Here is a 144,179-nt window from a genome sequence, read left to right as displayed (position 1 = left end):
TCAAGTTTTCTTGTATATATATGTATGTGTGTGTGTATTATAAATCATAATTACGGGCACGGTCGTGTGCAGGGGGCCTTAATCAGAACTCTGTTAGTAATAATGATTGCCATACTAAGGGTCATTTTACGCCAGTCTCTTATTTGTACACATTTATAGTGTCTATTTCTGAAGGCAGCTAATGTTATAACTTGAATATCTGGCTATGAGCATCCATTTTCTGAATTGTGAAGCATATTTATTTATTGTAAGTAAAATACCATGCTAGTGCTGAAAAAAATAAAAAACGATCTATAGACCTTTAACATTTAGAGAATGAGTAAAACATGAATGAACCTAAAATAGTATTGTATAGTTATGTTTAAAAGAATAAATAATAGAATACTTCGGGCTAGGAAAAATTAAAATTTGCTGTAATATACTTCTATTTGTCAATTTTATTTATATTCATGAAAGAAAATATTCTTCCAAGCTGGAATAAACTAAACCAAAATGATGACAATCTAAGTTACAGTAAGCAAAGTTGTCACATTAATTTAAGTGGTTCTGCTTTTATGATTAACATGCAATTAAATGGTAATCTTCTAGCCTCACTGAGAGCAAAAGGAAAAACTCACTCAAGGGTGTTCAGAACATATCAACAGCTTATCAAATGTGAACGGCATACTAAATGGTTTTACAAATTTTCAAATTATGAGCCGTCTAAATTGTTTGGTTATATATTCTGAACACAAGCAATATAAAATAAATGCACATGAGAGAAAATGTTTTTTCTTCTCTTCGAAGAACCGTGTGGATTACACGTTACGGCATAATGCAAATGTTCTAAAATATAACTTTCTGATATATTTTATGTTGCAATTCCTCACCATTTCAATATATTCGTTTTCTGATAGTGAATGAAATCAGCTGCTCTCAGCTGAAAAGTGGATATAATTGTATCCAGTGTACACATTATGAGCTAAAAAGCCGGTAGTCCAGACTGTATTCGCTTCTCAGCTGAGAACAGGACTACATATGTACTGATTTAGACTCTGATCTTCTTAATCACTGACACTAAAGATCTTGAAAAAGGTGAGAAATTTAAATATAAAGTAAATTTAGAAAATTGCAGAACTTTTAATTATACAGTGATTAAGATTTATTTATCCAAAACCAGAAAATAAGGTCTAATAACGGTCTAAAATAAAGAGGGAATTTGTACCTTAAAAATTTATGGCATATCCACAGAATATGCTATACATTTCCAATATATGCAGGCTCCAGAGATGGACCCACACCTATCCGGGCCCCCTGACCCTATACTACCTTCTGCCTGGGGCTCTGGCAAACTGTTTGACAAGGTGGCTAACTTGCTACGCCTTGCTACGCCAATAGAAGTGAATGTGTTTCTGTAACTCAGACGCTATAAAAACAGTGTAGCATAACGCGCTTGGCTGTTTACAGAAAACCCAGCTACCTCGTTAGACAGTGGCCAGAGCCCAGCCTCAGCCTATAGGATGGCGAACAGGGGGCCCTTTTCTAGAGATAGGTGTGGGTCCCATTGGTGGGACCCGCATCTATTAAACATTTATGGCATATCCTGTGGATATGCTCCTAAATGTCTGAGATAGGACTACCCCTTTAATCATGAAAAAAGGGGAGGAGGAATAGGGTAGAACGAGAAATGAGAGACAAGGTACTTGGTCAGAGAGTATAGAAATATAAATTCATGTTTATTTTATTTAGATAAGTCAAAATAAGCATGTGATCCTGCATATTGATAAATAGACAAATACATCAAAGCCCATATAATTCATAATGACATGGCCATATCAATGTTAATTCATAAATAACAAATTAATCAGTGAATAAATGAAAAAAAATTAGAAATATTTCATGCCATATTACATCAATAACCATAACCATAGTAGGGGCCACTAATGAACTGCTGCCAATGAGATTGGTCATACTTTGCTGCCAATAATAAGTTAGTATAGGATACCAATAGTGCTCAAGATATATATACACAGTATACAAAATATTCATTGATAGTCCTCTCAGCAATTGCACAGTCCTAGAATTTGTAAAGTATAGATAAAGGAAAGCACAGATATAGGAGAGCACAATAATGGTATAATATATGGATTTACCTTGAGTTAGGCACTACACTAGTCTAGAGTAAAATAAGTCACTGGTACCAGCTTATGGCAAAATGCAGGTAAATGTTAGGGTATGTTCACACACTTAACAAAAAGGGAAAACAGCTCCTGAATTTCAGCCGTTTTTTAAGCATCAAGCGGTTTTTACGGCCATTTTTGGAGCTGTTTTTCTATTGAGTCAATGACAAAACGGCTCCAAAAACGGCTCAAGAAGTGACATGCACTTCTATTTACGGGGCGTCTTTTTACACGCTGTTATTTGAAAATGAGACATAAAGGCTGGGTTCACACGACCTATTTTCAGACGTAAACGAGGCGTATTATGCCTCGTTTTACGTCTGAAAATAGGGCTACAATACGTCGGCAAACATCTGCCCATTCATTTGAATGGGTTTGCCGACGTATTGTGCAGACGACCTGTAATTTACACGTCGTCGTTTGACAGCTGTCAAACGACGACGCGTAAATTGACTGCCTCGGCAAAGAAGTGCAGGGCACTTCTTTGCAACGTAATTTGAGCCGTTCTTCATTGAACTCAATGAAGAGCAGCTCAAGATATACGAGCGTCACAGACGCCTCGTATATTACGAGGAGGGGCATTTACGGCTGAAACGAGGCAGCTGTTTTCTTCTGAAAACAGTCTGTCATTTCAGCCGTAAATGCCTGTTATCGTGTGAACATACCCAAAATAACGCCCCGTTGGAACAGAAACGCTGTATTTTCCATTGAAATCAATAGGCAGATGTTTGTAAGCGTTCTGCTTCCGATTTTTCAGCCATTTTTCGGGACGTTTATGGGCCAAAAAATGGCTGAAAACAGCCCGTGTGAACATACCCTAACCAGCAAAAAGCAGCCCATATTGATCGGCCACAGCCGGATGGAGATTGCCAGTGTCCAGAAGTTAGGAGAAAAAATATATTTTTGACCTCATCATACACTAGGCCTATTATTCAATAAAAAAAACATCTGAAACAAATATGGAATAATTAATATTTTACTTTAAATAATTTTTTATATCTTCTGCAGCACAGCAGGATTTTAAAATATTGCTAATTCTTTGTTCTGTAATATACTCTGGCAGACAGCATAGCTCTAAGTGGAGATCTAAATGAGCCTAAAATACCAGATATTTCTTTCTGTAATATTTGAAAGCAATTTCAGGCCATCTATTTGATCTGTAAGAATTCCAGTTTCATCAAAAGATTCTCAGAATAGTGTTTCATAGCTTTAACTGTACCTCATAAAGGTCAATGAAAAAAAGATATTTTTTTTTTGTCCAAAGCCTTAAACCAAAATGACTCACTTGACATCCCTTTAAGCTGTGTTATTGTGCATCATACTTTTTTTTAATCTTTTTTTTTTTCCAGAAAATAAAGCAGCACTAAGACTTGGTTTTATCCAGCTGACAAGTGAATTCTTATTTTGTACCAAGTGATATGTTATTATATATACCTGTTTCACAAAGTTATTTCAGTTTTATATATCAAAATGACAAATTGGTGACTCAAGTGTTTTCATTAATGCAACACTGCCAAAAAGAAAGACAAAATTGTATTAATAGAGAACTTAAAATGTAGAACAACATTTACAGTCTCTAACAATTGCTAATATGATCATGTTATGTGTTTGCGTATTTCCTGTTATGATCAGTATTACAGAATATGTTGAACTGTCATCGCTCTTATCACAGAAGATAAAGTAGATTTTTGGAAATAAATATTTACTCTCTGCTTAGTGATTTAGCCCAAGGTCACACATGCAGGTTTTTTTTTAGACAAACCCATGGAGTGGATAGAAAATAGAGGAGAGGCATCCGTCTTTCCTTTATACCTTTTCCTTCTGTCCCTATGTTCTTTTTTCGCCTGTTTTCCCAGATCCCTTAATAGACTTAAGTCTATGAGGAATCTGTGAAAACGGGTCCCACACGGGTGCAAATCGGCCGTGAAAAACAGCCGTTTTTCACAACCGATTTGACACTTGTTTGTGTGAATATAGCTTTAGCCTCTCTGTCCTGTGTTTATAATAGAATGTGGTGACATGATATAACCGTGAACACATACATTTTTGTATTGGCACTGCTATTATGGGCTTTTCCAACACCCCTTTAAGAGTTAATATCCCTGGTTGTTTAGAGTGGTGATCCAGAGTATAGGGAAGGGAAGGTATTATCTCTGGTGGTCTAGGGTATTAAAGGGGTCAATTTCCTTGGTGATCTAGAGAAGAAAAGGGGTTACTATTCCTGATGATCCAGGCTGAATAAGTTAGCGTAACTGGTGGTAGAATGGGATAATTTCCTATGTGCTCTTCTGTAGTTAAGGGTTAATATAACTGGTGATCTATGGGTCAATTTCCTTGGTGGTATAGGATTAATTTCCTTGGTACTCTAGGATAATGAATGGGTTAATTTCCATAATGCTCTGAGGTAGTTATGTACATAAGTTGAAAATAAACACGTCCATTAAGTTCAACCTTTCTGAACAAGTCACACGTCATTCTTTGCTAGATTACTTATAACCCTCTATGCCATTTGTCAGTAAATAATCATCTAGCATTTTTTTTAAATGCTGACGTCGTATCTGCCATTACTGCCTCTTAGGGCCCATTCAGACGTGGCCGAATTGCTGTTGAATTCTGCAGCAGCCGTTTTTTAAATTTATTCTATACATTTTTAGGAAACTTAGTTCAGACATTGCGGAAAATAACTTTGCGGAATTTAGACTGTTGTGCAGATTTTTCCCTCCGCAGCATGCTCATTAAATTGCGGAGAAGAAGCTGAATTTCACTTGGTAAAAACTGAAATCTGTGGCAAGTCCGCTGTGTTGTCTGAATTACCTGTCAAATATGCAAATGTTGGTGCAGATTCGTTGCGTAATTCCCCCGAATCTGCACCAAAATTTGCAGCGTCTGAACATGGCCTTATTTAACCCCTTAACCCCTTCCCGACATCCACCGTATATATACGATGCTGTCAGGCAGGGCTTCCCGCAAAGTGCAGTACAATAACGTCCCGGTGATAATGCGCGCTCAGGAGCTGAGCCCGCACCATCACTGCTGGGTGGCAGCTGTATGTTACAGCTGGCACACTGAGGTATCGGCCAGGACAGGAGCTTGCATCCGATCTGGCCGATTAACCCCTCAGATGCTGCGTTCAATAGAGATCGCAGCATGTGAGGAGTTTTTAGCCACCGGCACCCCAGCAACGTGATCGCTGGGTTGCGGGTGGCTGCAAAGGCAATCAGAGGCCTAATACTTACCTTCCGGTCTGCCAGCAACAGGAGCCTCCTATGCCCCGCTCAGAGGCGGGGCCTCAAAGGCTTCCATCGGCAAGATGGCGCCAGCTCAGTTTCCGGCTCCGAAGCTGAGCCGGCATCATCAGCAGTGGGTGTCCGCTGTATGCTATAGCAAACACCCCGCTGTATCGGCAGGAACCAGAGCTAGCTCCGATTCCTGCCATAAATCCCTTCGATGCAGCGATCCAATGCATTCGCTGCATCAAAGTGGTTTGTAGCAACTTGGCAGCCTGCCATGAATGGCAAGGCTGCCAACTGCAAATATGGCAACAGGAGGCTTAACAATGGCCTCCTGTCTGCCATTACGGAAACCAATTAGGCCCCGACCGGAGCCAGAGCCCGATCAGCTTGCTGTCAGTGAATAACTGACAGTTCTAATACATTGCACTAGTAGGTAGTGCAATGTATTAGAACATCAATCAAACAGTTGGATTCCCTAGTGGGACTAAAGGAAAGTGTGAAAAAAAAGTGCAAAAAAAGTAAAAGTTGTAAAAAATAAAATAAAAGTTTCAAGTAATAACATAAAACACGATCGCCCTTTTTCCCTTATCAAGTCATTTATTATTGAAAAAAAATAATAAAACCATACATATTTGGTATCGCCACTTCCGTAACAACCCGAAATATAAAAATATTATGTTATTTGTCCCTTGCAGTGAATGCCGTAAAAAAACAACCTAAAAAATAATGCCAGAATTGCAAAAAACAAGCCCTCATACAGCTCCGTCGACGAAAAAATTAAAAAGTTATGGCTCTTACAGCATGGCGAAAGAAAAAATACATTCTTTTTACAAAAGTAATTTTATTGTGCAAAAAGTTGTAAAGCATAAAAAAGTTCTATAAATTAGGTATCGCCGGAATCGTACTGACCCCCAGAATAAAGTTGACATGTAATGTATGACGCGTGGTGAACGCTGTATAAAAAAAAACAAAAAACTATGGCAGAATTGCTGTTCTTTGATCACCTTGCCTCCCAAAAAAAAGGATAACAAGTGATCAAAAAGTCGAATGTACCCCAAAATGGTACCAAGAATAACTACAGCTCGCCCTGCAAAAAAATATCCCTCATACCACTACATCTATGAAAAAATAAAGTTAGTCAAGTCTCCAATAATCTGTAAGGGAGAAAAAGAAAAAATGCACGGCGCCACAATAGTGCAGATAAAAATTGTAAAAAACAAAAATAAAACACAAGGTGAGGTATAAGCTCACCTATAGGAGTAGTGCTAGGTCAGGCACAACTCTGATGTGTGCATGGGTTAATAGATGAATAGCTGCTGCCAAGGTCCGATCCAGGAAACAAGGATTGTTACCGCCAGAGTAATGTGAGAAAAAGACCAAATAAGGACTTATAACGGCGCTGCTATAATGAAGTTTTAAAATTAAGGTATATAAATAAATAATAAATGTTTTATTGGTAGGTAGGCTACGCGTTACGACATCGAACTGATGTCTTCATCAGGCCAAGCTTATTTATTTATATACGTTGATTTTAAAACTTCATTATAGCAGCGCCGTTATAAGTCCTTATTTGGTCTTTTTCTCACACAAGTCTCCAATAAGTCAGGAAAGAAAAATATGCAGTTGTGCCGACCCGAGGGGAACATTTCTTCTGTTTCAAGTGGTGATTTATCAAGGCCCTAAAATTAGGGTACCAGGAAGGGGAGGGCCCAAACATATCTGCTAGAAGCGAGGGTGCCCGTATAATACCAGGACAACACTTCCCAGCAAAATTCCCCAAACTGCAAAGGTGCGGAGTGTGGACCAAAAGGGGGATAAGAAAGGACGCTATTTATCAGTGCGACACTGGCCAGTGCAGAAAGGATTGCTTCACAGCGTAACAAATATTTAAGGATTATTTTATTGTTTACCCTATTATTATACCCCCTGACTATGCCCCTAATATACTCTGCCCAGCATACATATGGCCCATATTATAAACTGAAATACCTGTAAAACTCCAAACAAAACTACTACCAAGCAAAATCCACGCTCCAAAAGCTAAATGGCGCTCCTTCTCTTCTAAGCCCTACAGCGTGCCCAAACAGCAGTTTACTTCCACACATATGGCATCACCATACCTGGGTAGAACCCTTTTAACAATTTTTGGGGTGTGTGGCTCCAGTGGCATAAGCTGGGCACGACATATTGCCCACTGAAATGTCATATCTAGGGAAAAGTTTTAATTTTTACTTTGCACCATCCGCAGTGCAATCATTTATGGAAAATACCTGTGGGGTGAAAATGCTAACTACATCCCTTAATAAATGCCGTGAGGGTGTAGTTTCCAAAATGGGGTCATTTCTCAGTGGTTTCATTTATTATTTCACTCAGAGCCTCTACAATTGTGTACCAATACTGTGTAAGTTGCCAAATTAGGCCTCAATTTCGCATGGTACTCTGTCACTCCTGAGCCCTGTCAATAGTCCAGGCAAAAGATTAGGACCACATGTAGGGTGTTTCTAAAACCAGGAAACACAGCATAATAATTAGAGAGCTGTCTTGTTATGGTGGCACAAGCTGGGCACCACATATTGGCATATCTATGGAAAAAATACCATTTCCACTCTGCAACATCGAGTGCACACTAACTTCTGCAAAACACCAATCCAGCAAAATATGCAATCCAAAAGCCAAATGCCGCTCTTTCCTTTCTGAGCCCTGCGGTGTTCCCAAACAGTAAATTATGACCACATATCGGGTATTACCATACTCAGGAGAAATTGCTTTACAAAGGTTGTGGTTCTGTTTTTCCTTTATTTATTGAGAAAATGAAAAACTTTTGCGCTAAAGCTACGTCTTATTGAAGAAAAAGATTTTTTTTATTTTCACTGCCCAATCCTAATAAAATCTATGAAACATCTGTGGGGTAAAATGCTCACTACCCCCCTAGGTGAATACTTTGAGGGGTGTAGTTTCCAAAATGGGGTCACCTGTGGGGGGGTTTTCACTGTTTTAGTCCCACAGGGGCTTTACAAATGCGACATAGCGCCCAGAAACCAATCCAGCAAAATATGTACTCCAAAAGCCAAATGCCGCTCCTTCTCTTCTGATCCTTGCCATGTGCCCAAACAGCAGTTTATAACCACATATGGAGTATTGCCATACTCCAGAGACGTTGCTTTACAAATGTTGGGGTTCATTTTTCCTTTATTTGTTGAGAAAATGAAAAATTTAGAGCTAAAGCTATGCCTTATTGAAGAAAAATAATTGTTTTTATTTTCACTGCCCAATTCTAATACATTCTATAAAACACTGTGGGGTCAAAATGCTCACTACACCCGTAGATGAATTCCTCAAGGGGTGTAGTTTCTATATTGGGGTCACTTGTGGGAGGTTTCCACTGTTTTGTCTCTTCGGGGGCTTTGCAAATGTAACATGGCCTCCGCAAACTATTCCTGCTAAATTTGAGCTCCAAAAGCCAAATGGCGCTCTTTTACTTCTAAGCCCTGCCCTGTGTCCAAACAGCTATTTAGGACCACATGTGGGGTGTTGTTTTAATTGGGAGAAATTGCTTTACAAATGTAGCAGTGCTTTTTCTCCTTTAGTCGTTGTGGAAATGAGAAAAAATTAGCTAAACCTATATTTCTTTGAAAGAATGTAGATTTTAATTCTCACGGGCTACTTACAATAATTTCTGCAATAAACCTGTGGGGTCAAAATGATCACTATACCCCTAGATAATTTCCATGAGGGGTCTAGTTTGCCAAATGGGGTCATTTTTGGGGGATTTCCACTGTTTTGGCACCGCAGGAGCCCTTCAAACCTGACATGGTACCTAAAATATTTTCTAATAAAAAGGAGGCCACAAGATCCAGGTGCTCCTTTGCTTCTGAGGCCGGTGCTTCAGTCCATTAGCACACTAGGGCCACATGTGGGATATTTCTAAAAACTGAAGACTCTGGGCAATAAATATTGAGTTGCATTTCTCTGGTAAAACCTTCTGTTTTACAAAAGAATGTATTAAAAATGAATTTCTGCTAAAAAAAAAAAAAAAAGGGAAATATGTCATTTTCACGTAGGTAAGAAAAATGAAAATGCGGCACTCACCCGTTTGCAATTCTTCTAAACTTTATTATGACATCTTGGCAAAGATAAAAGCGTTACAGTTAGGGCATGACCACACATGGCGGAATTCCTCCGCAACTGTCCGCATCAATGCCGCACAGAATCTGCGTTGCAGATTCTGCAGCGGATCTGCACAAAATGTGCAGAAAATTGATGCGGACTGGCCGCTGCGGACTGCAGGAAAAGTGCTTCTCTTCTCCCTATTCAGTGCAGGATAGAGAGAAGGGACAGCACTTTCCCTAGTGAAAGTCAAAGAATTTCATACTTACCGCCCGTTGTCTTGGTGACGCGTCCTTCTTTCGGCATCCGGCCCGACCTCCCTGGATGACGCTCCAGTCCATGTGACCGCTGCAGCCTGTGCTTGGCCTGTGATTGGCTGCAGCCGTCACTTACACTGAAACGTCATCCTGGGAGGCCGGACTGGAGACAGACGCAGGGAGTTCTCGGTAAGTATGAACTTATATGTTTTTTTACAGATACATGTATATTGAGATCGGTAGTCACTGTCCCGGGTGCAGAAACAGTTACTGCCGATCGCGTAACTCTTTCAGCACCCTGGACAGTGACTATTTACAGACGTCTCCTAGCAACGCTCCCGTCATTACGGGAGCCCCATTGACTTCCTCAGTCTGGCTGTAGACCTAGAAATACATAGGTCCAGCCAGAATGAAGAAATGTCATGGTAGTAAAAACAATACGCTCCGCAGCACACATAAGATCTGCGGACTTCATTGCGGAATTTTGACTCTCCATTGAAGTCAATGGAGAAATTCCGCCATGAGTCCGCAACCAGTCCGCCACTGCTCCGCAACAGACAGAGCATGCTGCGGACAACAAATTCCGCTCCGCAGCCTATGCTCCGCAGCGGAATTGTACGCATCGTGTAAACGAACACTGCTAAATTAAAGTGAAAGTCAATGGAGAAACGGCTCCGCTGCGGATTAACGCTGCGGAGTGTCCGCAGCGGAATTTAAGTGAAATTCCGCTATGTGTGAACCCGCCCTTACAGGCAACTTGCTGTCCTCCCTGTAACGCTTTTATCTTTGCCAAGATGTCATAATAAAGTTTAGAAGAATTGCAAACAGGTGAGTGCCGCATTTTAATTTTTCTTACCTACATGATATTGCAATACTGTCTCTTTTCATGCTGAGCACCGCCCGAAGTTTGCTTAACCAGGAAACCCTGACTCTATTTGTATCCGCATACCTGTTCCGTACTGCGAAGATTAAGGCTGGGTTCACACAACCTATTTTAAGACGTAAACGAGGCGTTTTAAGCCTCGATTTACGTCTGAAAATACGGCTCCAATACGTCGGCAAACATCTGCCCATTCATTTCAATGGGTTTGCCGACGTACTGTGCCGACGACCTGTCAAACGACGACGCGTAAAAAAGACGGCTCGTCAAAAGAAGTGCAGGACACTTCTTGAGACGTAATTTGAGCCGTTTTTCATTGATTGCAATGAAGAACAGCTCCAAATTACCAAGCAATATAATTTCCTTGAGGTGTGTAGTTTCCCAGATGGGGTCACTTTTGGGGGATTTTGACTGTTTTGGCACCGCAAGAGCCCTTCAAACCTGACATGGTGCCTAAAATTTATTCTAACAAAAATAAGGCCCCAAAATCCACTAGGTGTTCCTTTGCTTCTGAGGCCGATGCTTCAGTCCAGTAGCACGCTACAGCCACATGTGGGATATTTCCTAAAACTGCAGAAACTGGGCAACAAAGATTGAGTTGCATTTCTCTGGTAAAACCTTCTGTGTTATAAAAAAAATTGTACTAAATATTTATTTCTGCAAAAAAATATGAAATTTGTAAATTTCACCTCTACTTTGCTTTAATTCCTGTGACATGTGTAAAGGGTTAAGACATTTTCTAAATGCTGTTTTGAATACTTTGAGGGGTGAAGTTTTTAAAATGGGGTGACTTTTTGGGGGTTTCTAATATATAAGGCCCTCAAAGCCACTTCACAACTGAACTGGCCCCTTTAAAAATGGCCTTTTGACATTTTCTTGAAAATGTGAGAAATTGCTGCTAAAGTTCTAAGCCTTGTGATGTCATAGAAAAATAAAAGGATGTTCAAAAAACAATGCCAATCTAAAGTAGACATATGGGGGATGTTAATTAGCAACAATTTTGTGTGTTATATCTGCCTGTCTTACAAGCAGATACATTTAAATTGAGAAAAATGCTAATTTTTGCAATTTTTCGCTACATTTTGGTGTTTTTCACAATTAAATACTGAACATATCGAGCAAATTTTGCCAGTAACTTAAAGTCCAATGTGTCTCGAGAAAACAATCTCAGAATCGCTTGGATAGGTGAAAACATTCCGGAGTTATTACTACATGTCAGATTTGAAAAATGAGGCTCGGTCAGGAAGGTCAAAAGTGGCTAAAGAGGGAAGGGGTTAATAAATATCCCCTAGTATGTTTTTTATGTACTTTATTGTAGTTGGTGTTGTTATTTGCAGGTTGTTATACGATTGTTAGTTGGATGAATTACTTTTGCCTGAGGATACATAATACTTTAAATGTGAATATTAGTATAGCATGCCATCATATCATGCCCCATGCCAATTTTATAATGCCCTTATTATAAGACGATTTTGTAAAAACTGTAGAGGTTTTTGCTTCTAGGGAGTCATCATATTTCATAGTTTAAGCTCTATTTTAGTTTTCTTGAAAGTTCACCTATATTTCTTGAATGTATAATATTATTGACCTTACAGTGTATAAATAGCAAATTAAATCCTGCTGCTGCCTCTCAAGACAGGGAGTTATAAAATTCTGATTAACGCTAAGTCACCTTCTCAGTGACATTGTGTGAAAAAAAATCATACACATTTTTATTTTTATTTACATCATATATGATGCAGCAATATTGTGTGCCTTTTTTAATACCAGTGCACTATAAAAAAATTAGGAGGCGTTTTTCCACTACAGTAGATGATGGCGAGATTTTATTACTTGCTGATCTGTAGAGGACCCCCACGATTCCTAAAGCAAAGGGGCACAGAACCAACAGTATTTTCTATTTACCAGGCACTGTGCAAATACTTGCAACACAACAACATTCAAGTAGATATAGCTGAGTTGCAGAACCAGGTTGGAAGTGGTCAATAAATCTGCATGCACTGTGACCACATTTTAGGGATCAGCACCCCACTAATCGGTAAGTTATGGCATATCGTAGAGAATTGGCATAACTTACAATGGTGGGAAAGCCCTCTAATTTTTGTTCAGTGAATTATGACTAATATATGGGGGAAACCAGGATAACAAGGAATGTACACGAAGTGGTCAGTTTATTATGACCAGTAGGACATTGTATGTAATATAATTATGTAGATATAGCCACATTATAACTGCTATATTGTTAATATTAAGAATATTGGTGGAACATTCTGTAGAGTCGGCTGATGAACCCTGTGGGTTCAAACACGCCAAACACGCCAAAGGCCAGCGCTGCATTCAGCAACTACAACAGTGTTTGTCACAATATATAATAATCTCAGAAACTATAAAAAGAGAAGGAGTGTGGATGAATAACTGGTGCCAGAATAAGCAAAACTTCTGCACTTATGAATTGTCCCAGATCAGGAGCTTTTAAAGTTTTCAGAGAGTGGAGCGGAGGGCAAAAAAATAGCAGTGAACCCAATATCTGCACTAGTAAATAGCTATTACATGTTGGAGCTCTGTAGAGGGTATTAGACCCGTACAAGCAAAAAGCAACAATGCATCACATAACAGTTACATAGTACGGTTGAAAAAAGACATATGTCCATCAAGTTCAACCAAGGGATGGGAGAAAGTGAAGGGATGGAGGAAACTATGGAACTTTGTTTTACCCCTATTGATTCATAGGAAGGTTAAAAAAAATATATAAATGTAAATAAATATAAAAATGACCCATAATAAGGAATTGACCAATCTTCCCTAAAAAGTAAAAATTCCCTCCTGATCCCAAGTGGTGACTCAACTGGATCAACAGTCAAACAAGTTAATCTGAATCAAGGACCAAGTCAGATTTTACCCTCTCCACGTACAGTACAATTCCAGATATTATAATATATAGGAAAAAGATGTCCCAAAGATTAATAAGTAGCTAGTTGTAATAATCTCTGATTCAGTGCACTCAAACAACACATCAATCTAGACTATAGCTGAAAAAATATGGCAAGTGTCTAGTTGTGGTCAACCTTCTTTGCGGGTAGCGCACTATAAACTTGTTCTTGTTTTCATCAAATGTATTTTGCATCATACTTAACTGCAGGAAATGTTGCAACAGATAAGGTTTTTCAAAAGTTTTAGCTTGCAGCAATAAGTGTTATAAAAAAACAACAATGCAGTGTTTTTACCTAGCTCATACAAGCTACAAATTTCATAGTGAATTTTTTTTCACTACATTTACAATTCAAGGCAAATTTTAGCAGCAGATGTTTTAGCAAAGAATATCTTCCTACCGTCGAATAGGATAATATTTCTAAGGGAAATGCAATATGTCAATACCTTTTTACTCTCGGAAAAAATTGACACATATTGTTATCTTTTCACAAAACAAGAAATTCTTAAACTCCGTGAGTGACTCTTGCATGACAAATGTGTCTAAACTGCTAAGGGCACATTCAGATGTGGTGGAATTGCTGTGGCATTCTGCTGCGGACAGTCCGCAGTGGAAATCCTTTGCAAACAGTTTGTCCATTGGTTTCCACACCTTTTTAGCTATGTTCGTGCAGACGTTGTGGAAAACTCTGCTGCGAACCATAGGCTGCGGTGCAGAATTTTTAGTCCGCAGCATGCACTGTCTGTTGCGGAGAAGAAGAGGAATTTCACTGCATATTTCAGCCGTTGCAATGCAAAAACTGAAATCTGTGGCAAGTCCGCTGTGTTTTCTGCAACGTCTGAATTACCTGTCAAATATGCAAATGTTGGTGCAGATTCGTTGCGTAATTGCCCCAAATCTGCACCAACATTTGCAGCGGAAAAATTCTGCCACGTCTAAACGTGCCCTGACAGTGTTTTAGAATATCTTATCCCTTACTCTGTAAAATATTATTTACATCTTTGTATAATAGGCAGATATAGTATCTATATAGTATCAGTGTAATAATGCACACATCAGATTTATTTTTAATGTTTTTTTGGCAGCGGCATTTGGTTGCACGTTTAATTTAAGAAGAAGTCTGGGTGGCAACAGATACAGCTCTTCTGTTGCATCTTCTCTTTTGTGCAGCAGCTGGCACAAGCAGGCCAGGGGCCCTGATGAGGAGGCAACCTGTCAACACAGACACTCTTCCAATCTGCGCCTCTGGTCTTTAACCCCTTTAGGACGCAGCCTGTTTTGGCCTTGTGGCACAGCCGATTTTTTCAAATCTGACATGTGTCACTTTATGTGGTAATAACTCCGGAACGCTTTTACCTATCCAAGCGATTCTGAGATTGTTTTCTCGTGACATATTGTACTTTATGTTAGTGAAAAAATTTGGTCGATAAATGTAATATTTATTTGTGAAAAACTTCAAATTTTAGCAAAAATTTGCAAAAATTACAATTTTTCTAAAACAGATAGTAATACCACACAAAATAGTTACTAGTTAACATCACCCATATGTCTACTTTATGTTTGCATCATTTTTTTTCACGTACTTTTATTTTTCTAGGACGTTACAAGGCTTAGAACTTTAGCAGCAATTTCTCATATTTTCAAGAAAATGTCAATAGGCCATTTTTTCAGGGACCAGTTCAGTTCTGAAGTGGTTTTGAGGGCCTTAAATATTAGAATCCCCCAATAAATCACCCCATTTTGAAAACTGCACCCCTCAAAGTATTCAAAACCACATTCAGAAAGTATTTTAACCCTTTAGGCGTTTCACAGGAATTAAGGCAAAGTAGAGGTGAAATGTACAAATTTCATTTTTTTTGCCGCAATTCATTTGTAATAAAAAAAAAATCTGTAACACAGAAGGTTTTACCAGAGAAACGCAACTCAATATTTATTGCCCAGATTCTGCAGATTTTAGAAATACCCCACATGAGGCCCTAGTGTCCTAATAGACTGAAGCACCGGCCTCAGAAGCAAAGGAGCATCTAGTGGATTTTGCCTTCTTTTTTTCGGAATATATTTTAGGCACCATGTCAGGTTTGAGGAGGTCTTGTGGTACCTAAACAGTTGAAACCCCCCAAATGTGACCCCATTTTGGAAACTACACCCCCTCAAGGCATTTTTCTAGGGGTATAGTTAACATTTTGACGCCACAGTTTTTTTGCAGAATTTAGTGGAATTAGTCTGTGAAGATGAAAATCACCTATTTTTCTGTGGAAACATAGAATATTTTCATTTTTACAAGGAATAAAGGAGAAAAAGCACCCCAAAATTTGTAAAGCAATTTCTCCCGATTACGGCAATACCCCATATATGGTCGTAAACTGATGTTTGGACCCACAGCAGGGCTCAGAAGGGAGGGAGAGCCTTTTGGATTTTGGAGCGCAGATTTTGCTGGATTGGTTTTTAGTGCCATGTCGGGTTTGCAACGCCCCGGAGGGCCCAAAACAGTGGAAACCCCCCAAAAGTGACCCCATTTTGGAAACTACACCCCTCAAGGAATTTTTCTAGGGGTATAGTGAGCATTTTGACCCCACAGGATCTTTTTTAGAGCTAAGGTGACCAAAAAACAACGATTTTGGCACTTTCAATTCTTTATTTCTTACAGCGTTCACCGTGCGCAATAAATTCCGTTTTACTTTATTCTGCCGGTCGGTACGATTACGGCGATACCATATGTGTATAGTTTTTTTTTAAGTTTTGCAGAGTTTGCACAATAAAATGACGTTTCTATAAAATAATTTATTTTCTGGGACACGCTATTCTCAGCCGTAACTTTTTTATTTTTTCGTCAAAAAAGCTGAGGGAGGTCTTGTTTTTTGTGGGACGGGTTGTAGTTTTAATGGCATGATTTTGAGGTAAATGCGACTTTTTGATCACTTTTTATTATAGATCTTGGGAGGGGTGGTGACCAAGAAATAGCGATTCTGACATAGTTTTCCGTTTATTTTGTTTGCGGCGTTCACCGTGCGGAAAAATTAACATTATAGTTTCATAGTTTGGGTCGTTACGAACACGGTGATTGCAAATATGTGTACTTTTTTTTAACATTTTCATTTTTTTCCTATAATAAATGACTTATTATAGGAAAAAAACAACTTATTTTTACACTTTTATAAAACATTTTTATTAACTTTTTTTTAAACTTTTTAGACTTTATATTTTTGTTTATTAACTTTTCTTTTACTTTTTACACTTTATTTTTTTGACCTGCAGCTCTGATCGCTGCTAGAATACATTACACTACCTAGGTAGTGTAACGTATTCCAACTGTCAGTGTGACGTCACAGTCACTCTGACAGTTGGTCTACGAGGATCAGCAGAGGCTGATCCTCATAGGCTGACATACATGGCAGACCTAGGGGCCGTTGTCTGGCCCCCGGGCGCCATCACATGCATCAGAAGCCCCCACGATTGCATGGGGGCTGCTGATGCGCTACAAACCCGCTACATGCGGAGATCGCAATCGAGCCCCGCATGTAACGGTTAATTGCCGAAATCAGCGGCGATGAGCCGTTGATCGGCAACACTGGAGTATCAGCTGTCAGGGACAGCTGATCTCCAAGTTCCCGATGCACACTGTCGCCGACAGTGTGCCATCGGGAACGACACAGTCACTTCCTGTCACTCTGACAGGAAGCCTATCAGGACCAGCCGAAGGTTGGTCCTGATGGGCTTCCGTCCATGGCAGACCCGGAAGCCATTGTTTGGCTTCCGTTTGCCATAGTAACTATCGGCAAACCCTGCGATTTTGGACCGGGTCTGCCGATATGTTAGAAACCCCCAAAATTCGGCGATTGTACCTGATCGCCGAATTTAAGGGGTTAATTCGCCGAAACCAGCGGCAAAGGACCGCTGGTCGGCAAGAGTGGAGTGTCAGCTGTCGGCGACAGCTGACCTCCCGGTTCCCGGTGCACACTGTCGCCGACAGTATGCACCGGGAAAAACTCAGTAACTGTACGTCCTTGTGCGCTAAGACACTGGCAGCAGGGACGTACAGTTGCGTCCTGGTGCGCCTAGGGGTTAAAAGCATCAGTTCTGTATATTTTTTTCTTCTTTTTCTACATTTTTTTTACACCATGTAGGATAAAAAACATTATATTTTCATAGGTTGGATAGTTACGGATGCGGCGATACCAATTATGTTTGATTCTTATTGTTTAACCCCTTCAGGACACAGCCTGTTTTGGCCTTGTGGACACAGGCAATTTTTTTCAAATCTGACATTTGTTACTTTATGTGGTAATAACTTTGGAATGCTTTTACCTATCCAAGCAATTCTCAGATTGTTTTCTTGTGACATATCGTACTTTATGTTAGTGGAAAAATCTGGTTGATAAATTCAGTATTTATTTGTGAAAAACACCAAAACTTAGAGAAAATGTGCAAAAATTTGCATTTTTCTAACATTTAACTCTATCTGCTTGCAAAATAGATAGTAATACCACACAAAATAGTTACTAGTTAACATTTCACATATGTCTAATTTATGTTGGCATTATTTTTTGAACATCCTTTTATTTTCTAGGATGTTAGAAGGCTTAGAACTTTAGCTGCAATTTCTCACATTTTCCCACACTTTCAGTTCTGAAGTGGCTTTGAGGGCCTTATATATTAGAAAGTCCCCATAAATCACCCCATTTTAAAACCTGCACCCCTCAATGCATCCAAAACAGCATTCAGAAAGTTTCTTAAGGGTATGTTCACACACAAACTCAAAAACGTCTGAAAATACAGCGCTCTTTTCAGACAAAACAGCCTCTGATTTTCACGCGTTTTTGAAGCTGAAAATAAAGCTTCTTTTAATTTGGAGCTGCTTTTCAGGCTTCTTTTGAGACGTTTTTTGAGGCATTTTTCATAGTGTTCAATGGAAAATCAGCTACAAAAAACGCCTCAAGAATTGACATGCTACTTCTTTTTACGGAGCGTCTTTTTACGCTCCGTTTTTTTAAAACAGAGGTGTAAAAATACGCCCCGTATGAACTAAATGCTGTTTTTCCCATTGATTTCAATGGGCAGATGTTTGTAGGCATTCAGGTTCCGTTTTGTCAGGCATTTTTTTCGAGGCGTAATTGCCCCAAAATACGCCTGAAAACACTGAGTGTGAACATACCCTCACCCTTTAGGCGTTTCACAGGAATTAAATCAATGTAGAGGTGAAATTTACCAAATTAATTTTTTTTGTACCACAAAAAGATTTACCTGAGAAATGCAACTCAATATTTATTGCCCAGATTCTGCAGTTTTTAGAATTATCCCACGTGGCCCTAGTGTGGTAATGGACTGAAACACTGGCCTCCGAAGCAAAGGAGCACCTAGTGGATTTTGGGGCCTCATTTTAATAGAATATATTTTAGGCATCATTTTAGATTTGAAGAGGTCTTGTAGTGCCAAAACAGTGGAAACCCCCCAAAATGTACTCCATTTTGGAACCTACAACACTTAAGGAATTTTCTTAGGGGTATAGTTAGCATTTTTACTGCCCAGGCTTTCTGCTAAATTTATTGGAATTAGCCTGTGAAAATTAAAATCTACTTTTTTTCTAACAAAAACTTCAGGCCGTGAAAATGAATGTTAACATTTTTTTCCACTAAATATTTTGCATTTTTAATTTTCACAAGGAATAAAGGAGAAAAAGCACCCCAACATTTGTAAAACAATTATGGCAATACCCCATGTGTGGTAATAAACTGCTGTTTGGACCCACAACAGGGCTTAGAAGAGATGGAGCGCCATTTGGAGAACAGATTTTGCTGGAATGGTTTTCGGCTGCCATGTCGCGTTTGCAGAGCTCCTGAGGTACCAGTGCAGTGGAAACCCCCAAAAAGTGACCCCATTTTGGAAACTGCACCCCTCAAGGAATTTATCTAAGGGTGTTATCACTTTTATGACCCCATAGTTTTTTTGCTGCAGACACAGAGCATGTAAGTCAAGGAAAGCACCTCAACATTTATTTGGCTATTTCTTCTGAGTTCATAAATACCCCCAAAGTGGTTTTAAATATGTTGTCTGGACACATAGCAGTGCCTGGAATTGAAGAAGCACCACAAGGATTTTGAGGTCTTATTTTTACTTGGATGATTCTTGGGCTCAAGCATAGGCCTAAAAAAATTGTGCAGATCATACACATTTGTAATAGTATTAGGTATTCATCTAGTGGTATAATGAGAATTTTTAGTTTTGCTATAAGGTTTTTTAGTGTCCAATATTACAAATTGGTAAAAGACAAGAATGATAAAAGGGGGGGGGGGGGTTTAAAAGTAGCACATTTTGAATCCAGGGAGGTGTGGTAGATGCGGAAGCACTTCCTCATGCAGAGACAGGGTTTGAATGGACAAGTGTAGCACTGATATATGGTATCCTCTCGGATACCCGTTTTTGTGTAGACACGACACCTTTTTTGTGCCCTGCGTTTTTTTTGCTGTTGCAGGCACTTCACCTGGAAGTCTTGCCCAGCAACTATACGTGAAGCTTTACTTGGAGCAGCAGAAGTTTCCCCCACATCGTCTCCGAGCAAAATAATTTAGATAATTTTTACTTGGTACTCCAAATATGTACCCGGGTGGCCAGCTTTTCTGAAGATCAAAAATGAATTATATAGTGCCATCTGGACAAGATACATTGACAATTTCTTGTACCAAATTTTGCTTTTCCTCATGGCACTGTATGGTTTTAAAACCTGATCATTCAGTTCAACCCTCCCATGAATTTATTATATGCCTGTATGCACACAGGCTTCATCGTGGATGATGTGAATCCACGTGTGGGGACAGGAGTGCAGCTGGCATCATGTATAGTTGACAACATGCATACATCTTTTTTGTCTCTAAATTTGAGAGGAAGGATCCCATCCTGCAGCAATGCCCTACTTTCACCAATTTGCAGGGATTGGCTGATGAGGGTCTTGGGAAGGTGCCTCTGATTTTTTTGCACCGTCCCACACGCCACTGTTTTTTTTTCTAGAAGTCATTTGAACAGGAGTACACTTGTACCAGTTGTCCAAGTACAAGTTGTACCTCAGATCAAATAGTGCGTGCAGAGTGGACAGTCTGGGGGCTATATTGTCCTGTCCTTCCCCTCATAAATCTGGAAAGCATGTGTGTATCCGGCCTCAGATTCACACAGCTTGTACGTCTTGATGCCGTATCTGGCACACAAATTGGGAAAATATTGGCAAAAACTCAGCCTCCCTTGAAGTGCATCAGGGATTTATCGATGGAGATTTCTTCTTGAGGGGTGTAAATTGTTGAAAAATGTTGAGAAAAAATATTAATGAGTGGTCTAATTTTAAAAAGTCTGTCAAAATTGGGGTCATATTGTGGGGGGCATTGGAAATTGTCACTAAAGTAAATACATTTCTGAAGGGCCTCAAAGCAGTGTCTGGTCATTGTATTTCGTTACAGAGGACAGTGATACAAAATGTCCAGGGGCCAGTAGGATCTCACTTCGAGCTTTTTTAATGAAACCCATGTCGAGGACTAACCCCCAATATTTCTGCATTTCTGCACAATTGGTTGGTTGCCACAAATTGGGCTGGGCATGAAAGGAGTTGGGGGTGTTCTAAAATAAATTGGTGGGGATAAATGATGGTTTGGTCCACCATAGTCTGAATCAAATTGACTGTAAAAAAACTATTTAAAAAAGCCCATTACAGGCAGACCTTTCGTCTGCATGTGAATTCCTGCCGCAGCCATAAATTCGGGGATTTGGGGGTGTAAATTGTTGGGTTGACCAACCAATGCTGACAGCACCAAGGTCAGGGAGAACGGCAGTTCCAGGTTTAGGCAGAACCTGGGCACAAACCTCCTGCGACTACAAAGAGGTTCTTCAGTATCACTGGAGGAGGACGATAGAATGAACTCTGGTTAAGCATCGCTTGCTGAGTCTGTATCAGATGCAATCATGGCATACACCTCTTCAGTGGTGTAACATCTCGCTCCCATTTTAAAATGTGTGTGTATGTATGTATATGTAATGTATATATAGATGTAGCTCAGTGAACTGTAACAAACAGTTGTATGACAAAGATTTTTTTGTAACATAAAACACTAAAAACACTAACACTAGCTAACACTAACACTAAGTTTTTATTTATTTTTTATTTTTCACATAAAACACAACACTGACTAACAAAATGTATTTTTTATTTTTGCTATAACACTTAGCAGTGGCATATCTACCGCTGTAGCAGCCATAGCGGCTGCTAAGGAGCCTGTGGCATAAGGGGGTCCATCCCTCTATCAGCCGCTATGGCTGCTACAGCGGTAGCGACGCCACATTCAATAATATCTGCAAACTTAAGACGCAGATACTATTGAACACTGGTATCTCCTTGCTCTGTCATCTACTAGGCTACAGGGCTTAAGCCTGCAGCCTATCAGGCGCAGGGACGGTATTCCTGCGCAGGCCGGCGTGATGATGTCACTGGATCATGCTGGCCTACGCAAGATTCCCGTTGGCATTGTGGAGCAGCACCGTTCGTCGTGAGAACGGGGCCTAGGTGAATACAACTTTTTTGTTTTATTTGTTTGGGGGGCAATGTCTACAAGGGGGGTGGGATGGAGAGCTGTATAGCACTATCTACAAGGGGGGGTGGAGGGCTGTATAGCACTAACTACGAGGGGGAGGTGGGGGCTGTATAGCACTATATACAAAGGGGGCACTGTCTACAATGGGGAGGTGGGGGTACTGTCTACAAAGGGGAGGTGGGGGCTGTATGGCATTATCTACAAAAGGGAGGTGGGGGCAGTATCTACAAGGGGGAGATGGGGCAGTATCTACAAGGTGGAGATGGGGGTTGTATAGCACTAACTACAAGGGGGAGATGGGGGCTGTATGGCACTATCTGCAAGGGGGAGGCGGGGGCACTGTCTACAAGGTGGAGGTAGGGGAACTGTCTACAAGGGGGAGGTTGGGTCACTGTCTACAAGGGGGAGGTGGGGGCTGTATGGCACTATCTACAAAAGAGAGGTGGGGGCGCTCTACAAGAGGCAAGTGGGGCTGTGTGGCAGTATCTACAGGGGGGCTGTGTGGCATTATCTACAAGGGGGTGTGACACTATCTACAGGGGGGGCTGTATAGCACTGTCTACAAGAGGGGCTGTATGGCACTATCTATGGGAGGAGCTATATGGTACTAGCTACAGGTGGGGCTGTATGGCACCCGCTACAGGTGGGCTGTATGGGACTGGCTACAGGGCGGGCTGTATGGCACTGGCTACAGGCACTGGCTGCAGGGGGGCTGTATGGCACTATCTATAGGGGCTGTATGGCAGAATCTACAGGGGGGGCTGTATGGCATAATCTACAGGGGGGCTGTATGCACAATCTACAGGGGGACACTATCTACAAGGGGCGCTGTGTGTGGCACCGAGGGGAGGGCCCAGTCAAAAGTTTGCTACGGGGCCCAGTCTTTCCTAGTTACGCCCCTGACACTTTGTAACACTTACTACACTTACTAACTGAAACTTACTAACTAACACTTACTAACTGACAAGCTCACAGACTGACAAGCTAAAGGACTGATGCTGACAAATAACATGACTAATTGACAGTGATGGATTGACACTGACGGACTGACAAATGGCGCGACGGATTGACGCAGATGAACTGACAACTGACACTATGGATTGACACTGACCAACTAACAAGTGACACAACTAATTGAGAGTGACGAATTGACGCTAACTAACTGACAAGTGACGCGACTAATTGACAGTGACGGACTGACACTGACGGACTGACACTGACAACTGAAGCTATGGATTGACACTGACAACTGACACAACGGATTGACGCTGAGTAACTGACGCGATTGATTGACGCTGACTGACAACTGACGCGAACATTTGACGTAGAGGAGCTAGACAACTACTAACTATTTTTTTTAATGAGTTATGATGAAAAAAAATTATATTCTCCCTTATACACTGGGAGGTGGTGGGGTCAGGGAGCTGGAGATGAGAGGCGTGGTAGGGGTTAAGGGTGCTTTTTTTTTTTTTTTACTGAGGGACACACAAAACGGCATAGGCTCTGTTCTCTTCTACTTCTCTTCACCTACTAGGAGTTCATAGCCTGAGACCGTTATTTTTCACCCGCACTGGGTGAAAACGCACTGTGATTGGTGGGTCACCAATCACAGCAATTGCCAGCAATGGACCACTGCATCTGGTCTATTGCATGTCAAATGGCGCAGGGGCGGGAATGTACAGATCTACCGATCACATCGATCGCCAGCATTGGACTGCTATTATGGGTCAATTGCCGGTGACAGGGGAGTGTTAGCTGTCGGGGACAGCTGATCTCCCTTTTCTCAGTGCACACTGCCACTATCAGTGTGCACCGGGAACGACAAAGTTACTGTATGTCCTGGTGTGGGAAGTAACCCCTCGCCAGGACGTACAGTTGCCTCCTTGTGCGGGTAGGGGTTAAAATATTTTGTGGAGAAAAATGGGAAAACTGTTTTTATTTTTACTTTTAGGCTTGGGCTAGATGGCGACTTTGTCCGCGACAAAGATTGTTGTGTTGCATTGTATACATTGCAGTATTGTGGCCGTGCTGCGTCCCACAAGTTCCAGCAACTGTTGCCAGAAATCCAAATTTAATGGATTTTTTTGTGACTGTCAAGTTGGGTCACGGCAACTTGCAAAATGCTAATGATCACATTTACTTACATTAATACTAAGTATGCAGCGTAACACGACGATCTTTGGACATGTGACCTGTGTCGCGGCTAAAGTCGGCGTTTAGTTCTAGTCTTAATTTTATATAAATATATATATATATATATATATATATATATATATATATATATATATATATATATATATATATATAAATATTCTAAAAAGCTTTATTGAACATCTTTTTGCGATTTTATTTTAGCCCAACCGGGGGATTTGAACATGTGACTGTGCAATACTCATGGGTTGAAGTGTATTGTTCATTAAGCCTTCTCCTATTAAGCCCTGCCTTTGGCCAAGCTGACAGACCAGCAGGTCTTCATTAGGCCTCCAGCAACCATGACAGCCAATTGAAACTTTGTAATAGCATGACATAGGGGGCCCCCGTCTGTCTAATGGCTTAGATGCTGTGGTTGCTATTTACTGCAGCATCGAAGGGTATGTTCACACGGCAGCGTCCAATACGCCTGAAATTACGGAGCTGTTTTCACGCGAAAACAGTTCCTGAATTTCAGACGTAATTGCTCGTACTCGCAATGGAGTCAATGAAAAACGGCTCCAATTACGTCTCAAGAAGTGACATGCACTTTGATGCGGGCGTCTTTTTACGTGCCGTCTTTTGACAGCGGCGCGTAAAAAAAAAGCCGGTGTGCACAGAACATCGTAACCCCATTGATTTTAATGGGCAGATGTTTGCCGGCGGTTTGGAGCCGTATTTTCGGACGTAATTCGAGGCGTAAAACGCCCGAATTACGTCCGTAAATAGGGCGTGTGAACATACCCTAAGTGTTGATCGGTAAAATATAGATAACTCCCTGCATTGTATGTACTGTGCACCTGAGCCCACTCCATACATACCCCTCCCAACTAATATGTACATGTGCATCAAATTTCAGGAAGAGGTTAGTAGCTAGGAGAGGACAAAACTGCAGGAACAGACCAGCTGCTCATAACACAAATTTATGTTTAAACAATAAAAAATGGGAAGACAACATTTCTTAGTGATAGAAGGCCATTGAAGCTTAGCCTTGATAGAATCTATCATCTCTCGATCACTCGTCATGAACTGTTATAATAATAATTGTAATGATCTTTATTGCTATGATTCTTATTGTATTATTATTTTTATTACTATTATTACCATTATTAATATTACTATTTGTGGTCTCCAACGTGTGTCTCTCAGTCTGTTTCAGAGCTACAACTCCTAGGTAGTTGTCAGGAGATGCTGTGGATTCTAATTTTGCAAAAACTGGAGAGTCATTAAAGACCATTTATTATATCCATACTGTTATGTTAGTAGTTTTATCATTTATTCTTAATATTAACATTATGGCATCATCATTACTACAGTATGTTGGTTGTTAAATCTACTACATTAGCAAATACAATTGATAACTCATTATTATTAATGTGAAATGTTATGGTTGCATAAAATACTGAATGAAAAATAAAAAATATTTTTTTTTTGTTCTGATTTAAAAAAATACCAAAATATTAACAAAATGTTTGCCCTCATTTATTTTATTTCACAACATTAACCTTACATAAAGCATAATACAGCAATGTAAACCTCTGCCATTATATTAAAACACTATTTTCAATGCACCCTTTTGGGCATTTAATATCATTTTGTAATCTCAATTGTATATGGAAGCAATAAAAAATGCTGACCCAAGGGGATTATAATGTTGCTGCACATTATTTGAAATTTTCAATATTATATTAAACCCGAAAACAACAGCATTTGACGTACATTGACAAATTATGTTTTATGTAGTAATTATAGTTGGTGTATTTTTTTGTGTAATTATTATTACCTATTTTGGGAATTAAAGTGTTGCTTCATACATGCTTGGCAGTTTGCCTAACTATATATGCTTTAAAAAAAAAATACAGAAGTATTGTCTGTCATGTACACAACAGCAGATGGAGCAAGCTAGTATAATGCAATATTGCTTTCATTAGCCCCTTGCAGGCATTGATACCAGACATCAGGTGCTGGACAGATGCGAGCATGCACCAAGGACTTAACTTGGCAAATGCTTTAATATACAAATTCTGCGAAAGGATTGGTGGATTCTTTAAACAAAAACAAAAAAGTTTTGAGCCGGATTGATTCTATCAATGTGCAATAATAACTTTAAGCACTGGCGTAGCTATAGGGGTCGCAGCGGTCGCAATTGCGACTGGGCCCCGAAGCCAGGGGGCCCACAGCCTCCCGCACCACATCAATAAAAAGTTACTATAGTAACTCGGGCCGCGAGCCCCTGTTACTATAGTAACAGACTGTACTTACCTTCCTGGTTCCGGATCGCAGCGGAGGTCCTGACGTCAAGCGCTGTGCGCAGCGCATGATGTCACAGCGCTATGAGCCGCGCACAGCATCGAGACGACAGAACTACCGCCGCGGCTGAAGAGGAAGGTAGATTAGCCCTGACTGGCGGGGTCCGACTCCCGGGAACCCGCCAATCAGCTGTTTTGAAGGGGCCGCAGCACTCGTACTAGAGCTGCTCCCCTTCATTCCGGTCACACTGTGAATCGGTGTCGGCGATTCACAGTGTGAGCGAGTAGTGAAATGAAGGGGAAGCAGCTGTCGTACGAGTGCTGCGGCCCCTTCAAAACAGCCGATTTGCGGGTCCCGGGAGACACATCAGCTATTGATGGCCTATCCTGTGGATAGGCCATCAATGTTTAGGGACTGCACAACCCCTAAGCCTACGATGTAGCAGGCTTAGGGGGCCCATGAGACAGGATCACAGATTGTGTGATGCTGTCTGCTGGGCCCTGTATCTAAGCCAATCACATGGTAGGCTTAGATACATGGCCCATGCGTGATCCTGTCTGCTGGGCCCTGTATATAAGCCTACCACACTGTAGGTTTAGATACAGGGCCCCAGCACACAGTAATCTTATACTGTATAAGATTACTGTCTGCTGGACCCTCTATCTAAGCCTACGTTGTGGTAGGCTTAGATACAGGGTCCCACAGACAATATCACACATGGGCCCTGTATCTAAGCCTAACACATGTGTTACTAATCGTTTTTTTTGTGTGTTTTCTTACAGGTTCGGTCGTTGGACTGCGGCGGATTCCAGGACTTCGATGAAGTTTTATTTTTTATTATCAATAAAATGGTTAATGAGGGTTGTGTGTGTTTTTTTTTATTTCAATAAAATATTTTTTCTATGTCTTTGTGTTTTTTTTTAAACTATATTACTACCGCCTTAGTAATGGCCGCCGGCTGATTGACAGCATCCATTGCTAGGGCGGGCCTTAGTGTTAGCCGGTGCAGAGCCTAACACTAACCCCCTTTATTAGCCCGGTACCCACCTCCACCAGTGGTGCTGGGAAGAGCCGGGTACCATACAATATCTGACCATCTGTAGTGATGGTTGGCCACTGGGGTGGCCGCAGGCTAGTATTATCAGGAGGGGAAAGGCCAGATACAGTGGCACTTCCCACCCTGGTAATGCTAGGCTGCTGCTGCTTTATTGTATCTGGCTGGTTATGAAAAATGGAGGGGACCCCACGTCATTTAAAAAAAAATAAAAAAATAAAAAATTGGAAAGAACGATGTGGGGTCCCCCCCCAATTTTCATAACCAGCCAGATACAACACAGCAGCAGCAGGCAGCATTACCAGGGTGGTAGGTGCCACTGTTTTTGGCCTTCCCCAGCCTAATACTACCAGCCTGCGGCCACCCCGGTGCATGCCCGTCACTACAGATGGTCGGGTACTGGTTCGTACCCGGCTTTTCCCAGCATCCCTGGTGGCGGTGGGTACCGGGGTAATAATGGGGGTTAGTGTTGGCCTCTGCACCAGCTAACATTAAGCCCCGCCTTAGTAATGGAGGTTGTCAATCAGCCAGCGGCCATTACTAAGGCGGTGATAATAAAGTTTAAAAAGATACAAGCACATAGAAAAAATATTTTATTGAAATAAAAAAACACAACCCTCATTAACCATTTTATTGAGAATAAAAAAAACGCCGTCATTGAAGTCCTCGAATCCGAAGTCCAACAACCGAACCTGTAAAAAAAACACAAACACACAAAAATAATCAGTAACCCATAAAGAAGCAAAATTATTATTCTTACCTTTCCTGGGTCCAGCGCTGGAGCCGCAATGTCAGCGAGCTGAGCCCTGTATCTAATCCAATCATGTGTGATACTGTCTGCTGGGCCCTGTATCTAATCGTATCATGTGTGATACTGTCTGCTGGGCCCTATAGCTAATCCAATCATGTGTGATACTGTCTGCTGAGCCACTGTATCCAATTCTATCATGTGTGATACTGTCTGCTGGGCCCTATATCTAATCCAATCATGTGTGATACTGTCTGCTGGACCCTATCTCTAATCCTATCATGTGTGATACTGTCTGCTGAGCCGCTGTATTCAATCCTATCATGTGTGATACTGCCTTCCGAGCCACTGTATCTAATCTGATCATGTGTGATACTGTCTGCTCAGCCACTGTATCTAATCCTATCATGTGTGATACTGTCTGCTGAGCCACTGTATCTAATCCTATCATGTGTGATACTGTCTGCTGAGCCACTGTATCTAATCCTATCATGTGTGATACTGTCTGCTGAGTCATTGTATCTAATCCTATCATGTGTGATACTGTCTGCTGGGCCACTGCATCTAATCCTATCATGTGTGATACTGTCTGCTCAGCCTCTGTGTCTAATCTTATCATGTGTGATACTGTCTGCTCAGCCACTGTATCTAATTCTATCATGTGTGATACTGTCTGCTGAGCCAATGTATCTAATCCTATCCATAGTTTATAGGGTCGTAGTGCTGTTTTTCCATGGAGTCCATGGAAAACGGCTCCATTTACGTCTGAAGAAGTGACAGGCACTTCTTTGACGCGGGCGTCTTTTTTACTCGCCGCCTTTTGACAGCGGCGAGTAAAAAAAATGCCCGTCGGCACAGAACATCGTAAGACCCATTCAAATGAATGGGCAGATGTTTGCCAACGCTTTTGAGCCGCATTTTCGGACGTAATTCAATGCTAAAACGCCCGAATTACATCCGTAAATAGGGTGTGTGAACCCAGCCTTAGTGACGCCCCGGCTGCTGGTGCTGCATTGTTGGGTCACTTAGGAGACCCAGCGATGCAGCTGAAAGTTGCGGACCGTCGGCCATGAGGAGTTTGCGGGGGGGGGGGGCAATAAGAACTTTTGCATTGGGGCCCATGAGCCTTTAGCTACGCCCCTGGCTTTAACCCCTTGCGTACCTTTCGCCGTAATAGTATGTTGCTGGCCGCTTATTCCAGCGTACCTTCGACGTACTATTACGGCGCAGGAATCAACTGTCACTATGTGAAATCACATAGTGACAGAACAGCGGCGGCAACTGTCATTGACAGCTAACCGTCTCTGCTACCGGCCTGGGGACCAATTAGCAGTCCCCAATGCCGGCGATTGCTGTGATTGGTCAGTCTCTGAAGACAGACCAATCACAGCCGTCTGTGACGTCGTCTGCAGGAGAAAGCTCCTGTCACTTTCTCTGATCTCCTCACTTCTGTGAGATACGTGAGGAGATCAGAGAAAGCGGTGTAAAAAAAAAAACCACTATTTTTATTAACCCCTTCCCGAAAATGGGCGTATAGTAACGCCCTGAGGATGAAGCGGGCACAGGAGCTGTGCTCGCTCCATCTTCATCGGATGTCGGCTGTAATATACAGCCGACATCCCACTGCAACTACAGCGATCACTGTCCTCTCCGATCGCTGTAGTTTAACCCCTTAAATGCCGCTGTCAATAGCGACAGCGGCATTTAAGTGATTGATACAGAGGGAGGGGGCTCCCTCTGCACCCCATTGCCCCCCCCCGCGAAAAATCGCGGGGTTCTGATGGTTGCAATGGCAACCAGGAAGCCTAGCAACGGCTTCCTGGTTGCCAGGTACGAGAGCCTATTAGGTCCTGCCCAAGGCAGGACGTAATAGGCTCAACTGTCAGTTGTAAAGTGACAGTTACAATACACTGCACTACATCAGTACATACAGAAGTAATGCAGTGTATTGTGCAGGGGATCAGAAGATCAGATCTTCCAGTCCCCTAGTATGTGTAAAATAAAAAGTGAAAAAAAAGTAAAAAAAAAGTTTTCGATAAATAAATAAATACAAGTTTTACGTAATAAAAACAATAATCGCCTTGTTTCCCTGATCAAGCCCTTTATAATTAGAAAAAAAATGAAAAAAAAGACAAAAACTAGACATAATAGGTATCGCCGCGTTCGTATTGACCTGACCTAAAAAAATATCATATTATTTATCCCGTACGGTGAACACTGTAAAAAAAATACCATAAAAAACTATGGCAGAATTTCCTTTTTTGGTCACTTTGTTTCCAAAAAAATGGAATTAAAAGTGATCAAAAAGTCGCGCGTAGCCAAACATGGTACCAATAAAAACTACAGTGTGTCACGCAAAAAACAAGCCCTCACAAAGCTCCATCGACAAACAAATAAAAAAGTTATGGCTCTCAGGAGATGGTGACACTAAAACATTTTATTTAGAAAAAAGTTTTTTTTTTTGTTGTAAAAGTAGTAAACATATAAAAACTATATAAATTTGGTATTGCCATAATCGTATCGAACCGCAGAATAAAGTAAACATGTTGTTTATACTGCACAGAGAACGCCGGTAAAAAATTATAAAAAAAAATAGTGAAAGAATTTCTGTTTTTTGGTCTCCTCACCTCAGAAAAAATGGAATAAAAACTGATCAAATTATCGCATGTACCCCAAAATGATACTAATAAAAACGACACCTCGTTCCATGAAAATCAAGCACTCACATAGCTCGTCAACGGAAAAATAAAAAGTTCTGACTCTTGGAACGCAATAATGCAAAACGACGGCCCAGACTAATTTATATGTGCAGCAGTTCTTCACCTAAAACCCCACGTCATCATTTGCAGCCCCCACTGGTAGACCCTGTAAATGCAGCGAAAACGATGACATTTTGGGGTCTGTGCTACATATGGGGCTAGTGAAGAAGTCAAAGATTAGGCAATACTGGAGTGCGGATATTTTGTACAACACCACAGACACCCTTTAGAAGTGCGACTCCTGCACCCAATAATCCGGCCTGTGCATGAAGGATTGGTTCAAAGCGTACGTCACTATCCAGGCATAATTAATTTTATTATTCATTCTCCCCATTATTACATCATCCTATTATGACCTATTGCACTCCGCCCAGCTTACATATACCCTGATGTACTCCACATAGCTTACATATACCCTGATGTACTGCGCACAGTTTACATATACCCTGATACACTCCGCCCAGCAAACATATACCCTGATGAACTCCGCCCAGCTTACATATACCCTGATGTACTCCGCCCAGCTTACATATACCCTGATGTACTCCGCCCAGCTTACATATGCCCTGATGTACTCCGCCCAGCTTACATATGCCCTGATGTACTCCGCCCAGCTTACATATACCCTGATGTACTCTGCACAGCTTACATATACCCTGATGTACTCCGCGCATCTTACATATACCCTGATGTACTCCGCCCAGCTTACATATACCCTGATGTACTCCGCACAGCTTACATATAGCCTGAAACACTCCGCCCAGCTTACATATACCCTGATGTACTCTGCCCAACTTACATATACCCTGATGTACTCCGCACAGATTACATATGCCCCCACATTATAAACTGAAACACCAGTAAAACACTAAACAAAACTACTACCAAGCAAAATCTGCGCTCCAAAAGCCAAATGGCGCTCCTTCTGGGCCTGGCAGTGTGCCCAAACAGCGGTTTATGACCACATATGGGGTATTACCGTACTCTGGAGAACCGCTTAACAATTTATGGGGCGTATGTCTCCAGTGGTACAAGCTGGGCCCAACGCATTGGGCACTGAAATAGCATATATGTGGAAAATGTCAATTTTCAATCTGCAACATCCACTGTGCACTAATTTCTGCAAAACCTTTGGGGGTCAAAATGCTCACTACACTTCTAGATGAATTCCTTGAGGGGTGTAGTTTCCTAAATGGGGTCACTTCTCGGGAGCTTTCACTGTACTGGTACCTCAGCGCAATGCAACATGGCGTCAAAAACAAATTTTGTAAAATCTCCACTCCAAAAACGAAATTGCACTTTTTCCGTTTAGACCCTTGCCGTATGTCCAAATAGCCGTTTACAACCACATATGGGGTATTTCCGTAATCAGGAGAAATTGTGTAACACATTTTGGGGTGTCTTTTCTCCTGTATTCCTTGTGGAAATTAAAAATTCTGAGCTAAAGCTACAGGTTATTGGAAAAAAAAAATGTTTTCATTTTCACGGACCTATTCTAATAAAATCTATAAAACACCTGAGGGCTCAAAATGCTCACTACACCTCTAATTTAATTCTTTCAGGGGTATAGTCTCCAAATTGGGATCACATCTGGGGAATTTCTACTGTACTGGTACTTCAGGGACTCTGCAAATGCGACATGGCCCCCAGAAACCAATTCAGCAAAATCTGAGCTGCAAAATCCAAATAGTGCTCCGTCCCTTCTGAGCCCTGCCATGGGTCCAAACAGCAGTTTATTACCACATAATGGGGTATTTCCGTAATCAGGAGAAATTGCTTTACAAATGTTGAGGTGCTTTTTCTCCTTTATTCCTTATAAAAATTAGAAAATTCTGTGTTTTTTACCAAAAAAAGTCTCTTTTCATCTTCACAGACTAATTCCAATAAATTCAGCAAAAAACCTGTGGGGTGAAAATGATAACTATACCACTAGAAAAATTCCTTGAGGGGTATAGTTTCCAAAATGGGGTCACTTTTGGGGGGATTCCACTGTTTAGGTCCCTCCAGGGCGTTGCAAACGTGACACGGCACTGAAAACCATTCCAGTAAAATCAGAGCTCCAAAATCCAAATGGGGGTCCTTTCCTTTTGAGCCCTGCTGTGGGTCCAAACAGCAGTTTATTAGCACATATGGGGTATTTCCGTAATCGCGAGAAATTGCTTTACAAATGTTGGGGTGCTTTCTCTCCTTTATTTCTTGCAAAAATTTGAAATTTTTACGTTTTTCCAGAAAAAAAGTAGATTTTCATTTTCACAGACTAACTCCAGAAAATATAGCAAAATACCTGTGTGGTCAAAATGCTAACTATACCCCTAGATAAATTCCCTGAGGGGTGTAGTTTAAAAAATGTGGGTCACTTTTGGGGGTTTCCACTGTTTTGGCACCACAAGACCTCTTCAAACCTGACATGGTGCCTAAAATATATTCTGAAAAAAGGAGGCCCCAAAATCCAAGAGGTGCTCCTTTGCTTCTGAGGCCTGTGTTTCAGTCCATTAGCGCACTAGGGCCACATGTGGGATATTTCTAAAAACTGCAGAATCTGGGCAATAAATATTGAGTTGCGTTTCTCAGGTAAAACCTTCTGTGGTACAGAAGAAAATGTATTACATATGAATTTTGTAAAAAAAAAATGAAATTTGAAAATGTCAGCTCTACTTTCCTTCAATTCCTGTAAAACGCCTAAAGGGTTGAAACACTTTCTGAATGCTGTTTTGTGGATGCTGTGGATACTTTGAGGGGTGCAGTTTTCAAAATGGGGTGTTTTATGGGGGTTTCTAATATATAGGGCACTCAAAACCACTTCAGAACTGAACTCGTCCCTGAAAAAATCGCTTTTTGAAATTTTCTTAAAAATATGAGAAATTGCTGCTAAAGTTCTAAGCCTTGTGAGGTCATAGAAAAATAAAAGGATGTTCAAAAAACGATGCAAACATAAAGTAGACATATGGGAGATGTTAATTGGTAACTATTTTGTGTGGTATTACCATCTGTTTTACAAGCAGATGCATTTAAAATTGGAAAAATCATAATTTCTTCATATTTTCGCTAAATGTTGGTGTTTTTCACAAATAAGCAATGAATTTATCGACCAAATTTTTACACTAAACTAAAGTACAATATGTCACGAGAAAACAATCTCAGAATCAATTGGATAGGTAAAAGCATTCCGGAGTTATTACCACATAAAGTGATACATGTCAGATTTGAAAAAATGGGTCTGGTCCTCAAGGCCAAAATGAGCTGGGTACTCAAGGGGTTAAGCATGCATATTGGTTTAAAAAAATCTCTAAAAAAAACGATCATTAACTGTAGTATCTCAAAGAACAATGTTGTAATTATTTATTAACCCCTTCCCCCTGCATGCATTCTGGGCCTTAATGACCAAAGCAAAACTAACAGTTTCACTATGTCTTTATTTTATATGTTTTTTTCAGCAGAAACAGGGCTTTATTTTGGTGGTATATACTATAGGTTTTCTGTTTTTGTTTTTTTTTACATTTTAGAAAAATGCAAAAAAATGTGGAAAAAAAAAACAGTTTTCTTCAATTTGTTGTGTAAAAGTTTTTAAGTAAATCATGTATTTACTTTTGCATGCCTCTAGATTTATTTCTGAATTTGTTCTGATTGCTTGGATACCAAATATGTTGGTGTATGTTATTTCACGGGCACTTGGCAAGGCCTCAAACTAAAGGTGTCCAATTTGGCCTAAGGATGACTGTTTCCAAAGCTAATTTTTAGGCACCATAGTGTCTTTGCAGAGGCCCTGTGGTGTCTGATCATAAAAATACACCTAAAAATGACCCAATCTGGGAAAGAAGACCCCACAGGGTTTTTACCTATCGGTATAGTTTGTACCTAGGCCTTTCAGATTTTTTCAGTTCTTTGTTGAAATCTGACATAAAATATATAAAATGTTTATGACACTATGTATTATCACAGACCTGAAGATATTCATCTAGGGGTATAGTGAGAATGAAAAACGAAAAAAGTTTTTCCCTACAGATGTAAAGACGCCCCCCCCCCCCACCCAGAATTATCATTGACAAGTTCACTTTCGCATAAGGAATCCCTCCCTATTTTGGCTTTCCCTAATTCAGTAATTTGCTACTGTATGGTAGGTCTCAAATCATGAGTAATTACACAGTCCTGGTTTTGAAGGGCAAAAGGGGCAAAAAAAACGTGAATCGCTTCTTCGGCCATGTTTTCGGCAAACGCTGCATTTCTTCTGCGGATATCTTTGCGTCTCAGTGGCAGGGAGAGGATGTAAAGAGTGACGCTCCGTGAGTCTCTTGACATCTGATCATTGGCGGCCTACTTCCCCTCCTTCAAATAAAAGATGTTCAATAATTTTTTGGGGGAATTCCAGATATGTCATGGTTCCCTGGGCCTTTTTGAATATTACATAGGAATTGAAAGTAGAACCCTGCATCAGATAAATTGCCACTTTCGTGTACCAGGCTCTAGTTTTCCTTTTGATCAAATAAGGTTGGAGAGCCTGTTCTGAAAGGTCGACGCAACCCATGTACTCTGTAATACAGAGCGGTTTCTTTCTGTCTGCAGTAGCGCCTCTCTCTGACAGTGACCTTGGTGTCAGCATGTATAGTGCTCAGCATAAAAACATCTCTCCAATCATTGCACTTAAGTGCAAGAAGTTCATCACTTGCGAAAGCAATTGATTCCCCCTTTGCCAGGCGCTGTGAGAGAAGTTGTGGTGGCAATCCTTTGCGGTTTCTGCGAACCGTCCCACAGGCCCCTGTTTTGTCAGCATGAAGTCTTTTGAAAATTGGCACACAAGAATAAAAATTGTCAGTGTACACTCTGTAGCCTTTTTGAAGGAACGGCTGCATAAGGTCATAGACTATTTTTCCACTGACACCAAGGTTTTGTGGGCATCCTGGGGGATTTATTTCACGGTCTCTGCCCTCATATAAATTAAAGCCCCATGTTTAACTGGTCTGAGGCCGGATTCACACGAGCGTGTGTTTTTTGCGCGCGTAAAAAACGCGACGTTTTGCGTGCGTTGTAGTTGCGTGAGGCATGCGTTTTTGCGTTTTTTACACGCGTATGACATATGTTTTTCACGGGCGTTAAAAAAACGGAGGGTGGAGTAATGGAGAGGCCAGCCTACAAAAAGGCACCCTTCTCAAATACCTGCTTGATGCGAGCACATGTTCTCATCCTTTTTGCACGTTGCAAAATACTTTGTGTCGTTTACTGTGTTTCTTGGCTTGTTGGCGTCTATAAAAGGCAAATTATGCCGTTGACTCCGCTGGCCGGCCGTGTGCTGCTATGGTGGATGGTTTCTCGGCGATTTGGCGAGCGGCGTCCCATGCTTCAGGAGGGAACGCGGAGAAGAGGGAGGATTTGGGTTCATCCTCTTGTGGCACAGCGCACCTCCAAAGGCCACTTTCATACCCTCTATGATGACCTCCGCCGTCACCCCGAAAAATGTAGGTCGTTTTGCCGCATGTCTGTAGCCACGTTTGATATTCTGCTGGACCAGATTCGTACAGGAATCACCTACCAGGACACAAACATGAGGCGCTGCATTTCCCCCGAGGAGCGACTCCTTGTGACGTTGAGGTATGTGTGTTTTTTATACAATTAGTGCTTACAGGATGGTGTGTGGGTGTCATGTCCTACATAAAGTGTATATTTGTTTGTGTTCTTTTTTCTCACACTTGTAGATTTCTTGCAATAGCTACCATTCGTTAAATTTTGAATTCCTTCTGGGAGTGAGCACAATTTCTGGCATTGTGTCAGGCACATCTGTGGTGCTGTGGCAGAGATTAAAGCCCACAGTGATGCCTCAGCCCACGACCGAGCACTGGCTTAGTATTTCCGAATATTTTCTGGCCGCCACCCAATTTCCTCATTGTATTGGTGCCCTAGACGGGAAGCACATTCGTGTGAAGAAGCCCCCCCACTCTGGCTCCAGATACTATAATTACAAACAGTATTTTTCTATTGTCTTGTTGGCCTTGGCCGACAGTAATTATTGTTTTACAATTGTACATATTGGGTCGTATGGTAGCTCTGCTGATGCACGCATATTTCGCTCATCCCGAATGGGCCATCGTCTTATGGGCAATCAACCTTCTGTGCCGGTACCGAGCATCGTGCCTGGCTCGCGAGGACCACCAGTCCCATATGGATATATAGAAAACCCAAAAGCACTCCAAGAGACAAGTGATTATTTTGATTCAAAGGAAGAATTTTATTTTCATTCATTCCACATGGTATGTTATAGTATAAATCAAAACGTATTGCAAGCGATAGGTATTTTTTGACTTTTCGGCCTAACCAAGGCCTTTCTCACAATCGCTGTAAGGAAAACAAATAATATAACATCACATCTATGTATCATATATTATGCCTAAATTTATCATTTTGTGTACAATCTTTCTGTATTCAATCCTTTATATCAAATCCCTTATATAGTCGGTTATATCCGTTTTACGAAGGATGATCATTTTTCTTACGAGTGTATACAGCCAGAAGCAACTGGTCTCAATGACAATGTGTATTTATCGGTGGATCATATTTCATTACTTATATACCATTATATAAATATAGGTCGGTGTTGTTCATCTGGTTTGTTATTTTTTAAAACTTTGATCATAGAATATATGGTTGATCTAATGTTCAATGTTTATGTCTATTTTCTGTCCTATACAATACACTAGATGTGATGTTATATTATTTGTTTTCCTTACAGCGATTGTGAGAAAGGCCTTGGTTAGGCCGAAACGTCAAAAAATACCTATCGCTTGCAATACTTTTTGATTTATACGATAACATACCATGTGCAATGAATGAAAATAAAATTCTTCCTTTGAATCAAAATAATCACTTGTCTCTTGGAGTGCTTTTGGGTTTTCTATATATCCATTAGTGGGGTACAACCCGAACCTGGATAGCACCAACGTATTGGAGTGCATCCTTACTATCTCAATCTAAACACCAGTCCCATATGTCATCGTTGCAGATGAGGGTTTTGGGCTGACAAGCCAAGTAATGCATCCATTTGCAAGAAGGGGCTTGGATGACCGTAGGCGCATCTTCAATTGCCGGCTAAGCCGAGCTCAAAGATGTGTTGAATGTGCGTTTGGCATTATGACAACCAAATGGCGGGTGTTTCTCACAATGATGCAACTGACGCCGCAGAATGTGACCAGTGTCATACAAGCGTCTGTCGTTCTTCATAACTTTAGCCGCATACATGACGCAGGGTTTGATGCTGAATATATTCGAAGAAATGCTACCACATCAATCATTCCGGGCCAAATTCCACTAGCAAAGGCACAAACATCTGGTATCCGAGTGCGTGACATTTTTGCCGAATATTTTGACAGCCCCGATGGAGCACTGCCATAGCAGGACGATGCTCTGTGAAGGGTGGCTACGTGGAGATTATTGCCACAATTTATCAGTAGTGAGGGAAAAGATAGTCATTTGGGGGGGGGGGAGTTTAGTATTAGGGACTCGCAAGACATGAGGACCCTTGACGTGGGTTGCGAGCTTATATATTTTGGGGTTTCGCCGTATTGTTTTGCTGCCAAACAACTAATTGTATGTGAACCACATTGGCATATCCAATGTTCGCAAATATAATCACAAATGCCCTTCGTGCGTCCTTTATCATAGCACTGCAAGTCCTCAGAAAAGTTTTTTTAGATTTTAGCAAAACCCCAAAAGATAGACTAATACCTCAATTATGGCATGCAACTATCTTGGGCCCTGGCCTGCATGTTGCAACGTTACCTAAGGACATGTTTGGGAAAGATTGTTACAAAACATATATGTAGGGAAACACACACACTTTTGTTGCTCCAGAAATCAACACTTTATTGTGTAGTGGGCCAACAGAACACTCCAAACAACATATAAAAAAAAAAGAACAGAACAACGCACCAACATGATGCACAATTGCGATACATGAATTAAAATTCGGCGAAAATTCCGAACCACAACGATGCTGCGGCCACAGCACTACAACTGCTGATATCGGTGGCCTGGGGAGTTGTAGCTGTCCATTTCAGCACCACTATGCTGTTCATGGGCCTGCAGAGGATGTTCCTCAACAGCATAGTGGTGCTGATGCGGAGTGTGGTAGCCCGCAGGTGTTTTCCAGGGGTCGGCTAAAGTTTTCCAGGGGTCGGCTGTAGGGTGGTAAAGGCCGGTCCCGTGCCGGCACATGACCAGGTGACATGCGGGACGGCATTGGGTGCTGGTACTGTTGGCGTGGCAAGGGGTTGGCAGGCTGGGAAGGGCCGCGCCAATGCTCAATTGTCTGGAAGCACTGGCGTGGATTGTTAGGAGGTGTGGCCGAGTCGATTAGGCCGAGTATGGGGCCTTGGAGGCGCGCCATACGGTAATCGCCGGAGTAGCGGCGCAATGCTGCTGCCAAAGGCGTCACAGCCGACCTCCTCGGCGCAGCGCCGCAGGTACTCGAGTACCCTGGAGTCCACCTGGGAACCTGCGGAACCAACACGTGGCTGCGCCTGTGCCTGGCTGCTGCCGTCGTTTTATGCGCTCGGTCCCGTGGCACCTGGGGTTGGCTGCACGCCTGTGGGGCTGGTTCTGGTGCAGTCGCCTCTGGGGTTAAGGGCAGCATGGGATGTTCTTCTTGTGGCGCCTGCACCTCCTCATGGCCAGCCTCCTCTTCAGTGTCAACAAGATTGTCACTGCATCTGTAATAAAAATGTCTAGTTAGATTCGTAACATTGCCACAAGGGACACACAACCTGTTTTGGTTGAATGACATGTGAACACAGACATTTCTTCAAAGTACACTCATTACTTATGGCCGCATCTCCATAATGTCCTTGAGGAACATCAGCTGCTGGGTGCATATGTATTTGCGCTTTTTGCTGGCACCATCACCACTGCGCCCTCTGGCACCATATTCACGGCGGAATTGATCCCGGAAGCTCCTCCACCGGGTTTTGACATCATCAACTGTAGAAAGGAACCAAAAAACAAATTTTTAAACTGACACCCGGTGACATAACCGAAATCTTCACTTGGTGGAAACTTTACCAGTCCCTTACACACCAAGATACATTATACACAAGCTAAATGATGCTGTGACACACCCGCTACGTTGGCCATTTGGAACATGTTATTAAACACAAGGATACACTACAGCATGTGTGTTTTCCATGGCATATATAAAACAATGTACTTACCGATGCTCTTGCGGTCCCGTGTGCTGGCTTTAGCCCACTCATTGTTGAAGAGGGTCTGTGGTACCTCATCCCAAGCAACCTCCTTGCCTGTGAGGTTGTGGTAGGCCTCTGCCCGTGTGTCCCACAACTGTGGCCTCTCCTGGACCAGGCAGATTAGCTTCTCTACGTCACAGGCGCGAGGCATTCCATCATTTGTCGGTGTCCACAGCAAGCTTGTGCCCAACAAGTGAGAAGCTACTTCCTGGTGTATGCGTGTTTGGGCAAGTTTGGTCAACTCATTTCCATAGACTTAACAAGTGTTGCGTGAAAAACGCAGTTCGCACAGAAGTGCTTCCGTGTGGCATGCGTGCTTTTCACGCACCTATTGACTTCAATGGGTGCATGATGCGTGAAATACGCAGAAAGAACGGACATGTCGTGACTTTTTCGCAACAGACCAATGCTGCGTAAAAATCGTGCACATGTCTGCACGGCCCCGTTCGTCTGAATAAGCCCTTACTCTCACATATTTTGTATAGCTTTACGCCATATCTCGCTCTCCTTGATGGTATGTACTGCCTAAAACACAATCTCCCCTTAAAATTTATAAGGGATTCATCCACACTCAAGTTCATGTCAGGAGTGTCGGATTTCAGAAATTAATCTTTTAGCGCAGTAAAGGCTTGCACGGACCTATATTAGTCTATGGGGCCGTGCAGACAGTTGCGTGATTTTTACGCAGCGTGAGTCCGCTGCGAAAAAGTCACGACATGTCCGTTCTTTGTCCGTATTTCGCGCATCTCACACCCATTGAAGTCAATGGGTGCGTGAAAATCACGCGCACCACACGGAAGCACTTCCGTGGGACGAGCGTGATTCGCGCAACAGCTGTCAAACTATGAATGAAAACAGAAAAGCACCACGTGCTTTTCCATTTACAAACATCCAAACGGAGTGTCATAATGATGGCGGCAGCGCGAAAATCACGCAGCCGCGCATCATATGGTGATGACAGACGGAGCTGTTAAGTGCCTTTTGCGCACGCAAAACGCCGCATTTCTTGCGTGCGCAAAACGCACACGCTCGTGTGAATTCGGCCTAATAAAGGGCCTCAGCTTGTGACGGCGATCGTGCCCGGGATCACTTCTTGGCAGGCTTTCTAAATTATTACTAAAATGCAGGAAACGCATTAATGCCTCATACCTGCTCCAGGACATTATTGATGAAAAAACTGTCATTTCATGAATAGGACTTGCTGTCCAGTAAGAACGGGTGGACGTTTTTTTTACAATGCCCATATTTAGAATGAGCCCTACAATTTTTTTTATCTCGCGGACATTGGTAGGAAACCAGACCCTTGCATAACCACATACAGGCTTTTCCATCAAAAACTGCCTCGCATAAAGGTTTGTCCGGTCGACAATTAATTGTAAATTACTAAAGCAAGATAGACCCTGCTAGCCGATGGGCATTATATTACCACAAAATTTTAAACAAATTTGCTGTTGAATCAAACAAAAAGCCCTATTTTACGGCTAGCTACATTAGTATAAGCTAAAATATAACTTTTATTAATTATTCCTAAAAGGACAATACAAAGAAGGAACACACACTTTAAAATTTTGCCAATGTTAACTGACAATGAAAGAGCTGATTGACACGTTGCTAGAAAGCACTCGTTTGGTGCGAACTAAGTGTCAGCGTGAAGACAGCGACTGCAGATACGCTGTATTGATATAGTTAGGCAGTAAATATAGCTAACTGCCAGTTAAACATTGAATTAAAAGTTAGAGAGAAGCCCCCCCCCCCCCCGACATGTTTCGCTACGAGCGTATCGTCCTCAGGGGTTCAAATGGGGCAACTCTTTCATTGTCAGTAAACATTGGTGAAATTTTAAAGTGTGTGTTCCTTCTTTGTATTGTCCTTTTAGGAATAATTAATAAAAGTTATATTTTAGCTTATACTAATGTAGCTAGCCGTAAATAGGGCTTTTTGTTTGCTTCAACAGCATATCTGTTTAAAATTTTGTGGCAATTAATTGTAAAAGCGCATCCGTAAAAAAATTAAATTTAAAAAAAATTGTGTGGGGCAAAATTTGTGGTGTCAATGTTTATGCCCAGAGTTGACATAAATTGGGGCACCTGAGGGATAAAGTTTGCTGCAGGATCCCAAAAAATTGGCGGTACTATAGGATTACTAGTTACCGCACGTGCGCCTGTGGCTTCGGCAACAGCGGCACCTTTCATAGGGGGAGTTGTTTCGGAAGCATCTGAAGCAGTACTTGTAGTCTCATCATAGCATATTTCCGCTTCTGAAGCGGTTCCTGTGTCACTGCCTGAATCAGGGCACAAAATAGCATAAGCTTGCTCTGCGCTGTAAAGTTTGTGCGCCATTCTAATACGTTTCCTTTAATAGTTTTTTTATTATTTTTTTTGTAGAATATTTTTTTTTTTAATGACATTTACTATAAAAATGTAAATAAACACTAACTAAAAAAACAGGGGGGTTATTACAATGTAATGTATTTTTCACTGTTTGTAACTATGTTTCTATTCTCTCCACAGGTCTCTGTCTCTCCTCTCACAAAACCACAAATGAGAGGAGAGACGGAGAGCAGAGGAAAGAGCCCGCTGTTTACATTCAGCGGGTGGTGATCGCTGTAATAGGGTGTTTCCAGCGATCACCTCCTCTTATCAGAGGGTCCCCTGACGTTGTTTCCAAGCCTCCAGCTGTCACCTAACAGCTGAGGTTTGGAGATATACACTCTGCTTGCAGCGCGATCTCGTTCTAAAGCGCCGCTGTGGAAAGGCGGCACTCTAGAATAAAGCCCACTAATTACCGCCGTGAAAAGACTTATCGGCGGTCATTAAGGGGTTAATAAGTGTGGCCATGAGTTTTTATGTGATATTTATATGGGCGCCTTTGCCGCAACAGAAGAGGCCGTACCGCAGACAAAAAGAAAATAAGGGGAGGCCTCCATGACTGAAATAGATGGGAGGGACTCAGAGTTGGCTGGCCTATGAGAGATTAGGTTAAGGATAGGAGGAGGGCTTGGGGGATTAGGGGTGGGGATTGAAGGGGATGTACCTGTTTCCTGTTGTGCTCTTCCCTCTCTTCGCCATGACACAGAAGCAGGAGCATGTCTTACATCCCTGCTGCATCTGACGAGGAGGCGATGGAGCTGCTGCGGGCCGTGGCAGCCTCTCAGGGTCCGGGATGGCTCGGAGCACGAGTGGCGACGCTGCTGCAGGGACAAGCGGCGCTCCGGTCCAGGAGCGGGCAGAGTCGTCGGGAGCGGGCGTGGAGCGCTCCACCATGCCGATGGTCTCGGGGCTGCTGGAGCAGGCCGAGGTACAGGACCGGCATGCCAGGGGGACGGGCAGGAGAAGAGGAGAGCCCATCTCCCCCGTGACTCAGGCCAGGGCTGGCACTCCCGGCATGACGCGCAGCACGAGGCGCTCGCGACCGCACGGCTAAGTCCGGAAGACATCCCGCGAGCGCGGCGGTGCAAGAGGAGCCCCTCAGTGGACCCTTCAGGCCAGACCCCAGGGCGGCCTGCCGCTGCTCTTTCGTCTGGTCCCGGGAGGAATCCCAAAACGCGGCAGCGCCCGGCGGCAGCGGCGAGGAGGACGCGGCCTTCACTTCCGGCCACACCCCCTCCTTCTTCTGTACGTGGTGGAAGGGCAACGGCGACCCTGCATGGCGATGTGCCAGCCAGAGGGTCGGCTCATGGTGACGACGAGCGGGCAGTGGAGGTGGACACGAACAGAGGATGCAGGATGAGGTCGGTGGTTGGAGTGCCAGGGACGGAACAGCGTGGAGCTGGTTCAGCAGGACGGATGAGGCAAGAACTGGAGCTCGGCCAATTGGATGATGCGATGTCGCCCCCCCTTTTCTCAGACGGAAATTGGAATTCCCCGTGCACACACTGCCAAAGCGGACAGCGCCAGAGGGAGTCCGGAGCATTGGAGGACGGTGAGCGGCGGGCCTCTGCACGTGGACATGGGGGTCCGGCTGATGGGTTCACAGCCCCTGGGCAGCCTGGTGAGTTGACACCTACATTACCTTTTCCAGCTTTATTGATGTCGGGTATCAGTGTAGAGTGCGTCGCGGCAGAGTCGGGGGCCCCGGGGTTACAGGCGGGTGCAGGGGGGGATAGTTTGACGGAGTTAGTGGGTTGTTTAAAGGTGTTGGTGGGGCGGCTAGGCGGTTTCCCTTCCCAAGAACCGGCAGGCGTGGCGCCGGCCGCGGTGTGGGGGGGCAGCGTTGGTAGCGCTCCGGTTCTTCAAACCGGAGGGGGGTTAACCGCGGGGGTAGCGGTTGCAGTGGCGGCGGCGGTTCAAACAGACTCGCCAAAGGAAGTGGATAGGGTGCGTCTGGATAATCGCGCGCGCGGGGAGGTTTATGTTTGTTACGAGGGCCCGTTAGGGGAGCATTTGAAGCAGGAGGTTAAAGAAAGCATTTGGAAAGATGAGTATGTGGTGATCTTTTCCCTGCTTCCGCTGGAGAAGTTTAACTTGGATAAGGTGAAGCGGGATGAAACAAAAAAGGACGAGGAAGAAAAGAGACGGTACAGGTTGATTCCAAAAACATTTGTCAATTGGATGCAGGCTTTTGCAATTTTGGCGAGTGTTATTGGAGAAAAGGCGCCGGATAATTGTTCCGGCTTGTTTTGTTATTTGGATGCGGTGGGGGAGGCACATCGGGTTTATGGGGGCCAGGCTTGGCTTCGTTACGATGAACAGTTTCGGCAGCGGAAAGCGGTGCGGCCGAATATACGGTGGGGTCATAAGGACATAGCCTTATGGTTGAAAGTGACGGCACTTTATAAGCAGGGGCTGTCCTCTCCCGGGAGCGGGAACGCAGCAGGAACTTCCGGCGGAACTAGTCAGGACTCAGGTTCCAAATTTGGGACGTGTTGGCAGTTCAACGAGGGGCAGTGTAAATTTGGAGCAGCGTGTAAATTCAAGCATGTGTGCTCACACTGCAGCGGGCAGTCGCATGGAGCGTCCAAATGTTTTAAAAAGGGTAAACGACAGGGGGGGAGCCAGCGGTGCGTCTGGTTATGGGGGAGACTCCGGTGAAGCTCATAAAGATGGCCCCCTTTCTAAGTAAATACCCCAATAAGGAGGGGGCGCGGTTGATTAGTTTAGGTTTTGGTTCCGGTTTCGTTATTCTGCCCCCTTCGCATGAGGTCCCTTTCACGCGGCGCAACCTTAAGTCGGCGTATCAGCATGCGGGGGTAGCCTCGGAGAAACTACGGAAGGAGATTGATCTGGGCAGAATGGCGGGCCCTTTTAGCATGATCCCAGGTCCGGGTTTGGTGGTGTCGCCGTTAGGGGTGGTTCCGAAACGGGAATGTAACAAATTCCGGCTCATTCAGCATTTGTCCTTCCCAAAAGGGGCGTCGGTTAATGATGGCATCGACCCGGACCTCTGTTCCGTGATTTGATGCGGCGGTAGCGTGGGTACGTGGTTATGGAAGAGGAGCTCTGATGGCAAAAACTGATATTCAAGCGGCGTTCCGTTTATTGCCGGTCCATCCGGACAGCCAGCGGTTGTTGGGATGTTATTGGGAAGGGGGTTACTACATTGATCGATGCCTTCCCATGGGTTGTTCGTTGTCGTGCGCGTACTTTGAGGTTTTTAGTTCTTTTTTGGAATGGGTAGTTAGGGAGGTCGCCGGGGTGGAGTCAGTTATTCACTATCTCAACGATTTCTTGTGTGTTGGCCCGTCGTGTTCGGGGGTTTGCGCAAATTTATTGGAGACGGTCAACTGGGTGTCGCAGGAGTTCGGGGTACCCTTGGCTGTGGAAAAAACTGAGGGTCCAGTGACGACCATTTGTTTTTTGGGAATTACAATAGATTCCATAGCAATGGAGTGCAGATTGCCGGAGGATAAGTTGGGGGATTTGCGGTTAGTAGTGGAACGAGCGTGTCGGATTAAGAAAATTACACTACGTGATTTGCAGTCCTTATTGGGGAAGTTGAATTTTGCTTGCCGCATCATGCCGATGGGCAGGGTTTTTTGTCGGCAGTTGGCAGCGGCGACGGCGGAGGTTGGGGAACCCCACCATTTCATTCATCTGGCGGCGGAGCACAGGGAAAATTTGCGGGTCTGGCTCCATTTTCTGGCACAGTATAATGGGCGCTCTCTTTGGATGTCCCGGGCGTTGGATAGCTTTGATTTGGAATTGTTCACTGATGCGTCCGGGGCGGTGGGGTTTGGGGCGTTCTTCAAAGGTCAATGGTGCGCGGGAAAATGGCCGGTTGCGTGGGTGGAGGCGGGCCTGAGGCGTAACTTGGCCCTACTCGAACTGTTTCCCATCGTGGTCACCATTTGGGGAGACAGGTTCCGGGATAAAAAAGTGCGTTTTCATTGCGATAATCTGGGGGTGGTGATGGCTATAAATAATACTTTGGCGTCGTCCCCTCCAGTGGTTCGCTTGTTGCGTCAGTTGGTGCTTGCCTGTTTGAGTTTAAATGCGTGGGTGGTGGCAGGGCATGTTCCGGGGGTGCAGAATTGTATTGCTGATGCGCTTTTTCGCTCGCAGTGGGATCGTTTCCGTCATCTGGTCCCGGACGCGGAGTTAACGGGGGTGGACTGTCCCAGTCATCTGTGGGAGCTGGTATCCAGGCGGCAGGTGCCTTGATAAAACGTTCGCTGGCCAGTGCGACGTGGTCGTCGTATGCTGCCGGATGGAGGCAATGGGAAGAGTGGGTGAGATCTTTGGGTGATGTGTGCTCTGATGATGATAGGATGGTGGCCTTGCTGTTTTGGTTGGGGGACGCATTTGCCCGGGGTTGCACGGTCGCTAAGGTTAATCGCTTCGTGGCGGCCATTGCTTTTGGTTGTAAATTACGGGGGTTAGTGGACATCACGAAGCGTTTCTTGGTGGGCCAGGCATTGAAGGGGCTGAGATGGGGTGTAGTGGTGAGAGATAAGAGGCGTCCCGTGTCATTTCAATTGTTGTGTTCGCTGGAGGTGGTGGTGTGGCAGGTGTGTCGTTCAGAGTATGAGAGCAAGCTTTTTCGGTTGGCTTTTGCGTTAGCCTTTTTTGGAGCTTTTCTGGTAGGGGAATTGGTTTCGCCTAGTTCGGTAAAAGCGGGGGGTTTGCTGCAGGATAATGTCGATTTGTATGAAGACAGGGTGGAGATAGTGTTGCGACGGTCGAAAATGGATCAGGGGGGCGGGACGTCGAGTGGTTTTGTTGGCGGTCCCAGGAAATCTGGTTTGTCCAGTGTTGTGCATCAAGGAGTACTTGGAGGGTTTAGATCTCTCGGACACGCCATTGCTGCGGCACGCTGATGGCAAGTTTCTGTCGCGGTATCAGTTTATCTCGGTTTTCAGAAAGTGTCTAGTGGCTAGCGGGGTGCAGGCGGAGCAGTACTCGTCTCATTCTTTCCGTATAGGGGCAGCGACGGAGATGGGGTTTGGATGATGCAGGCGTGCGGCGGATAGGGCGTTGGGAGTCTGCGCGTTTCCGTTCTTATGTTCGCTTGCACATGTTGTGATATGGTAATGTATAACATGTTCCGGGTGTGTGCGTTTCCGCCTGAGTATTAATTGTGCGCGGCAGCGAGCGGTGGTGCGTGTATGTTCTCCATTTGTTTTTCAGGCCGTGACTCATGCATGGTGTGGATTATGGGACACTCTTTTGTGTACTGGGGTGCCCTTCACGCAGATGTACGGCCGGACGGTCGACAGTTCAGGATTCCGCGGGACGCGGCGGTCGTGAGGTGGATGGGTATACGGGGAATGACATGGAACAGGGTATTGCCTGAGTTTCACAATTTTGTACTGCTTGACAGGGCGCCGGAGGTGCTGGTGTTGCATGTGGGAGGCAACGATTTGGACCTACGCCCTTTCCGGGAGTTGGTACGGGACGTCAAGCATGATTTGCTCTGCTTATGGGCAACTTATCCTAATTTGGTGACGGTGTGGTCCGAGATGGTTCCTAGGAAGAGCTGGCGGATGGCTCGTTCGGTGGGAAAAATTAACAAGGCTCGCATTAAGGCTAACAGGGCCATATCGAGCTTCATGGCGCGTAATGGTGGGGTTGCGGTGCGCCACTGGGATCTGGAGGCTGGGACAGGCAGGTATTGGAGAGAGGATGGTGTGCACCTCAATGATGTGAGGATGGATATGTGGCGTCTGGCTTTGACTGATGGAATTGAGCGAGCGGTGGGAGTGTGGAGGAGCTCGCAGGCGTGAGGTGGTCAAGGCCTGTTTCGCTTTGGCGGGGGGGGAGAGTCCTTGAAGTAGGTCATAAAAAGTGGTGGGGGGGAATGCATCACGGGATGCACCCCCAATTAGTCGGCTTCTTAGGGTGTTACCCCTTTTGAAAGCTGGGTTATATATATGGTGGTCATCTGCAAAAGGTAATTGGTGCCCCCGGGCCGGGTTACGGCTGGGGGTAAGGTATTGGTGGGCAGATGGCCAAAATTAAGTATCGGTGGCTTCAAGGACTTGCCCCTGTCATTCTGGTTGGTTAATAATGTTGTGACCCTGATAGGGTCGCAGTGGGTTATTTAATGTTATGATGAATCCCTTTTTGGGGATTCAAAAGTTATGGTATTTAAAAATTCACTGTTATTTAAATAATAAACGGCTGCTGTGGCCATTAAAATTCAACTCTGTTTCAGTGTCTGCTTTGGGAAGGGTAGTTTTTACTTAAGGGGAGAAGTGACTCGACTTATTTGAGTCATGCAATAGCAGTTTTGAAAATCAACATTTTCCTAAAACACCTACCATGTGCAATTTTTAATACTGGTGGAAGATAGACCTTTGGCCTCTTAGGCACAGGGCCTGGGTACAACTGCTGCCTTTGTACCCCTTACAGCAATACCCCTGATGGGCACTGTTTCTAATGGAAACTAAGACCCCTGTTACATATAAATACATGTGGCTTTTTCACGTGTTGCTTTCTGCCGCACCGCATTGTAAGCCCTTGCAACGATTTATGAAGCACAATTACAAGACATTAGTAAAAACATTGAAATCAACACCACAAAAAAACAGCACATCAGGTAATTATCATGCACGTCGCGTCACTATGTGGCAATGTACACAGGGGATTGGCAGCAGTGGAGCAACGGGTCATGTTGTGAAAGGAAAGATTTTAAAAAATGCAAACAGACTTATTTCTCTATAGCAAGCACAGTTAGGCCGGACTCCCACGGGGCGGATACGCTGCATAAAACTCATGCAGCTTGTCCGACCTGGAACTTGCAGTGCATTCTGTCTGAAAAATCGCACCACATCCACTGAGAAAGAAAGCCATTCATTCTTACCCCCTTCCTCCTCTGACATCTGCTCCGGCCTCCCTGGATGACGTTGCTGGCAATGTGACGCTGCAGCCTGTGATTGGCTGCAGTGGTCACATGGGATGCAATGTCATCCCAGGAGGCCGGACTGCAGGAAGCAGGAGGGTGTTCTGGGTAAGAATACGCTGCAAAAGTCGCAAACACTTGGCTTTCTGTTGCAGGTTTTGCATCCCCATTGAATTCAGTGGGGAAAACCTGCAACGGAAAATCATCAAAAATGCAGCATAAATTGATATGCTGCGAAATTAATTTCACAGGTCAATTTATTAACGTTTACGCTGCGTTTTTTTTTTCGCAGCGTGGGCATAAGATTTTCTAAATCTCATCCTCTTTGCTGCTACTGTAAATGCTGTGGAATTTCCGCACAGAATTCCGTTGAGGAAATTCTCAAGCGATTACGCTACGTGGGAACCCGGCCTTATAGGGTTTCCTGGGATTCACCAAAATCTCAGAGAATTCCTTTAAAGTAGATCTGTCCGCTTAATATGCTTCCCTGTGTAAGGGCAGCATATTACAGCTACAGATCCATATTACTAGTAGCCAAAACACAAAAATGCTGTGCCGTTTGGCTACTAAGAGCGCTAAAAGAATACTCCGGTCTTAGGCTCCAAGCACACGACCGTTTTCGATCTGTGATATACGGTCCGCATGTCGGCCGCATTTCCCGGACTGAACACACTGCAGGGAATCAGGCTCCTAGCATCATAGTTATGTACTATGCCAGGAGTCACTGCCTCGCTGCGGGAAAACTGTGCCGTACTGTAATCATGTCTTCAGCATGGGACACTAGTTCCGCAGGGAGGAAGTGACTGCTGGCATCGTACATAACTATGATGCTAGGAGCCCGGGTCCCTGCAGTGTGTTTGGTCCGGGAAATGCGGCCCCCATGCGGACCGTATATCACGGACCAAACACAGTCGTGTGCATGGGGCCTATGGCCGGATTCACATGAGCATGTTCGGTCTGTGATATACGGTCCGCATGTCGGCCGCATTTCCCGGACCGAACATACTTCAGGGAGCCGGGCACCTTGCATCATAGTTATCTATGTCCCTGCCTCGCTGAAGGAAAACTGTCCCCTACTGTAATCATGTTTTAATTAAAAGTCAAGTGTGTTTGGTTCGGGACATACTGCCGACAAACGGTCCGTATATCACGGACCGAACATGCTCATGTGAATCCGGCCTTATAGTTTATGTGTCAGGTGTATTTATGAGAAGAGTGCTCTGCCAGCCTCATCCGGCCCCTCAGAGCGGTGATGGACGTATAAAGTAAACCCCTATAAAAGATTAATGCATACAACTCTTTATGTACTATAGAGACAAGAGCAAATGTGCAACAATTATCACTCCAAATAAGTAAGAAAATTAGAACCCACAGAGAAATTCCACTTAAATCTGTATTCAATATATTACATTTATATAATACAAACTACAGCAAAGTATTTGTGGCAAATGCACAAAAAAAAAAGTTACTGAATTGAGCAAATAAATGATAACTATTATTATAACACTCAGTATCTGATTTTTATCTCTTGTGTCTGCAGACACAAAATGCCTACCATAACTCTACCTCTAGAGTTATAAAATGAGTTACAGCAACCCCGACAAAGATGTAAACCATTCATAGTGTCTATATAAGATCATGTTCACACATGGCGAAATTCTGCAGACACTGTCCGCATCAATGCGTTGCAGATTCCGTCGCGCCTTTGCCTAAAATGTGAAGTAAAATGCTGCGGATTAGTCGTTGCGTATTCAGGTGAAGAGTACATCCTGCTCTCTTTTAAAACATTCCATCTCAGTCTAGCTATAGACCTCGAAACGCATAGGCCCAGCCGGAATGATGAAATATCCTGTTTTCGAAAGCAATCCGCAACGCAACACACATAACATCTGCGGATTTCATTGCGTAATTTTGCAACTCCATTGAAGTCAATGGAGAAATTCCGCCACAAGTACACATCAAGTCCGCAACAGCCAGTGTATGCTGCGGACACCAAATTCCGCACCGCAGCCTATGGTCCGCAGCGGAGTTGTCCGCAACGTCTGCACGAAGATAACTAAAAAGGTGTGGAAACCAATGGACAGACTGTCTGCTGCGAATTTCCAGTGCGGACTGTCCACAGCGGAATTCCACAGCAATTTCGCCACGTGTGAACATGCGCTAATAGTGCCAGACACAATGTCCATAGAATAATGCCGGTCACAGTGAAGAAATAAATGTACTAGCAAAAGTGACCATATAATAGTTCCAGCTACAATGCCTCTAAAATGCCAGCTAAGCATAATGCTAAGCACAGTGCCTCAAAATAGTGACAGTTAGGCCGGATTCACAAGAGCGTGTGCGTTTTGCGCACGCAAAAAACGTGGTGTTTTGCGTGCGCAAAAGGCACTTAACAGCTCCGTGTGTCATGATCTTATGGTGCGCAGCTGCGTGCTTTTCACGCAGCCGCCATCATTGTGACACTGTTTGTATGTTTGTAAACCGAAAAGCACGTGGTGCTTTTCTGTTTTCATTCATACTTTTCACTGCTGTTGCGCGAATCACGCGCGACCCATGGAAGTGCTTCCGTGTGGTGCGTGTGATTTTCACACACCGATTGACTTCAATGGGTGCGTGATGCGCGAAAAACGCACAAATATAGGACATGTCGTGAGTTTTACGCAGCGGACACACGCTGCGTGAAAATCACTGACTGTCTGGACAGCACCATAGACTAACATATATCACGTTCGTCTGAATAAGCCCTTAGGCTGAGTTTACACGAGACGCATACGCTGCATAAAATCACGCAGCGAATCCGTCCTGTGCACCGCAGGGAATTCCGATTGAATAACCGCACCAAACTGGGGTGCAGTTTTTCGCCTGGAATGTCTGCTACGGAAAAACTGTAGATTGGCTGCAGCGGTCACATGGAATGAAATGTCATCTTAGGAGGCCGCGCTGGAGGAAGGAACACAAACTTCTGGGTAAGTATCAGGCTTTTAATTATTATCTTAATTGCGTGTTTTGCAGCGGGATCGCTGCGAACCCTCCGCAAACAAATGCAACAACTGCTATTTGTTGCGGGATTGAGCTCCCTATTGAATTTAATGGGGAATTCCCACAACAAATAACCAACGTTTCCGCAAATACAATTGACATGCTGCGGAATAAATTTCCACACCGCAGGTAAAAAAAAATTCTGCTCAGTATTTATGCAGCGTGTGGACGAGATTTGTTCAATCTCATCCACTTTGCTGCTACTGTATTCTGCTGCGTTTTTTAAAATGCTACTACGTAAATACTGCGAAATCCGTTGTGGAAAAATCTGCAGCATAATACAGTAGCAGCAGAGTGGATGAGATTTGAACGAATCTCATCCACACGCTGCATAAATGATGAGCAGAAAAAACACTGAGAAATGGACCTGCGGTGCGGTTTTTTAGTCTGCAGCATGTCAATTGTATTTGCATAATCGCTGCTTATTTCTTGTGGGTTTTCCCCTTTGAATTAAATGCTTTTTGCTGCAGAAAAGCAGCGATTCTGCCGCCAAAAACGCAAGTCAGAAAAAAAAAAATCCCAGAATTCGGTGTTTCTTCATCCAGGCTGGCTTCCTGGGATGACGTTTCATCCCATGTGACAGCTGCAGCCAGGGCTGCAGAACATCATGAAGTCAGGAAGTCGGAGGGATGCGTCGTCATGGTAAGTATCGATTTTTTTTTTTTCTGTGCAGTTTTCTACAGCAGATATTCCGGACGAAAAACTGGCCCACAATTTGGGGCGTTTTTTTGGGCCGGAATTCTCGGCGGGTCACCGGGCGGATACGCTATGTGCTTTTACGCAGCGTATCCGACCTGTGTGAACATACCCTAACAGTATGAAATATAAAACTTTTGTACTAATGCCACACCAGATTAGGGTTATACACCTGTATTCACATGAGACAGAAATGTTGCAGATTTCCTGTGCAAATTTCTGTCTGGGAAATCCGCAGTGTATTACAGTCTCAGCTATGTGAACAAATTTCGTCCACTTGCCGCTGAACATTTTCTGGACTGAACATTTTCTGGATGGAAATCATAGCATGCTGCAGATTTTAAAATCAGCAGCATGCTCGTACTGTTCTGGATGCTCATCGTGGATATTTACCCTTTTCAATGTAGAAAAGGAGAAATCCGCAGTAAAGTCAAAAGATTTTGCTGCAGTATTTCCTTTCCGTTTGAATCCAGCCTAATAGCGTAAGCCATATTGCTACTACATTACCGTCAGCCAAAGTTTCTACTTAGGATAGTCACAGTGGAGCTATAATATTGCATATAACATTTCAGTGTAACAGCAAAAGCCACAAGGCATCTATAAAATACCAGCCACGGTGCCATATACTAGTGTTTACCCTCTGCTAAAGCCAACCACAGTACCCCTAGTGTTCGGTCAAGAACTTACAGTATATGTAACTCCCATACCATTCTCCTACTTCAGTTATGAGCTGGAAGTGACAGGCGAGTTGGGTAGAGTCAGCCACATGCTTTTATCTTCCTCTTCCTGAGTAAGTCTCTATTATTAACCCCTTCCCGCTCCTTGACGTACTATTACGTCATGGCAGCTGTATCGTTCGCGCTCCATGACGTAATAGTACGTCTCGGGAGTAACGGCCGTTTCGGCCGTCCTCCCGACACATACAGGAGCTGTGACGCTGCTGTCTTGTTCAGCAACTGTCACAGCTCCTACAGCGGGGACCGATCGCTGTGTCCCCGCTGATTAACCCCTTAAAAGCCGCGTTCTATAGAGATCGCAGCTTTTTAGGGGTTAAGCTGCCATCGACGGCCTGCTACGCGATAGCGGCCGGCGATGGTGACTATGGCAACCGGACACCAAACAATGGCGTCCGGCTATGCCATAGACGGAAGCCTAGTGGGTCCTGACAACGTCAGGACCCACTATGCTTGCTGTCAGTGAGTAGCTGACAGTTCTAATACACTGCACTACGCATGTAGTGCAGTGTATTAGAATAGCGATCAGGGCCTCCTGCCCTCATGTCCCCTAGTGGGACAAAGTAATACAGTAAAAAAAAAGTTAAAAAAAGATGTGTAAAAATAAGAAAATAAAAGATTTGAAAGTAATCAAAGTAAAAATCCCCCCTTTTCCCTTATCAGTCCTTTATTATTAATAAAAATATATAAACAAACAAATAAACTATACATAATTGGTATCGCCGCGTCCGTAACGGCCTGAACTACAAAATTATTTCATTATTTATCCCGCACGGTGAACGCCGTAAAATAAAATAATAATAAACCATACCACAATCACAATTCTTTGGTCACTTCACCTCCCAAAAAATGGAATAAAAAGACATCAAAAAGTCGCATGTACCTAAAAATGGTACTGATCGAAACTACAGTTGGTTACGCAAAAAATAAGTCCTCGCACGGCTTTATTGATTGAAAAATAAAAACGTTCTGGCTCTTAGAATAAGGTAACACAAAAAGTGAATGATTGTTTACAAAACGTATTTTATTGTGCAAATGCCATAAGACATAAAATAAACCATAAACATCTGGTATCGCCGTAATCGTATCGCCCAGCAGAATAAAGTGAATATGTCATTTATAGCGCACGGTGCACGCAGTAAAAAAAAAAGAATAAAAAAACAATAGTAGAATTGCTGTTTATTAGTCACCACGCCACCTAAAAATAGAATAAAAACTGATCAAAAAGCCGCATGCACCCCAAGAAAACTACAATGAATTCTTCAAGGGGTCTAGTTTCCAAATTGGGGTCACTTTTGGGGGGTTCCCAATGTTTTTCCACCACAAGACCTCTTCAAACCGGACATGGTGCCTAATAAAAAAGAGGCCTCAAAATCCACTAGGTGCTCCTTTGCTTCGGAGGCCGGTGCTTCAGTCCATTACCGCACTAGGGCCACATGTGGGATATTTCTCAAAACTGCAGAATCTGGGAAATACGTATTAAGTTGCGTTTCTTTGATAAATCCTTTTGTGTTATAAAAAAAATGGTATAAAGAGGATTTTCTGACAAAAAAATAAATGTAAATTTCACCTCTACTTTGCTCTAAATTTCTGTGAAACACCTAAAGGGTTCATAAACTTTCTAAATGCTGTTGTGAATACTTTGAGGGGGTCTAGTTTCTAAAATGGCGTATTTGATAGGGGATTCTAATATATGGGCCCCTCAAAGCAACTTCAGAACTGAACTGGAACCTAAAAAAATAAATAAATGAGGCAATACTTCGCTTCTTACATTATACTGATAATGAGCCGTGCCCACCCCGAGATGACCCCAGTTTTGACCATTTGTATAAACGGAGACCCCTATTAGGCCATTCCAGTGCCCGGTTTTCCCAAGCATACACCCCCGAGAAGTGTATTTCTATTGATGAGTCCCTGGTACATTTTAAAGGGAGGGTTCAATTCCGCGAGTACCTGCCGGGTAAGAGGGCAAGGTATGGCGTGAAGATGTATAAGCTGCGAGAGTGCATCAGGGTATACCTACAGGTTTAGGCTATATGAAGGAAAGGCCACCCCCAAACCAGACTGCATCCTGGACTACAATAGGTACATGGGAAGTGTGGACTTGTCAGATCAAATCCTGAAGCCCTACAGCGCCATGCGGTGTGGTATAAGAAGCTGGCCGGGCACATCATACAGACGGCATTGTACAATGCGTACGTGCTACGTCGATGTGCAGGCCAGACGGGAACTTTCCTGGAATTTCAAGAGGTGATTATCAAGAACCTAATCTTTAGGGACCAAGAAGGGGGGGCACCCAGTACTTCTGGAAGCGGGGCCACACGCATCGTACCAAGGCGGCAACACTTTCCAGGAGAAGTTCCCCAAACTGGCAAGAAGGGAAAAAGTCAAAAGAGGTGCAAAGTCTGCTATAAGAGGGCGATAAGGGATGACACAATATATCAATGTGACACGTGTCCCGAATAACCAGAGCTCTGTATGAAAGTCAGTTTTAAAATTTATCATACATCCCTTGGTTTATAATTTACCCCAATTTTACTTACCCTGATGCACTCCGCATAGCTTATCCCCCCTCGTCTTTCCCCTCTGAGCCCTGCTGTGTGTCCAGGCAGCTGATAACAGCCACATGTAGGGTATTGCCATACCCGGGAGAACCCACATTACAGTTTATGGGGTGTAAGTCTCCGGTCAAAATGCTCACTACACCTCTAGATGAATGCCTTAAGGGTGTAGTTATTAAAACGGGGTCACTTCTTGCGGGTTTCAACTGTACTGGTACCTCGGGTGCTTCTGCATACATGACTTCGCACTAGAAAATCCCCAGTAGGCCAAATGGTGGTCCTTTCCTTCTGAGCCCTCCCATGGGCCCAAACGGCAGTTTATCACCACAAATGGGGTATTGCCACACTCAGGACAAATTGGGCAACAAAATGGAGTATTTTATTTCTTGTGAAAATAAGAATTTTTGAGCTAAAATGACATATTATAGGAAAAAATATATATTTTTTAAATTCCCAGCCCAATTCAAATAAGTTATGTGAAGAAACTATGGGGTCTAAAAGGTCATATTACCCATAAATGAATTCCTTGAGGGGTATAGTTTCCAAAATGGGGTCACTTCTGATGGGTTTCCGTTGCTTTGATACCTCTGGGGCTCTGCAAATGCGACATGGCACCCGAGAACCAAACCAGCAAAATCTGTACTCCAAAGAACACACAGCGCTCCTTCCCTTCTGAGGCCTCCCATGGGCCCAAACAGCAGTTTATTGCCACAAATGGGGTATTGCTGCACTCAGGAGAAATTGGGCAACAAAATTGAGTATTTTGTTCCCTGTGAAAATAAGAAATTTTGATAAAAAATTACATCTTATTGGAAAAAATGTCATTTTTTTAATGTCACAGCCCAATTGAAATAGGTGCTGTGAAAAAACTGTGTGGTCAAAATGCTAACAACAACCATAAATGAATTCCTTGAGGGGTGTAGTTTCCAAAATGGGGTCACTTTTGGTGGGTTTCCATTGCTTTGATACCTCTGAGGCTCTGCAAATGCGACATGGCACCCGAAAACCAATCCAGCAAAATCTGGACTCCAACAAACATATAGCGCTCCTTTCCTTCTGAGCCCTCCCATGGGCCCAAACGGCAGTTTATCACCACAAATGGGGTATTGCCACACTAAGGACAAATTGGGCAACAAAATGGGGTATTTTTTTTTTTGTGAAAATAAGAAATTTTGATCACAAATGACATTTTATTGGAAAAAATGACATTTTTTTCATTTCACAGCCCAATTCAAATACGTGCTGTGAAAAAACTGTGCGGTCAAAATTGTAACAACAACCATAAATGAATTCCTTGAGGGGTGTAGTTTCCAAAATGGGGTCACTATTGGGGGATTCCTACTGTTTTGGCACCTCAACACCTCTTCAAACCTGGCATGCTGCCTAAAATATATTCTAATAAAAAAGAGGACTTAAAATGCACTAGGTGCTTCTTTGCTTCTAGGGCTTGTGTTTTAGTCCACGAGCGCAGTAGGGCCACATGTGGGACATTTCTAAAAACTGCAGAATCTGGACAATACATATTTAGTATTGTTTCTCTGGTAAAACCTTCTGTGTTACAGAAAAAAAATGAATAAAATTGAAATTCAGCAAGAAAAATGAAATTTGCAAATTTCACCTCCACTTTGCTTTAATTCCTGTGAAATGCCTGAAGGGTTAATAAACTTTCTAAATGCTGTTTTGAATACTTTGAGGGGTCTAGTTTTAAAATGGGGTGTTTTATCAGGGTTTCTAATATATAGGCCCCACAAAGCCACTTCAGAACTCAAGAGGTACCTTAAAAAAAAGGCTTTTGAAATTTTCTTAAAAATATGAGAAATTGCTGTTTATGTTCTAAGCCTTGTAACGTCCAAGAAAAATAAAATAATGTTCAAAAAACGATGCCAATCTAAAGTAGACATATGGGAAATGTGAACTAGTAACTATTTTGGGTGGTATAACCGTCTGTTTTACAAGCAGATGCATTTCAATTCTGAAAAATGCAATTTTTTCAAAATTTTCTCTACATTTTGCAATTTTTCACCAATAAACACTGAATATATCGACCAAATTTTACCACGAACATGAAGCCCAATGTGTCACAAGAAAACAATCTCAGAATCGCTTGGGTAGGTTTAAGCATTCCGGCGTTATTACCACATAAAGTGAAATATGTCAGATTTGAAAAATGGGCTCTGAGCCTTAAGGCCAAAACTAGGCTGCGTCCTTAAGGGGTTAAAGGACAGTGCAAAAAAAATAAAAAAATAGTGGGTGGAATTTAGTCTTAATCTAAAGATCGCTGGAGTAAGATGTGACTAATTTATTAAGAGGCATAGCCTTTTAATAAGTCAGGTGCAGCTCTGGCTATCCGTGCGCCAGAAAATCAAATCTAGATTTGCCCTATATTTAACGTAAGTTTCTGGTGAAAATTTAATTTATCGGTCCTCACCTCAAGAAAATCTATTTGCTAAAGCTGCTTTCATGGACAGCCATGGGCTTATTCTTCCAAGGAGGTTCGCACATTGCTTGATGGCACAGTACAAAGCTGCTCTACTTCTGCCCCTTAAAAAACAGCAGTTCCAGAAGGTGTTCCTAAACAGCTTGTAAGTAGAATAGCATTACGGTACCGCATGTAAGAACTGCAACCGTCATTTATCCATGCATGTTAACTGGACCGCGATTTACCTCATTACATTAAAGTAATAGTGGAGCAATGGGACCAACAATATAATGGATTGGGCTTGTTGCATGGATCATATGTGTTGGAAAAAATGGTGCAGAGGCTTCATACATTTGGTTTTTGTTCCTAACACCATATTGATCAATGTATTTTGGCGTAAATATATTGTTCCTTTTTCCCATTATGTTTAAGTGAAAGTTAGGGAACGGTATGAAAATTATCAGGAAATGCTTCCAGTTTAATATGCAGCGAAAAAGTCTCGATTAGAGCTGGGAAATCTGCAACAATTCACTTCACCGGCGTTTCAACTATAGGCAGATTTTCTATTACAGAGCCATAGTTCACTTATATAAAATAATGTAAGCCAAAATACTATTGAATAGGGAAGTACTTATGTTTCCACTGGTAGGCAATATGACTATAAGGCCGAATTTAGACGAACGTGGAGAAATTCGGACGTGAAAAACGTTAGTTTTTCACGACCGAGTTGCCCCGTGCGGATCCCGTTTTCACGGATCCCCATAGACATGAGTCTATCGAGGGATCCGTGTAAACAGAACAAAATAGGACATGTTCTATTTTTCAACGGACCTTTTACACTGTCCGTTGAAACAACGGCCATGTGAACAGCCCCATTGAAATACATGCGTCCGAGTGATGGCCATTGTTTTAATATCCGTCACACGGACGTACACCACGGTCGTCTGAATTCGGCCTAATAGAAAACCTAACCGGTGCAAAACTATGCAAATATTTACTGATTCACTCATCTCCGAAGGAGGAGAAGGAGGAGGAAGGAGAGGACGAGAGGGAGAAGAAGGAGAAGGAGGAAGGGGATGAGTATTTATGCACATTTGATTATAATATTCTGGAAGAGAAGTTTGCCAACATAAGGCCTGTTAAGTGCAAAAGCAAATGAGCCCAGTAAATAACAATACAATATATGAGATGTTAAACGTTTATTCTTAATAAAATAAATTTGTTTAATACAAGCAAAACAATCATGGTGTAAAGGCTGGGGTAGGGAGACAGACAGGTGAGCCTGCCACTCAGTCCCTGCCTACTTGCACGTCCCGTCCTAGGCGACGGCGTACAACTGGGCGACGGTCCCTACGCTCAATACGTGCACAACAGACAAACAGACAAGGGTACACAGAAGCTAAGGGAAATGGGGCAGTTGCCCACGGCAACACCGTGAGCAACAAGAGTAGTGAACGAGCCGAGTCAAACCAGAAGTGTAAGAGGTACCAAATGCAGAGCAGGAGAGTAGTCAGTAAAGCCAGGGTCAATATGAAGCAGAGGTCAATAGTACTAGCAGAACAGCAGAGCCAGGAAACAAGACAGAATCACAGGCAAAGGAGGAGCAGGAAATCAAGGTATAAATAGACCGAGGGCGGGAGCTAGCTCCGTCTGGCCAGGCTGCAATAGGTTCTCCCAGTTTTCAGCCTACCAGCCTGAGTGGTAGAAGATCGAGTCACTCTATCAGACCTAGGAGCAGATGCAGACTGATTAACCAGGGGCGTCGACACAGAAGCTGTGTCTGGCAAATCCCTTACACATGGTGTGGGTGATAAATGTGTCCGTATGATATCAATACATTTTTTAGCCAGATTAGAAGATAAGAGAAAAGAATCTGCTTTTTTCAAGAAAGCACCGCTCTTGTCTTTGGGCTATGTCCGTTATTTACTTGTATGGGGCTTAGGTGCAGTTCCAGACACAGTCCATTAACAAAAATGGTTCTGTTTCTGCTAAAAAGAAATACCCTTTTTTCTAATTTTGTACAACACCTTTATCATCACCTAGTGACACCCCTTTAACACAACCAAAATGGGCCTTTAACGGGGGCGGTCATCTTAAAGAAGAGGAAAATATTGACAGGAGATGGGGGAATTGAAAATTTGGCACTGGTCTAGATAGGGGGTGGTCTTCTCAAAGAGCTGGTCTTTTAGAGGGGTTTCACTTTATAGGCTTTCCCGCTTGGTTATGTACATACACTCCTCAACATTGAAATTGCAAAACCAAGAAGGTTAAGCCGAAAGGTTATGCAAATCGAGGAAGTAGCAGGCGTCGCTAAGATCTGCAAATTATCAAATTCTAAAGCACCTAGCTCCAATCTGTGGCATGTGGGAGGGGCTAAAAGCCAGATTAAAAGCAAAGCTTTTTAGACACACGAAACATCAAAAATCGGATCTTGTGGTGTGGGAAGATTGTGAGATGCCACCTATTTGTCGATGTGCCAGTTATCGCCACTTTTCACAAACTGAGAGGGACAGAATACTTGAACTGAGAGACCTTGGTTTATCTCTCCGGCAGATCTCCATGCGCCTAGGCCGAGATGTCAGCACTGTTCGATGTTGCGTGTCCCAGATGTTGGGAGAACAACAACAAATGGGAATGACAGCAAAAGGTGCATGGAAGCAAACCTCTGCATGGAGAGATCGTCTCATTGAAAGAATGGTGTGTAGTGATCAATTCTGCACTGCAAGTGAAATTGGACGTCACACCCAAAGCCTAGGGCGGCTACCAGTGATGACACAAACCATCAGAAGTGTCACAATCTGTGGGTATGTGGACCCACTAGGCCGCACCACCGTAGTGGGGAGGCAGCTGGCCAAGCAACAGAGCACCCAATCAATACAAAGTCCCGCTCTAGGGTACCTGAATAGTCCAGACAGTAGCTGAGGCTTTAGCACGGATGGAGGTGGGTGCAGCAGGTACGCCAGACGTGGAGGATGACAGCAGGTGCAGCAGGTTGCGCCAGACGTAGTGGATAACACTGGACGTGGCAGATAACACTGGACGTGGCAGACGGCACTGGACGTGGCAGGTGACAGCAGGTGCAATAGGACACGACTCTAACACTAACAGGCTCAGGAACAAGAACACAGCACGGGATACAGGATACAGGTAACAGGGCACGGGTAACAACAGGAACAGGATAACACTAAGGGACGATTTGCAAGACTGACATGGGAATACTAACAATACTCAGGCAATGAGCAAAGGGGTAGGGCCCTTCGTATAGTCCAGGAAATCATGGGCTAGTTGATGATGATGATTTCCCATGTGCGCCCTGCGGGACAAAGCGGCCTGGAGCGCAAGTGAGCGCTGGCATCTCCTGGGAAGGAGATGCAAGCCAGCACTCACAGATCCATGGCTGCGGCCGCCGGGGTGTGAGTAAATCGGCCATGGACGCTACAAGAAGGCATTTGCACGACATTGGGCTACGAGCCAATCGTCCAGCTACAGGTGTTCTATTGACCACATGCCACCACACTCAAAGGCTGTCATGGTGCACAGCAAGACTAAATGGATGCTGGAATGGAGGTCAATCCTCTTCAGCAATGATTCACGCTTTTGTCTCAGGCGCAATGATAGCCAGATATTGGTCTGGAGACCAAATGGGCAATGCCATGAAGAGGCCTTCACAAGGGAACGTCACACCGGTCCTACTCCCGGGATTATGGTGTTGGGTGGAATAATGTACGGCAGAGGAATATCTAGGCTTTCCATCACCCGGGGCAAAGATTCAGTTTGGTGCCCCCCCCCCAAACCTCTTTCCCGACATCTCCTTCCCCCTGGCCATATTTGTTTTCTCTACCAATCAATGAGGCGTCATTTTCTTTCCACTTTTTTTTATGTAACTCGAGCATAAAGCCATTTGTACGTTTTACAACCTATATAGTTCTATATACAACACCAGAACCAAGCTCATTACATATATACAGCACCAGAACCAAGCTTATTACATGTGTACAGCACCAGAACCAAGCTCATTACATATATACAGCACCAGAACAAAGCTCATTACATATATACAACACCAGAACCAAGCTCACTGTCATGTCCATGGCCACGGGCCGTCAGGCTCACTCAGCTCCTGACAGCCGCATCCATGGGTCTGCGAGTGCTGGCCCCAGTCTCTTCCTCAGGAGCTGCCATTGCTCACTTCCGCTTACCTTAGCCAGATCCCATAGGGTGTGCGCGCACGCTCGTGCCCGCTCTTAAAAGGCCAGCGCGCGCACCTGAGTTAATGTCAAAATTAGCCCATGAGCACCCAGGACTATAAGAGGGGTTCAGCCCCTTCCTCCCGTGCCTGAGCATTGTTGTCATACCCAAAGTTTGTATAAGCAAATGGTCTCCTAGTGTTTTCCAGTTCCCATTGTTCCCCGTTCCTGTACCAGTATCCTGTGCTATCCTGGTCAGGTGCCATGCTGAGCTGAAGTCGTGTTGCACTGTATACCACGCCTGTCCTGCTACACCATGCCTGACGTCTGCCTGCTGCCTAGTCCCAGCCGAGCCTGTCTTGCTACTGTCCGAACTGCCACAGGTACACTATACGAACTATAGCCTATGACCTGCGTCTTGTTGGCAAGCTGTCATAACGTCAAGGTGGTACGGCCCAGTGGGTCCACGTACCCAATGTGAGAGTACGCTCAGGCCATGGACCCCACTGGTCGATCCAAGACCAAGATGACATCACAAGAGATACGGACGGATATGCTAGACCTCCGGTCTCGACAGGACCAACTCCTCCAGGCCTTGAACATTATCGCACGTCGGCAGGAGGTGCAAGCTGCCGTTCCTACTACTACACCTCCTGGCAGTGTTGATCCTCTGACTACACCTCCTGGCAGTGTTGATCCCCGATTTTCTTTGCCACTTCCTGACCGCAATGATGGAGACGCAGGTACCTATCGTGGATTTTTTAACCAGTGCCAGATCCACTTCAGCCTGTATGCAAGGGCATTCTCGTCTGATGGCGCAATGGTCACTTTCATCATCTCTCTCCTCCCTGGCAGGACCCTTGCATGGGCGAATCCTATCTGGGAGAGACAAGGACCAGAGACCCGTAATTTCCAGGGGTTCCTCCCGACATTTCGCACGGTGTTTGAGGAGCCTGAATGAGTCTCGACTGCAATATATGTTGAAAGAAAAAAGGCCCAAATGCGGCGCTGCTACTCAATAAAAGTAAATATAGTGATCAGTGATAATGTTGTTTTATTACAATCCAGGCTACGCGTTTCAATGCCGCACCGGTATCTTCATCAGGCCTTATCTTCATAAGGCCTGATGAAGATGCCGGTGCGGCATTAAAACGCGTAGCCTGGATTGTAATAAAACAACATTATCACTGATCATTATATTTACTTTTATTGAGTAGCAGCGCCGCTTTTGGTCCTTTTTTCTTTCAACATATATTGTCTCTTTTGCGGTGGCCATTTGGCTTCACCGGTTGGGATCTCGGCAGCAGCACTCACTCCAAATAGCAATTTCAACGTGAATATCCTTCTGCCCTGTGGTGAGCATTCATTTGTATTACTGACTGCTACTCCTTGGATTTACTCACACAATGTGGCGCCGTGCTTTTTTTCTTTAAGTCTAGACTGCAGCCGCCTCCTTGCTGAACCTACGCCAAGGAGACACCTCTGTGGGCGAGTACACCATCCACTTCCGCACACTGGAACTGTTGTGGAACAATGAGGCCCTGGTGGCTACATTCTGGCAGGGACTGTCTCCTAAGACTAAGGACGAGCTTGCCGCTCGATATCTACCATCTACCCTGGATGAGGGTAGATTAAGATCCTTTTGGCCGCCTGGACTGATATAAGGATCCGAGAACAGCTCCAAGAAGCTCGCTGGGAGGGCGGTCTCCCTAGTCCGGTCCCTACTTTGCAGTAACCTCTGCTGTCCTCAGATACCGACCTTCCTAAGGTGCCTGTGAGGAAGAACTAGTTTAAACTATCTACCCAGGAGAGACAACACAGACGCACCTCGGGTCTCTGTCTATATTGCGGCCTCGGAGGCCATCTTGTGCGTCTGTGTCCCCAAAAGCCCCAAAGCCTAGGGTTGGTAGGAGAGACAACCTTGGATAAAGAAGGACTTTCATCTAAATTGTCCATTCCCGTGACCATAAAGTCTGGCGAAAGAACGCATCGGGTCTCTGCGTATCTGGTTCTGCGACTAATTTCATTCATAGAGACCTGGTGGATCTTCTCCAATTACCCACTACCCCTCTGGTTTCATCTGTAAATGGACTACCTCTGCCAGACCCAGTTCTAGCTGTGACCAAGCCGCTGAGGCTCCAAGTAGGAGCTCACCACTCCAAGATTCTCTCGTTCTTTATCTTGTCCAAGGCCGTTAACCCCGTCCTGCTGGGCCTGCTGTGGCTCCGACTATATGCCCCAGTCCTGGACTGGAACTCTGGAGAGGTTCTCCAGCGTTGCCTGGCACGGATTTGTTCGGCTCAGCCTCCTCTGCTTCGGTCATTGGCAGGATTGCCTGGTCATTATGCTGCATTTTCGGACATCTTCAGCAAGAGAGAGGCGGAGACGCTGCCCCCACACCGGGTGTATGACTGTCCTATCGAGCTGATTCCTGGTGCATCCCTTCCCCGTTGTAGGGTGTATCCTCTCTCCTTGGCAGAGACTGTCCATGTCCGCCTATGTTAAAGAGAACTTGGAGAGGGGCTTCATACGTAAGTCTTCCTCCCTGGCAGGAGCCGGGTTCTTCTTCATCAAGAAAAAGGATGGTTCCCTGCGTCCGTGTATCGACCACCGGTGTCTCAACCAGATCACGGTGAAAAATAAGTATCCTTTGCCATTGATCTCAGAACTGTTTGATCGTATAAGTGGTGCCAAGATTTTTTCCAAACTAGACCTGCGTGGGGCTTACAACCTAATCCGGATTTGCCGGGGTGACGAATGGAAGACTGCATTTAACACCCGTGATGGACAATATGAATATCTAGTAATGCACTTCGGCCTGTATAATGCTCCCGCGGTCTTCCAGGAGTTCGTTAATTACATCTTCCGTGACCTCCTCTATGATTGTGTTGTGGTCTTTTTGATGACATCTTGATTTTTTTCTCCAGATCCTATGACTCATCAGAGACATGTCCGTCAAGTTCTACTGTGGTAAGGGAGAATCGCCTGTACGCCAAGTTGGAGAAGTACGTGTTTGAGATAGATACGCTACCCTTCCTGGGCTACATCGTCTCGAATCGAGGTCTCAAGATGGATCCTGAAAGGTAAAGCCTGTCCTGGAATGGCCACGCCCTCAAGGCTTGAGGGCCATACAGCGCTTTCTGGGATTCGCCAATTTTTACAGACAGTTCATTCCAAACTTCTCCTCACTTACATCTCCTATCTCTAACCTCACCAAGAAGGGCATGAATGCCAAGGTGTGGACTCCTGAGGCAGAGTCTGCATTCAATAGCCTGAAGAGTGCCTTCACGTCAGCCTCTATTGGTGGATGCCTCCTCTGTCGGTGCTGGTGCACTCCTGTTCAAGAGAGGTTCTAAGGGTAAGTCAATGGTATGTGGATATTTCTCTAAGCTCTTCTCTTCCACAGAACGCAACTACTCGATTGGGGATCGGGAGTTACTGGCCATCATATTGGCCCGGGAGGAGTGGAGACATCTACTAGAAGGTGCAGCTCATCCCATCCTGATTTTTACGGACCACAAGAATCTCGCCTATCTCCTGACGGCCCAACGGCTGAACCCTCGTCAGGCCAGGTGGTCGCTGTTCTTTACCAGGTTTGAGTTTGAGCTCCATTATCGCCCAAGAATGTGAGAGCCGATGCCTTGTCCAGGTTATTCGAGACAGAGGACACAATGGAGATTCCACAGACTATTATTGATCCGTCTTGCATTGTCTCTGTCTACGCCTTGCAAGTTAGGGACATCCCTCTGGGGAGGACCTTTGTGCGCCTGGCTGACAGAGGGAGAATCCTCCACTGGGGACACTGCTCTAGACTAGCAGGTCACGCGGTTTACCCATAAGACCTGAGACCTGATTGCCCGTCATTTCTGGTGTCCCATGCTGCCCAAAGACATCATGGACTTTGTTTCTTCCTGCTAAGTGTGCAGCTAACATGGTCGCTCACTCCAGACCTGCTGGTCTGCTCCAGCCCCTGCCTGTGCCCGATGCTCCCTGGCATACCTCTGCGGGATGCAGCACTGTCTTGAAAATGGCCCACTTCATTCCACTGACCGACCTTCCTTTTGCTCCTCAACTGGCAAACCTTTTCAATCAACACATCTTCTGCCTGCACAGCATATTGTGTCTGATCGGGAGGTCCAGTTTACCTCTAGGTTCTGGAGAGCCTTCTGTAGACTCCTCAATGTGAGATTGGACTGTTCTTCGGCCTACCATCCTCAGTCCAATGGTTTAGTTGAGAGGATCAATCAGATCTTGGAGAACTACCTACGCCACTTCATCTCCAAGCAGCATGATGACTGGGTGCAGCTTCTTCCGTGGGCTGAGTTCTCATATAACAATCACACTAGCGAGTCCACAAAAACCGCACCGTTCTTCATTATCTACTGCCAACACCCACAAATTCCTCTCCCGGTGCCAGTTATGTCCAAGGTACCAGCAGCTGATTCCGCTTTTTGAGACTTCCTGCAGATCTGGCAGCAGACTCGATCCTCCATCCTACTGGCAGTCGACCGCATGAAACGGAAGGCAGACACGAGGAGAAGAAAACCTTCTCAATTTCTCCCTGGCACAAGGGTCTGGCTGTCCTCCAGGATAATAAGACTGAGGGTGCCATCATACAAATTTGCTCCCAGGTTCATCGGACCCTTCGAGATCCTACAGAAGATCAACCCTGTTGCCTACAAGCTTCGGCTGCCTCCTACCCTCAAGATCCCCAACTCCTTCCATGTCTCCCTCCTGAAGCCGGTAGTTCTGAACCGCTATACCAAGACTCCTAGCCCTGCGGTTGCCTCCAGCGGTCCTTCAGACACCTTCGAGGTTAAAGAGATCTTGGATACCAAGAGACTTAGAGGAAAATCCTTTTATGTGGTGGATTGGAGGGGGTTTGGTCCTGAAGAGAGGTCCTCTGAAGAAGTTTCTCTCTCTCTCTGGTCCCAAGAGGAGGGGGCGGAAGAGGGGGGATACTGTCATGTCCATGGCCGCGGGCCGTCAAGCTCACTCACCTTCTGACGGCCGCAGCCATGGGTCAGCGAGCGCTGGCCCCAGTCTCCTCCTCAGGAGACGCCAACGCTCACTTCCACTTACCTCGGACGGGTCCCGTAGGGTGCACGCGCACGCTCTTAAAGGACCAGCTCGTGCACCTGAGTTAATGTAAAAATTAGCCCATAAGAACCCTGGACTATAAGAAGGGCTCAGCCCCTTTCACTTATGCCTGAGCATTGTTGTCATACCCAAAGTTTGTCTAAGCAAATGGTCTCCTAGTGTTTTCCAGTTCCCAGTGTCCCCCGTTCCTGTACCCGTATCCCGTGCTATCCTGATCAAGTGTCGTGCTGAGCTGATGTCGAGCTGTGCTGTATACCTCGCCTCTCCTGCTACACCAAGCCTGACGTTTGCCTGCTGCCTAGTCCCAGCCGAGCCTGTCTTGCTACTGTCCGAGCTGCCACAGGTACACTGGACGTGGCAGACGACACTGGACGTGGCAGGTGACAGCAGGTGCAATAGGACACGACTCCAACACTAACAGGCTCAGGAACAAGAACACAGCACGGGATACAGGATACAGGTAACAGGGCACGGGTAACAACAGGAACAGGATAACACTAAGGGACGATTTGCAAGACTGACATGGGAATACTAACAACGCTCAGGCAATGAACAAAGGGGTAGGGCCCTTCGTATAGTCCAGGAAATCATGGGCTAGTTGATGATGATGAAATCCCATGTGCGCCCTATGGGACACAGCGGCCTGGAGCACAAGTGAGCGCTGGCATCTCCTGGGAAGGAGATACGAGCCAGCACTCACAGATCCATGGCTGCGGCCGCCGGGGTGTGAGTAAATCGGCCATGGACGCTACAAGAAGGCATTTGCACGACATTGGGCTACAAGCCAACCGTCCACCTACTGGTGTTCTATTGACCACATGCCTCCACACTCAAAGGCTATCATGGTGCACAGCAAGACTAAATGGATGCTGGAATGGAGGTCAATCCTCTTCAGCGATGATTCCCGCTTTGGTCTCAGGCGCAATGATATCCAGATATTGGACTGGAGACCAAATGGGCAACGCCATGAAGAGGCCTTCACAAGGGAACGTCACACCAGTCCTACTCCCGGGATTACGGTGTTGGGTGGCATAATGTACGGCAGAGGAATATCTAGGTTCTCCATCACCCGGGGCAAAGATTCTGTTTGCCGCCCCCCCCGAACCTCTTTCCAGATATCTCCTTCCCCCTCGCAATGTTTGTTTTCTCTACCAATCAATGAGGCGTCATTTTCTTTCCACTTTTTTTTATGTAACTCGAGCATAAAGCCATTTGTACATTTTACAACCAATATAGTTCTATATACAACACCAGAACCAAGCTCCTTACATATATACAGCACCAGAACAAAGCTCATTACATATATACAACACCAGAACCAAGGTCACTGTCATGTCCATGGCCGCGAGCCATCAGGCTCACTCACCTCCTGATGGCCGCATCCATGGGTCTGCGAGCGCTGGCCCCAGTCTTTTCCTCAAGAGACGCCACTTCCGTTTACCCTGGCCAGATCCCATAGGTTGTGCGCGCACGCTCATGCCCGCTCTTAAAACTCAGGTGCCAGCACGCGCACCTGAGTTAATGTCAAAATTAGCCCATGAGCACCCTGTACTATAAGAAGGGCTCAGCCCCTTCCTCCTGTGCCTGAGCATTGTTGTCATACCCGAAGTTTGTCTAAGCAAATGGTCTCCTAGTGTTTTCTAGTTCCCAGTGTCCCCCGTTCCTGTTCCCGTATCCCGTGCTATCCTGATCAAGTGCCGTGCTGAGCTGATGTCGAGCTGTGCTGTATAACTCGCCTCTCCTGCTACACCACGCCTGACGTCTGCCTGCTGCCTAGTCCCAGCCGAGCCTGTCTTGCTACTGTCTGAGCTGCCAAAGGTACACTGGACGTGGCAGACGACACTGGACGTGGCAGGTGACAGCAGGTGCAATAGGACACGACTCCAACACTAACAGGCTCAGGAACAAGAACACAGCACGGGATACAGGATACAGGTAACAGGGCACGGGTAACAACAGGAACAGGATAACACTAAGGGACCATTTGCAAGACTGACATGGGAATACTAACAACACTCAGGCAATGAACAAAGGGGTAGGGCCCTTTGTATAGTCCAGGAAATTATGGGCTAGTTGATGATGATGATTTCCCATGTGCGCCCTATGGGACACAGCGGCCTGGAGCGCAAGTGAGCGCTGGCATCTCCTGGGAAGGAGATGCGAGCCAGCACTCACAGATCCATGGCTGCGGCCACCGGGGTGTGAGTAAATCGGCCATGGACGCTACAAGAAGGCATTTGCACGACATTGGGCTACAAGCCAACCGTCCACCTACTGGTGTTCTATTGACCACATACCCCCACACTCAAAGGCTATCATGGTGCACAGCAAGACTAAATGGATGCTGGAATGGAGGTCAATCCTCTTCAGCGATGATTCCCGCTTTTGTCTCAGGCGCAATGATAGCCAGATATTGGACTGGAGACCAAATGGGCAACGCCATGAAGAGGCCTTCACAAGGGAACGTCACACCAGTCCTACTCCCGGGATTATGGTGTTGGGTGGCATAATGTACGGCAGAGGAATATCTAGGTTCTCCATCACCCGGGGCAAAGATTCAGTTTGGCGCCCCCCCAAACCTCTTTCCCGATATCTCCTTCCCCCTCTAAATGTTTGTTTTCTCTACCAATCAATGAGGCATCATTTTCTTTCCACTTTTTTTTATGTAACTCGAGCATAAAGCCATTTGTACATTTTACAACCAATATAGTTCTATATACAACACCAGAACCAAGCTCATTACATATATACAGCACCAGAACCAAGCTCATTACATATATACAACACCAGAACCATGGTCACTGTTATGTCCATGTCCGCGGGCCGTCAGGCTCACTCACCTCCTGATGGCCGCATCCATGGGTCTGCGAGCGCTGGCCCCAGTCTTTTCCTCAGGAGACGCCACTTCCGTTTACCCTGGCCAGATCCCATAGGTTGTGCGCGCACGCTCGTGCCCGCTCTTAAAACTCAGGTGCCAGCACACGCACCTGAGTTAATGTCAAAATTAGCCCATGAGCACCCTGTACTATAAGAAGGGCACAGCCCCTTCCTCCCGTGCCTGAGCATTGTTGTCGTACCCAAAGTTTGTCTAAGCAAATGGTCTCCTAGTGTTTTCCATTTCCCAGTGTTCCCCGTTCCTGTACCCGTGTTCCCATTGCTATCCTGGTCAAGTGCCGTGCTGAGCTGATGTCGTGCTGTGCTGTATACCTCGACTGTCCTGCTACACCACACCTGACGTCTGCCTGCTGCCTAGTCCCAGCCGAGCCTGTCTTGCTACTGTCCGAGCTGCTACAGGTACACGATACGAACTATAGACTGTGACCTGCGTCCTGTTGGCCAGCTGCCATACCATCAAGGCGGTACGACCCAGTGGGTCCACGTACCCAAAGTGACACTCATTACATATATACAACACCAGAACCAAGCTCATTAGATATATACAGCATCAGAACAAAGCTCATTACATATATACAACACCACAACAAAGCTCATTACATATACACCGTGTTCCAAATTATTAAGCACATTGTATTTAAGTGTCATAAACATTTAGTTTTTTCAATTAAACTCATGGATGGTATTGTGTCTTAGGGCTCTTTGGATCATTGTAATCAATCTCAGACACCTGTAATAATTAGTTTTCCAAGTGTGCTCAATCAAAGGAAAACTACTTAAGAAGGACGTTCCACATTATTAAGCAGGCCACAGGTTTCAAGCAATATGGGATAGAAAAAGGATCTCTCTGCTGCCGAAAAGTGTGAAATAGTGCAATACCTTGGACAAGGTATGAAAACATTGGATATTTCAAGAAAACGTAAGCGTGATCATCGTACTTTGAAAAGATTTGTGGCTGATTCAGAGCACAGACGGGTTAGTTCAGATAAAGGCATAATGAGGAACATTTCTGCCAGACAAATTAATAGGATTAGGAGAGCAGCTGCTAAAATGCAAATTGCAAAGCAGCAAACAGGTATTTGAAGCCGCTGGTGCCTCTGGAGTCCCGCAAACCTCAAGGTGTAGGATCCTCCAGAGGTTTGCAAGTGTGCATAAAGCTATTATTCGGCCACCCCTAAACAATGCTCACAAGCAGAAACGGTTGCAGTGGGCTCAGAAATACATGAAGACTAATTTTCAAACCGTGTTGTTTACTGATGAGTGCCGTGCAACCCTGGATGGTCCAGATGGATGGAGTAGTGGATGGTTGGTGAATGGCCACCATGTCCCAACAAGGCTGCAACGTCAGCAAGGAGGTGGCGGAGTCATGTTTTGGGCTGGAATCATGGGGAGAGAGCTGGTAGGCCCCTTTAGGGTCCCTGACGGTGTGAAAATGACCTCTGCAAAGTACATAGATTTTATGACTGACCACTTTCTTCCGTGGTACAAAAATAAGAACCGTGCCTTCCGTAGCAAAATTATCTTCATGCAGTCAAAGAAGGGGTCCTATGTTAACATGTAACTTGGCCTGTTAAGTTTTCTTTGACTGAAAGAGCTTTAGATTTCTGTAAATATGACCTCCTGATGCTGCAAATTCAACAAATTACTATTTTAGCTCTCTTTACAACCTTTAAAATGTTTTAATCTCTGTTGTGCATAATAATTTGAAACAGTGCATTTTGAGCTTTTACTTCTAAAAAAAAATCTGTTATCATTAGGAGATTTGTTCAATAAAATTTGCATTATACTCCAAGGGTTGATGGCTTGAAGATTATACTGACTGACATTTGCATCGACTATTTAGGAAAATCAGCGAAAAATAACATTTGCATAATAATTTGGTACACGGTGTATACAGCACCAGAACCAAGCTCATTGTAACACTCATGGATATGGTCAGTCGGGATTACTTACCCCCTGACGGTCGCAGCAATGGATCGTTGAGCGCTGGCCCGGATCTCCTCCTCAGGAGATGCCGACACTCACTTCCGCTTCGTTCTTCTGTGTCACATGAAGAAAATAAGGAATTAGCCCATACTCTCCCTGGACTATAAGATGGCCCCGCCCCTTCCTGCATTGCCAGAGCATTGTTGTGTTTACCTGTGTCCATCACTGCAGATGGTCCCTTAGTGTTTCCCAGTTCCCAGTGTTCCCGTTCCTGCTACCTATATCCTGTTTCCCGTGTTAACTTGTTCCTGTGCCTTAGAGAGTTGGAGTCGTGTTGTGCCACCGATCACGTCTGCTCTGCTGTATCACGCCTGGTGTCTGCTGCCAAGGTCCCATCCGAGCCTAGCCTTCGCTACTGTCTGAACTACCACCGTTACCCTTTCTCGGACTATAGAAATTGACTTGGTACTCTGTTTGGCCAGCTGCTATCCCGCTACGGCGGTACGGCCCAGTGGGTCCACATATCCACAGAACGTGAAACTCATTACATATATACCAAACCAGAACCAAGCTCTGTACATATATACAGCATCAGCACCAAGATCAGTACATATATACAGTGCCAGAACCAAGCTCAGTACATAACCAAGCTCACTACATATATACAGTGCCAGAACCAAGATCAGTACATATATGCAGCAGCAGAACAATCCTCAGTACATAATTACAACACCAGCACAAATACAGCTCAATTTAGTGCAACCTCTGCCGTATAGGTTTGCACTAAATTGTATACAGCTCCCAGCATGACCCAAACAATGGTAAGGATATGCTGGGAGATGCTATTTCACCCAAAAAAAAATCATACCACCCATCATCTCGCTGCAGATCATACAGTGACTACAGTGCTGATAAGAGGCAGAATAAACATTTACATTAACTGACTCCCCGGTTGACGTCAGATTCTAGTTGTTCTTTTTCTCTTTTCTTCTCCATCCAGTCCAGACCTTTATGACGACTTCTCCTGGCCACCAGTGTTCACTATAAGGTGCGTGGCTGCGCGGCCGCACACCTTCCACGGTCCACCATTCACTAAGGTTTATAGCCCGTGCACTGGATGCAGGGAGGGGGAGCTGTGTAGCACTATATACAAGGGGAGGGGGCTGTGTAGAACTATACACAAGGGGAGGAGGGGGCTGTGTAGCGCTATATACAGAGGGAGAGGGGGGCTCTGTAGTGCTATATACAAGGGGAGGGGGGTTGTGTAGCACTATATACAGGTGGGAATTGCTGTGTAGCACTATATACAAGGGGAGGGGGCTGTGTAGCACATTATACAAGGGGAGAGGGGGCTGTGTAGCACTATACACAAGGGGAGAGGGGGGCTGTGTAGCACTATATACAAGGGGAGAGGGGGGCTGTATAGCACTATATACATGGGGACAGGGGGGCTTTGTAGCACTATATACAAGTGGAGAGGGGGGCTGTGGTAGCACTATATACAAGGGGAGAGGGGGGCTGTGTAGCACTATATACAGGGGGGAATTGCTGTGTAACACTATCTACAAGGGGGCTGTGTGGCACTATCTACAGGGGGTCTGTGTGGCACTATCTACAGGGGGGTCGGTGTGGCACTATCTACAGGGGGATCTGTGTGGCACTATCTACAGGAGGGTCTGTGTGGCACTATATACAGGGGGTCTGTGTAGCACTATCTACAAGAAGGTCACTGTGGCACTATCTACAGGGGTTCTGTGTGGCACTATCTACAGGAGGGTCTGTGTGGCACTATGTACGGGGGGTCGAAGTGGCACTATCTGCAGGGGGTCTGTTTGGCACTATCTATAGGGGGCCTATGATGCGATCTATAAGGAAGGTGGTGTAATGAGGGATTCATTCATTGATGCCTATAATTGGCGTTTATAACTGGCTATTTTATTGGTGTACTTGTAATATAGTATTTAAAAAAGTAATTAAAACAAATTTGAAATAATTTTCGAATTCTCTTATTTAGTACGCTATATTAGCGTTTACTGGGGGTATTACTTTTGGTCATCAGATCGCCCACCATTGATGGAGAATTGCCTTGCTCTCTAACTGCCCCGCTCAGGAGCTGCCAAGACTTAGAGGGAACATTGCCGGCCACAGCCAATTTCTGCCGTTTGCAACTCAGATGTCTTCAGCTTCTCAGTTTTCAAACATTTCTGCACCTATAAACAAACATAACGTTCTCATGGTGCCAGACACTGTGCCCCTAAATATAATAGCGCCACACACTGTGTCCCATACACACACACACACACACACACCGTGTCCCCTGTGGATAGTGCCCTACAAAGATCCCCCTGTAGATAGTAACCCCCATAGAGCCTCTGTAGATAGTGCCCCACAGACAGACCCCTGTATCCTACATATAGCCACCCCTGTAGATAGTACCCACATGTAGCCACCCCTGTAGATAGTGCCCTACATTCAGTCCCTCCCTGTATATAGTGCCCTACATATAGCCCCTCTGAAAATAGTGCCCCACATGTAGCCCCCCTGTAGATAGTGCCCCACATAGAGCCCAACCCTGTATATAGTGTCCAACATATAGCCCACCCCTGTAGATAGTGTCCTACATATATCTCCCCTTATAAATAGTGCTCCACATATAATCCACCCCTGTATATAGTGCCTCACATATAGCTCCCCCTATAGTTCTCCATATATAACCCACCCCTGTATATAGCCCCCCTGTAGATATAGCCCACCCCTGCATATAGTGTTTAACATATGGCCCACCCCTGTAGATAGTTCCCTGCATATATCTCTCCCTATAAATAGTGCTCCACATGTACCCACATGTAGCCACCCCTGTAGATAGTGCCCTACATTCAGTCCCTCCCTGTATATAGTGCCCTACATATAGCCCCCTCTGAAAATAGTGCCCCACATGTAGCCCCCCTGTAGATAGTGCCCCACATGGAGCCCAACCCTGTATATAGTGTCCAACATATAGCCCACCCCTGTAGATAGTGTCCTACATATATCTCCCCTTATAAATAGTGCTTCACATATAATCCACCCCTGTATATAGTGCCTCACATATAGCTCCCCCTATAGTTCTCCATATATAACCCACCCCTGTATATAGCCCCCCTGTAGATATAGCCCACCCCTGCATATAGTGTTTAACATATGGCCCACCCCTGTAGATAGTTCCCTGCATATATCTCTCCCTAAAAATAGTGCTCCACATGTACCCACATGTAGCCACCCCTGTAGATAATGCCCTACATTCAGTCCCTCCCTGTATATAGTGCCCTACATATAGCCCCCTCTGAAAATAGTGCCCCACATGTAGCCCCCCTGTAGATAGTGCCCCACATGGAGCCCAACCCTGTATATAGTGTCCAACATATAGCCCACCCCTGTAGATAGTGTCCTACATATATCTCCCCTTATAAATAGTGCTCCACATATAATCCACCCCTGTATATAGTGCCTCACATATAGCTCCCCCTATAGTTCTCCATATATAACCCACCCCTGTATATAGCCCCCCTGTAGATATAGCCCACCCCTGCATATAGTGTTTAACATATGGCCCACCCCTGTAGATAGTTCCCTGCATATATCTCTCCCTATAAATAGTGCTCCACGTATAGCCCACCCTTGTACATACACCACGTTCCAAATTATTATGCAAATGTTATTTTTCGCTGATTTTCCTAAATAGTCGATGCAAATGACAGTTAGTATAATCTTCAAGCCATCAACCGATGGAGTATAATGCAAATTTTATTGAACAAATCTCCTAATTAGAGATGAGCGTACCGTGACAACCAAACCCGGTTTCGGTCCGAACATCGGGAAAAGTTCGGTTCGCAGCGAATCCGAACTTCACCGGTTTTGGCCGAACCCGTTTTGACCGAACCCGGTTACATTTTGGCGCCTGCCACATGTTAGATGTAAAATGGAGGATTTCACAATATCACCTGACATCAGGCTACCCCATAATGCCTTGCAAACGGCTCTCCCAGCCAATCGGGAGGCAGCATAGGGGCGGGCTCAAGCCTGCAATAAAAGTCTATGCACGGAGCTCAGCGGCCATTTTACAGACAGGAGCTATAGGGATAGCATCTCTGTGCAGTTAGGGAAAGCTTTAGGAATCTAAAAGCCAGGAATCTAGCATTCGAAGGGGCTCATCCACTACAGCGGGAGTCTACTCTCAACATCCAAATTGCAATACAAATTCTCCATTTGCCAAGCCAGTGTGTGAATAAGCTTTTAGAAGGGGCTCATCCCCGTTGCATGGCTTAACCTAACAATCCAACTGCAATACAGGCAGCCTTTGTAGTACTACAACGCCCAGCATTCCCTGAGTGCACAGTGGCTGATAGAAATTCTCATTCATTGCCATTTGCCAAGCCAGTGTATGAATAAGCTTTTAGAAGGGGCTCATCCCCGTTAACATAACAATCCAACTTGCAATACAGGCAGCCTTTGTAGTACTACAACGCCCAGCATTCCCTGAGTGCACCGCGGCGTGGCTGATAGAAATTCTCATTCATTGCCATTTGCCAAGCCAGTGTCAGTGTGAATACGCTTTTAGAAGGGGCTCATCCCCGTTAACATAACAATCCAACTTGCAATACAGGCAGCCTTTGTAGTACTACAACGCCAACGCCCAGCATTCCCTGAGTGCACCGCGGCGTGGCTGATAGAAATTCTCATTCATTGCCATTTGCCAAGCCAATGTGTGAATACGCTTTTAGAAGGGGCTCATCCCCGTTAACATAACAATCCAACTTGCAATACAGGCAGCCTTTGTAGTACTACAACGCCCAGCATTCCCTGAGTGCACAGTGGCTGATAGAAATTCTCATTCATTGCCATTTGCCAAGCCAGTGTGTGAAAACGCTTTTAGAAGGGGCTCATCCCCGTTGCATCCAACTTGCAATACAGGCAGCTGAGGTAGCCTTTGTAGTACTACAACACCTAGCATTCCCTGAGTCAGTGCAGTGGCTGATAGAAATTCTCATTCATTGCCATTTGCCAAGCTAGTGTGTGAATACGCTTTTAGAAGGGGCTCATCCCCGTTGCATCCAACTTGCAATACAGGCAGCTAAGGCAGCCTTTGTAGTACTACAATGCCCAGCATTCCCTGAGTCAGTGCAGTGGCTGATAGAAATTATCATTCATTGCCATTTGCCAAGCCAGTGTGTGAATACGCTTTTAGAAGGGGCTCATCTCCGTTGCATCCAACTTGCAATACAGGCAGCTGAGGCAGCCTTTGTAGTACTACAACGCCCAGCATTCCGCGAGTCAGTGCAGTGGCTGATAGAAATTCTCATTCATTGCCATTTGCCAAGCCAGTATGTGAATACGCTTTTAGAAGGGGCTCATCCCCGGGGTTTTTATTCAACTTGCTGCACTCCAGCACAGCAGTGAAATGTCTGGTAAAAAAAAGGTTGTGAAAGGACGGGGTAGAGGAAAAAAACACCCATGCCATGTCCTCTTCCAGTCCAAATGTTGGATCTGTTGGTGCCAGACCCAGTACCAGCATTTATGGCACAAGACATGTGCCCAGTTCCACTAGTAGCAGCAGCCATGTGCCTGCTAGTAGTAGTAGCAGTATCAGCAAGCCAGACTTGTCCTTCTCCTCCGGTGGGCGGGTTACTTTAGACAATACGGCCATTGTGGACTGGTTGGCTGGCTCGCGGTCATCTCAGCAGGAAGACTCTAACGATCTGGCTTCAAGCCAGGTTTCGTTGGATTCCAGATCCTCTACAGTTCCTTGGCACAGTGACAGTAGTAATATGGGTATTTCTAGCGTTTCCATTCCATCATCTATGTCTTCACTCCCCCTTCCTAGCGGTAAGCCATCTTTCCTGAGAGTCCTAAGAGACATCTCCTCGGGTGCGAAGGAAGATACTGAACAACATAGTGATGATGATTTGTTTTCCGCGAGTCAGCCAACGGAGTGTGTTGCGGCGGTGGTGGAGGTGGAAGTGGTGTCCGAGACGCATAGCTGTGGTAGTGGGGGTGTTGGTAGTAGCCGTGGTGGCAGACGCAGTAATGAGGGGGGGCATGGAGCCCGCCATGATGTCACATCACATTCACAACACAATGACAGAAGTGGCGTGGGGATGATGAGGAGGGCTATGATGATGTTGTTTTAGACAGGATGTGGGAACCAGGTGACGAGGTGATGACGGCGTCATAGGAGGAGGGTAGTAGTGGCGGCACTGGCAGTGATAAACAGCCAAGCCGAGGTAGGGGCAGAAGTCAATCTGCAAAACGTTGCAGCGGTAGGGTCAACTCAGGAGCCGGTGACGGCGACACTGATGCTGGTGTAGGCTCCCGAAAAAAAGCCTGCCAGACAAGGGGCAAGCTCGGGTGGTGGTGGTGGTGGACGTGGTACTACCTCTCTACGGTACTCTGCCGTGTGCCAATTTTTCTGTACCTTCCCGGAGGACGAAAACATGGCACAGTGCCGTATCTGCAAGCATAAAGTAAGGCGATGGCAGGGCAGCAATGTAGGAACTACCACTCTACGTAAACACATGGAGCGGCATCACAAGGCCATGTGGGAAAATCGACATGCCACACCATCATCATGTACATCTAATGAAGACCCCTCTGCCGCTGCTGCTGCTGCTCCGAGTCCCTGTCATCTAAGTAGTAGCCAGGCCTTATCCACCATGTCGTTGTCATCATCATCATCACTGTCATCTAGTGCTCCTCCTACGTCCCGTTAGTTATCCATTACGGAATCGTTGTCCAATAAGCAACAATATATACCCAGACATCCACTTGTCGTGCGGCTTAATTCACACCTGGCTAAGTTGTTGGTGGTGCAGTCGCTGCCGTACAACCTGGTAGACTCCGCCAGCATCAAGCAATTGATGGCGTGCGCTCAGCCTAGGTGGCGAATACCTAGCCGACATTACTTCTCCAAAACAGCTGTCCCTGCCTTGCACAAGCACGTGGAGGAAAAGGTGGGCCAGTCCGTGCAATTATCCGTGTGCAGCAGGGTACATGCCACCGTCGACACATGGAGCAGCAACTATGGGCAGGGACAGTACATGTCTTTCACGGCCCACTGGGTCAATATTTTGCAGTCCGATGCACCACCGCAGCAATGCCAGGCATTACCACCTCCACGCTTGTATCTTTCTGGTTCAACTCCGGACACCAGGCACCTACCATCCTCCTCCTCCTACTCCTCCTCCTCCTCCTTGCCCTCCTCAATGGAGGTCTTCCTGTCCCCGACAGGACACAGCGTATCTTCCACTCCTCCTCCCTCCTCTTTTCATAGGTGCAAGGTGAAGCGCCACAACGCTGTCTTACACCTGCTGAGCCTGGGCGAGAAAAGCCACACAGGGCAGGAGCTGCTGATGTGCATCAAGGAGGAAATCGCACGCTGGCTGTCTCCTCTGAAACTCACACTGGGCAATGTTGTCTCTGATAACGGGAAGAACGTTGTGGCTGCACTGCGTCTAGGTCACCTGACACACGCTCCTTGCATGGCACATGTGATCAATCTGGTCATAACACGCTTCTTAAAGTCATATGTTGGTTTGAAGGGTGTGCTGGCCATGTCCAGGAGGGTTTGCGTTCGCTTTAGATGTTCGTATGCATTTAAGCACGCCCTCCTGGACTTGCAGCGTCAAAACAATCTCCCAGAACACAGCCTGATTTGCGACGTTCCAACACGCTGGAATTCCACCCTGCACATGTTGGACCGTCTGTACGAACAGCGGAAAGCCGTGAATGATTTCCTGATGCAGCAGACGGGCAGCGTTTGGAGCCAGTGTAATTTCGAGCTCAGGCACTGGCAGCTAGTTAGAGACGCATGTTGCGTTTTGAGGCCCTTTGAAGAGGCCACACGATTTGTGAGCCGTGACGCTAGCGGAATGAACGATGTTATGCCGCTGATATTCATTATGGAGCAAACGCTCACAGCGATGATTCAGCAAAGGATGGAGGAAGGATCACATCTGGCTATGGATGTTGAGGAGGAGGAAGAGGAAACAGGACCTGAAGAGGAGTTGGATTTGGAGATGGAATCACAGGAAGGGATAGGGGACGAGGCAGCCGCACAACATGACAGTGATGGTGATGACGAGTCTGACGACGACCTTGATGATGGACAACCATGGCAGTATGGGGCGGGGATGAAACCAACCGGGCCCTCTGAAACGCTGGCCAGGATGGCGAGCTGTATGCTTCGTTACTTGCGCGCTGACTGTCGTATTGTTAGCATGAAGCAAAGATATGAGTACTGGATAGCCACACTTTTAGACCCTCGGTATAAAGCCAGAATGGGGGAGCTTTTTGCGCCTTCCGAGAGGGAGGCAAAATTGGCTTATTATCGAGAGAAGCTATGCAGCCAGCTTGTCACGGCTTTCAAACGGCAAACACCTGCTGCAAGCATATCTGACCGGGGGGCCACTCTCCGCTCCCCACTGTCTCATCGTTCCACCGCCTCTGGCAGAACTACCTCTGCAATAGGCGGCAGCAGCGGCAGCAGCAGCGGCCAATTCAGTTTGGAAAATATGATGACAAAATGTTTACATCCAATACCCCGACCTGACACACATCGTAGTCACCAAAGGGATGTTCACCATCACCAGGTCCAGCACCTAAACAACCAGGTTCACTCGTACCTGGACTGTGCCCTTTCTCCGTCAGAAATCCTGATCCCAGACCCCATGGACTTCTGGGTCAGCAGATTGGATCATTGGCAAGAACTGGCCCAGTTTGCCATGGGTGTACTGTCTTGTCCACCCTCCAGTGTAGCGTCAGAGAGGGTATTCAGCGCGGCAGGGGGCTTCGTCACCCCTAAGCGAACAAGATTGTCCGCCAACAGCTTGGAAAATCTCACGTTTCTGAAAATGAATCAAGCGTGGATCGGTGAGGATTTTAAAACCCCTGTGCCTGATGCCACTGATTAGATCTGACATTGCTGCTGCCGCCTGCTACTGCCGCCTGCTACTACGGGATTCTGTCCTGTCCATTTTTTTTTTAATGTGCCGCTGTTGGTGCTGCTACTACTTCTACCACCAATCCACCCCCATTGCCGTCTGCTACAAGCAGGCCTGCCCCACCACAGGGCTTTGTCCTGTTACTGTCCAGTGTCTTTTAATGTGCTGCTACTACTACTACTACTATCTACCACCACCCTTGCTGTCCGTTGGCTACCTCTACTACCACCAATACACCTCCACTGCCGTCTGCTACAAGCAGGCCTGAGGCCTGCCCCACCACAGGGCTTTGTCCTCCTGTGACTGTCCAGTCTCTTTTAATGTGCTGCTACTACTACTACTACCACCACCCTTGCTGTCCGTTGGCTACCTCCACCAATACACCTCCACTGCCGTCTGCTACAAGCAGGCCTGAGGCCTGCCCCACCACAGGGCTTTGTCCTCCTGTGACTGTCCAGTCTCTTTTAATGTGCTGCTACTACTACTACTACTACCACCACCCTTGCTGTCCGTTGGCTACCTCCACCAATACACCTCCACTGCCGTCTGCTACAAGCAGGCCTGCCCCAGCACAGGGCTTTGTCCTGTGACTGTCCAGTGTCTTTTAATGTGCTGCTACTACTACTACCACCACCCTTGCTGTCCGTTGGCTACCTCTACTACCACCAATACACCTCCACTGCCGTCTGCTACAAGCAGGCCTGAGGCCTGCCCCACCACAGGGCTTTGTCCTGTGAGTTGTGACTGTCCAGTGTCTTTTAATGTGCTGCTACTACTACTACCACCCTTGCTGTCTGTTGTCTACCTCTACTACCACCAATACACCTCCACTGCCGTCTGCTACAAGCAGGCCTGAGGCCAGCCCCACCACAGGGCTTTGTCCTGTGACTGTCCAGTCTGTTTTAATGTGCTGCTGCTACTACTACTACTACCACCCTTGCTGTCCGTTGGCTACCTCTACTACCACCAATACACCTCCACTGCCGTCTGCTACAAGCAGGCCTGCCCCACCACAGGGCTTTGTCCTGTGACTGTCCAGTGTCTTTTAGTGTGCTGCTACTACTTCTACTACCACCACCCTTGCTGTCCGTTGGCTACCTCTACTACCACCAATACAAATCCACTGCCGTCTGCTACAAGCAGGCCTGGAGGGCTTGTGAAAAGCCATTACTTGTTGCTTCTACATCCATGTATGGATGAACCCCCGGCAGGCATCTGCAAATAAAAAGGGTATATTTTTGGGGGGGCTTGTGAAAAGCCATTGCTTGTTGCTTTTACATCCATGTATGGATGAACCCCGGCAGGCATCTGCCAATAAAAAGGGTATATTTTTGGAGGGCTTGTGAAAAGCCATTGCTTGTTGCTTTTACATCCATGCATGGATGAACCCCGGCAGGCATCTGCCAATAAAAAGGGTACATTTTTGAAGGGCTTGCCAAAAGCCATTGCTTGTTGCTTTTACATTACATCCATGTATGGATGAACCCCGGCAGGCATCTGCCAATAAAAAGGGTAAATTTTTGGAGGGCTTGTCAAAAGCCATTGCTTGTTACTTTTACATTACATCCATGTATGGATGAACCCCGGCAGGCATCTGCCAATAAAAAGGGTATATTTTTGGGGGGGCTTGTGAAAAGCCATTGCTTGTTGCTTTTACATCCATGTATGGATGAACCCCGGCATGCATCTGCCACCATAAAGGGTACATTTTTTGAGGGCTTGTCAAAAGCCATTGCTTCTTCTTTTACCACCTTATATGTATGAACCCTGGCAGGCATCTGCCGCCAAAAATGGTTAATTTTTGTACCTTTTTTAACAATGCATTAAGCATACAACATGCACAAGTGCAGTGGTTTCTGTTAGTTATCACCGTGTCCCATCCGTTTTCCTATAGCCATACATGTTGGCGTAACTTTGACACTAACTTTGCCTTAAAGACAGCTCAAAAGTACTTGGATACACTCATGGGTGACCTAAGAGTGTTATACAGGGCTTCTAGGGCTTTTAAACAGTGTTATAAACGATTTTTAGGGGCTTTCTTGTATTACAGGTTCGGTCAGAACTAGTTCGGTCCGAATCAAACTTTTTCATGAAATTCGGCGAACCAGCCGAACCGAACTTTTCATAAGTTCGCTCATCTCTACTCCTAATGATAACAGATTTTTTCTTATAAGTAAAAAACTCAAAATGCACTGTTTCAAATTATTATGCACAACAGAGATCAAAACATTTTAAAGTTTGTAAAGAGAACTAAAATGGTCATTTGTTGAATTTGCAGCATCAGGAGGTCATATTTACAGAAAACAGAAGCTCTTTAAATCAAAAAAAAACTTAACAGGCCAAGTTACATGTTAACATAGGACCCCTTCTTTAATATCACCTTCACAATTCTTGCATCCATTGAATTTGTGAGTATTTGGACAGTTTCTGCTTGAATATCTTTTCAGGATGTCAGAATAGCCTTCCAGAGCTTCTGTTTTGATGTGAACTGCCTCCCACCCTCATAGATATTTTGCTTGAGGATGCTCCAAAGGTTCTCAATAGGGTTGAGGTCAGGGGAACATGGGGGCCACACCATGAGTTTCCCTCCTTTTATGCCCATAGCAGCCAATGACATAGAGGTATTCTTTGCAGCATGAGATGGTGCATTGTCATGCATGAAGATAATTTTGCTACGGAAGGCACGGTTCTTCTTTTTGTAACACGGAAGAAAGTGGTCAGTCATAAACTCTACGTACTTTGCAGAGGTCATTTTCACACCGTCAGGGACCCTAAAGGGGCCTACCAGCTCTCTCCCCATGATTCCAGCCCAAAACATGACTCCGCCACCTCCTTGCTGACGTCGCAGACTTGTTGGGACATGGTGGCCATTCATCAACCATCCACTACTCCATCCATCTGCACCATCCAGGGTTGCACGGCACTTATCAGTAAACAAGACTGTAGAGGATCTGCCAGACACAGCTTCTGTGTCGACGCCTGTGGTTAATCAGTCTGCACCTGCTCCTAAGTCTGATAGAGTGACTCGATCTGCTACCACTCAGGCTGGTAGGCTCGGGAGTGGGAGAACCTATCACAGCCTAGCCAGACGGTTCTAGCTCCCGCCCTCGGTCTATTTATACCTTTATTTCCTGCTTGTCTTCGCCTGTGATTCTTTCCTGTTTCTTTTTTACTAGATTCAACTTTTTGGTCACCTATAGGGCTGGGTCTAAAAATATTAAAGCTGATGCACTGTTACGTAGCTTCATGGCCAGCCCTCCTTCGGAGGAAGATCCTGCTTGTGTTTTGCCCCCAGGTATAATAATTTCCTCTGTTGATTCTGACTTAGTCTCCAAAATTGCGGCTGATCAAGGTTCAGCTCCCGGGAACCTTCCTCAGAACAAGCTGTTTGTTCCCCTGCAATTCCGGCTAAGGGTACTCAGGGAAAATCAGGACTCTGCACTATCTGGCCATCCAGGAATCCTGGGTACCAAGCACCTCATTGCCAGAAACTATTGGTGGCCCGGGTTGCCTAAAGACGTTAAAGCCTACTTCGCCGCTTGCAAAATTTGTCCCTACCAGCAGGCTTACTATGTTCTTTGCCCATTCCCCAGAGACCTTGGACCCATATCTCCATGGATTTTATCACCGATCTGCCTCCATCTCAAGGCAAGTCGGTGGTGTGGGTTGTAGTAGACCGCTTCAGTAAGATGTGCCACTTTGTGCCCCTCAAGAAACTACCCAATCCTAAGACGTTAGCTACGTTGTTTGTCAAACATATCCTGCGTCTCCATGGGGTTCCTGTTAATATTGTTTCTGACAGAGGGGTACAATTTGTTTCATTGTTTTGGAGAGCTTTCTGTAAAAAGTTGGAGATTGATCTGTCCTTCTCCTCGGCCTTCCATCCTGAAACTAATGGCCAAACGGAGAGGACTAATCAGTCTCTAGAACAATATTTAAGGTGTTTTATCTCTAACTGTCAATATGATTGGGTCTCCTTCATTTCCCTCGCCGAATTTTCCCTTAATAACCGAGTCAGTAACTCGTCAGGGGTCTCCCCCTTTTTCTGTAATTTTGGGTTTAATCCACAGTTCTCCTCCATTTCACCGGGTGGTTCCAACAATCCCGAGGTAGATGTCGTTCATCTGGAACAGTGCACAGTCTAGGCCCAGGTTCAGAAGAACCTAGAGGCGTCCCAGAGCATACAAAAGACTCAGGCAGATAGAAGACGTTCTGCTAACCCCTTGTTTGTGGTCGGGGATCTGGTGTGGCTGTCTTCAAAAAATTTGTGCCTTAAAGTCCCGTCCCAAAAATTTGCTCCCCGGTATATAGGGCCATACAAGGTCATTGAGGTCCTTAACCATGTCTCCTTCCGACTGGAGTTACTCCCGTCTTTTCGAGTACACAACGTGTTTCATGCCTCCCTCCTGAAACGCTGTTCCCCATCTTTGGCTACCTGCAGGAAACCTCCGGTCCCTGTTCTCACCCCTGAAGGGGTAGAATTTGAGGTGGCCAAGATTGTGGACAGCAATTTGGTCCAAGGCTCCCTCCAGTACCTGGTCCATTGGAGAGGATACGGGCCTGAGGAGAGGTCTTGGGTACCCGCCCGGGATGTTCACGCTGGGATATTGCTCAGGAGGTTCCATCTTCCGTTCCCCAATAAGCCAGGTCCACCTAGAAAGGGTCCAGTGGCCCCTCATAAAAGGGAGGGGGGGTACTGTAAAGGATCTGCCAGACACAGCTTCTGTGTTGACGCCTGTGGTTAATCAGTCTGCACCTGCTCCTAAGTCTGATAGAGTGACTCGATCTGCTACCACTCAGGCTGGTAGCCTCAGGAGTGGGAGAACCTATCACAGCCTGGCCAGACGGTTCTAGCTCCCACCCTTGGTCTATTTATACCTTCATTTCCTGCTTGTCTTGTCTCTGATTCTTTCCTGTTTTCTGGCTCTGCTGCTTCTGCTATTATTATTGACCTTGCTTCATTTTGACCCTGGCTTTACTGACTATGCTTTTGCTCTGCGTTTGGTACCTCGTACACTCCTGGTTTGACTCGGCTCGTTCACTACGCCTGTTGCTCACGGTATTGCCGTGGGCAACTGCCCCATTTCCCTTAGCTTCTGTGTACACTTGTCTGTTTGTCTGTCGTGCACGTATTGAGCGTAGGGACCGTCGCCCAGTTGTACGCCATCGCCTAGGACGGGCCGTGCAAGTAGGCAGGGACTGAGTGGCGGGTAGATTAGGGCTCACCTGTCTGTCTCCCTACCCCGTCATTACAAAGACGGTTTGAAAATGAGTCTTTATGTATTTCTGAGCCCACTGCAACCGTTTCTGCTTGTGAGCATTGTTTAGGGGTGGCTGAATAATAGCTTTATGCACCCTTGCAAACCTCTGGAGGATCTTACACCTTGAGGTTTGTGGGACTCCAGAGGCACCAGCGGCTTCAAATACCTGTTTGCTGCTTTGCAATGGCATTTTAGCAGCTGTTCTCCTAATCCTATTAATTTGTCTGGCAGAAACCTTCCTCATTATGCCTTTATCTGAACGAACCCGTCTGTGCTCTGAATCAGCCACAAATCTTTTCACAGTACGATGATAACGCTTAAGTTTTCTTGAAATATCCAATGTTTTTATACCAAACCCAAGGTATTGCACTATTTCACGCTTTTCGTCAGCAGAGAGATCCCTTTTCTGTCCCATATTGCTTGAAACCTGTGGCCTGCTTAATAATGTGGAACGTCCTTCTTAAGTAGTTTTCCTTTGATTGGGCACACCTGGAAAACTAATTATCACAGGTGTCTGAGATTGATTACAAAGATCCAAAGAGCCCTAAGACACAATACCATCCATGAGTTTAATTGAAAGAACTAATAATTAAATATTTATGACACTTAAATCCAATGTGCATAATAATTTGGAACACGGTGTATAGCCTCACATATAGCTCCCTCTATAGTTCTCCTCATATAGCCCACCCCTGTATATAGCCCCCCCCCCTGTAAATAATGTCACTCTTTTTTATTAGGATAAAAAACAAAACTTTACATACTCACCTTAATCCCGTTCCCGCGCCGTCCGGGGGCAATGCAGACCTTGCTTTCAACGAAGCAAGCAGCACAAAGAAGTAATTGTGCCGCTTGAGTCGTTGAAAGGCGCTAAATGTCCGGGCATGGAACATACCCGGCAATTCATCGCCTGTATTGCTGGAGGGGGTGGCGGCAGCTGATTTCAGTGGCGCCGCCGTCACCTCAGAGAGGCAGCAGGCCACCGTCATGGATGGTGCGGCCCTGGCGCCACCACCACCTTCCCTCCTAATTGCACCGGGGGCGTATGCCCCGTCTGCCGCCCCTAGATACGCCCCTGATGTACGGCAGCCGGACCCCTCTGGTCTTCATTTCAGGTATACTAAGAGCTCAGCGTTACATTAATTTGTTTGTAAAACCAGTGGTACGGCCATATCTCCAAATTGTCCCAGAAGTCGTTTAACAACAGGACTATGCCAAGCCGCATGTTGCTCGTGCTTATGTGAGAAGCCTGCGTGGCCTAACCATGGACTGCATTGTCTCCGGACTTGTCTCCCATCGAGCACATCTGGGACGTCATTGGTCGGCAATTGCAAAGGGAGCTGCCAACAGCCAATCTTGATGATTTGCGTGCTCAAGTGCATTTAGCGTGGTATAACATTCCTCAGACAGCCATTAATAACCTCATTGATAGCATACCAAGGCATGTAAGTGTGTGTGTTTCTGCGCGTGGTGCTCATACTCGATACTGAATATATCAAGATGTTTGGAATATTTTGTTTCCATTTTTTATCATTTTTATATCTTTAACATGTCTATCGATCCTGTGATTTCCACAATTCTAAACTTTTCCTTCTTGGTGTGCAATTTCAATGTTGAGGAGTGTATTTATGATTAGACTACTATTACTGCTGCCAATTAGTACTTTCCCATTTTATATTATGTGTTATAACAGTTAATAAATGTACATGCTAGCTATTTTAGTACTGCTACCTTGTACCAATAAAATAATAAAATTGTGCCTATATAATGTTGCACTATAAAGTAGTGTCCATACTATAAATAGTACAATGCCAAAACACTGTGTCAATATAGTAGTGGCACATAATGCCCAAATAGTAGTACGTTATGTAATCAATATAACGATGCAACATACTGCTATGTAAGGCCCCATGCACACGACCGTAGATTTAGTTCGTAATTACGGTCCTTAAGATTTCAGTCTCGTAAAACAACTTTAAGTTATTTTCCCACAGGCCAGATGCGCTGCAAATTAACATGCGGAAAATCTGCAGTGTATATAATAGCAGTGAAATTAATAAGATTTCAATAAATCTTATCCCCACACTGAGGCTAAAATTCGCACATAATTTGTGTTGAAATTCTGCTGCGGTGCGACTTTATAATAGGCAGTATGTTTATTTATGCTGCAGATTCTTAGCGGATAGCCTGTGTTTTTACCCCCGTAGACCTGTATAAGAAGCATAAAATCTTTTGTGAAAATTGCAAGCTCTATTGTGGTTTTTACAGTTATTGTTGTGATTCCGCTGTGATTCTGCAGTTGAAACTGTAGTAAATTTGCCTCTGCACATAAAGTTTTCTGCAATCAATACTTCACACTATATTTCACAGGTTTTATCTCAAAGTTATGCGCAGCTACATTGCATTTCCACAGCAATATGCGCAGCAAAACGTTCTATTGGCTGTGAGTGTATTGGATTGGATCATATCAAGTGCTAGAGCTCAGTACAAATCGTACGGTGCCAAACAGTGAGCAAGAATTATTATAATACAGGGAAGGAGGGAGGAACAAGGGGAATTTAGGGAAGGGGCAAGAGGAATGGGGAATATTAGAGGGAAACCACTGGTAAATAGGCACTCGTCTCAGCAATTTATAAAAATATAAAAATTTATTATCAATTAGTTAAAAAAGACAGAAAATAGCACTATGTGTGACCCTGTATCAATTTAGCAAAATAAACACAAAACAACAATAAATGCAATAGACAAACAAAAATAGACACCACAGGCCCGGCCGGGTCACTAATATATAGTTCACATAAGTCGTCGATGATAATCCAAAAAGTTGTAACATCAAATTCAAGATCAAGTATTGCAATGTGGTGAGCTAATAATAGACTCGTTAAATAAAGGGCAGTGTGCAGATCATGCGTTTAGTTAATCGATGTGTTCACATACCAATTAAAGATTTGTATCAGCTGTGGATACAAGGTGAATACAACCTCTTAATACACCACATAGGTATATTTATGTGTGTAACCTATGGATCTCGCTGCAGGAGGATACAATAAAGGATGCAATCAATGTGTATAACCTACAGATCTCGCTACAGAAGGATACAATAAAGGATGCAATTAATTACATAGACATAGCATACAGTTTATGAACCAGCAAGATTTATTCAACAGCACATGTCAGATCATATACTTATCGCCAATAAATGTGGCTTCTGAAGTGTGGATCGACATGTAGTCATTAGGTTCCATATGTGCTGTCAATCTGTTAGGTTGCTGTAAAGGATCTGCCAGACACAGTTTCTGTGTCGACGCCCGTGGGTAATCAGTCTGCACCTGCTCCTATGTCTGTGAGACTGACTCCATCTTCCACCACTCAGGATGGCAGGCTTAGGAGTGGGAGAGCCTATCACAGCCTGGCCAGACGGAGCTAGCTCCCGCCCACTGTCTATTTATACCTGCCTTTCCTGTTCCTCCTTTGCCTGTGATTCTGCTCTGCTTGTTTCCTGGCTCTGCTGCTGCTGCTTGAACTACTGATCCTCTGCTTGTTATTGACCTTGGCTTACTGACCACTCTCCTGCTCAGCGTTTTGTACCTCGTGCACTCCTGGTTTGACTCGGCTCGTTCACTACTCTCGTTGCTCACGGTGTCTCCGTGGGCAGCTGCCCCGTTTCCCTAGCTTCTGTGTACCCTTGTCTGTTTGTCTGTCGTGCACTTACTGAGCGTAGGGGCCGTCGCCCAGTTGTACCCCGTCGCCTAGAACGGGTCGTTGCAAGTAGGCAGGGACTGAATGGCGGGTAGATTAGGGCTCACCTGTCTGTCTCCTACCCCGTCATTACAGTTGCAAGCCTTTGTACTTTTTCGATATCCGTGTCGTAGCCGGCATCCAGGACGGAACCACAAGGGAGCCCTGAAGGCAGTAGTGGTTTTAAGAGGGAAACAGTAATTTGTTCCAATGGAAAACGTTCCTTGATGAACCGTATATCATACGGATTGAAGGTAAGCAAGATAAAGCGAGCCGCATGTACATCGATCACGTCTCTCAGATCATCAGGCTCTCATCGGCATGAAGGTTATACGTTTCAGTCATATATATGTAGAAAGCGATTCCACAGGTGAATCCACAAGTGAGTCCACACACTGCTCGGCATGTGATGTCACAGAAAGAGGGCGTACGCTGACGCGTTTTGTCACCACGTGACTTCCTCAGAGCAGTTCTTTTGGCTGTGGCTGATTCCGCTGTGGATTTTCAATTGCGGAAAATCTGCAGTATACTCAGGTAGTGGAAACTTCCTCTAATTAGTCTGAAACAATTGGTTAGACTAGTTTGCATTTAAAACTAGAGAACTAAAGTTATACTAGAAGACTTAAAAATACCAAACAGATCAGGCGCGAGTGTGCTGCGGGTATTTGCGGAAATTGGAGGAGTTCACGGAGGGAGTTTGGATTGTGGGCGGTGATTTTAACCTGACGTTCGATTCCAGGCTTGACACCTCCTCGGGCAGGTCTGCGGTTCTGAAGTCCCACTTGGGAACCTTGAAAACTGTGATGCATTCCATGCAATTGATTGACGTGTGGAGGATTCTGCATCCTCAGGTAAGAGAATATACTTACTTCTCCCCGCTACACAATATGTACAGTAGGCTGGACGCCTTTCTTATTAGCCACCATTTGCTTACCTGGCATCCTACCTCTGAGGTGGGCCCTATGGTTTGGTCGGATCATGCCCCTGTATTTCTGACACTCACGTTTCCTAGTTCGGTACCCAATTTCCAATCTTGGAAACTTAACGATAATTTATTGCGTGACTCAGTGTGTGTGTCAGCCCTTAAGGACTCGCTAACCGGTTTTCTTGAGGTACATACACGTGACACCACCCCATTACCATTACAGTGGGAGGCGCTAAAGTGTGTAATAAGGGGAGTCCTGATCCAACATGGGGCTCGTTTGAAGCGGGAAAAAGGGGTAGCCATTGCGCGGCTCCTTGCTCAGATACGGGACCTTGAATCCTGTCATAAGCGTGTGCTTTCCTCACAGATATTTGCGGAACTTACTACAGCGAGAGAATCCTTGCGTTCTCTGATAGACCAGTCACACGCTCGATTCAGGGACCGTATGCGAAAACATTCGTACGAATTTCCCTCGGTCGGTGAGGTTCATGATCCGGTGGGCATCACTGATTGCTTCAGACAGTATTACTCGGCATTATATAATCTTAAAGGCCATTTTCAGGATATGCAGGCGGATGCGTTGCGGGATAAAATAGACCGGTATGTGCGCGACACTGCGTTGCCGTCATTGGGGGACGGGGAGGCCTTGGGACTTGAGGAAGATTTTTTGGAAACGGAAGTGGAGCGCGCTAATGGAGACTCCCCCTTGGGCAAAGTCCGGGACCCGATGGGTTTAATAATAAATTCTACAAGACATTTAAGGATCAATTGGCTCCGTTCTTGACGAAAGTTTTTAATTCTGTGTCTTCCTCGTGTCCCTTTGCACCTCAGTCCCTTGAGGCTCATATTACCCTTTTACCAAAACCGGGCAAGGATCCGACGTCGTGCGCAAAAATTTCAACCAATATCATTGATAAATGTAGACGTTAAGATTTTTGCGAAGTTGCTGGCCTCTCGACTCTCGCCTTTCTTACACGATCTGGTCACAGATGACCAGGTGGGGTTTGTGCGTGGTAGGGAAGCGCGGGACAACACTAACAAGACCCTCCTTTTAACATCATACTGCCAATCCCATAAGATACCGATGTGTTTACTCTCGGTCGATGCTGAAAAAGCTTTTGACAGGGTACATTGGGTGTTTCTCCGTAGTGTCCTGACACAGGTTGGCCTTGGCGCCACTATGGTGGATAGGATTATGGCATTATATCATGGGCCTACGGCCCGGGTTTGAGTTAATGGTTTGTTATCTGACTCTTTGTCTATTACTAATGGCACGAGACAGGGGTGCCCACTCTCACCTTTACTCTATGTTTTGGTCATGGAACACCTGGCCGTGGCACTGCGGAACAACCCTAATGTTAATGGCGTCTGTGTTGGCGCGAAACATCACAAACTAGCATTGTATGCCGATGATCTCCTTGTGTACATTACGACTCCCATGATTTCCTTGCCATCTTTGACCGGGGAATTTGAGCGATTTGGTCATTTGAGTAATTTTAAAGTCAACTATTCTAAATCGGAGGCATTGAATATATCTCTCGATACTGCTCTAGCCACCCATCTCGCTCGTGTTTTCCCGTTCAAATGGCAATCTAAATCTCTAAAATATCTGGGGGTGCATATTCCCACACAACAGTCGGATTTGTTCACTTTGAATTACACACCCATTCTGCAGCGCACCTTGAAGGATTTAATGTCATATGGTGGGAACCGCATATCGTGGTTTGGGCGCATTAACACGGTTAAAATGGACATTCTGCCCAAATTCCTATACATATTCCAAACCATCCCTATCATAATTCCAACGAGCTTCTTAAAAACCTTACATAGGGCCATAACAAAATTTGTTTAGTGCTCCTCTAAGCCTCGTGTTCATTTTGCTGTCCTCAATCGGCCGAAAGTGGAGGGGGGGCAGGATTGCCGGATTTTAAACGCTACCACCAAGCTGCGGTCCTCATGCGATTGGTAGACTGGTTCCGCTCAGGTACGGGTAAGCAATGGGTGCGCATTGAGAAGGCTATGTCTCCCCTAGCACTGTCGTCTCTGCCTTGGTTGTCTGCTCTTCAGCGACCTTCATCTTCTCTGCCTTCCCTCACACGTCAGTTTCTTGTAGTCTGGGAGCGGATCATTGCTACGATGGACATTGTTCACCGTCCATGTCCTCTAACTCCTCTTTTTGATGATCCTTCCTTCCCTCCGGCGGTGGGTGTGGACACATTCCTCTGTTGGGAGAGACAGGACGGTGGTTTCTTGGCTAAGACACTTACACCTGAGGGTACAATCTTGTCACAGTCTGTTGTCTCTGAGGCCTGCCCGGGGGGACTTCCGGTTTGGTGGTCCTATTTTCAATTGCGCTCCTATCTTTCTTCCATGGGCGACCGTCTTGTATTGTTGCAGGATAAGACTCCTCTGGAGCACTACTTGTTGTTGACTACTGCCCCCTCTCATGTGTTGTCCTATTTACACGGGATCCTTCTACCTAAATACGATTACTCTCAGCTGACATTCACTACCGCATGGGATGAGGAATTGGGGACTCGACACTCTGCTGAGGAGTGGGGCACATCTTTCTTCCTGGTGCATAAGCTACCGACCTCGTGCTTTGCCCAGGAAAAAAATTATAAGATTCTCACCAGATGGTACCGCTGTCCTTCTTTGCTGCATAGGATATTCCCTGATGTATCTGATGAGTGCTGGAGGTGTGGGGAGGCTCCTGGAACCATGCTGCACATTTGGTGGGATTGTCCCAAGCTTCGTCCCTTTTGGGGAAAAATTTTCGATCTTGGTAACAAACTTTTTCATACTGAGGTTCAGACTTCGGCCTCCATTGGCTTACTTTCCATGGTTCCTGGATCACTCCCACACCTCAAAAAGAGTGTCTTTTGGCATTTTTTGACCGCAGCAAGAACAGTGATACCTCGTCATTGGAAGTCCAGCACTGTACCTTCCTTGAAGGAATGGGTGACGGAGGTGAACGGAATTATGAGGATGGAGGAGTTGATGTCTGCTGATCAGGGTAAAGCTGAGCTCTTTGTCCACACTTGGGCAGTGTGGTCTGGATTCCGGGGTGGTAATGATCTACCTCTCTGGCTGGATGGCCTCTTTTGAACACCTATATAAGCCTACCTTTTGCGTGCTAGGTCTGTATGTGTTTCCCCTTGTTGTCTTGTGTCTGTGTTAATCTGACGTATAATGTGCACTTATATGCGATAATTTTTATCCAACTGTGGGGACTGGCTTCCCTAAATAATGCACTATCTTTGCTGCACTTATGGTATTGTTATTCTCATTGCATTCTTATTTAGTTTTTGCTTACTAATTAGGAGGTTACCTCCTACTGTTGTTTCTATGTCTTTGTATATTTTATGCGATATTGAAGTGGTTATATTGCACTGTGTGTGAATTTTGCAAATCTATGAAACCATGTGTATGCTGTTATGTTTTGTATATTTTCAAAATAAAAATCTTTGATAAAGAAAAAAAATAAATACCAAACAGTGGTAGTACAGGCTGATAAACAGCCACTATTGTTTTTTTGTGTGAAAGTTTTTAGTATTTAAATTAAATTTGTATCATCTAATGCAGATATATAACATAGGACATCGACTGATCTCATGAGTAAGCTATATATTACTGGATATTTCTATGGAAGATACAAATAATATAAAGAAGGTTTCTATAAATGTTGTTATTCAAATCTGTCACCCCTTTTGCTTGAATAACTAGGTCTAATATGATTACCTACACAGTCACAGGCAGTTCTGCCAAATGAAACAGATGTCAAGGTCAAACTGTAGACTCAGAGGACATTAAGTAAAATTAAAACTACAGCTAGGAGAAATGGCAGAAGAATGAGCTCACAGTCATATAAAAATGTATTCTTGTATGAATTTAGATTTAAATCATCTTATTTGCATGGCTAGACTTCTATTCCTAAAATACAGTGCTCGAGCTATTCTGTGAGACATCTGTGAGGCTTTTATTTCATGTATGTATTCGCTACAAAGAGTGAAAAATCAATATACAAACTCCAAGAACATAATTCTTATGGGCTAGGCAATTTTAAGCAAACATCCCCCCATAATAATACAGGCAACTCCATAAATTAATGAACTATACTGAAGAAACAGAGCATATAGCCATTTGTATATAATAATATAGCAAATTTATTTAACATGTAAGACAGACAATGCTAAAAAACATGAATAAACAAGACTCTAGTGAAAATATATAGTACATTGGAGTCAGACCACAAATGCTGGATGATATGTACAAATTAGAAGGCTGTTATAAGTTCACACAGAATTACGATAGACCCCAAATGGGTCTAAGTTTTAATAAGTTCTAATACCACATTGATAACTCTAATAGTAGTGGGGGAGAATAAAAGTGCCCAGTGTCAAAAAGTATGCTTCAGTGAACAGCCTTACCCACTACAGCAGATGGGAAGAAAAGACTCGCTCGACCACAAAGACCCCTTATAAATAGTTAAAAATGTAGTGCTTTACAATTAGTTCGTTTATTTGAGTAGGGAAAGTATAAATGACCATACACCTAATATTATTACACAAATACACAAATTCATATTTTCTTTTTATTTCAATAGATCCACAATCGCTTGCCTCAGGTATAATATACTTCACAGAGTACATCATGTCATGTTTTCAAAATCCATTTCACTATCAAGCTCTGATATCTCCGTACAGGGGTTTTTGCATTAAAAAAAACAAAAAAAATTCACTTTTTTATTAAAATACTATTCTACAACCCTTTCATAATTAAGGCACTTGATAAAGTTGATGAATCTGCTGCACTCGGGGAAAACTGGCGCACATATGGTTAATCAGTATTAACATATTTCCCCCAATGTTGGGACTCAAGAGGAAGTAATCTGCACTCAGAGGTGTAGCTTGGGTATTCAGGGTCCCAAAGTAAAAATCAGAACTGGGCCTTTCATCTAACTGTCACTGCTGGCTTCACATTTCTATTTTATCTAATAAGCATCTATATAAATTATATACACATTATACATTATATATACAATAGAATTGTACAGTGTGATAGCTTAAGTTACCATGACTCCATTATCGTTAATTTGGAAAAAGTCATTGCACCATCTTATTGTATGAATGTGTGTAGGGGCAAAACTATAGGGTCCTGGTCCAGGTCCTGCAGTGTGAGGGGCCTAAAAGGACTTTGCTGATGTTTTTTCTAAAAGGGCCTCCGAAGTGTTACCTCCTCAAAGAGAATATGATTGCGCTATCAATTTGGTACCAGGAGCTAAGCTCCCTAAGGGTAGGATATTTAATCTCTCTAGTCCCGAACGTGAGGCCATGAGAGAATATATCCAGGAAAGCCTGGCCAAGGGTTACATTCGCCCCTCTACTTCTCCAGTAGGTGCTGGCTTTTTCTTCGTAGGGAAGAAGGATGGTGGTCTTAGGCCGTGCATCGATTACCGAAACTTGAATAAGGTCACTGTAAGGAACCAGTATCCTCTTCCTTTGATTCCTGATCTCTTCAATCAGGTTCAGGGGGCCCAATGGTTCTCTAAGTTTGATCTTTCGGGTGGCTTATAACCTTATCCGAGTCAGAGAAGGGGATGAGTGGAAGACTGCGTTTAACACGCCCGAAGGTCATTTCGAATACCTCGTCATGCCCTTTGGGTTGTGTAATGCTCCCGCGGTCTCCCAGAATTTCATAAATGGGATTTTAAGTGACTACCTGGGGGTATTTCTTGTAGTGTACCTTGATGACATATTTGTGTTTTCCAAGGACTGGTCCTCCCACATTGAGCATGTCAGGAAGGTGCTCCAGGCCCTTCGGGAAAACAAACTCTTTGCTAAATCTGAAAAATGTGTGTTTGGGGTGCAAGAGATAAAATTTTTGGGTCAAATCCTCACTCCTAATGAATTCCGCATGGACCCTGCCAAGGTTCAGGCTGTGGCTGAATGGGTCCAACCTGCCTCCCTGAAGGCGTTACAGTGCTTCCTGGGGTTTGCTAATTATTACAGGAGATTCATTGCTAACTTCTCAGTCATCGCTAAGCCTCTTACGGATCTTACTCGCAAAGGTGCTGATCTCCTCCACTGGACACCAGAGGCGGTCCAGGCTTTTGAGATCCTTAAGAAGTGCTTTATCTCTACCCCAGTGCTGATTCAGCCTAACCGAATGGGGCCATTCATCGTGGAGGTTGACGCCTCCGAGGTCGGAGTGGGTGCTGTCTTGTCCCAGGGTACCATGTCCCTCACCCATCTCCGTCCCTGTGCCTACTTCTCCAGGAAGTTTTCGCCCACTGAGAGTAACTATGACGTGGGCAACCGCAAACTCTTAGCCATTAAATGGGCATTTGAAGAGTGGAGCCACTACTTGGAGGGGGCTAGGCACCAGGTAACGGTCCTTACCGACCACAAGAATCTGGTCTTCCTAGAATCTGCCCGGAGGCTAAACCCGAGACAAGCTCGATGGGCGTTGTTTTTTACTAGATTTAACTTTGTGGTCACCTATAGGACTGGGTCTAAAAATATTAAAGCTGATGCACTGTCGCGTAGCTTCATGGCCAGCCCTGCTTCGGAGGAAGATCCTGCTTGGGTTTTGCCCCCAGGTATAATAATATCCTCTGTTGATTCTGACTTAGTCTCCGAAATTGCGGCTGATCAAGGTTCAGCTCCCGGGAACCTTCCTGAGAACAAGCTGTTTGTTCCCCTGCAATTCCAGCTAAGGGTACTCAGGGAAAATCAGGACTCTGCACTATCTGGCCATCCTGGAATCCTGGGTACCAAGCACCTCATTGCTAGAAACTATTGGTGGCCTGGGTTGCTTAAAATCGTTAAGGCCTACGTCGCCGCTTGTTAAATTTGTGCTAGGTCCAAGACTCCCAGGTCCTGACCTGCGGGCTTACTATGTTCTTTGCTCATACCCCAGAGACCTTGGACCCATATCTCCATGGATTTTATCACCGATCTGCCTTCATCTCAAGGCAAGTCGGTCGTGTGGGTTGTAGTAGACTGCTTTAGTAAGATGTGCCACTTTGTGCCCCTCAAGAAACTACCCAATGCCAAGACGTTAGCTACCTTGTTTGTCAAACACATCGTGCGTCTCCATGGGGTCCCTGTCAATATTGTTTCTGACAGAGGGGTACAATTTGTTTCATTGTTTAGGAGAGCCTTCTGTAAAAAGTTGGAGATTGATCTGTCCTTCTCCTCTGCCTTCCATACTGAAACTAATGGCCAAACTGAGAGGACTAATCAGTCTCTAGAACAATATTTAAGGTGTTTTATCTCTGACTGTCAATATGATTGGGTCTCCTTCATTCCCCTCGCCGAATTTTCCCTTAATAACCGGGTCAGTAACTCGTCAGGGGTCTCCCCCTTTTTCTATAATTTTGGGTTTAATGCACAGTTCTCCTCCGTTTCACCGGGTGGTTCCAACAATCCCGAGGTAGATGTCGTTCATCGGGAACTGTGCACAGTCTGGGGCCAAGTTCAGAAGAACCTAGAGGCGTCCCAGAGCATACAAAAGACTCAGGCAGACAGAAGACGTTCTGCTAACTCCTTGTTTGTGGTCGGGGATCTGGTGTGGCTGTCTTCAAAAAATTTGCGCCTTAAGGTACCGTCCAAAAAATTTTCTCCCCGGTTTATAGGGCCGTACAAGGTCATTGAGGTCCTTAACCCTGTCTCCTTCCGGCTGGAGTTGCCCCTGTCTTTTCAAATACACGACGTATTTCATGCCACCCTCCTGAAACGCTGCTCCCCGTCCTTGGTTACCTCGAGGAAACATCCGGTCCCTTTTTTCACCCCTGAAGGGGTAGAATTCGAGGTGGCCAAGATTGTGGACAGCAGGATTGTCCAAGGCTCCCTCCAGTACCTGGTCCATTGGAGAGGATACGGGCCTGAGGAGAGGACTTGGGTACCTGCCCGGGATGTTCACGCTTGGGTATTGCTCAGGAGGTTCCATCTTCGGTTCCCCAATAAGCCAGGTCCACCTAGGAAGGGTCCAGTGGCCCCTCATAAAAGGGGGGTTACTGTAAAGGATCTGCCAGACACAGCTTCTGTGTCGACGCCCGTGGTTAATCAGTCTGCATCTGCTCCTAGGTCTGTTAGAGTGACTCGATCTGCTACCACTCAGGCTGGTAGGCTGAGGAGTGGGAGAACCTATCACAGCCTGGCCACACGGTTCTAGCTCCCGCCCTCGGTCTATGTATACCTTCATTTGCTTCTTGTTTTTGCCTGTGATTCTCTCTTCTTTCCTGGCTCTGCTGTTCCAGCTATTACTATTGACCTCAGCTTTATTTTGACCCTGGCTTTACTGACTACGCTCCTGCTCTGCGTTTGGTACCTCATACACTCCTGGTTTGACTCGGCTCGTTTACTACTCTTGTTGCTCATGGTGTTGCAGTGGGCAACTGCCCCATTTCCCTTAGCTTCTGTGTACCCTTATCTGTTTGTTTTTCGTGCACGTATTGAGCGTAGGGACCGTCACCCAGTTGTATGCCGTCGCCTAGGACGGGTCGTGCAAGTAGGCAGGGACTGAGTGGCGGGTAGATTAGGGCTCACCTGTCTGTCTTCTTATCCCGTCATTACACTAACTTTTTAAACAGTTTATGCTAATCTAGCAGCATACCTGATATACCTGATATATATCAACTTTGTAATTTACCTACTGTTAAAATTAATTTCTTTATCCATGCAAATTCTGTGTGAAGTTACTGCCACTAGGTGTTTCCCTTCCTGTAATCTGCTGTTCACCCCCTGTTGTAAAGCAAAATCCATCCCTAGTTACAGAGCAGAGGAGACGTACTACAGGAAGTGGGGGGTGTCTCTTCACAGCCTGCCCATAGAAGACTATGGAGAGAAGAGGGGGGAGTAGGAGCAAAGTGAGAGACACAGACATGTTGCCCACACAAGTCTATGGAAATGGGAGGGAGGAGCAGAGTGATTGAAATACACACACGCCATGCAAAGAAGTCTATGAAAATGAGAGAGGGAGCATGAGCAGAGTGAGAGGCACAGACATGCTGATCATAGAAGTCAATAGAGAGGGGAGGAGTAGCAAGGAGTTAGAGACACAGGCATGCTACTCATATAAGTCTATGGAAAGGTGAGGGAGAGCAGGAGGAGGGAGCAGAGAGAGACAGACACACTGCCCATAGAAGTCTATAAAGTGGGGAGGGGGAGCAAGAGGCGGAAGCAGGAGCATAGAGAGGAGACAGACGCTACCCATAGAAGTGTATGGAGAGGGAAGGGGGGAGCAGGGAGAAAGAGACACAGACATGCTGCACATAGAAGTCAATGGGGCGGGGGAACAGGGAGAGACAGACACAGACATGCTGCCCATTGAAGTCTATGGAGATGGGGAGAGGGTAGCAGGAGCATAGAGAGCGAGATAGACACGCTGCCCAAAGAAGTGTACGGGGAAGGAAGCAGGGTCCAATAGGAGGAAGCAGAGTGAGAGACAGAAACATGCTACCAATACAAGTCTTTGGTGAGAGGAGGTGGGAGCAGGGAGCAAGAGCAGAGAGATGAGACACAGACGCTGTTCATAGAAGTCTATGGAGAGAGAAGGAAGGAGCAGAAGAAGGGAGAAGATACACAGACACTGTCCATAGAAGTCTATTGACAGGGGCAGAGTAGCAGGAGGTGGGAGCAGGGAGAGAGACACAGGCACCTCAGACATGGTCCTGAACTATGACATGCCATTTATAGTACTCGTCTCCTCATAATGGAAACAAGGACCTGAATAAACTCATGTAGAGTGTTTACCTCCTCAGGGAGAGAAATAAAATTAACAGAAAAACAGGACGTCATGCATTCATTACCCCATTTAGTAAGATCCACAGTACTCCAGTTAAACATGGGATTATGCATCTGCAACCAGGGAAGGCCTAAAACCAAATCGGACGATAATCCCTGCATCACCAGTACAGAACACTGCTCCAAATGAATGGAGCCAACAATGAGTTCAAAAACAGGAGTATGCTGCATAAAATAACCATTAGCAAGTGGAGTGGAGTCGATACCCACTACCGGGACAAGTTTAGGCAAATCAGTCAATGGCATAGCTAGAGACATAGCAAATTCCACAGATATAAAATTAGCAGAAGACCCTGAATTCACGAAGGCACTGCCGGTAGCAGACCTACCCTCAAAAGAGACCTGAAAGGGAAGCAAGATCTTATTAGGTTTCATATTTACGGGAAATACCTGTGCGCCCAAGTGACCTCCCCGATGATCACTTAGGCGCTGAAGTTTTCCGGCTGCTTATTCTTACGCCTAGGACAGTTGTTCACTTGATGCTTGTCATCCCCACAGTAGAAGCAGAGACCATTCTTCCTGCGTCGTTCCCTGAGACGTCGGTCAAGACGTACCGCTAAAGCCAAGAGGGTTAGTTAACTAACAGGTCTTTCAGGGCGTTCGACAGACCCAATCTATACTGGCACCTCAAGGCAGAGTCATTCCAGTGAGAAGCTACACACCACTTCCTAAAGTCAGAACAGTACTCTTCAACGGGTCTCTTACCCTGACGTAAGGTCACCAGCTGACTCTCGGCAAAGGCAGTCTTGTCAGTCTCGTCATAGATGAGTCCGAGAGCCGAAAAGAAAAGGTCATCAGAAGAGAGTTCAGGGGCGTCAGGGGCCAAGGAGAAGGCCCATTCCTGGGGGCCGTCCTGGAGCCAGGACATAATTATACGCACTCGCTGGTTTTCAGAACCTGAGGAGTGGGGCCTTAAACGGAAATAGAGCCTACAACTTTCCCGAAAGGAGAAAAAAGTCTTCCGGTCCCCTGAGAACCGGTCAGGCAACTTGAGATGGGGTTCAAGAGGTTAGGTGGAGGGCACTAGCTGGTTAGCATCACGCTGGTCTCACCTCTGAGCCTGGGCCTGGACCTGTAAGGAGAGACCCTGCATTTGCTGAGCCGGGGTCTCAAGGGGGTCCATTGTAGTAGGAACCAGGGTAGAAAAGGTATATGGGCCTGTGATTATGTAATGATGGCGTAAGGAGACAGACAGGTGAGCCCTAATCTACCAACCACTCAGTCCCTGCCTACTTGCACGACCCGTCCTAGGCGATGGCGTACAACTGGGCGACGGTCCCTACGCTCAATACGTGCACGAGAGACAAACAGACAAGTGTACACAGAAGCTAAGGGAAATGGGGCAGTTTCCCACAGCAACATCGTGAGCAACAAGAGTAGTGAACGAGCCGAGTCAAACCAGGAGTGTACGAGGTACCAAACGCAGAGCAGGAGCGTAGTCAGTAAAGCCAGGGTCAAAATGAAGCTGAGGTCAATATTAATAGCTGGAACAGCAGAGCCAGGAAAAAAGAGAGAATCACAGGCAAAGACAACAAGCAAATGAAGGTATACATAGACCAAGGGCGGGAGCTAGAACCGTGTGGCCAGGCTGTGATAGGTTCTCCCACTCCTCAGCCTACCAGCCTGAGTGGTAGCAGATCGAGTCACTCTAATAGACCTAGGAGCAGATGCAGACTGGTTAACCACGGGCGTCGACACAAGCTGTGTCTGGCAGATCCTTTACAGTTAGTGTCCATTTAAGTACTGTATAGATTAATTTTGTTATTATGAAAAAAAGTTACACATATTTGGTATCGCCGCATCCGTAATGACCACAACTATAAAATGATTGCATTATTTAACCTGCATGGTGAACGCCGTAAAAAATAGAATAAAAAACAATTCCAGAATTGTTGTTTTCTGTTCATCCAGCCTTCAAAAAAATTTGATGAAAAGTGATAAAAAAAAGTTTTATGTACTCCAATATGGTACCAATAAAAACTACAAGTCGTCCTGCAAAAAAAAAAGACCTCATACAGCTGCATCGTCGGAAAAATAGAAAAGTTATGGCTCTTACAATATGGCGAAACACAAACAAATAATTTTGAAAAAAAAAGTGTTTTCACTGTGTAAAAGTAGCAAAGCATAAAAACTATTTAAATTTCGTATCCTCACAATCGTAACGACCCGCTGAATAATGTCATTATTTTATTTATACCACTTAGTAATAGGAGTAAATCTAAGACGCAAAAAAGAATGCCGAAATTTCCGTTTTTTTCCCATTATCCCACCCAAAAAGTTAATAAAAGGTAATCAATAAATTATATGTACCCCAAAATGGTGCTATTAAAAAATACAAATTGTCCCGCAAAAGAATAAGTCCTTATAAAACTACAGAAAAATTTAATTTAAAAGTTATAGCTCTGTGAATGTGGTTATGGAAAAACTTAAAAAAATTACTTGGACATTAGGGTTTAAATACCTTCGGTATTAAGGGGTTAAGTTGTCTTTGAGTCTTATGCACTACTGTCATAGCCCACAAATAACATGGCATTAATGAATTGTTGGCATCTTGAGGTTCTAGGGACTTTTCATTGTTGATATTGCCTGCTAAGGCTGGGGTTAGACCTAGACTCTTTTGTAATGAGCAATTGATCGCTGTCCATAGGAATGCATTAGGCTAGGGCTGTACACAGAGTCTTTATCTCACTACAAAAAAGTTGCTGTGATATCGCTGTGATAAATTGCTGTCCATTGAAATGCATTGAGTATTTAGAAAATCTCTTCAAAATTACTCAAGTGAAACGATTTGCTAGCAATTTTTTTTAACTGCCACATACTGGGATTCAAATTGCTAAATACATCTATTTACTAGAATAGGCCACTGTCACAACCGTATATTTTCACTAATACTGGTGTAACTTCAAGTGGCCTGCCGTTATGTAGTTACACCGTATTGTGGACCGTATTTCACAAGACATTGCATGTCTATCGTGGAATATGGTGCAGCTACTGAACTGCGCTAGGTACACACCCTCTTTTGTCTGATAGCTAGATCTTGTGGTTGTCAGAAAAAGTGGTGTAGGTGCATGATAAAAAAATGTTCAAGCTGAATGGACTTCTTTTTAGTGCAATTTGCCAGAAATCTGGGAAAGCATCATCTATCATCTGTTAAAACCTTGCCTAGGTCCCTATCCATGTGTCCTCCGGTACCCCCACACTGCTGTAACTACCTAATTAACATATAAATACACATACACTTTAATATAGTATTAGTAAATCTAGTATGCGATTTATTACATATTATGGATTATAAAAGTTGCAGAAAACAATATAAATTTTAGGCTCAGTTATCTGCTGCAAGTCTTGTGAGATTCCAAGCTATTTTGGAGTTCTGTGCAAGAAACCGGCCTATTGTGTGCTGGATTACTACCTACCAGTGGCGTAACTACCGCAGTAGCAGCCATAGCGGCTGCTATGGGGCCCATGGCTTGAGGGGGCTGTGCCGTTAGCCGATGCGCCCCCACCCATACGTCTGGTGGCGCCGATAGCAGCTGTTATGGCTGCTACAGCTATAGCGACGCTACTACGGGGCCTGTGCCGTCGAGACTCTAACATTTATGGGCCGGGCAACAAGGGCCCCCTCATGCCAGGGGGCGTCGCTAGCACTGGAGGGGTCCCTGATGCTAGCGGCAGCCACCACCTCTTGCAGTAATTGTACCTGCGTCTATAGCACGTAGGTACAAATAAATTCATTAGCGCTGAATGGCCGGGCATGTTTGCCTGACCATTCTGCACCTTACAATGATGCTGATTGGCGGGGCAAAATGCCATTTTGCCCCGCCAATCAGTGCCTTTCAATGACAAAAGCTTCCGTGCTTGAAAGGCGCTGATTGACGGGGCAAGTCATTCTGCCCTGCCAATCAGTGCATTTGAACGACTCGTCATTCAGCTCCAGCAGACCTGCCCAGAAGAGAGCCGATCTGCATTGCCATCGGCCGGCGCGGGAACAACATCATGTCAGTATGTAAAGTTTTTTTTTTTTCTAATAAAACTGTGAGTCGCATTATCTACAGGGGGGGTCTATATGTGGGGATGTGGGCCACTGTATACAGGGTTGTCTATATGTGGGACACTATCTACAGGAGGGGGCCTATATGTGGGGATGTGGGGCACTATATACAGGCTTAGCGATGACCGAGAAGTTAGCAATAAATCTCCTGTAATAATTAGCATACCCCAGGAAACACGGTAAGGCCTTCAGGGAGGCAGGGCGGACCCATTCTGCCACAGCCTGAACCTTGGCAGGGTCCATGCGGAATTCGTTAGGAGAGAGGATTTGACCCAAAAATGTTATCTCCTGCACCCCAAACACACATTTTTTGGTTTTTGCAAAGAGTTTGTTTTTCCGAAGGGCCTGAAGCACCTTCCTGACATGCTCAATGTGGGAGGACCAGTCCTTGGAAAACACAAGTATATCATCAAGGTACACTACAAGAAATACCCCCAGATAGTCTCTTAAAATCTCATTTATGAAATTCTGGAAGACCGCGGGAGCATTACACAACCCAAACGGCATTACGAGATATTCGAAATGACCTTCGGGTGTATTAAACGCAGTCTTCCACTCAGCCCCCTCTCTGATCCGGATAAGCCCCCCGAAGATCGAACTTAGAGAACCATTGAAGAGATCAGGAATCAAAGGAAGGGGATACTGGTTCCTTACAGTGATCTTATTTAAACTTTGGTAATTGATGCACGGCCTAAGACCACCATCCTTCTTCCCCACGAAGAAGAAGCCAGCACCTACCTGAGAAGTAGAGGGGCGAATGTAACCCTTGGCCAGGCTTTCCTGGATATATTCTCTCATGGCTTCACGTTCAGGACAAGAGAGATTAAATATCCTACCTTTAGGGAATTTAGCTCCTGGTACCAAGTCGATTGCGCAATCGTACTCTCTATGAGGAGGTAACTCTTCGGAGGCTTTTTTAGAAAAGTCCTGAGTAAACTCAGGTAGAGTAATCACCTCCTCGGCGAGAGAAACCAAATGAATAGAAAAACATGACGTCATGCATTCATTACCCCATTTAGTAAGATCACCAGTATTCCAGTTAAAAGTGGGATTATGCGTCTGCAACCAAGGGAGGCCTAAAATCAAATTGGACGATAACCCCTGCATCACTAACACAGAACACTGCTCCAAATGAATGGAGCCAACAATGAGTTCAAAAACAGGGGTATGCTGCATATAGTAACCATTAGCAAGCGGAGTGGAGTCAATACCCACTACCGGGACAGGTTTAGGAAAATCAATTAGTGGCATAGCTAGAGACATAGCAAATTCTACAGACATAATATTAGCAGCAGACCCTGAATCCACGAAGGCACTGCCGGTGGCAGACCTTCCATCAAAAGAGACCTGAAAGGGAAGCAAGATTTTATTAGGCTTCATGTTAACGGGAAATACCTGTGCGCCCAAGCGACCTCCCCGATGGTCACTTAGGCGCGGAAGTTTTCCGGCTGCTTATTCTTGCGCCTGGGACAGGAGTTCAATTGATGCTTGTCATCCCCACAGTAGAAGCAGAGACCATTCTTCCTGCGGAAATCTCTTGGTTGTTGGGGAGACGCGGAGGCCCCGAATTGCATCTGTTCATCCGAGTTCTCCGTGGAAGAACGAAGCAGCGGAACCTCTGGAGCCATCATAGGGGAGCCAGAGGTGAAGGCACCAGAACGTTCAAGTCGTCGTTCCCTGAGACGTCGGTCAAGACGTACCGCTAAAGCCATAGCCTGATCTAGAGAGTCAGAGGTGGGATAACTAACTAACTGGTCTTTAAGAGTCATTCCACCGAGAAGCTACAGACCACTTCCTAAAGTCAGAACAGTACTCCTCAATGGGTCTCTTACCCTGACGTAAGGTCACCAGCTGACTCTCAGCAAAGGCAGTCTTGTCAGTCTCGTCATAGATGAGCCTGAGAGCAGAAAAAAAAGGGCAACAGAAGAAAGTTCAGGGGCGTCAGAAGCCAAGGAGAAGGCCCATTCCTGGCGCCGTCCTGGAGCAGGGACCTACTTATACCCACTCGCTGGCTCTCAGAACCTGAGGAGTGGGGTCTTAATCGGAAATAGAGTCTACAACTCTCCTGAAAAGAGAAAATAGTCCTCCGATCCCCTGAGAACCGGTCAGGCAACTTGAGGTGGGGTTCAAGAGGTGAGGTGAAGGGTACTACCTGGTTAGCATCACGCTGGTTGAACCTCTGAGCCAGGTCTTGGACCTGTAGGGAGAGACCCTGCATTTGCTGAGCCAGGGCCTCAAGGGGATCCATAGTAGAGTCAGGGACCAGGGTAAGAAAATGTATAGGGCCTGTGATTATGTAATGAATCGGGGTAGGGAGACGACAAGTGAGCCCTAATCTACCCGCAACTCAGTCCCTGCCTACTTGCACGGCCCTTCCTAAGTGACGGCGTACAACTTGACGACGGTCCCTACGCTCAGTAAGTGCAAGACAGACAACATAAGACAAGGGCACACAGAAGCAAAGGGGAAGTGGGGGCAATTGCCCACGGAAAACCGTGAGCAACAGGCAGTGGTGAACAAGCCGAGTCAAACCAGGAGAGTACGTAGTAGCAAAACAGAGCTGTAGAGTAGTCAGGCAAGCCAGGGTCAAAAAGTTACAGTGGTCAATCAGGTAAATAGCAGGAATAGCAGAGCCAGGAAACCAGAGAATCACAGTCAAGGAACATGCTGCAAGTGAAGGTATAAATAGACCAAGGGCGGGAGCTAGAACCGTCAGGCCAGGCTGTGATAGGTTCTCCCTCTCCTCAGCCTGCAAGCCTGAGTGGTAACAGATCGCGTCACTCTAGCAGACCTTGAAGCTGATGAAGGCTGATTAACCCCGGGCGTCGACACAGAACCTGTTTCAGGCAAACCCTTTACAGAGGTGTTGAGAATTTTAACTTCGTTTATAGGTGCAGAAATGTTTTAAAAATGAGAAGTGAAGACATCTGAGCGGAAAACTGCAAAAATGTGTAGTGGCCGGGAGATATATGGACCAGAGGGAGCGGAAAATAACTAGAATCTAAGACGTCAACGGTGAGTCACTTAATGTAAATGTTTATTCTGTCTCTAATCAGTACTGTAGTCACTGTATGATCTGCAGCGACTTGATGGGTGGTGTCATTTTTTTTTTTTGTGAAACAGCATCTCCCAACATATCCTTACTATTGTTCGGGCCATACTGTGAGCTGTAGTTTTACGCCGTACAAACCTATATGGCAGGGGTTGCACTAAATTGAGCTGTATTTGTTCTGGTGTTGTATATATGTGCTGAACTTTGTTATGGTGTTGTATATATGTACTCATCTTGGTTCTGATGTTGTATTTAAGTACTGAGCTTTCTTCTGGTGCTGTACATACGTATGAGATTGGTTTTGGTGCTGTAACATGTAATTAACTTGGTTCTGAGGATGTATATATGTACTGAGCTTGGTTCTGGGGATGTATTTATGTAGAAAAAACAAAAAAAGAAAAAGACAAGATCCGGAAATATTCAAGGCACTCTTTAGGTGTAGAAAAAATATATTTTATTTGTTTTTATTTTTTCTGAATTTGTTTAATATATATATATATATATATATATATATATATATATATATAAAAGGAAATTTATCCTAAAATGACCTGGTAATACTTTTACCAATAGTTTACAATAAGAAACAATACAGATTACCTGGCCAGGTTCTACAACAGTTGTTTTTCCCATATAAATACATAAAACGATACATCAACAGAGTTGTCGTGATTTATATATAATTAGTATGCATTTATATCTGAGTAAGGACAAAGAACTGATACAAGACTGACTTTTTTCAATATATGATTCAAAGAATTTACTCAAGAAAATCTGTGTGGGGTACAATGAATTTTTTGTATCAAAACTAACGAAAATTAATTTCATTGTCTTGTATCAGTTCTTTGTCCTTACTCATATATAAATGCATACTAATTATATATAAATCACGACAACTCTGTTGATGTATCGTTTTATGTATTTATATGGGAAAAACTACTTTTGTAGAACCTGGCCAGGTAATCTGTATTGTTTCTTATTGTAAACTATTGGTAAAAGTATTACCAGGTCATTTTAGGATAAATTTCCTTTTTATATATATATATATATATATATATATATATATATATATATATATATATAAATTAAACTAATTCTGAAAAAATAAAAATAAAAACAAATAAAATATATTTTTTCTACACCTAAAAAGTGCCTTGAATATTTCCGGATCTTGTCTTTTTGTTTTTTTGTTTTTCTATTGCTATTTTTCTGGGAATGGCACCGTGCAATATGTATTGCATTTTTTAGGGAATCTTATTGGATAATATTTTTTTATATTATTTCCTGATGTATTTATGTACTGAGCTTGGTTGTGGTGATGTATTTATGTACTGAGCTTGGTTGTGGTGCTGTATAAATGTATGAGCTTTGTTCTGGGGATGTATATATGTACTGAGCTTTCTTCTGGTGCTGTATTTATGTACGGAGGTTGGTTCTGGTGCTGTATAGATCTATGGGCTTGGTTCTAGTGCTGTATTTATGTACTGAGCTTGGTTCTAGTGCTGTATATATGTACTGAGCTTGGTTCTGGTGCTGTATATATGTCAGAGCTTGGTTCTAGTGCTGTATTTATGTACTGAGCTTTGTTCTGGTACTGTAATTATGTAGGATGTATTTATAATAACAAAATTGCAGGGCAGATGGATTTGTTCTCAATTCATTGTATATTTCATGTGAACCTGTCTGGTAGTTTTAACCCCTTGAACCGCCACCAAGCGGTAATACATGGTCTGACAATATTTCCAAACATTCCCTTGTATGTTTTTTTCAGATGCAGCAAAATCTTAAAATCCACTTTTAAAATGATGCACACTATATGCTAATTACTCATTAAAGGGTCATAGGGCAGTGCCGCTATACTGAAGAGTCACATAGTCCTGCCTCCAAACCCACCTCTCCATGTTTGATTGACATCTCCCTGGCTGATACAACTTTCTCAGATGTGCCAATGCCTTGTGGCACAAAGGGGCTGTGTGGCACTATACACAAGGGAGAGCTGTGTGGCATTATACACAAAGGGGAGCTGTGTGGCACTATACACAAGGTGGAGCTGTGTGGCACTATACACATGGGGGAGCTGTGTGGCACTATATACAAGGGGGGGTTGTGTGGCACTATTTACAAGGGGGAGGGCTGTGGCTCTATCTACAGGGGGCTGAGTGTGGTGCAATCTACAGGGGTCTGTGTGTGGCACTATCTACTAAGGGGGGGGGGGCTGTGCTGCACTATCTACTAAGGGGGGCTGTGTGGCACTAGATAGAAGGGAGGGGGGCTGTTTGGCACTATATACAGTCGGAGCTGACAATATTTCCAAATGTATTTTTTTTTCAGATGCAGCAAAATCTTTCAAATCCACTTTTAAAATGGTGCACACTATATGCTAATTACTCATTAATGGGTCATGGGGCGGTGCCGCTATCCTGAAGTCTCACATAGTACTGCCTCCAAACCCAACTTTCCATGTTTTATTGACATCTCCCTGGCTTATACAACATTCTCGGATGCACCATTGCATTGTGGCACTATACACAAGGACGGGGCTGTGTGGCACTATACACACGGGGGAGCTGTGTGGCACTATACACAAGGGGGAGCTGTGTGGCACTATACACAAAGGTGAGCTGTGTGGCACTATACACATGGGGAGCTGTGTGATACTATATACAAGGTGGTCAGTATGGCACTGTACACAAGGGGGAGCTGTGTGGCACTGTACAGAAGGGGGAGCTGTATGGCACTATAAACAAGGGGGAGCTTTTTGGCACTATACACATGGGGGAGCTGTGTGGCACTATATACAAGGGGCTGTGTGACACTACTAAGGGGGGGTTGTGTGGCACTATCTACTAGGGGGGCTGTATGGCACTATTTACAAAGTGGAGGGCTGTGGCTCTATATACAGGGGGCTGTGCGTGGTGCAATCTACAGGGGTCTGTGTGTGGCACTATCTACTAAGGGGGTGGCTGTGCAGCACTATCTACTAAGGAGGGGCTGTGTGGCACTACATACAAGGGAGTACAAGGAATTGGGCTGTGTGGCACTATATACAGTGGGAGCTGTAAAGTACTATATATAGTGGTGGCTTTATGGTGATATCTACAGGAGGCTGTATGGCACTATCTACAAGGGGAGGGTGGGGGGGCACTATCTACTAATGGGGTTTAACACTGTCTATAGGCGGCGCTATATAGCACTGTCTACAGGGGGGCTGTATGGCACATTCTACAGAAGGCACTATTTATAAGGGGGGCTGCTTGTGTCACCCGGGTTGCGGGCCCCGGTCAAGAGTTTGCTATGGGGCCCAGTCTTTCCTAGTTACGCCCCTGAGTGCTGTATTTATGTACTGAGCTTTGTTGTGGTACTGTATATATGTACAGAGCTCGGTTCTGGTGCTGTATTTGTGTACTGAGCTCTGTTCTGGTGCTGTATTTATGTACTGAGCTCGGTTCTGGTGCTGTATATATGTACTGAGCTCGGTACACACAATGGGGAGCTGTATGGCACTATACACAAGGGGGAGCTGTGTGGCACTATACACAAGGGGAGGCTGTGTGGCACTATACACAAGGGGGAGCTGTGTGGCACTATTCAGGTGGGGTGCTATCTACAAGTGGGGTGTGACACTGTCTATAGGCGGGGCTGTATAGCACTGTCTACACGGGGGTTGTATGGTACATTCTACAGGGGGCACTTTCTATAAGGGGGGCCCCAGTCAAGAGTTTGCTATGGGGCCCAATCTTTCCTAGTTACGCCCCTGCTAACTACAGTATAATTTATCATACTACTATCGCTCGTTTGATGCAGTTTTTTCATATTGCATATAAATATGCATTATTTGTATTAAAATTGTTTATTGGCTCACACTCGTGATTGCCTTATAATGTATTCTATCACCCAACGATTTGAATTTCTGCACAGGGCCGCTGGCCCTTAACCCCTTCCTTTTTCTTTGGTACCTTTTGCACAGATTGGTATTAAGTGTTTTAATATGTTATCTATAATGTCTGTATCTTTTTTGATACATTCACCTTATTACTTGTATTACTGTTAATATTTGCATCACATGCATCACTAATTTTTTAAAATAATGGTCCTGGATGTATCCCATCCCTTCTACTACAGTTATAGTCATATATTTTTCTATTGGGGTTATCTGCCTTTGGCGGGGTGACCTTTTTAAATTATAACCTGTTTGTACATTTACAGTGAAGGAAATAAGTATTTGATCCCTTGCTGATTTTGTAAGTTTGCCCACTGTCAAAGTCATGAACAGTCTAGAATTTTTAGGCTAGGTTAATTTTACCAGTGAGAGATAGATTATATAAAAAAAAAAAACAGAAAATCACATTGTCAAAAATATATATATTTATTTGCATTGTGCACAGAGAAATAAGTATTTGATCCCCTACCAACCATTAAGAGTTCAGCCTCCTCCAGACCAGTTACAGGCTCCAAATCAACTTGGTGCCTGCATTAAAGACAGCTGTCTTAAATGGTCACCTGTATAAAAGACTCCTGTCCACGGACTCAATTAATCAGTCTGACTCTAACCTCTACAACATGGGCAAGACCAAAGAGCTTTCTAAGGATGTCAGGGACAAGATCATAGACCTGCACAAGGCTGGAATGGGCTACAAAACCATAAGTAAGACGCTGGGTGAGAAGGAGACAACTGTTGGTGCAATAGTAAGAAAATGGAAGACATACAAAATTATTGTCAATCGACATCGATCTGGGGCTCCATGCAAAATCTCACCTCGTGGGGTATCCTTGATCCTGAGGAAGGTGAGAGCTCAGCCGAAAACTACACGGGGGGAACTTGTTAATGATCTCAAGGCAGCTGGGACCAAAGTCACCAAGAAAACCATTGGTAACACATTACGCCGTAATGGATTAAAATCCTGCAGTGCCCGCAAGGTCCCCCTGCTCAAGAAGGCACATGTACAGGCCCGTCTGAAGTTTGCAAATGAACACCTGCATGATTCTGAGAGTGATTGGGAGAAGGTGCTGTGGTCAGATGAGACTAAAATTGAGCTCTTTGGCATTAACTCAACTCGCCGTGTTTGGAGGAAGAGAAATGCTGCCTATGACCCAAAGAACACCGTCCCCACTGTCAAGCATGGAGGTGGAAACATTATGTTTTGGGGGTGTTTCTCTTCTAAGGGCACAGGACTACTTCACCGCATCAATGGGAGAATGGATGGAGCCATGTACCGTCAAATCCTGAGTGACAACCTCCTTCCCTCCACCAGGACATTAAAAATGGCTCGTGGCTGGGTCTTCCAGCACGACAATGACCCGAAACATACAGCCAAGGCAACAAAGGAGTGGCTCAAAAAGAAGCACATTAAGGTCATGGAGTGGCCTAGCCAGTCTCCAGACCTTAATCCCATCGAAAACTTATGGAGGGAGCTGAAGATTCGAGTTGCCAAGCGACAGCCTCGAAATCTTAATGATTTACAGATGATCTGCAAAGAGGAGTGGGCCAAAATTCCATCTGACATGTGTGCAAACCTCATCATCAACTACAAAAAAAAACGTCTGACTGCTGTGCTTGCCAACAAGGGTTTTGCCACCAAGTATTAAGTCTTGATTGCCAAAGGGATCAAATACTTATTTCTCTGTGCACAATGCAAATAAATATATATAATTTTGACTATGTGATTTTCTGTTTTTTTTTTAAGATAATTTATCTCTCACTGGTAAAATTAACCTAGCCTAAAAATTATAGACTGTTCATGTCTTTGACAGTGGGCAAACTTACAAAATCAGCAAGGGATCAAATACTTATTTCCTTCACTGTATATATATTTAATATTGTGCACGCACTTCGATTTACTATATTTTTTGTCTACTAATATATTTGGTTTTTCCCTTATACATTTCATGGTTTTGGGTATTCATTCCCTTCCCTTTTTTTTGCATGCTCACGTTTTTCACTTTTATTTTTTTTCATTTTTTCACAATTTTTCACTTTCACATCACTGTTATCTAATTTCAGTACTTTGTTTCAGTTTTCTGCTGTATTGGAGTCTCCCTGATCACTTTCAGCACTGTGGACATCAGCCGTCGCTCTGACTGCTTTTTTACTATCTTCAGCACTACGGAGAGCAACCGCTGTTCCTGTGCTGCACTGTTGCTTGGCAACGTGACGCTTTGGCTTGGTATACACTGGCGTATCCAGTTTTTATTACTTTTTCGGCACTTTTTTTGTGCTGGTTCCTTGAAACGAATAAAGTGGGTAGATTTAGGTCTGATACTCCTGTATCTTCTTCTCCTATTTTTTCCGCTCCCAGTGTTTGCCCTTAGCTGCCGCGCCACATGGGAAGGGGAAGTGATCACTCGCTTCCCGCCCGCCCTGCGTGGCTCGGCTGCTGGGGGCGTACACGAGAGGAGGGGAATCATACCATGGCGATATACGATAGGACGCTATTGTGGGCTGGCAGTGTGTGTCTGCAGCTGTCATTGGTGACCGCTGCCGAATACAGGGCCACCCTATGGGAAACGGCAATCACTCATTATTAATTTATGCTTCACATGAAACCACTTGAGAGGAGGGACTATTTAGGGCTCCATGGGTGTGTTGGACATCAATCCCTGACGAAGCATCTGCGAAACGCGCGTCGGGTTCAGCAGCGGACCCCCGGTCTTGATCTCACGGCTATTCCCGTACTCTGCAGGTGTAGGTATATTGTTGCTTAGACGTGATAGTTCGATTGTACTTACATTTAGTTATGTTTATATATCAATCTGTGCAAATGTGTTATACCTATCACCTGCTTTAAAACTTACTATCCATGCACTTTAGCATTCAGGGTGATCTTGTAACCAGATTACTATCTGGGTGTTCCGCTGCTTTAGTGTTCTGATTCCATCTTTTATCCTGCGAGGGTTATGCTATTTTATCTTGTCTAGTTTTGTCTGCCTGTATGTGACTATTTGAAATTAATAAAGGATTGTTTGTATTTTCAATTATATGGTCGTGACCTTTCCTTCTTTTTTGGTTTGATCTATCAGTCACTAGGACCACTGGTATTTTGGGGTTATTGCTCAGTTTGCTAACTGCTAGGGGAGGGATGTATGGCACTATTTACAAAGGGGAGAGCTGTGGCTCTATATACAGGGGGCTATGTGTCACACAATCTACAGGGGTCTGTGTGTAGCACTATCTACTAAGGGGGGCTGTGTGGCACTATCTACTAAGGGGGGCTGTGTGGCACTATATACTAAGGGGGGCTTTGCGGCACTATCTACTAAGGGGGGCTGTGTGGCACTATATACAAGGGAGGGGGCTGTGTGGCACTATATACAGTGGGAGCTGTACAGCGCTATATACAGGGGCGGCTTTATGGCGATATCAACAGGGGGGCTGTATGGCACTATCTACAAGGGGAGGTGGGGGTGCTATCTACAAGTGGGTTGTGATACTGTCTATAGGCGGGGCTGTATAGCACTGTCTACAGAAGGGCTGTATGGCACATTCAACAGGGGGCACTTTCTATAAGGGAGGGGCCTTGTGGCACCTTGGGGGGCCCCAGTCAAGAGATTGGTATGGGGCCCAGTCTTTCCTAGTTACGCCCCTTCTACCTACAGTATAATTTATTGCACTATCTATAATCAAAGCTGCAATTTTTTTACAATAAAGAGATAAACAAATGTAAGCTAAAAAAAAAGTTTTGGACTATATCACAAGTTGCAATACATATAGAGGCCTTAAAGAAAACATTTTTTTTGAAATTTTTTTGCTCTATATAGCATTGCACAATAATAAAAACACAGTATGTGCGAGTTTATACAATTTATTAATTAGTTTAGAGGGACCCTCTTCAGGAAATGATATGTCAGTTGTGTAGGTGGTTAAAGAAAAAAATAAAAGTGTCATGACCTGCCTGTAACACTTACCAATTATATATCCTAGCAACCAAGAATTGCCTTTTCCTTACTTATCTCATTAAAATTTTTATATTAATCATTATATTAATATAAAAAATCTGCTACACATATTTTCTAGTCCATTGTCTGTGTTCACATCAATGCGAGCCCTGTGAAGTACCTTCAATTAACACCCCTCCCACATATGGTGTACCAGATAGTGCCCAACTAATGTAAGTAATCATATCATACAGTGCCCAAAATGCCTTAAGGTGCCCAAAAAAACAGTGCCACATAGTTGCCTAAATTAGCTCTGCCCAATCAATAAACTAGAAAAGACAGCTGCATTTCCATATACATGACCACTAATCGTGGAACCAGGGATTCCGGCATATGGCCCAGCTGTGCATCCTTCAGCAGTGACAGGCAAGCACATGCTGCACACCCCAAAGACCAGCCCTGTGTGCCTATATGCCCATGTGCTTGTGTGTGGACATGCCTAACGAATACTACAAGATGTTCAAATCCATACTTACCCCGCATTTAACAACTACATTCAACGCATGCATGGCATCTGGAAACATCCCAGGGGAAATGCTTCATGCCACAATAATAATGCTGCTAAACCAGGAAAACCAGCAGACACACCTTGTAATTTTCAACCAATATCACTATTAAATGCAGACCCGAAAGTGTACTCCAAAATGATAGCAAATAGAATATCTGACCTTATCCCTCTGTTAATTAATAAAGACCAAGTTGGTTTTGTCAAAACACGACAGACACTAGATGGCACGAGACAAATTATAGACCTCATGCATGTGGCTGCGACAACTTAAACGCCTTCTCTGTTCCTCTCCTTGGAAGCAGAGAAGGCCTTCAATCAGGTGCATTGGGGTTACTTGTGGGCCGTTTTAAGTAAAATTTGGATTTACGAGGAATATACATATACAGTGCAATATCAGCATTTTAAACAATACCACCAGCTTAGGTTATTGCATTGGCATTTCCCTCCAACCTGTTTTTTATTAGGAATGGAACAAGACAGTGGTGCCCATTATCCCCCTTAATTTTCCCTCTCATGGTGGAACCTTTAGCTGAAAGTATAAGAACTCAATCTATGATCTCAGGAATTAAAATTGGGCACACAAACCGTAAAATAGGACTTTTTGCTGACAACATTGTCTGGGCAATCTCTAACCCTATAAAATCTCTTCAGGCAGTTATGCAAGTCTTGCAAAATTTTAGTAAAGTATGCTTTTACAAGCTAAACTCTGCTATGGGCCAAGTTTTGAATATGGGTATATCTCCCAATCTATATAACCAACTATGTCAAACATTTCCTTTCCAATGGGGTAACAAATTTATTCATGAGCTTGGTGTACACTTGACATTTCCTATCTCAGAATTTTGAAGCACAAGTTACTCCATCACCTTAACCCCTTAAGGACGCAGCCTAGTTTGGGCCTTAAGGCTCAGAGCCCATTTTTCAAATCTGACATATTTCACTTTATGTGGTAATAACGTCGGAATGCTTAAACCTATCCAAGCGATTCCGAGATTGTTTTCTCGTGACACTTTGGGCTTCATGTTCGTGGTAAAATTTGGTCGATATATTCAGTCTTTATTTGAGAAAAATTGCAAAATTTAGAGAAAATTTAGAAAAAATAGCATTTTTCAGAATTTAAATGCATCTGCTTGAAAAACAGACGGTTATACCACCCAAAATAGTCACTAGTTCACATTTCCCATATGTCTACTTTAGATTGGCATCGTTTTTTGAACATTATTTTATTTTTCTTGGACGTTACAAGGCTTAGAACATAAACAGCAATTTCTCATATTTTTAAGAAAATTTCAAAAGCCTTTTTTTTAAGGTACCTGTTCAGTTCTGAAGTGGCTTTGAGGGGCCTATGTATTAGAAACCCCCATAAAGCACCCCATTTTAAAAACTAGACCCCTCAAAGTATTCAAAACAGCATTTAGAACGTTTTTTAACCCTTTAGGCATTTCACAGGAATTAAAGCAAAGTGGAGTGGAAATTTGCAAATTTCATTTTTCTTTCTGAATTTCAATTTTATTCTATTTTTTTTCTGTAACAAAGAAGGTTTTACCAGAGAAACACAACTAAATATGTATTGTCCAGATTCTTCAGTTTTTAGAAATGTCCCACATGTGGCTCTAGTGCGCTCGTGGACTAAAACACAAGCCCCAGAAGCAAAGAAGCACCTAGTGCATTTTGGTGGTGCTTTTTTATTAGCATATATTTTAGGCAGCATGCCAGGTTTGGAGAGGTGTTGGGGTGCCAAAACAGTAGGAATCCCCCAAAACTGACCCCATTTTGAAAACTGCACCCCTCAAGGAATTAATTTATGGTTATTGTTACCATTTTGACCCCGTAGTTTTTTCACAGCGCGTATTTGAATTGGGCTGTGAAATTAAAAGAATGACAATTTTTCCAATAAGATGTCATTTTTGATCAGAATTTCTTATTTTCACAGGGAACAAAATGCCCCATTTTGTTGCCCAATTTGTCCTGAGTGCGGCAATACCCCATTTGTGGTGATAAACTGCTGTTTGGGCCCATGGGAGGCCTCAGAAGGAAAGGAGCGCTATGTGTTTGTTGGAGTCCAGATTTTGCTGGATTGGTTTTCGGGTGCCATGTCGCATTTGCAGAGCCCCAAAGGTATCAAAGCAATGGAAACCCACCAGAAGTGACCCCATTTTGGAAACTACACCCCTCAAGGAATTCATTTATGGGTGTTGTGACCATTTAGACTCCACAGTTTTTTCACAGAATTTATTTGAATTGGGCTGTGAATTCAAAAAAATTTAATTTTTTCCAATAAGAGGTAGTTTTGGCTCAAAATTTCTTATTTTCACAAGGAATAAAATACCCCAATTTGTTGCCCAATTTGTCCTGAGTGCGGCAATACCCCATTTGTGGTGATAAACTGCCGTTTGGGCCCATGGGAGGCCTCAGAAGGAAAGGAGCGCTATGTGTTCTTTGGAGCCCAGATTTTGCTGGATTGGTTTTCGGGTGCCATGTCGCATTTGCAGAGCCCCAAAGGTATCAAAGCAATGGAAACCCACCAGAAGTCACCCCATTTTGGAAACTACACCCCTCAAAGAATTTATTTATGGGTGTTGTGACCATTTAGACCCCACAGTTTTTTCACAGAATTTATTTGAATTGGGCTGTGAATTAAAAAAAAAAAATTTTTTTCCAATAAGAGGTAGTTTTGGCTCAAAATTTCTTATTTTCACAAGGAATAAAATACCGCATTTTGTTGCCCAATTTGTCCTGAGTGTGGCAATACCCTATTTGTGGTGATAAACTGCCGTTTGGGCCCATGGGAGGGCTCAGAAGGAAAGGACCACCATATGGCCTACTGGGAATTTTCTGGTGCTAAGTCGTGTGTGCAGAAGCCCCTGAGGTATCAGTACAGTTGAAACCCCCGAGAAGTGACCCCGTTTTAAAACGACACCCCTTAAGGAATTCATCTAGAGGTGTAGTGAGCATTTTGACCCCACAGGTATTGTGTAAAAGATAATGTGCAGCAGTTGGTGCAGAGCGAAATTTGCAATTTTCTATACATATATGCCAATTCAGTGTCCGATATATTGTGCCCAGCATGTGCCACCGGAGATATACACCTCATAAACTGTAATGTTGGCTCTCCCGGGTACGGCAATACCCTACATGTGGCTGTTATCAGCTGCCTGGGCACACAGCAGGGCTCAGAGGGGAAAGATGAGGAGGGGTAAGCTGTGCGAAGTGGATCAGAGCGAGTAAAACTGGGGTAAATTAAAAATAAAGGGATGGATGATAAATTTGAAAACACTCTTTCATACAGAGCTCTGGTTTTTCGGGACACGCGTCACATTGATATATTGTGTCCTTCCTTATCCCCCTCTTATAGCAGACTCTGCACCTCTTTTGACTTTTTCCCTTCTTGCCAGTTTGGGGAACTTCTCCTAAAAAGTGTTGCCCTGGTACGATGCCTGTGGCCCCGCTTCCAGAAGTACTGTAAGGCTTCAGGACTTGATCTGACAAGTCCACCCCTCCCATGTACCTATTGTAGTCTAGGATGCAGTCTAGTTTGGGGGTCCCTGTACTGGTACCTCGTACAGGTACATGGGTACTGGTGTGGCATCTCCCTGGTCTTGTACTTGACACACAATATGTTGCTGCTAGATTGTGCCCTGCTCTCACCCCTTCTGAGTGTTTGCCCAAGCAGAGTCGTAGGGAGGCCTCTCAGGTTTCTTCTAGCAGTGCCGCATGCCGCAGGACTTCTGGAAGCGAGGCAGTTGAAGAGTGGGACGCTGGTATAAAAATTATCCAGGTAGAGGTGGTAACCCTGGTCCAGCAGTGGGTGCACCAAATCCCACACAATTTTTGTATTAACTCCCAGTAAGGGGGGGCATTCTGGGGGCTGAGAACTGGTGTCCTTCCCTTCATATATCCTAAATTTGTAGGTATACGCGGATGCACTCTCGCACAGCTTATACATCTTCACGGCATACCTTGCCCTCTTACCCGGCAGGTACTCGCGGAATTGAAGCCTCCCTTTCAAATGTACCAGGGATTCATCTATAGAAATACACTTCTCGGGGGTGAATGCTGGGAAAACCGGGCACTGAAACGGTCTAATAGGGGTCTCCGTTTATACAAACGGTCAAAACTGGGGTCATCTCGGGGTGGGCACGGCTCATTATCAGTATAATGTAAGAAGCGAAGTATTGCCTCATTTTTATTTTATTTTTTAGTTTCCAGCTCAGTTCTGAAGTTGCTTTGAGGGGCCCATATATTAGACACCCTTATCAAACACTCCATTTAAGAAACTAGACCCCTCAAAGTATTCACAACAGCATTTAAAAAGTTTATTAACCCTTTAGGTGTTTCACAGGAATTTAGAGCAAAGTAGAGGTGACGTTTAATTAATTTAATTTAATTTATTAGGCACCATGTCCGGTTTGAAGAGGTCTTGTGGTGCTAAAACAGTGGAAACCCCCCAAAAGTGACCCCTTTTTGGAAACTAGAGACCTTGAGGAATCCATTGTAGTTTTCTTGGGGTGCATGCGACTTTTTGATCAGTTTTTATTCTAATTTTAGGTGGCGTGGTGACTAAAAAAACAGCAATTTTACTATTGTTTTTTATTCAATTTTTTTTACAGCGTTCACCGTGCGCTATAAATGACATATTCACTTTATTCTGCGGGGCGATACGATTACGGCGATACCAGATGTTTATAGTTTTTTTTATGTCTTATGGCGTTTGCACAATAAAATACATTTTGTAAAATATAATTTTTTTTTTGTGTTGCCTTATTCTAAGAGCCATAACTGTTTTATTTTTCCATCAGGAAAGTCGTGCGAGGACTTATTTTTTGCGTAACGAACTGTAGTTTCGATCAGTACCATTTTTAGGTACATGCGACTTTTTGATCTCTTTTTATTCCATTTTTTGGGAGGTGAAGTGACCAAACAATTGTGATTGTGGTACGGTTTATTATTATTTTCTCTTACGGCGTTCACCGCGCGGGATAAATAACGACATCATTTTGTAGTTCAGGCCGTTACGGACGCGGCAATACCAATTATGTATAGTTTATTTGTTTATTTATATATTTTTATTAATAATAAAGAACTGATAAGGGAAAAAGGGGGACTTTTACTTTTATTACTTTTAAATCTTTTATTTTCTTATTTTTACACAACTTTTTTTTACTTTTTTACACTTTTTTTACTTTGTCCCACTAGGGGACATGAGGGCAGGAGGCTCTGATCGCTATTCTAATACACTGCACTACATGCGTAGTGCAGTGTATTAGAGCTGTCAGCTGTTCGCTGACAGCAAGCATAGTGGGTTCTGATTTTGTCGGGACCCACTAGGCTTCCGTCGATGGCGTAGCCAGAGTCCATTGTTAGGATTCTGGTTGCCATAGTAGCCATCACGGCCCGCTATCGTGTAGCAGGCCGGCGATGGCAGCTTAACCCCTAAGAAGCCGCGATCGCTATTGAACGCGGCTTCTAAGGGGTTAATCGGCGGGGACCACCGCGATCGGTCCCTGCACACTAAGCTGTGATAGCCTGCTGTCGGAAACAGCAGGTATCACAGCTCAGACACGCGCCGGGATTAAATGGCGCCGTGTTTACTCAGGTCAGTAATAGTACTGACCTGAGCGCGAACGTTCTACTTAGCAGGACGTACTATTACTGACCTGAGCGCGAAGGGGTTAAACAAGGTCAAAAAGACCTTCTGCACATGAAACAATTTGAAATTCTTGGCTGGGGAGGATTGCTGCGGTCGCACAATTACTGTTTCTATTTCGGAACCCTCCGATTAGATTCCAAATCAAATATTTAAAGGAATTGCAATCTGCCATCTCTATGTTTATTTGGATGGACAAACATCCTAGGATCCAGGCAGAACTCCCATTCCAACCAATCTTGAAAGGCGGAATGGGACCTCCTTCTAAAGCTCAAAACTATAGAGCTGGCATCCTAGACCAAATGAGATAGCTGTGGAATGGTGACTCCGCTCAACATTGGGTCCAAATAGAAAATGTTCTTGACACTGAATCCTTCTTGTCTTACATATATACTAACACTATCTTCAAATCAGACAAATAGACACGCCCCCCCCCCCCCCACAATCGATGCAGCACTGGAAATATGGAAACTGTAAACATCCATGAAATTATTGCTAAATTTTTCCCCTTCTTATATTCCCCTAAGCACATTAGAAATGCACATTCCTAATTTGAATCTGAAAGTGTGAAAACATAGTATATTGAATTTAGCTAATCTATATGACCAATGTGGGTAAAAGACATTTACTTCAGTAAAGGAAGAATTTGACATTCCACATGAAGAATCTTACAAATACTTGCAAATTAGACTTGCAGTCTCTAAATCCATCTCCCAAATACCTGTGCCCTCGCTTTACTATCTAAAATACTACACAACGCCTCACCTCAACTTAAATGTATTTCTAAAATATACTATACATTAATTGAGGCCAATGTTTTATACCCGCTACCTTTCTCTCAAAAGTGGGAGGAAAAGTTGGGAGTATCCATATCTACTGATCGATGGAATGAGTCATTTTGCACCATTCCTAAGAACTATAAATGTTCTAACCACCTTAAAAATATAAGAAAAATTATATATAGGTGGTATCTCACCCCTCTTAATTTATCAAAAATTTACGAGGATGCTTCATCTAATTGCTGGAGATGCAAGACTCATTATGCAGGTCTAAAACATATTTGGTGGGATTGTAAAATGATTACTGCATTATGGACAGCCATAGGAACTCTCCTATCTCCAATTTGCAAACACCCAATTAAGCTATCTGACGAATAAAGCCTCCTCTATCTGGATCTTGATACTTTCCCTTCTGAACATGGAACAGTAATAGCTCATACTATCATTGCGGAAAGAAATAAGATAGCAAAACATTGGAAAGACCCCTAACCACCTCCTTTAGCAGAAATTGTTAACAATGTTAACGAACATTGTCTATGTGAAAAAATTGTAGCACTTTTTTTCAACAAATACACTCTATTTATCAAAAATTGGTCTGTATGGCTGGATTCTCCTCAATAAAATTATTGTAACTGATTAACACTCAACCAGACCGATTAGTGAAACTCCATGATACAAAGTTCTCCAAAATTTGCTATATTTAAATCACCTGTAACATGTATTGTTTTACCTTTCTTTTTCATTTTTTTAAAGTTCAGTTTGTTTAAAGGGGTTATGTGGGGACCGAAAAATATTAGCAGTGTACTCACTGCAGTATGTGAGTACACTTGCTAATGTACATTCCTGTCCCCCGTCGCTGAGACTTTAATAGATTTTTACAGTGCTGGCGGGGGACCGGACGTCTAGTGGCACAGTCTTTCTTCTTTATGACATGCCTCGTCGTCATGTGATCGGCCCTGCTGTACTCCATGTAATCGCTGAACTACAGATACCGGTCACATAACGTTGAGTCGTGTCATCATGAAGAAAGACTGTGCCACTAGACGTCCGGTCCCCCGCCAGCTCTGTAAAAATCTTTTAAAATCTCATAATCAGCGCGACGGGGGACAGGAAAGAATATTAGCAAGTGAACTCACATAACCCCTTTAAGTGAACTGAAATCTTTGCTGAGGAACCATTCTTGTAAACCTTATTATTCATTTGATTAAAAAATTAAAATCGTATGTTTCAAAAAATAAAAAATCACAGGGGGTGTGAAAGTTTTCCTGACTTGAAATATTTCTGTTTCATTCTGTGAATATGTTCACAGCAATGTTTTTCTATGGCATACATATTTTGCAGACTTTATGTGCATTATTATTGGGAACACCTTTAATTTCTGAACATCTAGTGCAGAGTTTCAGCGGACACATTGTGCCTTACTCATTTTGGATTCTGGAGCTAAGCCAACACAAAATTCAGATGAGAAAAGACACAGAACATTTTTTTGTGATTAATGGTGGAATGGGCAAGCGTCACCATGCTGAACTAACACAACAGGAGCAGCAGGGAGAAATTCACACTAACAGATGGGCACAAATATCAAAGTAGTGTGAGAATGGTCATCTTCACGGAACACTCAGAGCTTATTGATTTTGTAGACGGCTGCCACAGACCAGCTCTGTTCTAATAATCAATTCCTCAAGTGTGCCCCAATGTTAATGTCATTCCTCTGCCTCATAATAAACCTGCATACACATTCTCACGACATGGCGCTGGTAAATGTAATGAGACATTTGTGAATACAAAATATTTTCCCTTAATTTCCTCACAAGCTTTTCAGTCACTGCACAGTCTTCCTGTGAGATGGGATGACCTTGAGCACTATACGCAATGTCAGATCAGGTTTATTCAGAAAAGAGTAACAATAAGGAAAGCCGAACTATAAATTCACTATGTATTAAACATCAGGCAGGAGTACAGAGATATATGAAGCTGGTCAAATGCACACAGATTTAGAAATGTAGTAATAAACAAAGGTGTAATGCATACATTGATTGCAGTTCTATATAGTTTATTAAACCTATCAAAACAACTCAGGAGCTTAACCCTTTCCCGTTCCTGGACGTACTATTAGGTCATGATGAGCGCATCGTTCACGCTCCATGACCTAATAATATGTCTTGCAGTAAACACAGCGCGGTTCTCGTCGGGCACGTTCGTGAGCAATGACAACTGCTGTCTCATACAGCAGTTCTCACAGCTCCTTCAGCAGGGACCGATAGCGGGGGTCCCTGACATTTAACCCCTTAGAAGCCGCGTTCAATAGCGACCGCGGCTTCTTAGGCGATAAAACACCATTGACGTTCCGCGACATGATCGTGGGCGCTGATGGTTTCTATGGCAATCGTAGGCCTAACAATGACCTCTGGCTATGCCATCTATGGAAGCCTAGTAGGTCCTGACAAAGTCAGGACCCATTATGCTTGCTGTCAGTGAATAGCTGACACTATGCACTTTTTAGTCCCCATGCCTGTTAAAAAATAATTTAAAAAAATGATCAAAAATTTGCATGCACCCCATAAAAACTACAATGTGATTTTCAATTTCACAGCCTAAAATGTGATTTTCAATTTCAAAGCCTAACTCCACAAAATGCAGCAAAAAACATGTGGGGTCTAAATACTCACTATACCCCTTGATAAATTCCTTGAGGGGTGTAGTTTGCCAAATGTTGTATTTTTGGGGTGTTTCCACTGTTTTGGCACCACAAGACCTCTTCAAACAAGACATGGTGCCTGAAATATATTCTAATAAAAAGGAGGCCCCAAAAATCCTCTAGGTGCTCCTTTGCTTCAGTCCATTACCACACTAGGGCCACATGTGGGATATTTCTAAAAATGGCAGAATCTGGGCAATAAGTATTAAGTTGCGTTTCTTTGGTAAAACGTTCTGTTGTACAGCAAAAAATTGAATATATAGGATTTTCTGTATAAAAAATGAAATTTATAAATTTCACCTCTACTTTGCTTTAAATTCCTGTGAAATGCCTAAAGGGTTTAGAAACTTTCTAAATACTGTTTCAAATACTTTGAGGGGTCTAGTTTTTAAAATGGGGGTTTCTAATATATAGGCGCCTTAAAGCCACTTCAGAACTGAACTGGTACATTAAAAAAAATGCTTTTGAAATTTTCTTCAAAATATGAGAAATTGCCGCTTATGTTCTAAGCCTTGTAACATCCTAGAAAAATTTAAAAAAAATGCAAAAAAATTATGCCAACATAAAGTAGACCTATGGTAAATGTGAACTAGTAACTATTTTGTGTGGTATTACTATATGTCTTACAAGCAGATACATTTAAATTCAGAAAAATGCAAAGTTTTCAACATTTTCTCTAAATTTTGCTATTTTTCACAAATAAACACTGAATATACCAGCCATATTTTACCACTAACATAAAGCCCAATGTGTCACGAGACGACAATCTCAGAATCGCTTGGATAGGTACAAGCACTCAAGAGTTATTACCACATAAGGTGACACGTCAGATTTGAAAAATTGGCCCTGAGCCTTAAGGCACAAACTAGGCTGCGTTATTAACTCCTTAACGCCGAAGGACGGATATATCCATCCTCAGCAGCTGCTAGTTCGCGCAGGAGGACGGATATATCCGTCCTGTGATCGCGCGGGTACTGACAGCGTACCCATGCGATCAGCGGCAGGAGCACGGCTGTTATACACAGCCTGGCTCCTGCTGCAACTGCCGGAATCGAAGCACGCTCCGATTCCGGCAGTTTAACCCATTAAATGCAGCTGTCAATAGTGACAGCGACATCTAATGTGTTTGACAGAGGGAGGGAGCTCCCTCTGTCACCCGATCGGCGCCCCCGCAAACAAATCGGGGGTCGCCGTTGGGTTTCCATGACAGCCGGGGGTCTAACAAAGACCCCCAGGTCTGTCTTCAGCAAATGCCTGTTAGGCGATGCCAGAGGCATGACCTAATAGGTTGCCTGTCAGTTTTAGGGTATGTTCACACGGCCAAATTTCAGACGTATACGAGGCGTATTATGCCTCGTTTTACGTCTGAAAATACGGCTCCAATACGTCGGCAAACATCTGCCCATTCATTTGAATGGGTTTGCCGACGTACTGTGCAGACGACCTGTTATTTACGCGTCGTCGTTTGACAGCTGTCAAACGACGACGCGTAAAAATACAGCCTCGTCAAAAGAAGTGCAGGACACTTCTTTGGACGTTTTTGGAGCTGTTTTCTCATAGACTCCAATGAAAACAGCTCCAAAAACGGACGTAAAAAAGGCCGCGAAAACGGCGTGAAAAATGCGAGTTGGTAAAAAAACGTCTGAAAAGCAGGGTCTGTTTTCCCTTGAAAACAGCTCTGGATTTTCAGACGTTTTTTGTTGACTACGTGTGAACATACCCTCACACTAAGGGTATGTTCACACGAGGGCGTCCGTTACGGCTGAAATTACGGGGATGTTTCAGCCTGAAAACATCCCCGTAATTTCAGCCGTACCGGCATGTGCAGGCGCTTGAACGCCGCGTCAATTACGGCCGTAATTAGCGCTGCTATTCATTGGAGTCAATGAATAACGGCTCCAATTACGGCCAAAGAAGTGACAGGTCACTTCTTTGACGCGGGCGTCTATTTACGCGCCGTCATTTGACAGCGGCGCGTAAATTTACGCCTCGTGTGAACAGACAAACGTCTGCCCATTGCTTTCAATGGGCAGATGTTTGTCAGCGCTATTGAGGCGCTATTTTCAGACGTAATTCGGGGCAAAAACGCCCGAATTACGTCCGTAAATAGGCCGTGTGAACATACCCTGACAGGCAATAATGCTTCGGTATACTAAGTATACCAAAGCATTATATATGCGATCAACAGATCGCATAGTGAAGTGTCCTCATGGGACTTAAAAAAAAAATGACAATCAGTTAAATAAAGTTTGTGAAAAAAAAAAAAAAATTACAGTCAAAGTCAAATAAAACTACTTTTTGGGCCCAAAAAGTGGTTTTATTTAGTAAAAGTGTCAAAACAAATCACAAATAAAACATATATGGTATCCCCGCGATCGTAACAACTTGACCAATAAAATGAACACATTAATTAAACTGCCGGATGAACGGCGTCCAAAGAAAACGAAAAAAAACAACGGCAAAATTCTCTCTTTTCTCCCATTCCCCCCATAAAAAATAAAATAAAAGTTAATCAATAAGTCCTATCTACCCCAAAATAGTACTAATGAAAACTACACATTGTCCCGCAAAAATCAAGCCCACATACGGCCACGTCGACGGAAAAATAAAAACGTTACGGCTGTTGGAATGCGGCGATGCAAAAACAAGTAATTTTTTTCTAAAAGGCTTTTTATTGTGCAAACGTAGGAAAAACATATAAAACCTTTACATATTTGGTATCCCCGTAATCGTGCCGACCCATAGAATAAAGTTAACATGTTATTTACGCTGCATAGTAAACGGCGTAAATTTATAACGTGAAAATTAATGCTAGAATAGCTGCTTATTTTCAATTCTCTCCTAAAATAAAGTTAATAAAACTTAATCAATATATTATAAGCATCTAAAAATGGTACAATTACAAAATGCAACTCGTCCCGCAAAAAACAAGCCCTCATACGGCTATGTCGACGGAATAAAAAAAAAAGTTACGTCATTAAGGGGTTAAGGGGTTAAACAGCCAAAATAACATTACTCATAAATATAAAAGGTATATATTTTATTGAATACAAAATCTAGTAAAAACATACACCAACAAATAACGGATGGAAAAACTAAAAATCCTGTGACCGAAATACAAAGTAAACAGAGGTGTGTGCTGGCTAAATTGTGGGAAAAGTATAGTACTATATAGCAAACTATACTGGATGGTCACCTCCTTCAAGAGGAATAAGGATAAATGTGAATGTGATGCCAAAATGGCAGTAACCACAAATAAAGGGCCAAAGGGAATAAGTTAAATAGGCAAAAGTACAAGTGCAATCGGAAGGGAATGCAGTGTGCAACAACAAGAGTTGTATAAAGTCGCAAAATGTGGAGTAGACCAAGATGCAAAGGGTAATTACAACAAATTGCACTGATTAAGAGAAAGACTCCTAAGCAGTTTTATATAGGGCATTTTATATTTTAATAAAGACTTAAATGTAACATATGACCACATTAAAAAATGCATCAAAACGCCGCGATGAGGTTAAGGTCACACGGAGCGGCCCTGACACGGTCACAACGCGGCCAACAAACGCGCTGGCACTATGTAGGCGCGGCTGTCAAATAGGGGTATGCTGGTTACATGCTCATGCGCACTGCTGCTCCATTCATTCTCTATGGGAGCGCCGGAGATAGCCGAGTGCAGTGTTCGGCTTTTTCCGGCGCTGCCATAGAGAATAAATAGGAGGTAACTTCTAACCTGCAAAACCGTGCAGCCATAAAGATTGTATTAATTCATGGCCACATGATTTTGCAGGTAACGGGACGGTTTATCCGCATTAACGTGCGGCCACTAACAGGCTGTTTGACAGCTGCACTAAACATGCACAAAAACGCAGAAAAACGCTGTTTGTGAATTCAGCCTAAGGCCAGAATCACACACAAAGTTTTGATGCAGTTTTGGCAGTTTTTTTTTTTTTTTTTTAACGAAAACCAGAAGTACAGATGTAGCCATCTTTATCTTGACTCTGATAACTTGCTGAGGCGTGATATCACGCAAGAAAAGCCATTGAAAAGCACTGAAAAAGTCAAGAAAAAGCTTCTTGACGCTGTGTATTTAATGCGTAAGGCCCTGTTCACACTGAGTTTTCTGGCGCGTATTTTGGGGCGGTAACCGCGTCGAAAACAACGCCAAAAAATAGCAGAAAATACCTCCCATTGATTTCAATTGGAGGCAGAGCAATTTTATTCCCACAAGTGTTTTTTTAGACAAATAGCGACATGATCTATCTTGAGGCGCTTTCCGCGAATGGCTGCTGCATTTTTTGACACATCTTTTGACGCTTTTTTGTAAAAAAAAAACGCTCGCAGTTTTTTCCATTGCCCGTTGAAGAAAGAGGTAAAAATAACGCCTCAAAAAATCATGGCAAAAAACGCGTGTGGTGCCGAAAAACTGGAGCAAATTTTTCCAGGCAGAATTTTCTGCCTGCAAAAAACTCAGTGTGAACTAGGCCTTGAAAGTCAAGATAAAGATGGCTGCATCTGTAGACCCAGAAGGAGGGAAAGATATAAAAAAAAAAGTGATGCATTTCCTTTCTTTTCTGTCTATTTCTGTGTTTCGCTAAAAAAACAGAGCCAAAAACGTCATCAAAACTGTGTGTGTGATCCCGGCCTAAAGACTAAGGGTATGTGCACACGGTAGCAGGCTTTTACGTCTGAAAAGACAGACTGTTTTCAGGAGAAAACAGCTGCCTCGTTTCAGACGTAAATGCTCCTCCTCGCATTTTGCGAGGTTTCTCTGACAGCCGTAAATTTTGAGCTGTGCTTCATTGAGTTCAATGAAGAACGGCTCAAATTACATCTGAAAGAAGTGTCCTGCACTTCTTTTGACGAGGCTGTATTTTTACGCGTCGTCGTTTGACAGCTGTCAAACGACGTCGCGTAAATGACATGTTGTCTGCACAGTACGTCGGCAAACCCATTCAAATGAATGGGCGGATGTTTGCCGACGTATTGTAGCCTTATTTTCAGACGTAAAACGAGGCATAAAACGCCTCGTTTATGTCTGAAAATAGGTCGTGAGAACCCAGCCTTACTGTTCATGCTGTAACATTCATATTGCCAGACCCATGCACACGACCGGACCGTGCCATTATGAAGTATGGGAGAATGTTCCGTAAAATAAAAAAATAGAACATGACCTATTTCTTAGGCTGCGCAAAAACCACTTGACAGCTCCGTGTGTCATCAGTGTATGATGCGCGGCTGCGTGATTTTCGCGCAGCCGCCATCATAGAGATGAGGCTAGTCGACGTCAGTAAATAGTCACTGTCCAGGGTGCTGAAAGAGTTAACTGATCGGCAGTAACTCTTTCAGCACCCTGGACAGTGACTATCTCCTGACGTCGCGTACCGGAAATTTTTTTGCCGGGTTCGGTCAAAACGAGTTCGGCCGAACCCGTTGAAGTTCGGTTCGGTTGTCCGGGTTCGCTCATCTCAAAGACACTCCGTTTGGATGTTTGTAAACAGAAAAGCACGTGGTGCTTTTCTGTTTACATTCAGAGTTTGACAGCTCTTGCGCGAATCACTCAGTTCGCACGGAACTGCTTCCGTGCGGCATGCGTGGTTTTCACGCACCCATTGACTTCAATGGGTGCGTGATGCGCGGAAAACGCCGAAAGAACGGACATGTCTTGACTTTTTTTCAGCGGACTCACAATGAGGAAAAATGATGGACATGTCAGCACGGCCCCATAGACAAATATAGGTCCGTGCAACGCGCGTGCAAATCACGTGCGTTGCACGGACGTTTTTCGCGTTCGTCTGAATAAAGCCTTACAGAAGGTTTTTACGGCACACACCTTCCCGTAAATATAAGCGAAGGTGTCCATCGGCCATAGAAATGAATGGGTCTAAATTACGGTCTAAATCTACGGTCATGTGCATGGGGCCTCAATTATATCAGTTTTAGGCTGGATTCACACATTTACTTTTGATGCAGTTTTTAGGTGCAGCTTTTGTTTCAAATATACTTTTATTCATTTTTATCTTACGCAATACAAATAAAAGAAGAAAATAAAGATATTGTTATCATTTCACAAATCCTTTAAGTACCAGTGTGTCTACTCTCGCACACTGACACTAAACATAATAAACATTCACAACGAAGGTGATCAATAAGCAATTCAAGTCTATAAGAAAACTGTCAGCATATGTATATCTCAACCAAAGTCTATAATTAAAATATGGACATATATGAGGGTAAGTACTTGCATGTAATGAGTGTAGCTTTAGTTTAGCTTCATATGTTTAAGCAGATGTAAGGGGAATAACATCAACTAAGTAGATGCGAATCTTCCAAAGAGTTGCGAATCTTGTAGAAAGGAAAGAAAAGCGGACCAGATTCTTTTATATTTGCTTACACTTCTCTGTGTAATATGGGACAATTCTTCTAGTCTGGATATTTGAGACGCCTTGTTCAACCACTGAGCAGTTGGGGGCTTATCAACTTTCCTCCAATACAATGGCATCATGGCTTTTGTTTTTGAAAGCATATGTAGCCATAGGACTCTATTAAAGGACTCTGCGAGAGGCGGATGCATATTTAAGAACACAATTTCCGGAGTTAAACTAGGAGCTTGTGGACACACATATGATCGAACTTCCTCAACTTTAGACCAGAAGGGCTTAATAAGGTGGCAATCCCACCAAATATGGGTATATGTACCCATGTGTGTCAAGCATCTCCAGCAAGTCTGGGGTATATTGCTATCATATTTGTGAAGGAGAACCAGAGTTTTGTACCATCTGCTCACTAGCTTAGAACTAGTTTCCTGAGCTGTAATACACCTAGATGGGCCAAAACAATTCTTAAGTATGTGCAATATATCGGAAGAGTTAAATTCAATGTCTAATTCTTTCTCCCAAGTCTTAATATATGGTAGATGACCTGTATTCGCTTTTAAAATAAGCATTTTATACATTTTTGAGACTAGACTAGACTTTAGGGACAGGTTGTTGCACTGATATAAATTGTTTAAACCACGTAAGTTCTCGTGTGAGAGAAGCCTGCTTCAGGAGTGTCTTAAAGTTATACAGGGTGTCAGGGTCTTCCCCAGAGCGGAGTCCCGAGCAGAGCGCTAGTACAGGCTCTGCTCCGGGACTCTGTGGAATTCCCTGACATTGCTGTCCATATATGGACAGTGTGTCAGGGTCTTCCCCAGAGTGGAGTCCCGAGCAGAGCGCTAGTACAGGCTCTGCTCCGGGACTCTGTGGAATTCCCTGACATCGCTGTCCATATATGGACAGTGTGTCAGGGTCTTCCCAAGAGCGGCGTCCCGAGCAGAGCGCTAGTATAGGCTCTTCTCCGGGACTCTGTGGAATTCCCTGACATCGCTGTCCATATATGGACAGTGTGTCAGGGTCTTCCCCAGAGCGGAGTCCCGTGCAGAGCGCTAGTATTGGCTCTGCTCCGGACTCTGTGGAATTCCCTGACATCGCTATCCATATATGGACAGTGTGTCAGGGTCTTCCCCAGAGCGGAGTCCCGAGCAGAGCACTACTACAGGCTCTGCTCCGGGACTCTGTGGAATTCCCTGACATCGCTGTCCATATATGGCAGTGTCAGGGTCTTCCCCAGAGCAGAGTCCCGGGCAGAGTGCTAGTACATGCTCTGCTCCAGTACTCTGTGGAATTCCCTGACATAGCTGTCCATATATGGACAGTGTGTCAATGTCTTCCCTAGAGCGGAGTCCCGGGCAGAGCGCTAGTACAGGCTCTGATCCAGGACTCTGTGGAATTCCCTGACATCGCTGTCCATATATGGACAATGTGTCAGGGTCTTCCCCTGAGAGGAGTTCCGAGCAGAGCGCTAGTACAGGCTCTGCTCCGGGACTCTGTGGAATTCCCCAGAGCAGGAGTCCCAGTGATGTCAGGACCACAGCTGGAGTCCCAGGAAGAGCCTACTAGTGCTCTGCCCGGGACTCCAGCTCTGGGGTTGCCCCTGACATCTCTGTCCATATATGAACAGTGATGTCAGGAGCAGAGCTGGAATCCCAGGCAGAGTGCTAGAAGCGGCTCTGCTTCGGGACTCCAGCTCTGGGCAAGTCCCTGACATCACTGTGGCAGCATCTGCGGAGCGCACTGTGGCAGCATCTACGGAGTGCACTGTGGCAGCATCTACGGAGGGCACTGTGGCAGCATCTATGGAGGGCACTGTGGCAGCATCTACACAGGGGACTGTGGCAGCATCTACAGAGGGCACTGTGGCAGCATCTACAGAGGGCACTGTGGCAGCATCTACAGAGGGCACTGTGGCAACATCTACAGAGAGCACTGTGGCAGCATCTACAGAGGGCACTGCAGCAGCATCTACAGAGGACTCTGCAGCAGCATCTACAGAAGACTCTGCGGCAGCATCCACAGAAGATTCTGCGGCAGCATGCACAAAGGGCACTGCAGCAGCATCCACAGAGGGCACTGTGGCAGCATCTACAGAGGGCACAGTGGCACTATCTAAAAAGGGTCTGCCCAATCTTGACAAGTGTGTCTGCCAAACGCTGCCAACTGGGCATTTAGCGACACTTTATTATATTATTATTATTATTATAGTAATGTAGTATTAATTTTATAGTAATGTAGAATTATTATTATTATTATTATTATTATTATTATTATAGTAATATAGTGTTATAGTAGTTCAAATAAGTAATTTATTAACAATAATTTTGTGTTGTATCAAATTAGAAAGTAATGCGGCCTGTCAACTTCTCATTTTTTCTATATGCGGCCCACTTATCCTGCCGAGTTTGAGACCCTTGGTTTAGAGGATGGTGTATAGGTGGGGAGGGTGCTGGAAAAGCAAGAAACCAACATGTCTGTGTATCAAATTCTGCAGAGATGAGTCGTGGCTGGAATAAGTCGTCACAGTGGTCTAGGCCAGATGGAGAAAAGAAGGGAAAGTAAATGACTCTAATCAGAGAAGACTGGTCTTCCCCAGAGCGGAGTCCCGGGCAGAGCGCTAGTACAGGCTCTGCTCCAGGACTCTGTGGAATTCCCTAACATCTCTGTCCATATATGAACAGTGATGTCAGGAGCAGAGCTGGAATCCCAGGCAGAGTGCTAGAAGCGGCTCTGCTTCGGGACTCCAGCTCTGGGCAAGTCCCTGACATCACTGTGGCAGCATCTGCGGAGCGCACTGTGGCAGCATCTATGGAGGGCACTGTGGCAGCATCTACGGAGGACACTGTGGCAGCATCTATGGAGGGCACTGTGGCAGCATCTACACAGGGGACTGTGGCAGCATCTACAGAGGGCACTGTGGCAGCATCTACAGAGGGCACTGTGGCAGCATCTACAGAGGGCACTGTGGCAGCATCTACAGAGAGCACTGTGGCAGCATCTACAGAGGGCACTGCAGCAGCATCTACAGAGGACTCTGCAGCAGCATCTACAGAAGACTCTGCGGCAGCATCCACAGAAGATTCTGCGGCAGCATGCACAAAGGGCACTGCGGCAGCATCCACAGAGGGCACTGTGGCAGCATCTACAGAGGGCACAGTGGCACTATCTAAAAAGGGTCTGCCCAATCTTGACAAGTGTGTCTGCCAAACGCTGCCAACTGGGCATTTAGCGACACTTTATTATATTATTATTATTATAGTAATGTAGTATTAATTTTATAGTAATGTAGAATTATTATTATTATTATTATTATTATTATTATTATTATTATTATAGTAATATAGTGTTATAGTAGTTCAAATAAGTAATTTATTAACAATAATTTTGTGTTGTATCAAATTTGAAAGTAATGCGGCCTGTCAACTTCTCATTTTTTCTATATGCGGCCCACTTATCCTGCCGAGTTTGAGACCCTTGGTTTAGAGGATGGTGTATAGGTGGGGAGGGTGCTGGAAAAGCAAGAAACCAACATGTCTGTGTATCAAATTCTGCAGAGATGAGTCGTGGCTGGAATAAGTCGTCACAGTGGTCTAGGCCAGATGGAGAAAAGAAGGGAAAGTAAATGACTCTAATCAGAGAAGACTGGTCTTCCCCAGAGCGGAGTCCCGGGCAGAGCGCTAGTACAGGCTCTGCTCCAGGACTCTGTGGAATTCCCTAACATAGCTGTCCATATATGGACAGTGTGTCAATGTCTTCCCTAGAGCGGAGTCCCGGGCAGAGCGCTAGTACAGGCTCTGCTCCAGGACTCTGTGGAATTCCCTGACATCGCTGTCCATATATGTACAATGTGTCAGGGTCTTCCCCAGAGAGGAGTCCCGAGCAGAGCGCTAGTACAGGCTCTGCTCCGGGACTCTGTGTAATTCCCCAGAGCAGGAGTCCCAGTGATGTCAGGACCACAGCTGGAGTCCCAGGAAGAGCCTACTAGCACTCTGCCCGGGACTCCAGCTCTGGGGTTGCCCCTGACATCTCTGTCCATATATGGACAGTGATGTCAGGAGCAGAGCTGGAATCCCAGGCAGAGTGCTAGAAGCGGCTCTGCTCCAGGACTCCAGCTCTGGGCAAGTCCCTGACATCACTGTGGCAGCATCTGCGGAGCGCACTGTGGCAGCATCTACGGAGGGCACTGTGGCAGCATCTACGGAGGGCACTGTGGCAGCATCTATGGAGGGCACTGTGGCAGCATCTACGCAGGGCAATGTGGCAGCATCTACAGAGGGCACTGTGGCGGCATCTACAGAGGGCACTGTGGCAGCATCTACAGAGGGCACTGCGGCAGCATTTACAGAGGGCACTGCGGCAGCATCTACAGAGGACTCTGCGGCAGCATCTACAGAAGACTCTGCGGCAGCATCCACAGAAGATTCTGCGGCAGCATGCACAGAGGGCACTGCGGCAGCATCCACAGAGGGCACTGCGGCAGCATCCACAGAGGGCACTGCGGCAGCATCCACAGAGGGCAGTTTGGCAGCATCTACAGAGGGCACAGTGGCACTATCTAAAAAGGGGCTGCCCAATCTTGACATGTGTGTCTGCCAAACGCTGCCAACTGGGCATTTAGCGACACTTTATTATATTATTATTATTATTATAGTAATGTAGTATTAATTTTATAGTAATGTAGAATTATTATTATTATTATTATTATTATAGTAATATAGTGTTATAGTAGTTCAAATAAGTAATTTATTAACAATAATTTTGTGTTGTATCAAATTTGAAAGTAATGCGGTCCGTCAACTTCCCATTTTTTCTATATGTGGCCCACTTACCCTGCCGAGTTTGAGACCCTTGGTTTAGAGGATGGTGTATAGGTGGGGAGGGTGCTGGAAAAGCAAGAAACCAACATGTCTGTGTGTCAAATTCTGCAGAGATGAGTCGTGGCTGGAATAAGTCGTCACAGTGGTCTGGGCCAGATGGAGAAAAGAAGGGAAAGTAAACGACTCTAATCAGAGAAGACATCACCTGTGAGTCACTGAATGGATATAAATGTGCTGTAATCACTTATATGGTCTGCAGAGCTCCTGTGTATAACTGGCATCTACCACTATATGATCATTACATGGTGGTAATATTGGTCTTTGTATAGTGTTTTTTATTCAGTAACAGTACAGGGGTATTATTCAGTCACAATGTGGTTATGTTGTGGCGGTATAATTCAGTAACAGTATGGGGGTATTATTCAGTCACTATGTGGTTATGGTGTGGCGGTATTATTCAGTAACAGTATGGGGGTATTATTCAGTCACTATGTGGTTATGGTGTGGCGGTATTATTCAGTAACAGTTTGGGGTATTATTCCGTCACTATGTGGTTATAGTGTGGCGTTATTATCCAGTAACAGTACAGGGGTATTATTCAGTCTCTATGTGGTTATAGTGTGGTGGTATTATTCAGTAACAGTATGGGGGTATTATTCAGTCACTATGTGGTTATGATGTGACAGTATTCTTCAGTAACAGTATGGAGGTATTATTCAGTCACTATGTGGTTATGGTGTGGCTGTATTAGTCAGTAACAGTATAGGGGTATTATTCAGTCACTATGTGGTTATGGTGTGGCGATATTACTCAGTAACAGTATGAGGGTATTATTCAGACACAATGTGGTTATAGTGTGGTGGTATTATTCAGTATCAGTATGGGGGTATTATTCAGTCTGTGTGGTTATGGTGTGGCAGGATTATTTGGACCTTATATTGTGTTATTATTGGTAATATTGGTCTTATAATTGTGAGTTGTGTTCAGTAACAGTATGCAGGTAATATTTCATCTACTATAGTGGTACGATTTAATTTTTTTTGTGAGAGGGGGGACATATGCTTTGGGGCTTGCAACACTCCTGGACGTGCTAGAAATCAGCGATGCAGTTCTCTGTACACCGTCATCTGAATTGACTGCATTATTGATACAGTAATTCAGGATTTTGGGCCCCACTTTTACTTTGCCCAGGGCCACACTTTGTCTATAAGCGGCCCTGGAGATGAGCTCTATTAGTTAGTGGTGCCAGGAGCAGTAAATTTCCTGCCCACCCTAAATATATCAAATAGATTTATTTTGCAGATTTGTCAAAGTAGTGTGTGCAGGGGAGGGGGGTCACTGTTTGTATATGTGTACAAGGAAAGGGTCGGGCATTTTTGGACTTTCACCCAGCAAGACATGTAAGTTCCTGTTTGGGCTGAAGTCTTAAGGACTGTGTTGAATAACTGAGATGTTGGTGCCTTGGGTCTGTGTGCGCAGCTAAGGGCAATGAAGACATAACAAAGAAACGGAGCCATGACTGACACAAACACAAACCAAAGGTTGATTTAAATGGTGACGGATCCGGTGCCAATGATTTCCCTTTGTCTCGGTTGTGCAAGGGTTCCGTCGTTTTGACAGAATGAATACCGTAGTCGACTACGCTATTCATTCTGTCAAAATGATGGAACCCTTGCACAACGGAGACAAACGAAAAACATTGGCACTGGATCCGTCACCATTAAAATGAAACTATGGTTTCAGTTTGTGTCAGTCAGGGCTCCGTTCCGATGGAAAGCTCAGACGGAATGTCGGAACGGAGCCCTGACGCAGATCTGAACGAAGCCTTAACTACATTGAAGAAGCAAACAATTGAGATAATAAGGTGAGATGGTAAAATCACAATCATGGTTCTCATGGATATTGTGATATAATACTGGCAATACACATTTTAGTAAGCATGTTATTATACAAGGTTAGCCACCATATGAACAAAAGAGAAAGGGAGAAGGAGGAACAAAGGAACATAAAATAACCATCTCTATGGTGTGCCATATTGTTTGATATGAGTTCCACTGCACTCATTAGAAAGTAAGATTTTAAAATTAACTCTAAAAAATGTTTTTACTATTTACTATACAGCTTCTATGTTTTCTGTATACATAGAAGCTATAACGTTCTCTCTCAGCCATTTCTGTCAGTTCAGCTGAAATGACAGCTCGGCTAAGAGCGGGTCTCTGACACACAGGATCCAGCTATTGTTGATCAGATCTAAGTTATAAACTGCGCAGTATACAAGAACGCCGTCTCAGCTTTATAGAGTGGCTCAATATACTTACACAGATGTCTGACAATGGCGGCAAGTTGGTTGGTCTGTTCACCTCGAAGTTTCAAGCTTGTATGTACTCCCCCACTGCTAGCTAACCACGTCGCAGACAGCTGGTACTTTACTCTCACCAGCAGCTGGTACTGCACTCTCACCAGCCCTGCATTGTCTCTCACAGTATGGCGCACTTAACACCATTTTATATACTGTTAGAGACAGACTCAAGCAGCGTGGGGAGTGGGGACACAATCAACATGACCTCCTCCCCCCCCTAAGCTGACCCCTGACTCAGCTCAGCTTTGCGTCCTACACCAAGAACATTACATTACATTTCCACAGTGTGCAAAATATAAAACAAATCCGGCGATTCACTTTAAACAGTACTGAGATACCCAACAAAATTCTGCATGGCGGTATATGTCCTAATGAATATTATTCCCCATTTAACACTTGTGACATCACAGCTCACAGTATACATACATACATATCAAACATAGCTTGGTAATAAAGGGCGTTTACAAATATTATACATATTATTAGCAATGCAGCAAATACAATAGTGGCGTTCAAGGGAAAACAGCTCCTGATTTTCAGACGTTTTTTAAGCCAGTCGCGTTTTTTGAGTCTATGGGAAAACTGCTCCATAAAATGGCTGAAGAAGTGACATGCACTTCTTTTTCGTGGCCATTTTTTTATGCAACCGTTTTGAAAAACGGCCGCGAAAAAATCGGCCCGTCGGAACAGAACTCTGTTTTTTCCCATTATAATCAATGGGCAGATGTTTGGAGGCGTTCAGCTTCAGATTTTTCAGTCATTTTTCGGAACGTTTACGGCATTAAAAACAGCTGAAAACACTACGTGTGCGAATACCCTTACAGGGTCATTGGTCACCCATTGCAACAACAAAATAAAGTGCAGAGAGATATATTTTGGGAGTAAATTTCTCTAACATACACATTATCTAGTGAGCGAAATTAACCTAGCCACAGTAAGGAAAACACTTTTGTCTTCTTTCTAAATGTTAGTGCTTTGACCTATGATTTCAGCACAAGGCTTGGATGTGATGCTTTTAAAGTAAGATGTCTTTGAGCCCACTGTCTTTTTGTCACATTTCATCTGTTCCATTCTTCTTCAATCATTTTAAAGCTTCATTAATGTCTCATTAGAAAGTGTTATATAGAGTGATCATTAATGTCTTGAAGTATTTCATAAGAATATAGAACATGAGTCTAGTCTCCATTATATGTCAGATCTTCGAGACAGCATTATTAGAACATAGCTTGCACCCCACTGATCCCTTTTCTTGCAACTCAAGCCTACAGACCGACAGTCAATGTATCCAGGTGGAGGGTGCTTCCATTTTTGATAGACTTTAAACCCATAAATAGCTATCATAGCACAACAACTATAGATGAGCCTCGTTCCTACTACCATTAAATAGGACTACAACACTAGTATTTTATGCACATACTATCTCAATGGGTCACTGTTGTTTCTTTTTGCTATTTTACAGCTAACATATATAAAGTATATTTTACCATATTTTTTTTTTTTACCACTAGTAGCGTAAATGCTAGTTAATGGCAGGTAATATAAAGCAACGTTTTTAGTCAATTAAGGTGTTCCTGGGCAAACACAGGATTTATAAAGGGGGTTACACTCCCTATTATACTGACCGTACAGGAGTTTACAAAGCAAAGAAAAATTGTTTAAATATATGAATGCAAAAAACAAACAAAGTCAGAACATGTAATAACCTAAATCCTAAAACCGGAGCCTAAATAGTGGTAATGAGGAGTTGGTCACAGGGGATCAAGAGAAGAAAGAGTTACAAAATGGGTTCTTTAGTTCTGTATATTCAGCAGAAGAAAGAGCAGCTGATGTAGCTGGTGCCAGTGCTATTAACCCCTTAAGGACGCAGCCTGTTTTGGCCTTGTGGACACAGCCGATTTTTGCAAATCTGACATGTGTTACTTTATGTGGTAATAACTTTGGAATGCTTTTACCTATCCAAGCCAATATGAGATTGTTTTCTCGTGACATATTGTACTTTATGATAGTGAAAAAAATGTTGAGAAAATTTGCAAAAATCTGCTTTTTTCTAAATTTTAATGTATCTGCTTGTAAAACAGATAGAAATACCACACAAAATTGTTACTAGTTAACATCCCCCATATGTCTACTTTATGTTTGCATCATTTTTTGAACGTCCTTTTATTTTTCTGGGACGTTACGAGGCTTAGAACTTTAGCTGCAATTTCTCATATTTTCAACAAAATTTCAAAAGGCCATTTTTACAGGGGGCAGTTCAGTTCTGAAGTGGCTTTGAGGGCCTTATTTATTAGAAAGTCCCCATAAACCACCCCATTTTAAAAACTGCACCCCTCAAAGTATTCAAAACAGCATTCAAAAAGGGGAATAGTTAGCATTTTGAGCCCACACGTTTTTTACTAAACTTATTGGAACTAGTCTGTGAAAATTAAAATCTACTTTTTTTCTGAAAAAACATACGATGTTTTAGTTTTAACAAGGAATAAAGGAGAAGAAGCACCCCAGCATTTGTAAAGCAATTTCTCCCGATTACGGCAATACCCTATATGTGGTAATAAACTGCTGTTCGAACCCACGGCAGAAGTGAACGAGCGCCATTTGGATTTTGGAGCGCAAATTTTGCTGGAATGGTTTTCGGTGCCATGTCGCATTTGCAAAGCCCTGGAGGTACCAGTGAAGGGGTAGCCCCCAAAAGTTTTGGAAACTACACCCCCTAAAGTATATATCTAGTGGAGTAGTGAGTATTTCCAGGCAGGGACCTGTTATGGTGTGCCAACGTCACTTGGCACGTCCGTCTCTCATATAGTGATTGATGGTGCTAAAGAGGCGTTGTACAACCAGTCCCTTTGAAAAAAGATGATGATTATATATCCCTGCAACTGTTCTTTCATCCTGTGAACACGCTTTTGTTTCAACACGGTTGTATACATTTTTTTCCTCCAATTTTTAGATAGATTGCCCTTCACTACAGGACAATTTTTCCTTGCTTGCTAATTTACTATATATCAAACCCGGACTATGTTTGATGGTCAACAGCTTTGTTGGCATTATATGGTGATGCAGTAACTACAGGCAAAAATTCACTGTTAGGGACAAGCCTTTTTTTACCAGTTAAAATTGGCGCTCCTCTATTGTTTGATCCCCCAAAAATGCAGCATATTTCTAATGCAAATGTTGGTGCAGATTCATTGCGTAATTGCCCCAAATCTGCACCAACATTTGCAGCGGAAAAACTCTGCCACGTGTGAACATGCCCTAACAGACAAACACAAGCAAAAATATAAAAACCTCAGTTTATCAAACGATATGATAATTATTCACTTCTGAAGGTATTCATCTAGGGGTGTAATAAGAATTTTGAAAGCACAAGGGGTTGGCAGAAATGTATGAGGTTGTGGAGAATAACAATTGTTATTTTTTTCAGATGTGTCAGTTTAATTTTTTTGCAGTTGGTAACAATAGAGAAAGAAATGTCTGTTCTGCTTTTTTCTGTAGTACAGAAATATTCCCTATGTTTTGTTCATCTAGGGGTGTAATGAGAATTTTTAGTTTTGTTTAGTTATTTTGTGTTCAAGTTTGTAATGGGGCAATAAAGCAAGTGGCATAAGGATAAATTAATAAAATTAAAAGGGGCAAAAGTAGCAGTGAATAAATGTGAAAGATTGAATAAATTAACACAAAGCAAGGTTTAAAAGCAAAGTGGAAGGTTTTAAAGCAATCTTTTATACAAAGGCCAGGTTTGGAGGGGCATGTGTCGCATTGATAGCGAGAATCTTTGCGCCCGTAACTTTTTTTTGTGTGGGAGGCACCTCTGAAGGAACATGTTGCCCTCAAACTACTCTTGAGGCTTCACTGGCTTTGGGGTCTCAGCAGATCTGCCTCACACAGGGACAAGAGTGCTTGCGTCATTGTGTATTGGGCTGAGAATATGAACGTCTTTATTGTCCCTATATTTTAAGAAGAGCACCCCATCACTGCACATTGCCCTGCTCTCGCCAATTATAGCCTTTTGCCTTGGAAGGTCTTTGGGAGGCCTCTCTGATTTTTCCGTACTGTTCCACAGGCTATGT

At 44.2% G+C, this 144,179-nt stretch overlaps 1 long non-coding RNA gene across 1 annotated transcript; it reads right to left on the bottom strand.

Annotated features, from left to right (window-relative positions):
• Positions 1-38,997: 38,997 nt before the first annotated feature.
• LOC142742013 (uncharacterized) lies at positions 38,998-140,157 on the bottom strand. Its single transcript, XR_012881265.1, has 3 exons — positions 140,072-140,157; positions 39,937-40,094; positions 38,998-39,826 (listed from the first exon to the last, which is right to left on the bottom strand). It is a non-coding gene; the product is annotated as an uncharacterized LOC142742013 (long non-coding RNA).
• Positions 140,158-144,179: the final 4,022 nt, after the last annotated feature.

The sequence above is a fragment of the Rhinoderma darwinii genome, chromosome 1, assembly GCF_050947455.1.
Source record: "Rhinoderma darwinii isolate aRhiDar2 chromosome 1, aRhiDar2.hap1, whole genome shotgun sequence".
In the NCBI taxonomy this organism is placed as follows: domain Eukaryota; kingdom Metazoa; phylum Chordata; class Amphibia; order Anura; family Rhinodermatidae; genus Rhinoderma; species Rhinoderma darwinii.
Note: the sequence above shows the minus strand (reverse complement) of the source record. Positions and strands in the feature narration are given on the sequence as shown.